Raw genomic sequence first — 109,000 nt, 5'->3', positions numbered from 1 at the left:
ATCACACAGAGGACCCGTACCATCCGCTTTCTTTCCACAGAATGGTTATCAAATACAAAAGAAGCCTGACAATGTTTCCACGTCTGCCTTTCTGTTTCTATGACTCCCTTTAAATCTGAGCATTTTCTCTCTCTTTTGATGCTCTGGATCCAATCCTATTAACGTTCAACACCAGCCGCTCTTCTGCTGTCACCAACCATTTGATGTAAAGATGGTAATTTGCTATTCATTATTAAGAAATCAGTGCGCTGTGAAAAGAGCCTATTATTTGTCACCACTTTGAAAACAATTACAGTCAGGTTGAATTTCAGCTGTGATGACGAATTTCACAGCAACGCTTCACTGATGTTGAAATTGAAAAGCAGATTAAACTTTTCACTGTCAATGAGAGAACCTGGAGGATCTTTTAAATCAGCTCAGGATCATGCACCATCTCAGGTCTCTTCAGGAGGGGGCTTTCACATCATTTACTGTCTATACCATAAAGAATAAACTTCTTTGGTTGATTAGCTTATCACAAAGATTAGAAACAGGAGTAAACGGTTACCTTATATTCCTCAAAGGTAGAAAAACAGGCAAATCAATCACCTTATTATCAGAAATTACATTTTTTCTGCTCAAAATTATTGAAAATATACATATACCAGCTTTTGGCTTAAGGTTTATTGGTAATCTAGAAATCAGAGTCCTGCATTATTTGTAATGTAATAAAGTAAAATCAAATTTAACGTAATCAGTTTGTGGTGTTAAAAACATGCCAAAATCTAACTGATCAAGATATAACGTGTTTTGTAGGGTATTTTATTGTTTCAGCTATAACTATAAAGAGATAATGGTATGGCTTTGTGTGCACATTATGGTTAGATACCAGATACATCCAACACTGTATCTGCAGCATTCATGTTTACTCTTGTATTAATTTCTTTGTCTGTTTGCTTGTTTTTTATGAAGATCAGTGCAAAAGTGTGATGTGTGCCAAAGAAGAAATCATCAGATTCTGAAATAGATGAGGCCCAGTGTACGAATAAATAAATAGAATAAATAGAGTGTTGATCTGCTCTGCATCAGGGGAGAAAAGTTAAAACTACAATGACAAAGCTTCACCCACAATCCAAGTGGTGAGAATCATTCACACCTTGCAGGCCAGGTTCTAGCACCACAGTCCGCGTGATCTTTGCACAGCTGCATTCATGCTGCTGCTGCTTCGTTGTTGCGTACGCAGCAATCGACCTATCAGCACAAATCAAGAACGACAATTGAAGTAGCCTAAGACAATGGAACTAATTAATGTGTTTATGTAAAACTGAAGATACCATTTGGTATTTGTGTTGAATCATCCCAGTGTTTGCCTTGCAGCCTTTCGTCAGAGCAGCACTATGACCTTTAACAATGTCAATGTTAGCTCTATTCTATTTTTTTTTAAGTGTAATCAATTATAAATGTTACCCTAGAGACTACTAATGTTAGTTCATTTTAGCTGTCAAACTTTTTTTTGGAGTGCCACTAATCCTACCATTTGGGTTTTTTTTTTTCACAAGTACTGTTTGTGGCTGAGTATCTACAAGAAGCACACCCATCATGCATCTCATTGAAATAAAAATGTGATATTTACACCTGCTGGGAAATACTATAACTACTCTTAAATTATGTACTTAAACTAATTTCAGAGAGTTGGCTGAAGTTGGTTTTCATTGTCTTTTTTATAGTCTGCAGAATAATATAGTTTTATGACTGTGAGGATGTGGCAGAAGCCCGTAGTACGTAAGGTCATCCATACGTTTTATATCACATTTGATGTACACACAGCTGGTATTTTAAAAAGCATTGCCATATCGGTGGTGAGGGTCTGCCTAACATTCCTCTACTCAGTCATGTGTGCTTTTTCAGCGGCGACACAAACGTTGTAAAATATTGTGGAGTTTGTCTCCACCTAGTGGTCAGAATACAAACTCTTTACAAGCTCATGACGTCTGCTGGCACACTTACAGGAGCTGAATTACAATTTGGCAGACTCCACTGAGACAAAACAAAGACAGAACTCATGAATCATCCCCTTAAGCACAAATGCTGTGGGCAGGTTGTTGAGTCTCGTCTTATTCATGGAAAATGGAGCCTCTATTACAAGCTTGGCAGTGTTACATTATTGTACACCTGCTCTACAAATACTGCTGAATGTGACCTTTATGTGTGTACATTTGTATACTACTGCCTTTCAGCTGTGCATCCCTTTGACTGTGAACCTTATTACTGTACACTATAACCAGTTTTCCATAAAACTTTGTGGGCAGCACTGTCCACATTTTGAGGCATTGTTTTTAACTTCATCAATGTATCACTAGAGGTTGACATTTTCCACGGTTTCCACTGTTTAAAATAAAAAGCATACTAACCATGGAGTGTACTGCAGCTAGAAACCTCGTAACCAGCTGCCAAACCCATGTGATCAAACAATCCATCAATGAATGCTGCTTGTGCTTTTGTTTAATGGATTAAACAGTTTATTGCTATGCAGTGGCTTATCCATTACTTTTCAATAAAAACATTTTTATTAATTAATTACATGTAATTATTTGCTGTGCTAATTTTTCAGTAATGAACTTTTGAAAACATGAAATCAAATGATTTAAAAACAAAAACACACCAAATTGCTAGACAAGTGTTTACTACATTATTTCCTTGTGCCATTTAAGTTCTGAATAATGTACGGCAGACTATCAGAACATCAGATTTGCTATTCAATATGCCCACAATAAAAATGTTTTGTGAAAATATTAAACAAACCATCTTCCAATGTTAATCAGAATAAATCAAACGCGCATGAACTAAAAAGATACACTTTATTTGGAACCAGCAGGGGACCTTTTTGTACAAAAATACACAACTGTTACTTGGTTGCTTTGCTGTAACAAGTGTTCATCTGTCTTTTGCAGCTTACAGTTCTGATGCTCCTCTGTATGCCACAGCGATGTGGGACAACTACTAGCTTGCTCAGACATACTTCACCAGGAAATTAATAAAATCCAACAAGTAATGTAATTTACCATATGGAAGAATGTAGGATACTAGACTATCAAGTCTACAGTAAAATAACCATAAGCCATTTTCATAAGTATCAGAAAGAATGCTCAAAGAGGGATGTCACTGAAACACTGAGCTGGGTACGTTTCCAGAAAGTAAGCCATCAGTCTACTTGGACTTGGTTCCTCCTTTATCTCCTTCATCAGACTTTTTCTGCTTCTGTTGCATTATCTCAGCATCCCTTTAGGGAACAGACATGGAAAAAAAGAGAAAATAAATGAAGGCTTTAATTAAACACAACACGCATGGTTACAGCCGACATTCCACATGAACCAAACGTGGCACCAATAATGACCACAAGAAATTGTTTTCTAGAAAAGTAGTTTTTGCTTTTAGCAACAACAAAAAAAAAAAGCTTTTTTTTTCCTCCATCAAGGATATGGCAAAAACACTAAAAAAAACAACAATCTGTTAAACTGCTGACAAAATAGTAACTGGTGTTCGAGGCTACCTCTGCTTGCGAGCAGCGGCGGTCAGCCCATCGCAGCTCCTCTTCCCTTTCCCAGTCTCGCTGGCTTTTTTGGCATTCTTCTGGCGTGCGAGTTCACGCTGATTTCCTCCTTTGACAAATAAAAATAACAACAACAAAAAAAAATGAACAAATGTCATTTTCTACTGGTAGAATATCGATTACATCCTGAATTCATCCATTCTAACTCAACAAAAAAGACAAAAGCACGTCTGTGAGCGTCTACCGAACGGGATATGGACGGTGTAGCGCAGCCGACGTGGCAAGGGGGCGCTGCGGAGCAGAGCTGAGCCTCGGACGGTCTGCCGCAGGAGGCTCGACGTCAACGGCAGGAAAGAACGACGAAACGGACAAAAAACAAATGTAAAACACGCACTTCCGCTTTGATTCAAAACACGTGAATCGCGACCCAACGCGTCGATGGATTCTTTTAGGAGAATACTACGTTTTCCAGGAACTAGACGGCGTCCAGGTAGAGGGGGGGTTGACGAGCGGGGATGGGGGGGGACAACACAGACTACATGCAATCGAATTGAACACACGTATGTCTTACAGTCAAAATATATGTCGATACCCACTGGTCATTTTATCGATCGCCGCTTCTTTCCGACCACAAATCCGAATGTTCTCAGCCGCAGGGCCGTCGGCTCCCCTGAAGTCGTTCCAGTCGCTGTTGTCGCTCAGGCTGCGCCTCGATCACTGGCAGCTCCCGCGAGACTTCAGCGCGAGACTTCGTCCCGGCCCTTATTGGGTTGCGCATGCGCAAATAGTTACTGCCCACCACGAGACATTACGAAGTTCAAAGCAGCGGAGGGCTTGTTTACTACCCAGTGCGCCCTCGCGACTTCACCTCATCACGGATTTTTGTCAGGCAGTCACATGATACCGTACGCGCATTCTATTGGCTGACGGCATAGTGCGCTACGTTCAGTGAGTCTCGGACTTCTATGAGACACAAAAGTGCTTTAAAGAGTCGGGAAAAGGTAAAACAGATAGAAAGGGGTTTAATGTCAGTATGGCTGGGGTTCACGAACGTTTAAATTACCGTAAATAATAAGATAAATAGTTTGTTGTTCTATAGATGAATTCGTCACTCCTATGTGGACCTGGAACGCATTACCCGCGAGTAATGAGGGCGCACTGTGCTGTACATCCATCCATCTTCAACTGCTGATCCGGGGCCAGGACGCGGGGGCAGCAGTGATGCCCATACTTCCCTCTCCCCAGACAGCTCCTCCGGGAGGAGGAGGGGAGTGTTAAAACAGGTGAATATATTAAGTTAAAACAGGTGAATATATTAAGTTAAAACAGGTGAATATATTAAGTTAAAACAGGTGAATATATTAAGTTAAAACAGGTGAATATAATAAGTTAAAACAGGTGAATATATTAAGTTAAAACAGGTGATTACATTAAGTTAAAACAGGTGAATATATTAAGTTAAAACAGGTGAATATAATAAGTTAAAACAGGTGAAATCATTAAGTGCCAGAAAAAAGCAAATATTTCAACATTTCAACCATTTCATCATCAGATGTGCTCATTTTTATCCAAATTCTTGATAGCATCATGGTCTGGATCATGTTACGTTACTTTACGTTACGTTACCATACGAGCTTACTTATATTATGACGTTATGTTCCAGCAATAAAACAAAGAAGGCTCCTAAGGTTTTGAGCACAGGCCATGGATCCTGACTCTTAATAGCCAATAAAAAAAATACTTCAAATGAACTTGATTAGCATTCAGTTAGGTGCATGTTCTGCACCTTGAATTAGTGGCTACACAGGTAGCTGCATACATGTAGCAAATTTAATTTGTATTTTAGAATGTAAACCGTACTAACTCAATTCAAGGAAATACAAAACCTGAGTCATGATCCACTGTGACCTCCTTGTCTCCTACTACTGAAGAGCCAGCAGATGGCAGGCCATGACTGAGCAAATGTACACGTCATTGCAATGGGGACATTAAGAAATCTATATGTTAGCCATTGCTTGAAGTAATTTCATAAACAGGCCTATAGAGAATATATTGATATAAATATGAAATATTTAAATGTACTGTTTATGTGTAACATATATAAATTAATTATCAACACCTTTACTTATGTCCAGTGATTTGTAGTAAACCAGACAGAACTTTCATTTGTAAAAACAACAGCAATGTAACTCATTTTTCTATGTAAATATAACGTGCTTGTAAGCCTACAGGCAAGAATGAACTGGATAATGGATCCCTCTAAAAAGTAACTTTTTTTTCTTGTTTTGGTGTACAATAAGAAGCACACAGTGTTTTCCTTGTAGTTTTGGTGGGGTCATTTTATTGACTGTCTGGCAGCTAAATTTGCTAAAGCACTGAGTCATGTCTACAAGTAACTTGACTTCTGCCCAGGCACTGAAACTGTAGAAGACAATGATTCTCTTTATATGGTCTTACATAGAAGTTTGTGCGTCATTCTAATTTAAAGGGAAACTTGTGATATTCTTCAACTATATATAGTTAAAAAGCATGACAAGTTTAAAAATATATTTTTGCTATCTGTGCATAGAAGTGAAAAGGAGAACGAAAAGAGGGCTGGGTTTCTCTCTGAAGGTGGAATACTATATTTTAAGGACATAATTGCTGTTTGAAGACAATGAGCCGTCAAACTACTGCTGAGATCGTCTCGCCAAAAGTTTACTTGGGAGAAGAATAAGAGCACCTTTCAATAAAATTATATGCTGTAAGTTTATTGAGACCTGTTCCCTTCTGCATATTGGTTTGTTTTGGGTTTTTTTTAAATGTTTGGTTTACCCGTTAACTGATAAAACTAAACTAAAACTGAAACTTGTCCTCTGTTATTTGTCGTGTTTTTCATCCAAATTTTACAAACACCGTCATTTGTATCCTCCAAAAAAGATGAGAAAACATAGAGAAGAGTCCTTTTGACAGTCACACAGTAGTGACACGATTGCAGTCTAAACTAGAACCAATGCAGTCACAGACTGCAACATCCTGCGACATTCCTGAATTCAAAATTTTATCCTGACCTACTTGAATAGGTCAAAGATCAAAACTAGTGCTCTGACTGTCATTGATCAAAGCTTGGTTTTGATCTACGGTCTTACACTGGCCTTCTCCCTCATCTTTCTATCTTATCTGATTCCTTAATGTAATTCTTCTTTTCCTTTCAGCTTTTCCCTTCAGGGGTCTCCACAGCGAATCAATTGCCTCCATCTAACCCTGTCTTCTCATCCTCTTCTCTCACACCAACTACCTTCATGTCCTCTTTTACTACATCCATAAACCTCCTCTTTGGTCTTCCTCTAGGCCTCCTGCCTGGCAGTTCAAAACTCAGCATCCTTCTACCAATATATTCACTATCTCTCCTCTGGACATGTCCAAACCATCTCAGTCTGGCCTCTCTGACTTTATCTCCAGAACCTCTAACATGTGCTGTCCCTCTGATGTACTCATTCCTGATCCTATCCATCCTGGTCACTCCCAGAGAGAACCTCAGCCTCTTCATCTCTGCTACCTCCAGCTCTGTCTCCTGTCTTTTCCTCAGTGACACTGTCTCTAGACCAAACAACATCGCTGGTCTCACCACAGTTTTGTACACCTTTCCTTTCATTTTAGCTGAAACTCTTCTATCACACATCACACCTGACACTTTCCTCCACCCGTTCCATCCTGCCTGTACACCGTTCCTGAATGTATAAAAGCTTAAATCTGACCTTGACCTAGTTTTCTCAAGGTCAAGGTCATCATCTCATTCTCATCCTCTTTGCCACCTGCGTAATGTGTTTTTTGTTTCATCTTTCTATCTGCAACTGTTGTGAAGATATTTGGTGGACAGACGAACAAACGAACACATTAACACTTACAATTACAATACGTCACCACTTTGAAGCGGGATGTAAGAATTTTTCAGTGAATAAAAATGTTCTGGGTAATTTTTGTGTTGTGCAGCTACAAACAGAGGCACAACTAATTCCCCGAGTTATTTCAAGGAACATAATCATTGGGGCTTAAACACCTTTTGGTATCTTTTAGAATAAGATTGTAATCAAAAGTGTGTATCGTGTTTGAACACTGTAATCCCTTGAGATATATAAGGGGTGAGTTAAGTCGTGATTTCCTAGTAATTTTTTTATGTAGTAAGTCAAATTAACAGTCTTTCTGCTGAGTTAAAATCCCTCTTATGTACAAACTCTTTCTCAGTTGAGAAGAGTAGGTTCTAGTAGCAATTTTAAACTTGTGAATCAAAAAGCCTACAACTGCGGAGAATGTGAGGATGCAAAAGAATGTCTTCTTCATGCTGCTTGCATGCTGTGGCATGAAATTTTTACTATTTTGTAAAACAGCATGTCAAGGATTGTGGTCAGTTTATTGGGGTAGTGGCGACACGGGACAGCCCAGGATGTCTGCCTCTGACTTGTCTTCCCCCCACAGCTGTTTTCAGTGACAGCATCTGCTTAAAGCAAAGTATTTTTGTCTCCCTGTGCTATTATCACCATCTGGTAATTATGAAAATGTTGACTTATGCTTTTACAAAGCCTCTAAATGTTGATGCTGTCCTTATGTGACTCCTGCTGTGCCTCAACAGCTCTTCATGGTGCCAGTTGCGTCTCCAATGTAATCAAATGGAGATGATAATTAGAGAACACTTTTCCACTCATTTTGGTCGGCATTTAACAAAGTTACTTTATATTAACAGTAGAAATCCTTACCCTCTTATTACCTCCAACTTTTTTTCCATACAGCAAGTGTGTGAGTGTTCAAGAAAATTATTTCGAATAATGTTCCACAAGGTACAAGCAATTTAATTTCTTCTTTAACTGGTAAGTTTGTTTGTTTAATTTATTCCACACTGGTGACAGAGCATTCACTAAACAATTGAGTTTTTAGATGCCTGTGAGGTGATATGAGACCACGTGCATCTCACCGTCGTCATGCATAGTCTACTCTTCACTGTTTGGAGGAGTCTTTCCTGGGAAGTGTTGGACTCAATGATGTGTAAAGATATAAACGTATGAGAAGAGTTGGACATATGGTGCATTCTCTGTCTCATTTCACCGCCGTCATCCATCATGCTGCCGAGGACCTGCCTGCTGTCCTAAATGATTGATGGAACATGCTGATCCAGTCCTCTGCATTGCCTTAACATCCCTTTTGTCCTGATTGATGCAACTAATTTCGAAATGAAAACAGATATATTGTTCATATCTTATGACACAATACTGTACAGCAGACCTACATTTTTATTCTTCTTGAATGAAAGTCTCTATGTATTAATGTAAGTTTTAAGGTGTGTTCACAAAACACATATTTTATTATGGCATCATCACCATATTATTGTTATTATTAGTAATAGTAGTAGTAGTAGTAGTATTAATTATTCTTAATACTCAAGATCTTGATCTTTGTAATTTATTTGTGCAACAAATTTGCGTTGGCTTTGCAAAAATAGTATTGCTGTACTTTTTTGGCTCTATCAGTTATCCAAAGTAAAACTCCATGGCCAGCTCTAGTCTGGGACAAAATGAAAATCAACCTTGGTATTTTTGGCAACGCAGCACCAAAAACGGTCGGACAATTACTGACTTGAAGGGAGAAAGATGTGAATGGGGGGGTTGTATTTCAAAAGCATGACAATTGAAGTACATTTTCAGAACCAAAGAGAATTAATTTATGAGCCAGACATGGTGCATGAGAACAAGTCAGGGTCACGAAAATTCCCGGAATCTTCTTTGTAATAACTGGAAGTTGTTTAACACAGTGAACAAAAAAATTAAAATGAATATTCCAGTGTCTACCAGGATAATAAGATTGTTACTATTACATGAAAAAATATATTTAAAAAATAGCAGCAAACTTCATGTACTGTATTGCTTGATCAAATCCACATTTAATAAAATGTTGTCAATGCAAATATTCTTATATGCGCCTCTTGGACGTCTTTGTGGGTGTACCATTGACACAGGCCCAGTTTGTTTTCAAGATTATTGGACTTGGTAGGTTAGGGAGGACCACTATGTATATGTAGAGACCTGAAAAAATGTGTTTTTCATAATAGGACCCCTTTTAAAAAGTCCATAAGGCGGTTTTTCTGATTTCTCAACTTGTCAATGTCCTGAGCTTACGGGTTTACATGGAGACTGCTATCATTATGAAAATGAAATCAAATCATAAAATTGTCCTGATGATGTGTTTTTCAAATAGTTGCCAAGGTAACAGTGATTTCTCGGCTAATGCATGCTGTCTAGAACATTGGGATGAGTACGTAAGAGCAGATGGTGTCCTGGGTCATTCCAAGTATCTACAAAAAGGCTGAAAAGAGCACCCTACAATGAAAATGTAATTTCTACATCCAGAATCATAAAAATATGAATGCTCCACACTCTGCATATAAAGAACAGGGAATTTTTCAATTTCTGCAAAATCTAGAGACATTTTGAAAAAAAATTGTTTTAATGTACTGTAATAATCCCCATAGGGAAATTAGTAAACCACTCTGTCACACAGGTTATTATTAGCATGCATATATATGTATGTATATAGCCACACAGAAGTTCATATAATCTGTTGGACATTGAGCCGGCCCCTTAACATTCTCCCCATGGAGCCCACAATGACATCCCAGTTTGTGGTCTGGAAGCGTCTCCTCAGCTTCTAGGGTCTACCTCCTGCCTGCCGGGTTGTTAATGTCAATTTTCTGGTTTGGGATAAATGTGAAGGAAATCATTCACAAAACAAATTAAACATTTGGAATATTTCTCTATGCATTAAAAAAAAAAGTTCAGCATGAACCTACCAGTGTTCCCAAAGGAGCAACACTAAAAGTAGCATCCCATTTGTGGGAGTCTCCTCCTTAGCAACTTGTCTTTACTAGGTCTCAGGTCAGTGGTGGGACACATGGGAACCCCTTACTCTTCTCTAGACAAGGCTCCTGAGACAATGGGGGAGTGAGAAGATTAGATAAATATCCAGTGTCATTTCCCTGAGAGGACACATGCAGACAAATATTATGAAGAGCTGATTTAGATGTAGCTGGCTCCCTTAACTCCTGTGCTTTTCCCAAGGGTTCTTGTGCTATAAACACCTGTGCAAAATAAGTATATACAATAACTAAGATATAATATAAATGTCTACTAATTGCGTATAGCTATGAATACTTTATAAACTTTGTGTTGTGTAAGAGTTCCTTATTGTGTTAGTTGAATTAGGAATGTGACATTTTTAGTGGCTTGTTCTAAATTTGAAACACAAAGCTGAGTCATTTAAAATTCCATTTTATTGTAGGTACATTTCATGAAGGAAGCAACACCACTGAAATGTCTGAGTTACAAATGAACACATTTCTTTGACACTGTCATGGAAAGTGCTATAGTTCTTTTTCATTCAATTCCATGTTATTTCTGTGATAATTGAGCAAAGTATTTGCTGTAAAAAACAAACATTTGGCGTAGAGAAAAATAACTAAAAGCATTTCATGAAGTGTCAGAACATCCTCACCACAGCAAAGCTTTAACTATAAGACCTATTCATGATTTCCTCATGAGAAACACAAAACACACACTTGTTCATGAATGACGACTAATCTTAAAGAGCAATCTGTATGTTAGCCAGCTATGTTTTGTAGAATAGAAGAATGCAAGGCAAAGTTGGAGCATCATGAAAACAAGATAACTTGATGCATATTGTTCAACAATGGTTATCCATCCATCCATCCATCCATCCATCCATCCATCCATCCATCCATCCATCCTAGATGCCAGCTACATTGTGGGGCCACAATATGCAAAACTAAAATCAAAGTTAACTTTACCATCTTTTCTATAAGACACACAGATAGCCAAAATATTTTTTTCCACAAAGCAGTGTAGTAAATATGCAAAAATGGACTGTTGGACATTTTATTTAGCTCCATATTATTTGAATGTATAGCTGGCCACTCACCAAAGCATGCACCAAAGAGATGTAACTTCATCAAGAAGTAGTGGCCTTTATTCAGAAGCACAAATGTCTTTTAAAAATGGGAGTACACAGTGCATGTACAGTATGTACAGATGAGATTGTTTTAATTATCATTCCTTTTTTGTTCATTCTTTTTGCACATTCAATCTGCACCCATTATCCTTGTCTCATGTTCCTTTTTCGCAGCTGTAGCAATATGTCCTGAATGAGATGACGTCCGTGGCTTGAGTGAGTCATCAGCCCTCCACCCCATATACACATAAATCTGCACAACATGCACACAATGAGCGGTACTGAAGAGCAGAGATAAGACAGTGCAACACTTTTGTATGTTCTGTATCCTTTCACTCTGTAATGTGATTACCTAGTCATAAAACATGATGGAAGTCTCGGGAAGGTGATGACTTAAATCAGGCTTCAAAGGGCCCAACGTCATGTAAAGGCTGTATTGACACAAGAGAATGCTGATCAATTTCACTTGTTTTAACGCAGAAACACATTATGAAGAATGTTTTGCTCGGAAATTTTTTGCATATTGACACCCTGCTGTGGAGGAATGAACATTGAAATATCAGCCCAGCACCAAGTGAGTAGGCCACAAGGTTAGATTTTGGTTTCGGCCAGTACTCAAAAGTCTCTTCAACTACTTGGATACAGATGATGGTTGTACTTGTTATGTTTTATATGTTATGAGATTTTAACAAGCAATACCAGCATCACTATTGATTGTTTGGCATATAGCTACTTATTTAGGCCTGCTGATGTAGTGTCAGGTAGCATTCCATCAGTTTCATGTTTTCAAACTTTGCTTGCCCTGATTAAATATCAACTTCGTGTTTCAAAGGCCTTAATTTGCCTCTAATCTATTAACCAAATGCTGTCTTTGTTGTGAAGAAGGTTTGTCCTCATTTGCCAGAAACAGTTTAAACAGTTTAAAATTTGACTCATCAGTGCACAACGTGTTCTCTCAAAAGCTGTGGGGATCACAAGATGTTTTGCAGCTAAATCCATGAACACTAACCTTCGGTGACATGACAAAGACCTGTGGTTCCTTTATGTTTTCTTTGGATTGCTTATGTTTTCCTGAATGAGCTTCATAATCCTCTAGGAAGAATTTCGGGAAGTCGGTCACTTCTGGGAAAGTTGACTATTGTTCCATGTCCTGTCTGTTTCTGGATGATATGTCTCAATGTGGCTCTGCTGAGTCCCAGGGCTTTACAAAATAGCTTTGAAACCCCAAGCAACCTGTGTGTTTCATTTACATTTTATCCCACCTCTTCTGGAATTTCTTCTGAGTTTGGCATTGTGCACTCCTAGTGAGAACTACAAGCCGAGCCTCTTCTGAAAATTATCTAATTAAGTGATGGCCTGGGTGCATTTAGTCCAGCTGAGACTTAATTTGTGTTAACTGTCCGTGTGTCCCTGTGGTTATGGTAAATCAACTCCCAATTACACAATCCTGTTTCACTGGCAGGCACCATTCTTTGTAGTCTGTAGGGTGTGGAGGCAGGGAGATGGATGTGAGATGTCTAAGTGACATCTTAAAGAAATATTTTATATACAAAATCAGGCCAATTGTGCAATTATTAAATTATGGTAGGAATTCATGACTGGTGCATTTTCACAAAACTGTCTGAAAACAGAGGCAAAGACGAAAGATTTGCAGATACACCATCTTTTTCTGAAGGGTTAATTAGTACCTTGTCAGATGCCAACAACTTTGTGAAAAGTGTCAGAATGAAATATTGTTGAATATATACCAAAAGGTTGACAGAACGCTGAAGTTATGAGGATATTTTCCAGGTCAGGAAGTACAGAGCTGCTCCTGTTTGACTCCTCTCATGCATGCAATGATCAGTCACACCTGTACCAGCGCTGTAAAACTGGTAGTTGTGAAGGGCGATCTTGCTAAAACAGCAAACACCTGGGTTTGCTTAGCAACCAATGCATGAATGCGTGTGTGAGAACGATGACACAGGAGGAAGTCAAGCAAACATGCTACTGAAATGAAAACCTGAATTTAAAGTCTGATTTTGTTTCTTTATTTTTAAAACCATACAAACAAGATTCAAACTTCTAAGACTTTTTCCATTATTTCGAAGGTTTTGATGGAATAAGGTTAAGGACTTTCCAGAATGTGCAGTCATCAGATTTTTTTAAAGCCTTATGTAGATGATGCAGCAGTGAATATTTAGTCCGACTTCTTTGTTGCAAATATGAAGTTGGAAGAAGCAGGTAGTTAGTATTTAAGACAGAATGGAAAGATGGGGGGAAAAAATGCAAAAAATCATGAACCTGGCTCATAAACCATGGTAAAATGGTGCATGAATTGCCAACGCACGGTTTCAAACGTTGATTGTTGTGCAATTAGAATAAAGGAATAAAAACTTTGTTAGCTGTTTCCCTCGACTTATAGTTTTGATGATGTTATAGTAGTTCTATAAATTTACCCACTTTATATTAATAAGAGACACTGAAAAATTTTTATGTTCGAGACCTTAAATATCCTTTAACTACATTTCATGTTTGTTCTAGATGTTGCAAAGGAAACTAACTAAGGAAAGCTTTCCATTAGAGATAAAGGGGTCCAAGGGCACACTGCCCACATAAATTGCAAGTAACACACAGTCTTGAAATTCCTTCACCACTGAAGTACAGAATCCTTGTATTACATCTGGACTTATGCTCTCAGGCTATCCTCTTATACACAACTGCTACAAATATTCATCTGGTGATATGATTTGCTTATTTCTTCTCAGAAAATCAAACTTCTTTTCTAATCTGAAGCTAATATTTTGCTTTAAGTTTTAAGATTGAATGCTTCGGTCAACAAGAAGTATTAGTAACACTCAAGATTCATAGCTTACTGTCAGAATTAAATTGTCCCTTTTTATAAAATGCTGATTGAAAAAAAAGATGTTCTGTTATAAAGACAAGGAAATCTGAAAGACAATGTCAACAAACTGCCTGCAGGTTGCAGGTGTTAAGGGAGCCATTACCCTCAGGTGTGAAACGTCGTTCCCAGAGGGCCGGCATGCATTAGCAGTTCCACATGCAGCAGATGGCAAAACATAGACGATGAGTGGATGAGACAGACAAGCCAGGTATAGAAGAGGGATGGTCTGAAGTAGGTTAATCTTCCACTGCTGTTGGAGGGGCCATATCAAGCCTACATTCAGCAGTGGACTGCTGTCTTAAATGTAATCATAGTATTTATTCATCCCTGGAGCAGAATCATCAGCTGCAGGTACCCTGTTTCAAGACAGTTGGGAAGTGAAAGATGCGACGCTTCAGCTCCACCTGTTCCCTGCTGACATCTAGTAACCCTTCCTCCATCTGTTCTGTACTTTCATTCAGGCAGTAGATTAGCAATTTGACTAAATAGGCTTACTTGTCAGACTCATCTGCTTTTCTGACCTCAGCCATCCCCGTGTGCTGTCTCACAGTTACGCTGACACATGATGCTTAGATTTGCCATTCAGCTTAGTCATGATTGCAAGACTGTGAGACGTAAAAACAGTTCTACAAAGTCATGAGTTCAGAATTAGTTTAAGCTACTCCTGTTTCTGCTGGAACAATGTTGGGCCTCAAAAAGGAAGGTTGGGCATATCGTCAGTAACGGCAATGACTAAGTCAATTATATCTTTAGAATAAACACCTCTCCTGTTAAGTTTGATTTCATTATTTAGCTAACTACTGAGTAAAACTACTTCTCTAAAATATTTGTAGTTCCTGTGGTGGATTTTATTTACAATTTAAATAAAATGTATTGACACTGTGTTTCTGGTGATACAAAGAATGGCTGTCAGTACGTTGGTTCTGTGATGAACTGGGGATCTGTCTAGGCTCCAGGGTGAACTGGGATGGGCTGCGGACGCCCACGACCCTCAGATTTCAAGGCTGTTCATCAACCATTTGAGGAACAAATACAATCCAATGTTTTGTCATGAATTCATAAAAGTAAACCCTGATATTTGTTGATTGTGAACCAAATTCATGGAGTGTGAACCGGTAGCTGGAGAAGTGCCAGATCACCTCCTGACGGCTGTCGAGGTGCCTTTGAGCAAGGCAAGCGTGTGTGTGTGTGTGTGTGTGTGTGTGTGTGCATGCGTGTATGATTGAGCCTGTACATGTGTGTGGATTTATTTGAGTGGAAAAAAAAATATATTATTCAAAGCACATTAGTATAGCATATAAAAGAAAATGAAATGTTCAACAAAAAAAAAAGGTTCTTAGAGCATTCACTCGACTGCGCTGTTGCGAGTATAGCCCCGCCCACCCCGTGACGTCACACGGAGAGTGTCGAGCTGGGAGAGAGGAAAGCAGCTTTTTATTGCGGAGCTGAGAGAAAAGCCAGCGATGGCTTCTCTCAGGCAGGAGCAGCATTATGGGCTGTGCTGTGGAAAAACCAGCCGGAGCAGCTCCAGCAGCACGCTGTACCACGTCAAGCTGACGGACACGGCTCTCCGAGCGCTGGAGGCTTACCAGAACATCAAGGTACCGTCTCCCCAGGTGTCCGCCAATGGGCGTGCGCGCGCGCGCGTGTTTTGACGTGAATTGTCAAAGTGGTCGCGTGAGTTGTTGTTGTTGTTGTTTGTTTTTTTTAAAAATCTTTTAAAATTGTGTCTTTGTGACGTATATTAAAATGACCCTTCTGTTTACTTTGTGTTGTTGTTTTTTTAGTTTCCGTTTTTTTTAGTTTTTTTGTTTGTTTGTTTGTTTTTTAAGGAGCGCGTTGTTGTGCGTGTCTCGAATTTACGTTTGTATGAATAAACATGTGAGAGTCGTTCCGACTCGTTTACAGTCTGCTGTTAACTTCATTTCCCATGATTCAAGTCGCGCACATGATTGTCGGGAAAGACGAGCCGCCAGCTGTTTGCTGGGAAACCCTCAAAGTAAAGCAGAGCGGCTGTCTGTCTATTCATCTAATGAACAAGTAGACAAGTTGGTGTCATAATTATGGGGGGGGGGGTTTACTGGTTATGTAACTTTATCTTATATTTAAACATATAACAGCAGTGTTTGCTCAACTAATTTACATTAACAATTAATGCATGTTTTTCTTTCCTTCTTGCCCCTCAGGGGTACTTACCAAGAGCACCGTCAATTTGTTTCAACGAAAGCCAAGGGGTAAGATTTATTTACTTTTTATTCCTGTTGTAGGTAAAGTCCAAGATCTAGAAGGAGACTCAATAAAGTGCTCATGTCTGATCATAATGGCTTCAGCCTTCAGTTTTCTAATGGAGAAAAGCAACATAAAAAGAAGTTAGAGGGTCAACCTCTATGTGCATCTGCTGAAATTCAAAACACATGATCCATTTTCCATTATGTTTCATTAAAATTTGACAAGCGTTATTGAGAATAATCGTCAGAAAGCCCAATCTCACAGTGTCAAAGGGAGTGAAAGAAAAAAGCTCCGTCTCTCTGTCCAGTTCCACTCCACAGTTTTGAGGATTTTGACTGAGGTACATGCTCCATCAGAATTCAGGTTTTATCGATAAAAAACAAAAGACTGGAGATGTTCAAAAAAGTAGAATGAAGTGCGGATCATCTGGATCTGTCATGTGTCCAAATCTTGCCAACAATATCCACATAGTCCTGCTAACAGACACAAAACAACACCAGGAACTTGTGTCTTTGGAAGACTAAATAAAGAACAAGCAGGAGACTTGTGAATGTGTGTCATTTAAAAAAAATCCTTTTATTATAAGTACAATTTTTTAACTCAGTTTTAAGATGACTCAATATTAGTTTTTTAAGAAGGCAACATATCACTGACAATTTTTAAAAAAAACAACATATTCCAAGTAACTGAAGAAAAGCTTTTTATCACACATTCATGTTGATTCACGCGTCCCATTGCTCAGATTGAAGGTTATAGCTGGTGGTCTCAAGCAAATGAGAGGCATGCAGGTTACTGGGTCAGACTGGAGTCTGTGGAGAAGCTTTGTCAGGTCAGCGGGCGCCGCTGGGGAAAGCTTGTGGTGGGGGAGAGAAGTGCACACACATGCTTGAAGGAGTCCGCAGCAAGAGAGACGAGTTCAATTCCAACAAGGAGACTTCACTACGTGTAGGGTTTGTGGGAGTGTATTAACTGATTATATGACACGTCAACATAGTAGCACATCGATAATTCTCTCGTTCTCTTAGTGCTAAAGGATCATCTGTGCTATGGACTGCAGGTTTTAACTAAAATCAGGACGACTTGTCCTTCAAGAACTTTTTTTTTTTCAGTTAAGTTGAATGAGCTGGTTGGACTGAGCTGCCAACCCCTTCCAGTTTTTGATGGTGGTTTGTTTTTGCGTAGGGTCGTATGATTAACATACTGAATTAAACTTTTAATCGTACCTACTTCTGAAACATTCACAGTACAAGCCTCGTTGTTTATTCCGATCTTTTTCGGATGAGGCTAACATCACTGTTCCCGTTCATAATAGAAGAAAATGGTATATCTAGCTCTAACAAGAATGCATATGTTGGCCAAAATGTGAAGCGTGCACAGTTTTTCTTTCATGAATATGCAGATTGTGAACAGCTGGCAATTTCTGTTGTTGTTGCCGTCTTTCTTCTCTGTTTTCTGGCCTTTTTTCACGTTTATGTCACATCTTGTTACTAACCCTATGAAGATCCATCTATGAAAGTGACTCATTTGATTTGAAATGATTGTTTTTTGATGTGATGATTTGAACCACGTTAAGGCAAATGATTGAAATTAAGTAACTTAAGTCAGGTAATGTGGATGTAGCCTTTGACCACAGCTGACAAGAACATTTAAAAGTTACAACTGGAAGTGCTGCATTTAGAAAATTATATTTTCAGACACCATTATTCTGTCTTCAAGGGCCTAAGGAGTTTCAGATTCATTAATTTCTGCTCACCTGGACTCCCTGTTTGTGTTGAGTTCCGAAATGAGAAAGTGCTGAGGTGTAAAAAGTCAGAAAACTTTTGGATTTCGTTCCATTCTTTTAGAGAAACTACGACATTTCTTAGCTATAATTCAGCTAAGTTATACTGAAAAAGAGAGACAGCAGATTATCAATAAATGTTTTGAGCCCAGCGTTAACGTCTGCTATCATAGCTCTGCACTGGGCTGCTGCTGTTATTGTTATGGCTGAGAGGTTTTAGGTAATATCACTCCTCCCTGTATGTGGCTTTTAGAGCTAAAGTTATTAGGCTAATGAATGTTTTGAGGTAATTACGTGACCTGTAATGGTTGTGATTACAGCATGAGGCATCATGACTTGTTTACCTTTGCTTTCCCTGTCTGTCTGTTTCAGACCTTCATGAATGTTTGGTTGTCTTTCGTGTGGATTTCTCTAGCTTTGGCCCACTTTTGCTGCGGTATTAACGAGAAGTTGACATGGACTCTGGCGCGCTGATTCCCAGGTTCCCATTTCCGACCTGGGAATGGGAGCACATACATTTTCTGTGTGTTTTTCATGAAAGAAAGAGTACACACCCTGTATAGAAATGTGTGTGTGTGTGTGTGTGTGTGTGTAAGCAATGCCCTGTGTGCTACGTATGCACTTTTATGTTTTAAATAGCTGCGTTTGTTTGCTACGGTGTGGGTTTGTTACGTGTTTATGTGCTGTGTGGCCTGAAGGCATCATTTATTCATGTCTCACCTCCTTTTCTGCCGTCCTCCCCCCTCTGCCCATTGTGCAGCACTCGTTAGGCTGGCAGCACCCGAGTGGATCCACTGTGGGTCCTCTGTATGTTTGCTCAGTTTCTTTTTCTACTACTCGCTTTTCTACGAATATCTGTATGTTAAGTAGGTTTCCTTTGTCTTTGTTTTCCTATGCTAGGTTCTTGAGAGTCCCCCGTCTGATGGTGCGTCTCTTTTTGATTTGAATAACAATAAGCAGAGGGGGGGGGGATGCAGCTATGTGTTGTCAATGAGATCCCATGAGTGAATCACATTGTCAGCCCAGATGTGTATTTACTATTGAGGGTTTGTTTTGTGCCTGATAAAGTGCTACAAACGCGTTGTACTTTAAATGTTTAATGAGTGCACAACAAACAACAGCCATACTTCTGTGTTTAAACAGGAGCAGTGCTGATTGTTCTTCTAGCAGAGGCTGATTCATCAGAAAGAAAACAGTATTTAGTGGCTGATTGTCTTCAAACTTGCATATTTAATTTGTGCACTTATTATCTTGGAATATAGCTCATGCAGGAGCAAAGCTTTATGTGTTGTCTAGTTCTTTCATGACAAAATCCAAATGGAAAGCCAATGAGGCATAAAACTGCACCTGCTCCACCTGCACACACATAAAGTCTCAGTGTGTTGAAGATCCCAGCTAGTTCTGGGAAGGCCTTGTGTAAAACATACTATAGTAACACACAACTTGTCAAGGTGACAGTTTGTTCCTCAGGCACCTGCCAGAGGTATGGAAACCTTGGCAGATGATTGGGTAGTAGCACTCTTTCCACCCACCCACACGCTGACCTTCTTTCCCCCAATACTGGAACTTAGTTTCTCAGCAGGTCTGTCCCTCTGTGGAAAATTGCAAGTGAGAAGGAGAAAATGTGATTACAGGCCGGGTCTTAAGTACTACCGCTCAAGTAAACTGCATTTACCATCCAGGGCCGGCGTGTGAAACAGTGATGAGCGTGTGAGCATTTACTTATTGGCTGTGGGGTCATAAAGACACAAAGGTTCTTCTGCTTGTGTGTCTCAGTCTGTGTTCTTCCACTTGTCCGGAGACACACAGACACGTCGCGGTTTGTGTCGCTGGTCTCTTTCGTGGAAGGGACTCGTCTTTAAATAGTACGTGTCAGCTTGTAGCCCTGGGAATGTTTCAGCTCTTTTGTTGGTGATGAGATGATGAGTAGTATTTACTGAAGTGTGGTGAGGATGAGGGTGGTGTCTGTCTGTCTGAGTATGTTTGCATCTCTTGAAACCAGCGGCAGAGATGTTTGGCTGAGGGCTTCAGCAGACTTCACCCTTTCTCTCTTCTCTGCCTCATGAGTGGCGGCGGTGAAAGGAACCGAGAGTCTGCCATCTCACGCTGGATTAACTCAAACATACAAACACACGCCCTCACACACAGAGTTTGCATTAGCACAGGGTCCAGAGTGACTTGCCTCCTGCTGATAGCAAACAGTGTGTGGTGGCGACAGGTTTCACTCCCTCCTCCAACACCACCTCCCTCTCCTCCTACCAACCAGAAAGGGAAGCAGCGCCGTGGCATCCCACTCTGGAGCCGAGGAGGCCAGAACAAAAGACGGCCTGTTTTCAGAAGGCCATTACTCAGCCTGCAGAGGATGTGGAAACAATAGCCTGCATGAGATTTACACCCAGACCCCACATTCAACCAAAACTAGCAGGAAACATAAGCCCTGTGCACCGACAGCAGTCTCTCACAGTTTTTGTTCAGTCAACGTCATAGTTTGATAAAGCTGTTAAAACCAGGCCCTGCTGTCCTGCATCTCCAAAGCAAGACTTTTATGACGGCTGAGATTGAACTGTGGCTCGCCACCACTCGTGCTGACAGTCAGGACCTGTTTTGAGTCAAAACTTCAGCTACTTCATTTCTTTTTACAATATTGTGTAGATTTTTGGTTTTACATTTGGTAAATATTTGTCCAGTGGAAATTTGTAATCAGATGCAGGTCAATGGAGTCCTGTGATCATAAATAGATGTTTATAATTAAATATTTTATTCTTGCTTGCTTGAGTTTGACTTAGCCTTATAAACTAAAATAACCCTTATAAAAAATATCATAAACATGTCACTAATTACATTTCCAGCATTCTGTTTTAATTTACCACTAAAAACTGTAAAAAATAAATAAATAAATAAATAAATAAAAACACAATAGAAAAAAATAACCTTAAAATTAAAAAAAAAAAATCTACATTTGCAGTGGTGGGAACATGGATATCAATAAATATTTAATCATTAAATAAATACACCAAGTTATGATGGAGGGTCATCTATCTCTGATCTTATAATAGTAGTGAATGGTGATGTGCATTACAGTAATTATCATTCTTTCACTATTTTCCAGAACTTTTGTTAAAATTTGAGATGCTTTAGAGCGACTAATTTGCAAAGATTTTACTCTTCAATCACCCTTCAACAGTATGTAGATATTTTTAATACCATAAACACACAGAGACATAGAGTCACAGCAGACGAGACTCAGCCGTGGCGAGCTCCTCTTACATGAGCAGATGAATGCAAAGTTGAAAATTCATCACATTTGTTCTTACTTTACTTTAACCAAGAATGTTTGAGGCCTGAGGGAATGGATGTGTGCTGATTTATGTGTGTGATTTGACAGGTGTGCCAGCGTAGATAGAAATATATGTTCAGAACATTAATTTCAAGTATAGACGACATTGGAATCTTGTACGGATTGTATGATGTGGTTTTTTTTTACATCCCGCGTCAAAGCGGTGATGTATTGTGATTTTCAGTGTTCGTGTGTTCATCCTCTCCATTCGTTAGTTTGTCCACCAAATATCTCCGCAACTATTGCAAGATAGAAAGATGAGACAAAAAGCACATTACTGTGGCGGCAAAGGGGACGGAAATGAGATGTTGACCTTGAGAAAACTAGGCCGTGGTCAGATTTCAACTCTTGTACACTCAGAAACCAGATAAGATGGGAAGACGAGGGAGAATGCCAGTGTGAGTAAGAACATGGATCAAAGCTACTGACTTGATCTATGAAAGTAGGTCAGAGCACTAGCTTTGATCTTTGACCTATGAAAGTAGGTCAGGGCAAAATTTGCAGGAGTAAATTCCATCGGTCGTTACTCTGTCTGTCAAGTCTCCACTGGATTGCGGATCGCTAGCAGAACCGTCGCGGCCACGATACCAGGAATCTGGGAAACTGTTAGGCAGAAGAACCCCGTGGAGAAAACTCCCTGGGGTGAAGTTATCGACACGAAAAAATGAGTCATTGGCAAAGTATGAGAGAGTGAAAGTAGAGGGAGAACTAGAACTAGTGGTAGGGCTCAGGGTGTCATTGGACGTCCCCCAGCGGTCTAGTCTATAGGAGAATAACTATTAATTAAACTATTAATGTGTGTGAGTGTGAGCTGATGGTGGGAGGTGTCAGCTCACCTCCAGAGCACCGCCGAGGCGCCCACACACACTTTATGGAGAGTGACGGACCCAACTGACACACTGTGTGTGTGATTCCTGAGCATGAGAGGATGTGTGCAAGCCTCTCTGTCCTGGTAGGGATGCATGAGAAGCTCCTAGTCCTCAGTCACTCCCTGTACCTGTTTGTGTTACTTAGCTCAGTCTGCACAAATACATTGTTGAGAATAGTATATTAAAATACTATTGAGTACAATTGGGTACACCTTCTGCAATGTAAAGAGTGTCCAAAGCCACGGCTGCTATGTCCCAGTGCAAGCACTCATCATTCAATACATGTCATTAATGGCCTCTGGATGCACAGCATGACTACATTGGTAGCAGCTCTTCAGAAGCATCATCCAACAAACACAGCATCCTTAAATTATGAATTGAATTGTCCATGTGGACCAATATTGTTGGAATTGTCCTCCAGTGATCTTACTGACTTCAGCGGCATAAGCTTAAAAAACCCCCCCCCTCAAGTTTCACCTAGAACTGCTTTGCATGAGCAACTGTTCCAGACGTTCTCAGATAGAGATGTGTGAACTCACAGGTTTTCCAGCGCTGACAAGAACTTATGCTGTGATGGAGGACTTCATTGGCTGGTTTAAACAAAACCACGTCGAGGTTGATTTCTAATATTTTACTGATTATCTCTCTTACTGGTTTAATACAGGGCAGTTGCAAATGTCCATGTTATACAGTCATACATACATCTCCATGTCTTAATAGCATGTACTGTATTCTCTTCACTGCTAAGGAAAAGGAAGTCACTGCAGCTCCACTCACTGAGGAGCAGATAGTCGTTGCTGAACAACAGTGTTATTGTTCAGCTTAACTGAAGTAAAAACACACAAAAACTAGTCTATAATCAGAAAGCACTGTTTCCTGATTGATCGTTCAAATGCATTGAACAAGAAATCAGAGCTGACTTTTTTCAGACTGATGAAAGCCAAAGGAAACGGAGGTCAATGGCTTGCTGTTATTCTCAGAAACAAATGGAATCCAGGCATTGAATTGCGAATCAGCTTTTCAACATCTGTGTTTCAGTAATTTGTCTTTGAAGATCAATGGAGCGTCATGTACTGAACATATAAATGTCAGGAAGCCAGATTCATTGAGATCATAGTTTGTTTTACACCCGACTGAGAAGAGTGAAGGTGGCATCAATGTGAATCACAACTAGATGTTTGCTTTCACTGGGAGTGGACTTCAGGCACGGACAAGGCTCTTCGTCATATGCATGATCTGTTAGCGTGAGCCATATTTACCAGGGGGGCATTTAGATGAAATGTAACCCTAGCCCTGTTCCCTTTCATGTGATGCTGTGGTCTTTCGGTATGGGGACTGGCAGCTAGCAATTTCTTTAATTATAGATATAGTGACATCAATTTGACCTCTTCAGATTTCCTTTTTTGTCTAAACAATAAACCCAGAGATATTCATTTTGCCCTTGGTGAATGAGGCTTTGGCATTTCTGCTGTCTAAATTACTTTGACCTCCTTTTAAATGTTTTCTGTCCAACCTTTTCCAGAAAGCTGTATGCGCAACACTTGGTATATGATTTGATATAAAATATTCTGTGTTTGTGGGGGATTAATTAAAATTCACATGGCATCTTAAATCAAGCAAATTTAAAGAATTAATTGATGGCAGAACTGAAGAAAACAGTGAAATCGGACAGGAAAAAACCCATTAAACTTTGGATCAGACCCAGATGATGAAGCAGACAAATATTTTTCTGTTCTACAGAAGGAGCCCTTTTTCTGGAGGGAGCAAACTAGACAGCGTTGAAAACAACAAAGCGAAGAGAACCTTGTGCCCAGAAACATCCCCTAGTAGTGGAAAACCATCCCCTGTGGCATTTATATACACATCAGCAGCTTTCTTTGTATTACCAGACTGGTCAATAAAATTAGAAGGTGTTAAACTTTATCAGTATTTAGGTAATTGGTGTGACTGTGGGGTTTTTAAGTGCATCTCAACAAGTTCATCAAGAGCAGACACAACTCCCTTTGGAGAAGACAGCATGTTTTCTGACCTGTCTCCTCCAAACAAACAGAACAATCTCACAGGCTTTGTGTGCATATACTGTATGATGGGCAATTATTTAATTACGTAAGCCTGACCTAGAATATTTAAACAGATAAACAGATACACACTGTTCATGTTGGTTTGAATCTCTCAGTGCTAATGGAGCTCAGCTGTTTTTATAAATTCCTGTGGTGAAAGCCAGCATGCAGAGACATGTGCAGAGGACTGATAACAGAATGCTGTACAGCCATCTGGGTGACTTTCTTACACGTCAATACAAAAGACAGAAGAGAAGAGCTGTTCCTGCATGTTCACAGTGTTAGTTCAGATTCTGTTCTTTTAAAACATAGTATGAAGTTAAAAGTGAAACATATTCACCTGAAGATTTGTTATCACTGATTGGAATGCAGACCAACATGTTGGGTGTAAGCATTTTTAAATCAAGTGCGGTTTCGACAGGCTAAAATTGTTATATGTACTAAAGCAAACTTACTGTAGAAAAGCATCACAGCGTATCCATTAGCTCTTGGTGAAAGGTCAAGAAAAAGACCTGGGGTTACTTAAAAAAATAAAATAGTAATAATAAATGATAATGATAATAATAATCCTTTATTAATCCCCATAAAGAAATTATTTTTTTCCACTCTAATATCACATGCGTCAATTTTTATATCGTACAGGCCAGCACACACACACACACACACACACACACACACACAAAGCTTGCAGATGGGACGGTGCCTTGCTCAAGGGCTCCTCAGCAGTGGTCAGGAGGCGAACTGGCAAATCCCACTGCCAGTTCACACTCCCAACGTTTTGGTCTACACATTTCTTGGACTGGCCACCCTCTGGTCTCCAGCCCAAGACCCAGTGGACTGAGCTACTGCTGCTTTAGTGTTACATTAAGAATAATTAGCTTTGCTAATGCTAAGTGAAGAATTACAGCATTATCAGTGCACAGAGCTGCACAATTTTCTGAGTTTCTGTAATTAGAAGATGGATGGATATACGGTATAACTAACTTGCTGTTTTCACTGGTTAGTCACGAGTAAGTTAGTTCCTCAGTTAATGCCTGTCTTTTGGCGTCACTTCTTTCCTGAATGCAGGTGTGACTATGAAGAGGTTGAGAAAAAAATTTAAGCACCAAAAAAACATCAACAACAACAAAGTGAAATACTGTTGGCTACTTTACTCTTTTTGAGCTGGAAACACAATTTTTGTGGTTTTCATTTCATCATTGGTATTAATATAAAACTATTGATTACAGCAACTTAAGAAATGAATGACCCACAATGAAAATCTGTTAAACATGGTGAATTGTTGAAGTTTTTCCTCCTTGAAACAAAAGAAACACATGTATTGTTCTCTCCCTTGAATACAAGATAAGATTGAAAGATTTATAATCATTGCAAATCATAGATTATATGTGAATAATAGGTTTTGACCCAAAAGCCCCTTTCATGCATGAATCTTGTGACACCTGTGGTACAAATTTCTCATGAGGAATACACCAGCCGAGAAGTTAAGTATTTTAAAATGATTTCAGAAATATTCAGGTACATATTTTCAGTTGTCAAAACAGCGTAGAGCTCTGATTCTCATTTTGCCTCCTCTATTATTATATGTCTGTGTGCATTTGGCTCCCCTTGAGGTCGCAGCTTATGTTCTGGTGTGCTCCACGGAGTCTGTCAGCAGATCTCACGGAACGCCTCATTGGAGTAGACTCCCAAAACACTGTTTACCCAAGGAGGGTTATTTAAAGTTGCAGAGTGCTACAGCATTGCCCTCTGGATTTTGTGTGCGTGTCTGTGTCTGTATGTATGTGTGTGTGCGAACATCCTCATCAGCTGCATTATATGCTCACAAGTTATTTCTCATTTCCTACATCTTTCCTGGCGACAAGGATGGAATCATCCGTGTTCTTGCTTTCTACTCCAGTGGAGAGTCACATGCATCTACATTGATTTTGTGACCTTTTCTTTCATTCTAAGGAGCATTTCTTTTCATCGTTGTCATCAGTAATCAAAGTCATCAGGTTATTTTTTGTAACAAGATTAGCTGACCTGTAGTCAACAATAACATCAATGCAAACTTTATTTTAACATCTGGGATTATTTTTGAAACATCCCCTGTGAGTCATATATGGTATAGGGTGGAATGTGGCATATTGTATGGTTACAGGGGAATTCCATTTATCTTTGGTGTTCCTGTAGATTTCGAATGACATTTCCAGCCACTTTAACTTCCAGTAAGTAATCAAGAATAGAACTGGAATTCCCTGTGACGTCATTCACTTTGTTTATCAAGGAAAAATCGTCCTTAAATCAACATTTCTGTTGATGCGCCGGTTAGCACAGGGGCTATTTGCCATCTGGAGTCCCTGCATAGATGTGTCACACTAGAAAACACGATAAACTTAATACTGTACAGTGATATTTATCATGCGTGAATATAAACAGAATTGTTAAATATTATTGTAATTATATCATTCTATGGAGAGACCGTAAAAGCACATGCAAAACAAATGTTTAACAAAGCACCGCAACATCCCTGAGTTCAACATTTTAAACTTTTTCACATTTTTAAACAAATTAAACTCTGACAGACTTTTTAAAGCACTTTTTTTGTCTCACGGAACTCTGAGACTCACGGAGCGTAGCACACTTCCGGATGCTGTCAGCCAACAGAACGCACATACGGCATCATGTGGCTGTCTTCCAAAAATCCATGATGAGTACTTAAGTTGAAATTTGTCCTTCTTCTAATTTTCTCAAGGGCAAGGTCATCGTCTCATTCTCATCCCCTTTGTCGCTTGAGTAATGTGCTTTTTGTTTCATCTTCTTATCTGCAACGGTTTTGAAGATATTTGGTGGACGGACAGACGGACGAACACACAAACACTAACAATTACAATAACAATATGGGACAAGTTGTGTCTTCTATAAGAGCAGATATTTCCCAGCTCTACCTTGAAAGCTCCTTTGACGATAACCTTTTGTTATGATCTGGCGCTAAACAAATAAAACTGAATTGAACTGACACAGATAAACATGCGAGTTGATTCATGCAGACAGGCTGACGGTCGTACGATCACAGCAGGATCCTCAGGTTACTGTAAATGTTATAGAGACTATTCAGTATTCCACAAAATGAACCCTTTAACAAACTATGTGTTTTGTGAAATGCGATTTGAAAATTCAAAATTGTTTTGTAGCTGTTTGTTTGATGCTTATAGCCTGTAGTGGTTCAAATAGGCCCTTGGACTTTTAAGTGCCTTTGGAAGTGTTCATTCATCTGGTCCTTACAGAAAGAAAACAAAAAAGCTGCCTTGATTTATGTTGCTCACAGAAAAGGTTAACATTGGGTGTGTCTGTGTTCCAGGCTCTGAAGCATTTCGTATGAAATTTTAAGGATTATAAAATAGTTATTCACCAACATAAACTGACAATTCAAAAGATACACAAACTCAAGAGGTCTAAAGCAAACACAGACAAATGGTGGCAACATACCCATTCTCTTGGTTCATATGCAAATAACCTGTTTACACGGACAAAATGCATTCCAGAAGCCGACAGAAAATCTGGCATATAATCGACTTTTAACTTTGGTGTGTTGATTGCTTCATAAACAATCTTTTTGTTGGCCTGTCTGTTTTAAAGGAGTCTCCCTTTATTTTTCTTCATAGTACATCAAGATCCCAGCCCCCACACCAGAAGCACCTTCTGCTCTTCGCATCTTCTCTTTCTACTTATCCAGTGACAGCAAAGACCAACCGCAAGCCAGCTTTGACTGCATCCATCAATATGTTTCAAGGTGTGGAGTAAACCATTTGAAACATGTCGTTTTCTATCCTTGTAATAAACTGGAATTCAGATTCTAGTTGTTTAAGTTCAACTTTTTAGTTTTAGAAATGTTTGTCAACATAAATTAACAAAAGAATTGGGCAGTTTTTGGTGACACAAATTAGTTGAAGTGAAGCTTTAGTTGCGTAATCCATCACCTCAGTTTCAGATGCTTGTGTTTAATCTGATCTTCTGGCTGCGGGTCAGATCATTCCTTTCAGACATCTTCATAAGCCTTCACTCCTTCCACCCTCTGTGTCACCACGTCTCTCAGGGCGTCACAGGAGATGGTCGGCTAGCTGCATGCTATACAGGATGGAGCAAATGTAATTTCTTCTATATTTCGGGGCTGACCCTCTTATTACTGAGGCTTGTGATGCCTTGTTTATTGGGCTGGATATGTTTGGAAACTGAGGGCTATGCTTTGTTGCTGGCCCGTGTTGCCAAATGGCTGACTGTGGTCTGAACTCCATCTTGTTTTGGTTCGACTCAACATCTGGAGCCAAGACAAACAGCCAAGAGGTTCTGCTTTCTCTGCTCCCTTTACAGAAATGGGAGAAATTATCTCCAGCCACATATGTGTTTCTATTGAGGATCAAATCATTAAAAATGTGTCTTTTTTTTAGCTTTGAAAATTTTTTTTATGTCTTACATCACCGTAAATCTTTGATTTATCTAAAACATTATTGCAGCCCGGGTTCATCGTTCTCTTTTATCCCAGATGAACCGTATTTTGCACGTGTGCTGGTTGGAGCCGAGCTAATCTCATTGGTTTTCCACAGGCTCGGTCCTGCTTTGGGCCAGGATAACTGGCTTTTCACATGTAGCAGACAGCAGAGCTATATCCAGCCTGTGACATAAAATACTGTAACCATAGACTAGTCTTTGCCAGCTCCTGCCACAAATCCACCTCATACTGCAAGGAGTCATTGTTGGTAAAAATGTGTCTTTGGGGGGTTTTACATAAATGACTGTGCAGCTTTTCAGTGATGCATGCTGTTTTTCTGCAGTGATGGCCGCGAGCAGCTGGAAGGTCAAGGCATCATTCAGGACAAGATAACGGTGTGTGCCACCGATGACTCCTACCAGATGACCCGTGAGAGAATGTCGCAGGTGGAGAAGGACAGCTGGAGCCGCTCTGCCATTGAAATCAAACCTGAAACCACACAACCAAGTAGGAATAATTTAGATGTCTCTATGGAGAAAATGGATCAGAAGATGACACAGAGCCTGTTTTCAATAGGAGAGACCAGAGAGCTTGGAGAGCAATCATTGAATTCAACATGCTTACAATAGTAGCACATAAAAGCAAAAATTACAGTATTTAAAGTGAGACAGATGTGTGACCCTAAAACAGTGCTATTTGGACTGTTAAAAAGGAAAAAGGCATTTATTTTCCCATTTCAAAGTGTAATGAAACCAGTTTGAAACCTGGTCATGGTTTTACAAAGCAGACTGAAGACTAAATGTTGTTTTCAGGGTTTTACAAACTCATAGCCAGGTTGTCCTTTTAAAAACTTTACAAAGTGGCTGAGCATTTGCCAGTATCTTGTCCAATGAGGACGAGATATTACATTTTGCATTTTTTGAGCAAATTATTCAGTAATTAGTGTGCCATGCATGCATGAGCGAGTATGGGAACTGTAAGCTATTCTAGTTTTATCTTCATTTTTTTTCCTGGTTGATTCTAGACCCTTGTTTCAACACTTAAACTGTATGGGAAATAAGACTAGAAGTGATTTTGGCCAAATTTAGATTGTTGATTGTGCAAAATCCGGTCTTCACAAAGGGTCATATTTAAGAAATGCACTCAATATTCCCCCATCCATCTCAGGAGGTGTTCACACAGTGCATATTATCAGGCATGTCAAAATCTGTTGAGCAATTACCTGACATGCCGTAGTAAACATCAGGCACCATATTTGTTTTACATAAATCTGTGTCATATTGATGATTAATGACTGGATATGAGATTGTTAAAACAGAAAGAGTTGCTACGACTTGTCTTTTGTAGTTCAAAGGAGATCTTTGTCTTCCTGGACCTGTGCCTCACTCTGACCTTCAGAGCGCAGATTAAACCTGTAATGGGATTAGCACAGAGAAATAGCTTTTTCTTCTCTGACATGTCTCATCTGTCAGAGATGTAAGCAGTGATCAGTGGGGTGGTTGTATCTCCAGACAAATAGCTGCAAGCCAGCATCTATATGTGAACAGCAGGTAAAGGATAGCAGTACATATTTAATTTAAATATATGTTGTAAATGAAGTTTGATTGTGTAGTTCCTCAGGTGAATGTTTCAGTTAATTAATGGAATTGTCCAGTTAGTGCAGGCCAGGGAGGGTGAATTATACTGTATAGTGTCAAAACATGAATTCTGAAATCTGTCTGCCTTTAACAATTGACATGTGAAGTTTTTTTTACATGCTTATAGAATAACTACAGGTGTAGACTTTCTTTCTTCAGCTCGGTTTAATTTTCTCAAAATGCATGTCAATTACTAAGAATCTAAGTCTTGTGAGTTACTGAGATAATATTGTTTTGTCAAAACTGCTCTTTGAAATGTAACTGCGAAACAAGTATCAATATAATTTGTAAAATGCTCTAGTTTGTCGCCAAAGTAATATAAATACAACAATACATTGTGACCATCATTTGTTCATAAATATTGTTTTCATGTGTTTTTCTGTGTTCAGATAAATGTGTCAAGTTTCACAAGAGACCAGCCGCTCTGTTTACACCAGACAGCGTCTTAAATAAGCATTCTACAAACAACCGGAGGAATTATGGTACTTCCATGCTGACCCACAAGCCCCTGAGAGAACGAATCATCCACCTGCTTGCTCTGAAACCCTATAGGAAACCGGAGCTGTTGCTATGGATGGAAAGAGAAAGAGCCGGCCTCAAGGACAAAGCTGAGCTGGGTGGGGTACTGGAGGAGGTATAAAAAAGTTTAGATGTGTGCTATTACACATGCATATACATTTTAAGTACTTGTTTTCATATACATGGCTGAATGTCATCATACGTAAGTTCTATGTACATTTCTACCTTTACTATCCAATATTCTCTACACTTCCAAACACAGTTTGGATATTGTTGCTCTTGTGAGTGTGCCGGAACCGTTTGACCCATACATTTTTGCATGACACACACATAAGTACACAATCATTAGCATTCACACCTCATTGTGCCGTAAACACTGTAACGTTACAGCTAGCAATTACAAGCTGTAACATGCATTAAAAACCATTGGACAACATAAATTTAACTTTAGATTTACTTGTAGGATAATGGCACAGGCTGGTGAATAATGACCAGGCCTGCTCTGAAAATCTAAAGTAATCTTGTAAAACAAGTCTAAAGCAAACAGTGAACAGAAGTATGGGTGTTGATCACAACGTAGTACAAGGTCTAAACGGTAACCCCTTGTAGCCATTTACTGTTTTGGCCTAGCCATGTAAACTTAGATTTAGTAGAAGCATGACTCTGAAGATAATCAAAAGAAAAAAATTAGATCATAAATTTTGAGATGCAAAAGGTTGACCGAGTTAGTCTTTTGCCATAGGACTCAAGTGTGAGCGCCTGGAATTATTTCAAGGTTTTTAACAGTGGGAACCACATCACATAGTCATCCAAGAGCAGGTAGAATAAGACCACGATTCAACTCAGGCCCTGGATTAAGGATTCCTATTTTGGAGGAGTTAAGATGAAGAATCTTCAGTGCGATCTAATTCAAGGCGTTTATTCTGGGATTTGACTGACTCAAATGAATGGTATGAGAAATACAGCTGACAGTCATCTACATAGCAATGAAATTAAAAAGGGAACACACAGTACCAAGATAATATTTAAGCGGAAGTAAAGACACTTTTTTTTTTTGAAAGCTCAGCATTATGAGTAAATGTAAATAGTTCCTCAATATCAAGTACAAGAAATAATTACTGACAGAATCCAGTGCGTTAATTTGTCACTCAGACCGTAAATTGTCAGAAACAACAGACTTCCATTTGTGTTGTATTATAGGTAGCAAAAGTAAATCCTAAAGACAACAGCTACATCCTCAGAGATGACTTCTACAAATACGTGCAGAGAGACTGGCCAGGCTACAGTGACGAGGAGAGGCAGCAGATCAGCAGGCTGCTGGCCAGGTGAGGCATAACCTCAGTCTACCTCACTCTGTATACCTCGGCTTCTGCAAACCTGCACGTTGTTTCCTGTAAATATTGTCAATTTATTGTTTATACTTTCTATTGTATATGCATCCAATATTCTATTCTGTTCATTGCACTGCTAGAAGAGCTGCTACACAGAGTTTTGTTGGTTTGTAACAATGACAATGAAGATGTCTTATCTTAAGCTGCACATACAGCCAATTTCTGACTGAGGGTGGTTTGATTTTCCAGTCTGTCCTTGGAGGTATTCATGTATATTTTATTAACTGTTGGATACAAAGTACATTGAAGGGATTTAAAAATGCACCACTCATCTTTTTTTCCCCTAATTTGAGAAAAAAAATATTCAGTTATGGTGCAACTCATATGCAGTATTTTCCGCACTATGAGGTGCACGTAAAAGCCATTAACTTTCTCAAAAACTGGCAAATTTTGCAGCGATGCCAGTTAGAAGTACTTTCTAAATTTCCTCTTGTTTCTTTTTGTTAAACAGGAAGTTGCACCCACATGTCAGCAACCAATCACGGAATTGTCAATTAAATCCATCAAAGACCTTTGAGGATGCATTGCTGCCTCACGACACAGTGAAAAATCCTGCAGCGGTAAATACCCACGTTGTATTTTATTGAAATTTCAGCAACTCTGAAGTCAGTTTTAAGGTGTGTGATACATGTTTTATAAAAGTTAATTTTTCACTTTTTTCCCTCCCTTTCCCAGAAACGCCCTGCACCTTTTGAGTCTTTGGAAAGGCTGGCTGCTAAGACTCAAAAACTTGTTGAGCAGAGGTTCCAACAGGAGCCCACAGTTAATGAACTGTTCAACAATAAAGGACGCGATGTTACAACACCTACCCTCAACTCCAGGTTCCACACAAAGACGAAGGAGCTTCAACAGACACACGGCCACACTGGTAACCAAACTGGATTACCAGGGAACCACAAGGGTTTTCCTCTAATGCACAATTTGTGTAGCACCTCTGACATACCTGGTTCAGAGAGCAGAGAGCAAGAACCCAAAAATAGTAGTCACCAACCTGCACAAGGTGGCTCCGAGTGTGCTCATCAGCGGCTGACCAACAGCCAGCACAGGAAGAAAAAGTCTAAAAAGCATAAAAACAAGGAGCGGGAGAGGTTAAAAGACAACAAAGATGATGAATGGTTGGAGACAAGTCCTGATCTCAAGCAGAAACAGGATAAACTTGACAGTAAGACACTTTTCATTCAGGTTTTTCCATGTGATTGGTGTTAATTTTCACTCTTCCTTTACTTTGATCAAATCCTGAAAACAGCAGAGTAACAAGGAAACAGTCTTTCAAGTTATTTTATATTGGAGATAAATTGTTTTGACTTCCCTCTGACAGACTGACTTGAAGAAAGTTTGGAAGAATCACTTTATTTCCGTTGACTGTATGTGTCACATATCTTACATGGCAGGGGCAAACACTTTAAAAAACAATTTATCGCCTCTAGAATTGCTTGAAAACACAACAGGTTTACCACAGGTGGTCAGTAGTAATTGTGTGTGAGGTCTCTGAGTGAGCCGACCGCCCACTGGTGCATTTATACAGTATTACCTCATAAGCACGTCTGTGTTTGCTCCCTTAAGCTGACTCTCTTGAGCCCTTCTTGTGTTTTGTGGCTGACTGACTCAACAACATGTTGAGGAGTGCTTTAGGTCTCTAAGCTGTCGTGTCTCCTGGTACACACAAGCTCGTCTGTCTGCAAAGACAGGCAGGCAGAAACCCATACAACAACATGTTGCCTGATCTCCAGACAAGGACAAAGTGTTCTGATTGTACTGACTCAACTCAAGCTAATGCCTTTTTTTTTTTATTTCTATCTGGTGCTTTATTCCAGATCCTGACATCACAAATGCTGTTGTGGCCTCTGAGAAGCCAGATTATGTGCTGTAAGTGTGAACATGTTTAAAAAACATTGCGTTCTGGTCAATGTGGGGCATAAAATTCCTTTCAACATCTTAGTTGAAAAGGATCTTGGAAAATACCAAGCATAGAGCTTTAACATGCATATGAAGCGTTATAGCTATCAGGAACTACATAGCACATAAAAGTAGTAAACATTTATGTGTTTTTAATTGTTGTAATGAAGTATTTAGGGAAGAATTGAGTTTGTGGCAGTGAGCGGTGAACCTTCTGATGTGTCAGCGTGACAGTGGTTCTGTGCTGCTTGCTTGTGTTAAAAACAGGTACTACAACGGCAGAAAAGGATTCATAAATTCATAATGCTTTCAGTTTTCATGTAAGACTAGTGAGATTGACCAAGACCGTCACCCTTTGTGACGCTGATCTGTATTACATCATCATTAATTCTACTAATTGTCAGTGTTTGCCTCTGTGCAGCTCGTACACCACCATCAATAGTTTGGACCAACGTCGGAGGTATCAGGAGGATTTTTCAGCGGAGTATGACGAATACAAAGATCTTCACTCCCGAATTGCCACCGTAACTCATATGTTTGTTCAGCTAGGATCCAAGATCAAGAGCTTGTCCCCCAGCACTCCAGAATATAAGGTTCATTTAGATCTGACACGGAGGAATTGTGTTCAATTCAGTGAATGCTGATGTGGGAGTTCATTTGTCTGAACTAATACCTACAATTGTGTTTTGTACCATTAGGTCATGGAAGAACAAATCCTAGAAAAGTACAAGAAGTATCGAACAGTAAGTCAAATGTTTGAATGGTTTAAGTAGTTTCATTTCCTGAGAAATTGACCAGACCCTTGCTCCATTTATTTCTACTCCTGCATCATTACTTCCCATGTTTTTCATCTTGAAGTATTATCCATTACTTGATTAGGGGTCTATTGTTTCTATGCTAATTGAGGATAAATGAGTGAACTTAATAAAGCAAAAACTATTTTCCTCATCCTCCACAGAAATTCCCAGGCTACCAGGAAGAGAAGAAACGCTGTAAATATCTCCATGAGAAACTGTCCTACATCAAGCAGCTGATCATAGACTATGACGTCTCTCAAGCCTCTTCGTAGCCTCGACTCTGCCCTGTGTCACGTTTTTCTTGGAACCCCATTTCCTTTGCAGAAACAACATTGGTGTCAAACAAAATGTTTTTAATCAGTGTGGAAAAGATATTGGAAGAAGCATTAGATGTCATCATGGACTTCCTCCGTTGGGACCAAGGACGATGCTGTGAGCACCTAGAAATCAATAGCAGAATTTTCTGTGGCATTTGTGATTCTGTTTGTTTTGAAAGGATCTGATTCGGTCCTAAATTGTTATTACATACACTTCCATAATTTAATTCCAGTCCATAATATTTTATTCAGTCATTTTTTAAAATAAATAAAATGTAGCATTTTTTTAAAACCAATTTATCCCAATGCATTTATATTGTTTTTGAGACTTGTTATTCCAAATGTCACGTCAGACATGCTCTCTCACTTCCTTTTATGTCATGTTCATGCAGCACAAGGACGAGTGCACGTTTCAATTCCGTATCACATTTAGCTAATTCAGGATACATAATTGAAGCAGAACATTTTAACAAAACCAACAACAATTTCTCATTTTATCCTTTGTATCTGAAAAGCCAAAAGAATGGAGTGATTTCCACTCATTTCAGCTTCCCTTTAACTGAATGTTAGAAACATTTATCTTGCAGTGAGACCAGTTCAAAGCAGTTCACTGCATGAGCATGGAGATAATGAAATATGAACAAAATTTTAAGGTAAGTGGTTTTCATATTGGAAATAAGTGGCATAATTTAAGCCTTGGTACATAATAGTGAAGGTGTTTTTCAGTGATGTTCCTGCAATATATTGGCGTTATGTTTGGGGTGTACCCCACCTCTCACCCGTAGACAGCTGTGATAGGCTTCAACAGACCTGTGACCGCAAGGTTGATAAGCGGCTATAGGCAATAATTATGATTATGATCTTCTCGCCTGCAAGAAAATGGATGAGTGGATAGATTTTCCAGTGACCCTGGGTGGGGTCCTGACATACGGCACAATAAACTCCTATGTAGAATACTTGCTAACATTTGCAAGTGAATGCATCAAGAAAATGAAATGGGAAAAATATCCAGATAGTTGAATATGTGAAGGCGGGTTTACATTGGGCCTGCTGCAATGCAGTATACGTTGAAGTATGTGTTGTCTCTAAATGCATTTGTGTTTAAAGTATTTCTTTACCATACCCATTTCTATTAAGAGTAACCGGTTCAAGAACCAGAATGCTTGGCCTTAATGACTGCCAGGCAAAATGTCTAGATTCAAGTATTTACAACCACTGGAAATAAAAGGTATCTGTGTCCCTCTTTGTCTTTTGTTAGAACTACTGATGTATTCATTTAAAGCCATCATCCTCCACTCAGTGTAGCTGTTCCCAAAGTGTCCGCTTGTTTATCACCAAGCAGGTGGGAAATCGAGGGAGTGCGAATTACAATTAAATCAAAGGATTGATCTCACTGTTCCACACATAGTTGTGGAGACTTCTAAAAAGTGTCCAAAAAGTCCACTAGAATAGCTCCATCACCTACACTAACATGTCTGAACGTTGCTCATTCACTAAGAAAAAAGAGACTATGCAATGCATGACGGCACATTGTTGAGTAGTTTAGGTTATTTCACAGAACACTGGGAGATGACACTGCTTTGGGGGCCTTGTAGTGGACCCTGGGTGATTTCAGCCCCAGATATTTGGCCTGCAGGAAAATATGGAGCCATATTGGCCACAAAAATGCAGATTTCTGAGACCAAAGCAGTAGCGGTACAATTGTGGCTGGCCTGAAGTGGTGTTTTTTTGTTTGTTCTTGTTTTCTTTTCTACATTTCTGTTGCCAGTTGATAATCTGTGCCCATTTGTGTTTTGCTGTGTTGTATTTTTTTCCAGAGTACAAACATTTTCATTCTGATTGTGGTTGCAGTTTTTCTACTGAATGTTATCTAGTGATGTAGAGGCCTTAAAATCGGATAAAGTCTGCTTATAACGAGTCTTAACACGTCTCTTTACAGCCTTATATCACATATAAACCTGTCTTAGCCATTTCACAACTCAAAAAGAATGCCAGCAGTGGCTTTCACGTGTTTAAATATCGCTTTCTTTGGGAAATATGTCACAATTTAATTTAAAAGTTTTAATGTCGATTTGTCATAGCAGCGCAACGTACTCATCTTTTGCATTTGTAATCCTTCTGGTACGTTGTATGTTTTCCTAATCGTCATTGAGATATGGTGTCTATCATATACGGTATGAATGTGGTTATACACTGTGGATGATGTTCCTCTTTCTAGCCCATTTGACCTGGCTCTGATCACATGGACTTGTTTGGCTGGAAGACGGCCTTCTGTGATTCTTGTTATATTATTGTTGACGTAATGAATTTCAATCATGATCATAGAGTGGGGGACAATATAAGATGGCTTCAGGGGGAAATGGAATATTAGTTTTGACTGTCTAATCTGATGGGTTGTTCAGTTTGATTAAAGAGCCTTCTCTCTTTAATATTTTACTTCTTCCAAATTTACTAAACTTTTTTCTTTATCTGTGCAAATCTTAATCAAAAACTACCAAAAAAATCTGAAGGTGTTTTGTTTATTGAACCTGTGCTGAATATATGCAGGACACCAATGTGTACTTCACAGTAGTCGTCTTCATGTGCTACTTACATTTGAGTGCAAAACCTTGTCTTTGTCGCTGGGGTAAAGACAAGAGAGTATGAACGATGTTTTACAAAAACATACATTCTCATTTCCAAGTTGTACAAATATTAAAAGAATAAAACATTATCTACATATCTGCCTGGAGAGTTTATTGCTGTACACACTTTGTTGTTGTTGTTGTTTTTTCTGCAGATATGCCTGGACCCTCCTAAAGAGTATCAATAGCAAGTGTCAATTAAACACTTCATATTTTAATATAAGTGTTTTAATGTGTAAAGGTTAACAATGTGAGGAGTCACATGACGTTATCATTGTTACACAGGTGGCACCGCTGACCTGAGCTACTGCAGATTCAACAAGAACCAATTGTCACAGTGCAACATCCCGCGACACCCCTCAAATTAAAATTTTTACCCCGGTCTACTTGCATAGGTCAAAGATCAAAGCTAGTGCCCTGACCATGACCTTAGTATAAACTGGAGTTCAGTATTACAGTGCTGTGGGCAGTCCGCAGGCGGATATGACGTCATAAGTACGCGCTGAGAAAGCGCTGTTGCCCTAGTTACGGTCGGGAAACATCACAGAGGGCGCATGCGGGTTCCAGCGAACTTTAATTCAAGTAAGACTGCTGTGCATTAGAATGGTAGAAAGAATTACAGGACGTGACGTTTTTAAATTATATCCATTTAGGAAAAAAACTAATGACTGACAATCTTTGAATCACGCCTCGTTGACTGCGGCTGGTGTCGCTCCGTCAGCCTCAGCACCAGCTTCCTCTGGTTTGTCAGGAGTCAATGTCAAGAATCATCCTGTGTATATTACTGTTGATCTTTATTTGGTTACGATTGATCAGGCATTCTATAAAATAATATTTTTGTTAGTTAGTTATAAATGCTTAATTTGTTTACCAAAATCAATGGATTTACCTCATGAAGTGCATGTATTCTCTGGGTCTATCTTTTAACTGTGTTTTCTTTACTGTGTCTGCACTTGTAACAGAGTAGATATGTGTTGTTCCCACTCTGTAAATGTCTGTATGTATGGATATTAATCATAACACAACAACAATATGAATGTTAAGTGGGTTAGAGTAAACCTGCAAAGCCTTACCCAGCAACCGTAACATCAAATTCAACAGGTTACAGAGAATAAAGGTCATAAGTTTTCCACAATTCTTTTGTTCGTAGGATGTCAGTACACATGGGAAAGACCCCACCGCACCAAAATTGTAAGAAGACATCCAGACAGAAAACACCTACTTTTAAGCCATCTGCCACGACACAGGTACAAAGTTAGTTCTAGAAAAAAATCCATGACAGAGCTAACACTAGGCAGAGTACATTGTGAGATTCCACACTAAACTAATGTAATTGGTTAAAATAATAAATGTAGTATTATAGTATATCATCAATGTAGCATTTTGAATAGTGATTACTGATTCAAATCATATCCAGATGACTTCTGTTGCCAATGTCAATTACATCCACAGCTTTTATCATGTTTGTGGAAATACCATTGCTTTCCAAAGACGGGGCTTTCCGCCCTCCAGTGCCATGTCTTACTTGTCAGTTTCCAGAGTGTACAAACTGCCTGGCGAGCTCAGAAGATGGCCGGTACCTCGGTCTGGGTCACTCCCAGGGCTTTTCTATTTGGTGTGCATCCTCTCTGATCGCTGTTGCAGAGTGGCTACATGAGACAGTAGAAATTACATTCATTCAGATCACTAGAATGGCTGAGACAACGTATGTGCTTGGCACTATAGATGATATGGGTGAGTAGAAAACCTCTGGTCATCACCATCACCTTCATGTTATGTCTGTGGCCTCAGTGGATAAGCCATATATTAACCACTCCTCTGCTACTGTCATCTCCCTCCTCAGGTGTTGCCAGAGTTTTTGCATATCATAATGAAGACATTCACCTCCTTTGTGTTCTTAACATCATGGTTCGTATTCAGTGTCCTTGAAATCTATGTGCTTGACTTCAAATCAAGCTTGTTTTTAATCTATTTGTAACATGTCCTGCATATTTATATGTTATAAAATGCTTTCCAGTGTTGAATTCATGTAAGTGTTTTTTTTTTAATAAGAAAAAATTAAAACCAGATTCAACACTTTCTCTCAATTCAAGGAAAACGTCAACAAAAGGAGTATTTGTCTGATGTATGAAATGTCTGAAGGGGGAGATTATGCAGCTGCTTCGATTAGTTGTAAGTGAGTCCACCACCTTCTGTTTGTATTATATTCATGATATCATTTAAATGAACTGAATCATTGGATTGTTACACCTCCCTTAAGGCAACGGGGCTGTTTGGCTCGAGGTCTACAGCTTCCCCTCAGATGTATGGCAGAAAGAGTTAGAGATGGCACTGTTGCAAGAACAGGTATTATACTAAAAGGAATCCAGTGTGCTGCTGGTTTGAGCATTATTGTGTATCAGATATTCTATTAACCTCTTTACAAACAAAAGAACTCATGGTGACTCATGCATTCCAGTTGCCAGTTGTCTGTTTATTCATATCTTGTCACTTATTTCCTCCTCTCCTTACATAAAAATATATTTGAGTTTAAAAAAAAAACCCATTAAGTGATGGATTAAAAAAAAAGTTTAGAGTCTATTTGAGAAAAACCTTCCAACAGTTTTGTTTTTTATGCCCAGGACTCATCCGGAGATGTGGATTTGAAATGGTCTCCAGCTTCAATGGTGTTTAAAATCACACCGTCCAAAATGCCAGCAGGTATATTTTATCTCAAACATAAAAATGTAACACAGATCGTAGTGTGGTACAACTGAACCAATCAGAAAGTCAGCCATTATGCTTTCAATGATTACAGCCTGGACTGTATCCCATCATGTTTCCATGCCTCTGTATTACATAGTGACATTTCCATCATTGTTTGTGTTGTTTTGTGTTGAGTACATCAGATGGTCCACTTGAGGACTTCTTTGCACACTGCTTGGCTCTGGACACACACATCAGCAGCCGTCATCAGCAGGAGGAACAGGCTTCAAACGCTGATACAGGAAAAATAAAAGCGGCAAGTGAAAGGTGCGATAAATTTGTATTTCATGATTAATCTGCTTTTATAATAGACATATACCATTGTATGATACAATATTTTATTTTACATGTATTCATGAAAGTAATATGAATGCAGATTCTCAAAAAATATCTGAATTACATGGAATCTTTTTTCAGGCGTTGCACCCACCACTTTCTTCTGCCTTGTGGTCGGTTTATTGGTGAGAGCAGAGCAAAGCCTCAGTCAGGTTTGTAATGTAGGATCATTTTTAATGTGAAACTTCAAGTTATGAATTAATGAAGAAGAATAAAACTGGAAAAAATAAGAGTTTTCCAGAACCTCTCGTAGTCTTCTTAATAGTAGATAATAAAGAAGGTCTTTCTGTTTTAATTAATATTCATTTCCTGAGGATTGAATCCTTCGTTTTCTGTCAATCTATTCTTAAGAGTGCATGAAGTGACAAACATCCCTGTTGATGCAATCTTTCATTTCAGTTGGATTTCCTGTTGCTCTTTGTGTGTGGTGGAGCGGCAGCCAGAATCTCCTCCAGTATTTGCTTCAAAAAGCACCAAAGAAAAAATCTGGTAAGAAATTTTCACAACAAAAACTTTCAAATATATCGCCGGTTGTTTAAAGAGCAAGAGAAGACAAAAAAAACGTCAATTAACACTTCTGTTATTGAAGCAGATGTGGAACCTGTACCAGATGAGCTGTGGCCAAATGCAAATGAAATCCTTTGCTCTGCTGTCAGTCGATCCACCCGTTACGTAGCTCTTGGCCTTGATAACGGTGTGGTTTGTGTCTGGGACAGGCAATCTGGTGAGCTATCCTCGTTACTGTCCTCCATCTGTACATTCATCCATCCAATTTCTTTGTGACGAGACAATTTCAATCATCATGTCCACAGCCGCTTATGTGCTTTGAAGGGTACACCCTGGTTGAGACGCCAGCGCCGGCTTTCCAATATTCAAAATGAGGAGCATATTAACTATACAAGAGTAATTGGTTAAAATAGACTTTGAAAAGAAAAAAATTATCCTCTCACAGCTAAAAAAAAAAAAGGTAGATTTCATATTTTCCAAGAACTGATCTGTTATTTTCTTCATCTGTATTTTTACTAGCTCATGTTAGCGCTGTCGCCGCGCTTTAAGGCGATTTCAGGTTCGAGTCCTGCTCTCTGCGGCTTCCTCCCACCTCCAAAAACATGCGTTAAAGGTTAAGTGGCCTCACACACTCCCTTAGTGTGTGAGAGTCTTGATGGTCAGTTGTAGATGTAGACTCACCTACATTATTATTTTTACATAAATGTCAGGCCTTTTGAAAGCATCTGTGATTGAATTACACCCTGAAAGCAGCTTCACTGTACAGTGATAACTGGGCAGAATCCGTTTGTGGAGTGTTTATTATTGTGTACTGTGAGGCCTTATGGTTATGGCCTGTTTGATTTTCATCTCCTTGTCTTTCCCTCAGGATCTCCGTTATCTGTGGTCTCGGTGTCAGCAGCAGACAGCGCCTTCCTTAGGATTCAGTTTGTGGATAATTCACCTTTGTCTGCTGATGATTCTCATAGTTCCTTCACAGAAAAAGTCCAAATTCTGGTTTTATGTAAAAGTGGAGCAATTCATACTGTCACCACAGGACGAGAAACACAGTCCTGCACTATGCAGCTCACTGACTTACTGAGGTTGACATATTTTCAAATTTCACACATGCATCAATCAATTGAGAGTCACTTTTTTTAATATTATTTCCTCACAACGCTTCCAATATGATTTCCTGCATCTCCACAGGACGAAACACAGCGGTGATCTCCCAACTGTCGTAACATCGGTGCAGTTCCTGCAGAACTTGGTAGAAAGCCTGACAATGATGATGAAAAGTTTGAAGTTCTTACTGTACTTTCTGTACCATACTCTTCTTATAATTTCCAACTCTTTAGGTCTTGCTTTATTATCTTCTGTGCCTCATTCAGTTATTTGTGCTGCAAAGAAATGGAAAAATGTTCCTCCTGGATGTCATCAACAATACCCCTGTGTGCCTCTTGGTTCCTCTCTCAACTCATCCAATCGCTTCTCCCTGCAATCCTGTTTACGCCCTAAACGCCAAACAGAAAACTTTGTTCATAAAAGGTAAGCTCAATGCTTTTCCCTAATGGAATTCTATAGGGTCATATCAAAATAGAGACAGCTCAATCATAATGATTTACTGTTGAAGGTTTGCATGTCTCGGCACATGACCTGATGCGCAGCTGCAGCGTGCCTTCCCCTGGAGAAAGCCAGAGTCAGCTTCTCGTCTTTCGTTTTGGAGAGTCTGATGTCATCAAGCAGTACATCATCTCACCACGACAGCAAACGCCCAGTTATGTCACTCGAGAAGAAACCTGCGACCTCTACCTTCAGCAAAGGTTCATTTCTTGTGGCTTCTTGTCACTTATGTGTGAATATATGTTTTCCAATTATTTTTGAACATTTTCTCTGAAGATGAATCACATAATACCGTGATGCAGTATGTCCAAAAAGTTTGTAATTCATGTTTGGATGCTGAAATGTCTGCTTGTGTGTTTTAATGGGAAGAGCGCTCTCTTTGGATGAAAGGCGCAAAGCTCAAAAGCAGACCTGGAATCAGTTGAAGGAGACTGAAGTGGCAGTGAAGCGCAGGCACAGCAGATCTACAACCAGCTGAAGAAACAAGAGACTTGGCCTGGAGTTGTTGTTTTTTTCAATCTTTAGTGCAATTTCCTCCGTGATTAATAAAGTATATATCTATCTCAATCTCACTCTCAAGTTTGAGTTTAATGCAGCTGAGTCTTGTTTTGAAAATAGTTTATAAGACAGACTTTAATGTTTATGATTTTTGAAATAAATTTCATTTGCAGGCAGACAATTGTTTTCAGTAAAATAACATTGAAAATATTAATTTATTGAAATAAATAATGGGGGGTGGGTATAATATCTTCAGATGACTCGTGTTGAGTTTTCACATCTCCAGTTTTGGAAGGCTGTTTCAAATGCATGGAGGATGAGTGTATCCTGGATGGTTATGACTGGGCCACCCAGTCGTGGCATCTTGGTATTTTGATTCCTTCGGGGTACTTGAATGTTTCATGTGTCACATTTTCAATGTCAGAAAACATCAAAAGTAGGACATGGTGTACAGATTTAACTTGATTTGACTAATTTAATTACAATTTTATAATGTGTCATAGCACACTCATGAAAATATACCGATTCTGACGTTTGTATAAGTATGTAAAAGAAAAATGAAGAGGGATTTAAAAAAAAAAAAAAAAATCAGACATCAAACACAAAAAAAATCCCCTCAAGATCTGTTACAGATATATACGTTCATCTATTTATCATAACTCACAGGGCATTGCTCCTTGTAGGTGCAAAAAAAGAAAATAATGACAAGAAATAAAATAATAGATAAAAGAGAAAGCATTTACGTATATAGCCTTCTTGGTAAAAGTATCGAGGATGGAGGTACCCGGTAAGAGGAAGACCAAAGAGAAGGTGGATGGATGTAGTGAGGGAAACACTCACTGAAGAAATGCATGCAGAGTAAAATGGGTAACATATATAATACTTGGAAACTCACCACTTTGAGACATAGATGTGTTACATACGTGTGTTACAAACTGACCAGGGGAATTATTTATTATTTCTATATTACATTTCTTCAGTAATTCAATAATTTATAGAGTGATAAGAGGATGCATGCCTTTTATTCTTTTTTTCCCCAGTTAAAAACTTATTCTGTATTTCCCAGCCTTTACATGTTCCCCAGAAGCCAATCATGAGTGATGGAGGGACCCCACCCATTGGACAGCGTGATACTGAATGAACAAAACAATAAAACAATAGCAGTAAAAACTGTCAGGCCATCCTGTGGTCTCCTCATCCAGTGTCCTCTGGTCAGGATCTCCGTCTGCATCATTATATGTTAAAAAGCTGCTTCTCAGCGACGGCGCCGTGTCACCGCGGTTGTCGCTGCCCATCATGAATCTCATCGGGCTGCAGGGCTCACTTCTCTCTTCAGTGACAAAGAGTTGGCAGCACAAGTGAAAGATCCATTTATAACTGTGTTATTATCCAATTCTGAGACGCTGCTCGTATTGCAATACCGTCTTTGGAGCCGTTTTCGGAAGTGAATGGTGAACAGGCCATAAATCACAGGGTCCAGGCAGGCATTTCCAAGTCCAAATATGAAGAGAATGTGGGTCAGTGTGTGGGAGACCTTCCCCTCCAGGTCATCAGGGAAGAACCAGTACCACAGGCCCAGCAAGTAGTACGGTGTCCAGCAGATGATGAAGGATAAGACAATCACAATACTCATTTTTAGCGTTCTCATGCGAGCTCTGGGTATGTTATTCTTCGAACACCGCAGATTCACTTCACTGGATGGCACTGCATGGGAGCAGACAGAGGCAGAACATGGAGTCCTGCGTTATTATGCAGGAAAGACCGGACTGTAAAAAAACAAAACCCCAGAGGGAACTCAGTCCAGCTCCACCACCCTTTTTAAAACGACTCCTTACTCACTGCAGTCAAAAACCATCTAGCCTATGTAGGAAAAAGTGGAAATGACTTCCTGAACCCTGCATCGTTTTATTAGATTTTATTTCATTCATTCATTCACTTTATAAACCCGCGCCATCAGCCGTGGCAGGCTGCGAGGTGCTGGAGCCTATCCCAGCCGACTGGGGACGTGAGGCAGGGGACACTCCAGACGCGACGCCAGTGAACCACAACGTCACACGGAGACTCACACACACTTACACCCACGGTCAATTTGGGACCGGCCAATTACCCTGAAGTGCATGTTTTTGGAGGTGGGAGGAAGCCGGAGAACCCGGAGAGAACCCACGCAGACACGGGGAGAACATGCAAACTCCACACAGAGCGGGACTCAAACCCGGAACCGCCTTCCTGTGCGGCGACAGCGCTACCCACTGCGCCACCGTGGCATCTGATTCCATTTCAATTTGTCAAGTAGTATTTGTGCAATACTGCTAAAATACAAACAAATAAATCGGCAGATGTTGGTGAAAATAACTGAGGGAAAAGCATTATATATGACTCTGCATGCACAAAAAGTTGTCACATGAATGCCATAAATGATCACATTCGAACTCACGGTTGTCCTTTCTCAGGCGTCTGGAGATCTCACAGAAGATCCTGGTGTAGCAGGTGATCATGATGACCAGCGGCAGCAGGAACAGACAGCAGAAAGTGAACATGTTGTAGGCCGTTTCGTGCCAGCGAGCGCTGAAACTTCCACGCGTGGTGCACTGAGTGAAGTCCTCAGGAGAGCAGATGGTCACACTTCGAAAAAGGAATATCTGAAGAGGAAACCAACAATAACACGGAAGTGTTTAGTCGTAGGACACCTACGAACACAGATGAAACAAAATCCTAATTAAAAAACTTTGCACCATCAAATTGACTACCTATAATCTTCTCATGGTGTTAAAGAAAGTTAGAAAATATTCCTGTTTTTATCATTTAATGGCTAATTTTCTGTAATCCCGCTAAGCAGAAAACAACTAAATATATACTGGTAAATACAGAACCCCTTTAGATTAAATAAAACATTTTTTCTAAAAGATATTTGTGGTTTTGTTAAAGGAAATGAACCACATCCCAAATTTATATCAACTTCGTATTCCATTCTATCTAATGAGGTGAAGGTCTTCTCTCTGGTGTTAAATAGAAAACAAGCCAGTTAATGGTGAGACTATATCTATTACATCTATTTATTTCTTTTGACCCCTCATGTTCATTGGTCATTACCTGACCAGAATTTTCTCCCCTGCTGCTGCTTTCAACAATTATTACATCCCATGAAGCGGTGATGTATTGTAATTGTCAGTGTGTGTGAGTGTGTGTGTGTGTGTGTGTGTGTGTGTGTGTGTGTGTGTGTGTGTGTGTGTGTGTGTGTGTGTGTGTGTTCGTCCATCCGTCTGTTAGTCCACCAAATATCTCCAGATAGAAAGATGAATCAAAAAGCACATTACTCGGGCGGCAAAGGGGATGAAAATGAGATGATGACCTTGACCTTGAGAAAACAAGGTCAAATTTCATCTTTTGTACACTCAGGAACCAGATAAGATAGAAAGAAGAGGGAGAAGGCCAGTCTGAGTAAAACTGAGATATTTTCTATCCCGCAATCCTATCCTGCGATATTTTTTGCACATTCATATTCAAGGAGGAAAGGGGATGAACATTAGGTCACAACCTTGACCTTGAAAAAGTAGGTCTAGGCCACATTTTCACTTTTATACCTTTTTTAGGTACACATCTCTGAAGCCTCATGACAAATAGAATGCAGCCGTTACGTGTTGGATCATTGGTCTTTTATTAAATGACCTTGACCTGTGAAAGTAGTTCAGGGTAAAGTTTTTAATCCAGGGGTGTCGCGGGATGTTCCTTGTTCCACACTGATTTTGTCTGATCTGCTGGCTGACACTCATTTCATGACTTATTATCAGAAGAGACTGTGGATGTATGTTTATGGTCACAAAGACTTGTACCAGAGTACAGGACGTATCCATTTGCTTCTAGGACTTCCAGCATTTTCCAACTGTAACAAAAATGAACCCTAACCTGCGGACCTTGTCATCACCGGGGGGAACTTGACCTTACCTGCGGAACTGAAAGCGTAACACTCATCCCCCATGCCACAGTCAGCATGACTCTGTTTCTCTTTCTGGCATTGCTGATTGCCAAGGGGTTGAGTATGGCTGACTGCCTATCCAGACTGATCACCATAGTGATAAAGGCACAGGAGTACATCGCCTGCAACTTAAGAAACATCAGCATCCTGCAGACAAAGTCCCCAGCAAGCCACTGGACAGTGATGTTCCACACGGCATCCACAGGCATCACAATAAAGGTCACCAGAAGATCAGCCACTGTCAGGTTGATTATTAGCACCTTGACATGGGATTTACGCTTCCCATCGGCGTGAGCCGCCCACAGGACAGCCAGGTTGCAGAGGGCGGATATTCCACAGAGAATGCAGGTGATGACCACTCTGGCTTTGGCGGCTGTGGTGAATGTGGGCAGCTGCAGCATCCCGCCTGATGCCGATGACGTGTAGTTACAGCTGAAGTTCAGTCGGCAATCTGTGGTCAAGTGATGCACGGTCGCTGCAGAGTCGCACATTTTCCGATTCTCACAGCAGACTAAACATTCTTTTCACCACACAGATGAGTGCTGGTTGACAAGAGAGAAGCAGACAACACACCACATGAATCATGGGTCGGGAAGTGCAAACAGATCATCCATTCACACAATATTAGTCTAACGAGAGGAGCTCCTGTACGTCAATGAATAATGCAGCGTTTCGTCAAGTGGAAGAAATATGCATGCGTGGAAACCATTTGTGTGACAGTTCAACTAGGTGGAAAGAAAAACATGTAAATTATGAATGTGGTGAACTGAGCTGGGAATTATGAAATGAACACAAGTCTGTGTTTTTCTTCAGATGAATGAACTGTAATGGAGCTAATAAAAATATAACTGTAACAACCTTTAGTTCTTATGTGTAGTTCACATTTCTTTATCACTCATAAAACATGGGAAGAAGAAAGGTATTATTTATCATAGTATAAAAGGTCCTAAATGTCACCACACTGCATTAATAATGTAATAATAATATACTTAATAATATACTATATATATAGTATATTATTAAGTATATTATTATAATATAATATATGTAATATATTAATAATGTATAATATTATACATTATTAATGTATAATGTATAATTATTAATAATGTATTAATAATGTGATAATAATATACTTAATAATATACTATATATATACTGTATGTATGTGTGTGTGTGTGTGTGTGTGTGTGTGTGTGTGTGTATATATATATATATATATATATATATATATATATATATATATATATATATATATATATATATATATATATATATATATATATATATAAAAGCTAACAGAAAATAGTCTCAAAGTCAAAACTAAATCCTAACAATCTTCAGTGTGACGATCTATTGTTACATCCCTGAGGGCAGAGCACAGACAGTCGACGTTGCTTTACTCAGACCTGTGTCACACCAAATGAAGTAATTCCAGAGTAAATCTTTGACCCTGGAAATCCACTCATTGCGTTTAGAATCATGGATTCATCGTAAACAGTTTGGTCTATTTTTTCATCGAGATACAACCTTTCTTTTAACATCCTCCAGTCTCTTCACCTTTATTACTATACTGGGACCCAATAGATATTTCAAATATTTATTTTAATCTTATTTGGTGTGGAGTATATTAGTAGAAGTTTTTCTTTTCTTTAAAAAAAAAAGGGGGGTCTCTGTCACAACAATAAAGAAGGTGGGATTCAGAGCCACCTCAACTTCTGCCCTTGATTAGCCTACCATCCTAATCACATGCTTCGCTCTAAACCCCAATCACAGGGGTAATTTTTAGGATTGTCCTGACACAGCATCACAGATTTTAGGCTGGCCCTGTTCATACAAACACAACACCAACGACTATCTGCACCCACATTTCAGTACAATTCGTATCAAAAAGAAAGGAAAAACACATATGATGGGTTTTTTTTTTGAGAACATTAAGAACATTAATTCCAAAAAGAAAAAAAAATCAGTTGAAGTTAAAAAAAAAAAGGCAGCAATTTTCTCCTGAATCTGATTTGAATGAAATACATTTAAAAGCTATTCTGTGGTAAAATGCAAAAAAAGAAACAGCTTATTTATAATTAATAATTAAATCAGATTCAAACACACCCACGTTTCAGGAATATGTCCATTATTAACGTCACAAATGTCTCACACCAGCTGTTCAAGACATTCAGTTCTGCGTCCGTCTGCAGCTCTGAACTGTTCTCCTGCTGCACACATGATGACGTGAAGACATGAACTCAGACGTTACATTTACTCACAAACACAGCATCTCCATCCAGTAAAAGATTTGCAGAAGTGCAAAAAAAAGAAGAAGTGCATTTTCATTTTGCAAAGCAGGAGAACTTACGTGTTCTAAAGTGATGTGAGTTCAGCTTTGAGCGCACCGGTCGAACCCCAGATACTTAAAAATCACCGCGGGACGGAAGCTTCGTGTCGGGTTTCAGCTTCATCCAGGGAAGGCTGGAGGCTGGAGGCTGGAGGCTGGAGGCTGGAGGCTGGAGGCTGGAGGCTGGATGCCAGGGATCAACGAGCCCACAGGTTCCCTGACAGCTTCTGATGCTGACCAGCTCCTCTCCTATCCAGTGCGTCCTGCGCGCTTCCGAAGGGTTTTTCATTCGTCATCCAACGCGTCAGACCTCCCACTGGGTGTGTTCTGACCTCAGCTGACTATCAGAAACACGTTCGGTTTAAAAGTTTAAGTATCCAGGATTGAATGAATGAAAACGGGGAGAAGAGATCAAGAAGGGGGAGGATTTTAAGTACCTAGGCTCAACAGTCCAGAGCAATGGAGAGTGTGGAAAAGAGGTGAAGAAGCGTGTCCAGACAGGATGGAACGGGTGGAGGAAAGTGTCAGGTGTGATGTGTGATAGAAGAGTTTCAGCTAAAAGGAAAGGAAAGGTGTACAAAACTGTGGTGAGACCAGTGATGTTGTTTGGTCTAGAGACAGTGTCACTGAGGAAAAGACAGGAGACAGAGCTGGAGGTAGCAGAGATGAAGATGCTGAGGTTCTCTCTGGGAGTGACCAGGAAGGATAGGATCAGGAATGAGTACATCAGAGGGACAGCACATGTTAGAGGTTCTGGAGATAAAGTCAGAGAGGCCAGACTGAGATGGTTTGGACATGTCCAGAGGAGAGATAGTGAATATATTGGTAGAAGGATGCTGAGTTTTGAACTGCCAGGCAGGAGGCCTAGAGGTAGACCAAAGAGGAGGTTTATGGATGTAGTGAAAGAGGACATGAAGGTAGTTGGTGTGAGAGAAGAGGATGCAGAAGACAGGGTTAGATGGAGGACACTGATTCGCTGTGGCGACCCCTGAAGGGAAAAGCCGAAAGGAGAAGAAGAAGAATGAATGAAGGAAAACATGTGAAACCACGTGATGACATGTTCCATCTTAAATTCAAGTTTAATAGAAGCCCACTGTGACATGAGCCAGAAGAATCAAATGCACTTAAATACAACAGGAACTAGAGGCCAACTAGCTAAACAAAAAGACTGCATACCTAATAAAACACCCCATGCATCCCCTCTTCTTAACTTCTAAACTAAAGCCTTCTATGTTCCTTGTTTCATTTGTTTTTTTTTGCAGGGTTTTATCAGATCATTTGGAACATGTACAAAGAATACTCCAGAGATTACACGAAGTTTGTTCCCAGGAAAGAAGTTGGTTAGTTAGAAAAAGTTTAATTTTGTTAAACTTTGTTCTTAAGTAAGGAAATAAATTATGTGTCAATGTGAATTTAAGATGGCATTTTTATTTATCTATTTATTTACTTACTTACTTACTACTTACTTACTTACTTATTTATTTATTTGTTTGTTTGTTTGTTTGTTTGTTTGTTTATTTATTTATTTGCAAGACTAAAAAATGCAGCTGTTTGGCTGTAGAAATATCATCAGTGTTGATCCTGCTATCTAGTATTACACACAATAGTACATGTCCCAAAATATGTTTCTCACTTCACACAGGTTTGCAAATGTGGGTGTCATCCAGTAAAATAGTTACAGAGGTTTGTTTGTTTATTTGTTTGTTTGTTTGTTTATTTATTTTTACGTCACTCAGACAATATACTGTATGTCTAGATGTGTCTAGATATGTTTTTATCACGCATTGTGACATGAGAGGGTGGAGACTGGAATCCAGATGCTTATGGATTCTGCCTCATGACATAAAAATGAAATTAACATTTTTAGTGCTTGCAGTCATGTGACATTATCTTTCCACACATAAGCACAGCATACTCTACTAAAATCTCATTCTCTCTCTCTTCCTCAAATTCAGTAGCTATATTTAATCATAGCAAGCAGTGTTGGGTGAGTCATTGATTATTCGCCCTCAGGCTTGAAGGTTTGAATGTACCCTAAGAAAACAGTGAGTTTAGTGATGTATGCACTTATCCATTCACAGTAAAGACTATTAGTGTGAGTCACTTGTTACTGCAGAATTCATTCATGTATCCTTTAGCTTATATTTCTATTATCATTTACTTTTATACATAGCTTCATGGAATTGTATCAATTTAATAACAACTCAATTTTTACTTATACTCCAAAAAATTTAAATATGTGTGTGAAGGGTGACGATTAATGTGTTTGTGCACTCCCAATGTTTGTCACTTTAGTACATAATTACTGTGGCCAGAAATTAAAATTAGCAAAGAAATTAAACAACAAAATCTTAGAATCCATTTAGTGAGGTTGACATTAAATTATGGTCCTTAGAGGAAAGTGTGTCCTTATACATCAATGCATACAAAATATTCTGATCATGAGAAAGTGTTATTTCCAGGGATATATTCTACTGACAATAGACCGATAGAGTGCTCGTCACCATGGAAGGGGACTTCCTCTATTGTCCTTGGATGTGAGTTGCTGAATATGTTTTGATTTATTGAGATTAATGTGTGTCCCTGATTTCGACTTAGATAATAATGTGAGGGACAAAACAGGAAGAAAAGGGACATGCTGACCCAAAACAAATGATTTTATACCCCAGTTTATTATCACAGCTACCTGGATTAAGATCACACGGAGTTGTGTTTTTACATTTCAAATGTGTTGAATGGACATTTGAAAACAGGCGATGCGCATTTAACGTATAGTGATCCGTGTTAGCAGCTTCATTACGCTAAATTCACTAAAGTAGACACTGGATGATGTTGCAGTGTGTGATTTCAAACATGTCAAGCTGACACTACAATCTGCGGAGCAGCATTTTCTCAGGCTGGAGCTCAAGCTGTCAACACAGTCTCCTCAGGTTGAATTTCCTTTCCTCTATCATTATGTAGAATGTGGATAGCAGAGTAGGATTTCTCCCAGATCAGATTTAAACAAACGTTCATTTTGATCCATCACAGCGGATAGTTGGCACAATGACGAAAGATTGGACATTGATCACCAACTGCTCAGAACATCCTGTGTTTAAAGAGGAAGGCAACATAGTCACCAAACCAGCAGTGGGCTGTATTCACTTTAACTCAATAAGTTGTCTCTGATGAAAGCACACACATTTCCACTTTTCCACTTTTACAGATGGTTTGTCATGACTGGTTAAGAAAATCATTGTTTATTATAGTAAACAACATGGCCAATACATTAAGATACATCCTACTATTGAGATTCCATTCTCAATAATGCAATATTTCATTGTTTGGTATGTCCAAGTCAAAACAGAAGAAGAAGGTCACTCATCATAAAAACGACAAATCATCCCTTTGCCACTTTCAGTTATGAAGATTGAACAAGATGTTTAATTAAAACATTCTCTTTTAATTAAACAAAATGTTTTAATTAGAGAGTTTTGCAAACCCTGGTTTGGGTAAAAACATCCTTTGGACAATTTATGGCTATGTATTTCCCTCCCAATCCGTCTCAGAGCTTAAGGTAACACACTATAGCTTTACACTTAACAGACAAAAGATGAGCATCGATGACCTCCAGTTAATTTAGTTTTATTTGTTTGGCGGTTTTAAATTACCATCCACACACACACACACACACACACACACACACAGAACTCATCCACACACACAAAAGAATTGTCAAGTCATGGCCTTAAGCTCATCATATGAGATATTTACACAGATCAAGCGTCATTTGTCTGTAACAATATGTCTCATTGTTTCTTACACATTTGGTGTATCGTTTGGTGACATGATTAATAAGCATAGACACAGTTTACGTTCATTACGCCACAACGCCAATAATTTTTCACTCCAGCAGATTTTATTTTCAGAATCTCTGAAGGGAATCACCATGTGTCATCTGCACAAGAATTCCTATTCTGAAAGTGAGGCTGATTATTTGCAGAACAAGTGTTTATAGAAAAATATGCATAAAATGCACATCATATTTACACCAGAATAACAGATTATATGTGAGTAGATTGATAAATAGTACTGCTGTGACTGCTTTAAAGTTGAGACATTGTTCAGTTTAAATGTGCAGCAGCCATGTCAAGAGTTATTTGACAGAATGAATGAAGCAGCGGATTTGAAAGACGCACATTTAAAGCAAAAACCCTGAACTGTGGCTGAATCACTTAGTTACTCAGGCCAGGGGTGCACAAGGCGGCAGCTGCTGTGTTTATCTCAAGTTCTGAGGCTGTGGAGCTGCAGGGTTGAGCCAGAAAGCCTCTCTGTACGCTTCAGAATCCAATGCCATATGGTTACTTTTAGCCTTTCACCCTTTCTTTGCCATTAAAGAAGATGTGTTCTTATTAATTCGCAGTAATATGTCTGAAAAGTAGAGAAATATGTGGTATTATTCAAATCATTGTGTATGTAGACATAAGTGACTGCTTCTTAATATTGGAATTGCACAGATATCAAAATAAATTCTTATCAGTGAGGTTACTGTGGTAAGTAATGTTACATTTAGCCCAGTATATCACAAATATAAATCTTGAGCCAGACAATGTCTTCTTACAAATCCCTGCAGCTCCTATATGATATATTAAATGATCTACACTTGAGAAATCATCCATCTACCTTTGAGAACTTTAACTATCTGTGAGAAAGAATTTCATGTGAAACTGACGCATTAAAAAAAAGTCAGGCTAAATGAGCTGCTGATTACTTAATGGAGCAGAAGGACTCAATCATTTTTGGTGTGTCAAACTGACACTGTGTTAAACTGACAAATATATTAAACATAGATATACAAAAAAGACACAAACAAAGGTGGTTATCCTACACTACAAATAGACAGAAGGTGAAGTGTTGTGTAACATTAATGCCTATTTAATCTAGTTTATTGTAAAAAAAAAAAAAAAAAAAAAAAAAAAAAGAGTGACTCAATAAAGATAAAGTAAATCGTGTTGGACTTATTTTCTCTTCTGTAATTGTTTGTTTTCGCTTTTGTGTGTAATTTTGGAAATATATTTCAAATCGATGAATTGGAATAGACTTTTAGTGCATATCTGCTTGTGATTTCTCATGTTTACATTGTGATATGATTTTTTAAAATAATTTTTTATAATTTTTTATTTTTTAATTAATCCCTTTCAGTCAGTTTGGTCAGAGCCGGAATCCAAGTCCTACGTCACCGTGCCGTGTGGGCGTGACCATGTGAGGTGTCACGAGCCAATACAGGAAGTACTAGCCAGCCACTGACAAGCTAATCACAGCGAGCGAACGCGACTAACTTAGCATACATGTAGAGTCTCCCTGTCATTGAAGAATCAATTAATGTTGATGTCAACACACTCTGCGAAAAAGCTTATGTTTTCAAAATGGGAAAAGCTGTTAGAATCGTCGTTGTATCACTTATTTTCTTGGTGTCGCAGGTAAGTTGACAGACCATAAGAACAGAAACTACATTGCTTTAGCAGCACAGGCCCCATTAGCGGAACTTGACTGCTGTTGACATAGTCTTGTTTTTGTTAGAATTAAGTCGCTGGTATTAAACACCAAAAGCATGTGTGTGTAAAAATATACAACGAAAAAAGGGAGTGGAATCAGTAAAGTTAAGAATGTTGTAAATTGTTGTATACAATGTTGTATACAATTTCCTCCGGGATTAATAAAGTATCTATCTATCTATGTAATTGAAGCTTGTTTAGTTAGCTTCGGTTAGTGAGGTTTAAGCCAAGAAACTTTTGTAAAATGAAAATATGGTCGAAATTATTTCCCTTAAAAACATTAAATTAATGTCGATGACTATTAACAAAACTGACGCTGAACTCTGCAACGCGTTGGACGTTTAAATCTATTATATCTTAACTTAAGCAGATGAGTGAGTTAAGGGTTGACTGAGGGTGATTACAGTCAGTCATAAACAAGAAAGCAAGTGTTACTAGCATTAAAACGATGTGAGTTTTTACTTACTGGAGGAAAAATTGTTGTTATAGTAATAATTATCCGTTTTTAGAGCGCTTTTCGTTAACTCAAATACGCTGTACAGACAGAAAAGACAAACGAGAGACACAGAAACAGGTGAAATGGGTGGTGGAGGTTAATGGGGGCTCTTCAAAGAGGGGTTGGTAGTGGGTGTTCCAAAGACCCTGACCTCCAAGAGACCGTGCTTGGATTTGGCGACTGGAGTGAGGATGTTGGAGTCAGTGGAGTGGAGGCGATGGAGGGTGGTGACCTGAAACAGTTCTGAGAACACTGGAGATGATGTGAACACCGCAGGAGAACACACAGTACCTTATCTGAACCGTGTGGAACATGTTCCAAACATGAGTTCACTTCCTGATTATGTTGTACAAGACAGGGGCAGCTGATGATGTCATGTCCTGACAGGAAGCTGCATCTGATCATCATCTCTGTAAAATCGCTTTGAAATGTCTGTGGGTGTGATTAAGCGCTTTACAAATAAGAGTTGATTGATTGATTGATTGATTGATTGATTGATTGATTGATTGATGCTGCAGAAGGTCAGGTGGAGAGGATGGTATTGTAAGTTTTGATCAGATCATTGGTGGTTAGTCCTTCTGGGAAGGTGATGCAGAGATGCTTTTGGATCTGTGGGTGGACAGAGGGCTGGGATGGAGAGACATGAGGTTTGGATGGATATGGTCCAATTATGGTCCTTCTGGGGTTGGGAATGTTATTGTGGGAAGTTATATACCACGTGGTCTGAGAGGGTGAGGTCAGTGTGACAAAAGATGTCAATATGGAGGCCAGTGGAGCGAAGTCCAAAATGTCTGCGTGTGTGGGTGGGGAAGTTAACATGTTGGGTGAAATTATAACTGTTTAAAATGTCCAGGAAGTGAGTTGTGGTTTTAAAGTTATTGTAGTCAGTGTAGATGTTAAAGTCACCTATGACTAATGTGGATGATAAGACTGTAGAGTTGTGTAGTGAATTTATTGGTTTGATTTGGGAGGGTGGTAAATGATAGAAATGGTTAAGGTAGTGAAGCCAGGAAGTCTGACGGTGAGATGTTCAGAAAAAGGAGCATAGATTGGGAAGGGCTGAGGATTGAGGGTTTGATGGTGATGTCCAAGGGTTTTTGTCATGAATCAGTGACACAGAAAAAGTCCAGTTCATGTCAGTCATGAATTTGTTGATTATGAGGCTTTTATTGTTGAGTGATCTTGTGTTAGGTAGAATGAGTTTGAGAGACTTGTTGTAGATTAGTTCACGGCGGGAGCCATTGTGGGTGTAGCGGGGGCTTCATATTAGTCCAAGGTTCCTGTGATGAGATCCGAAGGAGGAGACGAGAAGTGGATAAGTCGGGGTAGCTGTAGAGATGTGTAGCAGTGAGTCATGGTTGAGAGCGTGGAGTAAGCCAAAACTCACCAGCGTCCTCTCCTTCCTTCTTTCAAACACCTGCAACTGGCTCCATTTTCAACAGCATATATATTATAGTAATGTCACGCTTTAGTTTATGCACTTTATTCCTTTTTTAAAAAAAATTATTTTAATGGGTCTTCTTGACACACAAAGAACCAAATTAGAGACTTACCATACTGTATATGTTTTTGGTAAAGATTTAGAGAACTTTTAAGAATAACACTTTTTTTTCCCAACAGATAAACTGTCAAGAGGCAATCTTGCACATTTCAAATGGAAATACAGAGCAGGACTACTGTATTGTCTACAACCAGTCTTGGACTCCCCTCCCACAAACCCTTAATGCTGCTGTAAGTTTTCCAAAACCTTTTAGCTGTTCCTCCATTCTAACACATGGAGGTTAATTGAATGTTGGAATCTGTGTTTTGGTCAGCTTAAGCTTGCTGTATATCCACAGTGGAAGCCCAAAGTCTACCTAATGGATTATTTGATTTTATTGCCCCCTTCTCCTAATCAGTTGGGAGTCATACATTTAGATGTGTTTATTGTAACCTCTGTAATTGTCTTCATTTTCTCTCGGGGAAATCTGAGGGAATTTTACTTGTGTCCTTATTGTTATTGACTTTACTTTTTCAGTTGCAGTATCCGTTGGTAAACATGACTTCTTCTACGCTGTGCAACAGCTCAGGGGTGAGCCCAGATGTAGTCAAGGGCAAAGCGTTGGTAGTTATGAGCGGTGAATGTAATTCCACCCAAAAAGCTCTTGTTGCACAGGACCTTGGTGCTACCACGTTGCTCATTGCCAACAACAAAACATTGGTAGGACATCCTCATCAGTCTGTGTTATTGTGACTCACTGTGTCTTTTTTTGCAACAAGCTAGGTTGTCTAAGTCTTATGTAGATAAGTTGTTCTTGTATAAACCAATTTTTTTGTTTACTTGGCTCTTCAGATCACTCCATCAGCCAACGAATCAGATTATGAAAAGGTGCATATTCCTCTGGCTCTAATGAAGTACCGGGACTTCCTGGATGCACAGCAAGTAAGACAGTCTTTGTTTATATTAATGGAACCTTCAGGGTTGCCCATGGCCGTCCATACTGAAAAGGGTTAAATCCACATTCCCTCAAATACTATGCGACAGAATTCAGTGAAATTTTACTCATGTTTTTTAGGGCCCCGGGATTTGTGCATTTACAATTTCTTCATGTTAGATGTTAGCCACAGTTAAACTTACGTGAGTTTCATATCTTTTTGTTCGTTGTCAATGTTTTTTTTAGAATTTCAAATTATGTATTTTCCGTTTCCGCCATGTTATAATCTTCTACCACCCTATTATTGAGGATTGATTTGACAAAAGTCAAACACAAGTTTTCTTAACAAATGTTGAATCTGTCCTCAGTTGTTCGCTGAAGATATGCAGGCGCAACTTTATGCTCCCCCTTATTCGAAGCTTGATCCAAGCATTGCAGTGATGCTATTGATAGCCATTGTCACTGTAACCTTGGGTGGCCTCTGGAGTGGGGCCTGTGAGAGGTGAGTTGTTGGAGTTGTCCATGATGAACTATGGTCTATCTGTGTATTTTAATAAAGTTAAACTAAAGTGAATATGTTGTTAATGAGATTACACTGTCATACAATACATTGTATGGCATTGCCAACAAACAATATAGTCTGTAGCCTACTTTATAACTGATCTTATTCATGGTGATGATACAAAATCAGATTATTTTAAATTATACAAATTATACCATCCTTCATCTTTATATCATATTTGTTTTCTCACAAAAATCAATACTTTAAAAAATGCTTCTTCTTCTTTTTTTTGCTACAGAGATCGGTTGAGTAGTGGTGCAGAAAGTGGAGGTCTGGGAGAGAACAAATCCGACAACGGAGAGCTGTTCCTTTATTCTCCTTTAAAAGTTGTCTTCTTCGTTGGTCTGATGTGTGGGATGCTGGTCCTTATGTACTTTTTCTACAATATCCTTGGTAGGAGAGACTCAAAAAGCTCATATTCATACTCGTTAGTTTACCTTTGATTAGTTGTTGATTGTTTTTTTTTCCCTCCCAGTTTACATCATCATTGCTATATTTTGCCTGGCGTCTGCGTCGGCATTGTACAGCTGCGCAGATGCAATCATGGAAAAATGTGGTTGCGGTACTGTGAGGTATGAACATCAGACGCTCATCAATGACACTGAATGTTAGCATTCAGGACAATCAACAGAGCATGTGTTCAGTATATACTCAATAAATTGGATATTGTGGTCATTGTGAAACTGAGCTCTGTGTGTGTGAATCACATCATTTCAAAAGAGCCTTAAACGGGATGAAAGCTTTGCTTACTTACAAAGTTAGTTATGTAGTTAGTTATTTAGTTAAATTGTCTTTGCCTTCTTCCAGCTTTTCCATCCGAAATTGGAACTTCTCTGTGAGGTCACTCATACTGGCAGCTGTGTGCATTAGCATTTCTGTGGTGTGGGGAGTATACAGGAATGAAGACAGGTACAGGAGCACAAAAAGACTTTTCACATTTGTTTTCATATTCATGGCTACCACAGAGGAAAGCCCCTTGTCGTTTAAATGAAGTGTGGATATGTGGTAATGTTACCACGTATCTGCAGCAGTGCTTTTGACATTGCAATATTAAGACTTTAACTAAATTAGACTCTTTAAAAAATGTGCAAGAAGGATAATGGCAAACACAAACTACAAAGGTCTTTGTGCTCCTGTAGATGGATCTGGATCTTGCAGGACATCCTCGGCTTTGCTTTCTGCCTCAACTTCATGAAGACTATTTCACTGTCCAACTTCAAGGTATCTCTGAACAGACCCTCGATGAATCGCTCTCTCTTCTCATCATTGTGTCTTTGCTTAATCTGTGGCTTTTCCGCTGTGCCATCAGGTATAACTGTCAACATCACATTCATTTTTGTGTGTTCAAACTCTTGTTTTTGCATCGAGACTTCTGCACATTTGTTATTATTGGCAACTAATTTTAATTGTGATTAAACAGTGTTAACATGTATTTGTTTCGGATGTCAGTTCTGGATTTTTCTCTTTTATCTCACAGATCTGTGTGATTCTGCTGAGCCTCCTGCTTGTGTACGATGTCTTCTTTGTTTTCATCACACCTTTCTTCACAAAAGTATGAGTACATTTATTTTGATTATTTACTCCAGAGGGTCCACATGCTGACTTGAATTTGATTTTAATTCATTTTAATATTTCCTCCTTTTATGTTCAACCATTTGCTGCACCAAAGGTTCAAGAATCTTCATTAGAATACTGATGTTTTTAAATCCCTCTAAAACAATTCACTGATTGATTTTCAGACCATATGGGGTCGCACTCAGACTCTGAATATTAAAGAACAAGGAACATTTTTGCACCTCTGGTATTGCAGTGGATTTAAAAACTGAAGAGTAACATTATTGATAAACATTAGGGGTAGTGAATCTGACCATTTGTAACTGTGATCAATCTTGAAAGTATTGGTGATCAACTTTTTAAATGAATTATAGAGATGGCCGTATTTTAAAAAATCTTCCGTCTAATGGAGCACCACAAATATTGGCAAGCACAGCCACACTATGAGGACAAACCAGTAGGGCGATGTGGCCAACCTCATTCTGACACTCATACTCCACATTCTTCACTTTTCTCTTCCTTGACATTTTGCATTTTAAATAGATGTTAGCTATAGCTTGCAACATGGCTAATAAGGAGTGTATACCAAAGAGGAAATTAAATGCAACGTTTTCCCAATATCTTTTTCAATTTGGCCGTTGTGTACAGAATTTTTCAAAACTGAGACAAACACACTTTAGAGCATGGATCATGACTGTGATTAAGTTGCTTCTGATACAAACATTTTTTTTCTGTCAACAGAATGGCGTTAGCATTATGGTACAGGTTGCCCTTGGCCCAGATGCGTCTGCAGAGCCGGTGGGTACCCTCAGATCGCTTCTATCCTTGTTGGGGAAATCAACTGAGTCAGCTCTGTGAAGTTTAAAATTTTCGATGATTGAAAAATTACTTAAATGGGAAGCTTCTTTCTTATACTAGCTCAAACTATGATTTTAAGTTTTTATGCTTTTATGTATGAGAAACATCTATTTAAAATGTTTCTTTAATTGTACTCAGGCTTTTTACAATATGGGGTACATTATGGTATAATGTATGTCAAAATATTTCAAGAAATACATTTTTCTTGTCAGCATAGAAGACTGAAACACCTTTCTGTGAATGAATGGCTGTGTAATTTTGTGTTTAAGGTAACAGCTTGGTGGAATTCCCTGTGAGGTTTTCTTTAAAATCAGAAACATCCTTTCTGCTCTGCACTTGTTGTTTTTGAAGCATTGCAATGGGATCGATAGACAGATTGACTAACTGTGCGCTTGGGTTTGGTGGGCTCTGTCGTAGACTCAAGGTAACTTAGTGGAGATACCCGCCGAACCCCAGACTCCCACTGAAAAAGTAAGGCCTGATTTGTTACTCCTTCATTCCTATTTCAACCCCACATCTTGACACAAGAGGCAAGGGTTGCCGTGGGTTCCCAGTGTACTTTCTTGAGCAGAATCCCTCCTGTATACACACTATAAACATCTGTTATGATTTGTGTTTCTTTGCTCTGAAGCTAATGTTACCCAGAGGATTCAGTGTTAAATTGTTGTAGGATAGCTCAAAGCAGTTCCTCCCTGAAGTCCTCCTGCAGCAGAGCTGATCTGCTTGGATTTTTGGGGAAAATGACACCAAGCAGACACCTATGTATTCAGCAAATCAAGACTGATTATTGTTAGCGAATGCAAAAAGAGGTAATCCCTCGCTCAAGTAATATTCAAAGTAAAAGTTAAAGCCTTGTGTCAGTGGTAGGTAATGTTAGTCAGCACACCTAGAGACAAGTAACCACATTTACCAACAGCTCAAAATGCTTTGCAACAAAGAACCAATATTCAATATGATAAATGAGCAATGAACAAGTGCAGGCTCCTTGCAGCCCAACGCGCGTGTGTGTGTGTGTGTGTGTGTGTGTGTGTGTGTGTGTGTGTGTGTGTGTGTGTGTGTGTGTGTGTGTGTGTGTGTGTGCGCGTGTGCGTGTGCGTGCATTCACACGTGATGTAACATAACACAAAATGATTTGTTTTCCCTCAGCTGCCAGTGGTGATGCGTGTTCCACGGTTTTCAGCTTTAGCTCAGAATCTGTGTGGGATGCAGTTCTCCATCCTTGGGTACGGAGATATCATTGTTCCAGGTGAGGTTGATTCATTGTTCACGTAAACTACCAATGGTGTTATGAGTAAAAACAAAAACGACTGCTGCTTCCCTGATCAATTTTAAGCTTTTTGAATGTATCAAAAGTGGATACGGTTTCATACAGGTGAGAGGAATAGTATTTTTCATTGTGTCCCTTTTAAAATGTGCTGCTTTCTTTTTGCTTGAGTCGATGCATAAGTCAACTAAATAAAACACAGAACCAGAAACGCAGAGTGACAAAACGTTTAAACTGTAATTGATCACTTCTTCCTCTGTGTTCTCTCTGTAGGTCTGCTGGTGGCGTACTGTAGCAGGTTTGATGTTTGGATCAATAGCAGCAAGAAGATATACTTTGTCTCCTGTTGTATAGGTACCTCCCTTCTAAACTACAATTTAGTAACTTTGCATGACCACATGACAACTTGAAATGACTTCACTTGCATCTCTGGAAAAACCAGATGGTATGCATTGATATCATTGCCTAACAGATACACAGCTACGCTTTAAAGAGAAAAGTCGAACAACTTTCTCTCAGTAACAGTAAAAACAAACTAAAGGCGATTGAACTGAGCGGTGATCCTAATTGATGTAATCACTGTGAAGTCTGCTTCCTGTGACGTCACCAAGGATAAATTGTGAAACTGTCAGGTATTTTCAGTTTTTATAACTTTTTTTATTACATTTCTGTTTTCCATGTTCTGGTGGTTTTTGCTGCACACTTTTCAAGCCAAAACTCATTTTAGAGTATTTTTCGTAACACTTCCTTGAGTTTCAGCTAAAAATGAAAGGAAAGGTGTACAAAACTGTGGTGAGACCAGCGATGTTGTTTGGTCTAGAGACAGTGTCACTAAGGGAAAGACAGAGCTGGAGGTAGCAGAGCTGGAGATACTGAGGTTCTCTCTGGGAGTGACCAGGAAGGATAGGATCAGGAATGAGTCCATCAGAGGGACAGCACATGTTAGAGGTTCTGGAGATAAAGTCAGAGAGGCCAGACTGAGATGGTTTGGACATGTCCAGAGGAGAGATAGTGAATATATTGGTAGAAGAATGCTGAGTTTTGAACTGCCAAGCAGGAGGCCTAGAGGAAGACCAAAGAGGAGGTTTATGGATGTAGTGAAAGAGGACATGAAGGTAGTTGGTGTGAGAGTAGAGGATTAGAAGACAGGGTTGGATGGAGGCAACTGATTCGCTGTGGCGACCCCTGAAGGGAAAAGTCGAAAAGAGAAGAAGTTCCTTGACCATAATGCATTGCAGGAATGCATCAAACATTTATTTTGATTTGTGGGTCACAAGAGCATGTATTTTTAAGACTTCCACAAATGCTGACTGTGTAAAACTCTCCTTTTCTCTGTGTTTTGTCCTCCTTTCTCATTCCTTGCAGCATACCTCCTGGGACTGATAATCACATTTGCTGTTATGCTTCTGTCTGGGATGGGTCAACCTGCCCTCCTCTACCTGGTACCCTTCACCCTCATAACCTCTGCGGTGTTGGCTAAGTGTAGAGGAGAATTAAGGCAGTTCTGGGCAGGAACCACATATGAGGTGAGTGAACCGACGATTCAAAGTTTCACTTAGATACATTTGGTAGTACAGTTTGATGAAAGGCAGACTTCCTCAATGCAGTCAAACAGGATTCAGTTCATCTCTAAGAATATCAGTTATTTTGATTCCCAAACCAAAGTCAACACCACTATTAAAGCACACACCTTGAGGTTTTGCCAAGATAAATGTTCTGTGTTAGTCACTGAGGATATTTTGAATATTTACTAACAATAAGGCTTCTGTGCTTTAGTGCTTAGCTGCCTGTGTATAACATAATAAAAATGGCACTTACCTCTTCAGAAAATATCCTTTTAGTAGTCCTCCCCAAGAATTTTCTGCTTTATTATTTGTCTCGGCAGAGTCTCTGCAGTTACTTTGGCTTGTCCTTGCATGGTTTAATTGGTCTGCAGAATGATAACTTTTTACTGTAGCTTCATCACTTCGTTATCCAAACCACTGCCTCAACATGCAAGTAAACGGAGGACCGACAGAAGTTAGTTGAAACTGACAGATTTACGTCAAAAGGGATTCTATTCCACACGGGTTTTTAGCCTTTTATTGACAAAACTGCCAGGATTTGCAGACGGGAGTTCGGGGGGGGGGGGGGGGGCATGTGGCAGCTAGCTACATTTAGAATTGTACCTTTGCTTGACACACACTCTCACGCCAAACGCACCTCTGCTCCAGACAGCTTTCTATGTTCTTCAGTGTTACTAGCCTTGACTGAGAACAAGATTTGAACTCAGTTACTGTTTAAACTCCAGCTATATTTCGCTGCATTACTGCTCGGTCCTTAGCACACTTCAGATATTTTATGAGTAATGTCGAGGTAGTGTGGAATAAAGGCTCCAGTCATAATTTTTAAGGTATTAAATAATGTTTCAAAACTCTTTATTTAATCTACCTTCACTTTACATAAATTTCCACAGCTTGAAGTCATTACTAAACCTCACAACAAATTTGGGATTCCTGAGCTCATTGAAGTATTTTCTATTTCAGTGTACAACTAAGTGTGCAACAATGACACTAAGTAAAAATTCATTTACTCGACTTAAAAAAGAGCGACAATACAGACAAAGAATGTAATATGCATGTAACATACAAGCCGACATAAATGCATGCAAGCATAATGTACCAACGGAAATGGAATAAAAACAACCACGTAGAAATCAAGTAATATGACTCTGCTGTGGAAATCAATTATTGTTGGAGCCAAGACCATAGATTTCACCTGCTGAAGAAACTGAATAGTGCAGATGATCTTTATCAGTCGGGCAGCCATCTTCATGGGTTTTTACATGGACCGATTTTTTTATTCAAAATCAAACTACCTTCATCCATTTTCAAAGCCATCGTTTCACTTTTTTTTTTTTTCCAGCCAATCTCTGGCTTAACTTTCCTCTCACACAGATATCCACTCACATTGAGCCTGTGAAAATCACTCAATTAGAGATGCATGTCATACAATTCCATATTTTGAGCACATTGTATTGGAGGCTAGTATTTTTTTCTTAATTTTAAGTTTGAATTGCCAACTGGCATGAATTATTGAAAGGCAGCCTTGATGATGTTGTCTAAATATCTGTTTTATCACTTGGAAAATAATGTGCAGTAATGTTCAGATAGACAGTTTTTTAGCTTAAATCAAAAGCACATTTCATTGACAAGTTGTTTCAGCCAGGCTCTACTGATCACTGATCTGTAAACATGCTTGTGTTTAAGTGAGAGATGAAAAAGCAGGGGAGGAATATAATTCTGACCTAGCTTCATCTTCACCAGGTTTTGGACTCGTCCAGGGAACCTTTGCTGACAGGTGTGCTTCCTCCCAACCTAGACCCTCCCCATGCATCGTCTCTATTGCTATTGTCCATTGTTGCTTACTGCAGTGCCCTAACCTACCAGCATCATTTTTTCCACCTTTCCTTCTTTTGACATTTTAACCCCTGATTTCCAGGGTCAATGTGATATTCAAGGACACAACAGATGTTATATATAATAAAATACATAGATCTTGTTGGCAGGAGCGTGTGTTACATAAAGTGACCACCAGGTGTCTATGTTGATTGGAAAAAAAAATCCTTTTGAATGTCAGGGAAATCTTTTCAGCACATTTTTTTGTTAACCTATGGCCCTGGAATGGCATCAATTTTATCTCTTAATTTACTGCAGTTTTTTTGTTGTTCTCCACTCCTCCTTTTCCAACCAGTAGGGGCTAGTCAAGTCATTCCATCCTTCATGCAGTACCGACATGTTGGTGTTTTCACATTGCCTGTTGCTTGAAGTTTTCTTGTGAAAGATGTGGCATGAAGGGATGTTATCTACATTGTTTTGTGTGTGTGGATCAAGCCTCTTGTCTGCTGTTGTATATGCAGTACACATACGTCAATGGTATTTATTCAACCAAAATGTAAAAATGATAATTAACATGTTTTTTCCTTTTTTCTTTTAGAGGGAAGAATTGATTACTCCATAGAAGGAGCTAAATGCTGACTTACAATTTTAAGAAAGGACCCGACTGCTGGATGCTTGTTTTTCTTGTGGGTTTGGGTCTGGGCCTGATGTTCTAAGCACACGATCACACAGTATAATATTTGCCATTGCTTATTATTTATCTCCACACTGTTATTCTGTTCTATATTTTCTTCGACTTCTTCCTTACAATGTTTGGCACCCTTTTACCACTCATTAATTTGTGTCCACTTTTTTAATCTAATCTGGCTACAGTCACTGAGCTGTTTTCAGTACCATTTATTTTGTATTTGTTATTCTCTCACTGTATAATGTGACCTTTGATTTTTCCCCTCTTTCTTGTCTTTCTACTATTTCTGCTTCTGCAGCTGAGCCTCATTCATGCTGTCATTCTGCGATTACTTCCTTTGTGCTGGTAATATTAGTACTGAGATACACTCCAAGCATCAGGCACCTATTCACTTTTCCCTTGGAAGTTTCTCGTTTGTATTTTAAAATTACATTTCAAAGAAAATGAACATATGTAATTGATCTGCCAAACATGGGTTTGTGAATGGTGGTTTAGTTATATTATGAAATTAAGAAGCTTGTGTTGGTGAAACAAAATTTTTTAAGTGATACGAAGGTTTTGTTTAGTGCCTGAAAGATATAAGTTTGTGCTAAAAAACCAATGATGTTTGCCTTGGTTGGTAATTGCGTACAAGAAAATAATTGGTGCACTTTAAAATATGCTTAATGGCTGTTTGATGAGGGTTGGGGGATGAGGGTTTGGCTACTTGTAGCCACAATATTGATACATTTTTGATAAATGTTTTGGTTTTGTGTGTAATCTGTATGCTGTGATTTCTTTCATTGCCTTACATAAAAAAAAAAGAAGTTCTTGTGTATATTTCTAGTTGAAACTCCGACAGGGATTCCTCAGTGAACACAATCCTCCTGTAGATGAGTCGTGTGGTTGATAAATTTATATGGAGACTTTCTGTGTAAAAGCCAAGAGAATAAAGTTTTAAATAAAACACAAAGTTTTCAAAAAAGGATATTTCTGGTATGAAGTACACATACTGTATCTAGATTGTTGTAAAACATCTGTAAGAAGTAAATGTTATTGACTTGGGGGTTTTTTTTCTTTCCTTTTTTTAGGCTCGGAAGGAAGATGCCTGTTGAGTATTTTCTTTACAAATGTTTTGACTGTAAATTGATAAAACTCGTTTGCCAGTTTGAAGATGAGCTTGCCAATATCCACTACCAATTTTGCAATTTTTCCCAGTTACAAAGTAGATAGAGGTCTAATTTTTTATCATATTTCTACTCTTCAACCGTGAGAGTAGAAATATGTAAGCATAACAAAAATCCAGAACTTTACATTGTATGTTTGTTAATATTTACTGTAGTTTACATTTTATTGTATGACAAAATGATCACCTACTAACGAGTAAGAATTCCAACATTTTTTTTTTTAGAAGCCCTCCTGTTCTCCACCCATTATGTGTATTAAATGCACCTGTTTGAACCTGTTACCTGCATAAAAGACACCTGTTCACACAATCAGACTCCAATCTCTCCACAATGGCCAAGACCAGACTGCTGTGTAAGGACATCAGGGAGAAAATTCTAGACCTGCTATGGGCTACAGGACAATAGGTGATGGTCAGTCTCCATTGGTCTGGTGCTCCATGCGAGATCTCACCGAGGGGTAACAATGAGGAAGGTGAGGGACCAGCCCAGAGCGACATAGTAGGACCTGGTTAATGACCTGAAGAGAGCTGGGAGCAGGTGGAGGTGGAAACATCATTCTTTGGAGACGCTTTTCTGCAAAGAGGACAAGATGACTGCACAGTATTGAGGGGAGGATGGATGGGGCCGTGTATATCAAGATCCTAGCCAACAACATCCTTCAGTAAAAGCACTGAAGATGGGTGGTGGCTGAGTCTTCCTGCATGAGAAAGACCCAAAATGTACAGCCAGGGCAACGAAGGAGTGGCTCCGGAAGAAGTATCTCAAGGCCTAGAGTGGCCTAGTCAGTCTCCAGACCTGTACGAAATAGAAAATCTTTAGATGGAGCTAAAAGTCTGTATTAAAAGAAGGAGAAATGTACTTTATCCAGCCCCTTAGGGAAATTATCCTACAGCTACAGCTTATCACACACATATACTATATGTACAGATCCTTACAACATTTCACACATAATGGGTCTGTAGGCATGCAGATAAAGGGATGGGCAGAGCAGCGGGCAGCTACTTGGCGTTGCATCCCAATGAGGTACTTGTAGGGGTACGGTGCCTTGCTCAAGGGCACCTTGGCAGTGCTCAGGAGTAGAACTGGCAACTCTCCACTGCCAATTCGCACTCCAAAGTTTTTGGTCCACATGGACCGTGAGCTGGCCACCCTCCTATCCCCAGACTCAAATGGACAGAGCTACTGTTGCCCCAACGACAGTCCCAAAACCTGGATGTGGAGAAGATTTGAGTGGAGAAGTGGGCCAAGATCCCTGCTGCAGTGTGTGCCAACCTGGTCAAGAACTAAAGGAAACATCTGACCTCTGTAACTGCAAACAAAGGTTTCTGTGCCAAATGTTGTTTTTCTGATGTATCCAATACTTATGATCATGTAATAAAATGCAAATAAATGTACTGAAAAATCATAAAATACTTTTTCTGGATTTTATTTTCAGATTCCATCACTACAGTTGAAATGCCTATGATAAATATTTCAGATTTCTACATGCTTTGTGAGTGGGAAAACCTGCAAGATCGGCATTGTATGGAAAATTTGTTCTCCCCCATTGTGTGTTAATTAATCTGAAATTTTCATATAGGCTTCGGGAATTTTTCTACCATGAATAGAATTTTTTGAAAGAGACCGAACTACTAGTAACTGTGTCTTGCTAACACGGACATGAGTGATTGGTAATTGTGTGCTCACACTTCAAACTGATCAAGTTTCATAAAAACATGACAGGGCAGTCATATTAAATTTAATGTTAATCTTCAAAATGTACTTGAATAAACTGTGTTTGAAAACAGCTGTTATAAGACTAGTGTCAGTGGATTTTTAATATTTGTGCTTGCAGCATTGTGGTACGGAACTGAACTTGTTTTTTCGACCACTGTTATTGTGTATATAGTGGACCAGATTTTTTTTTTTTTTTTTTCAAAATTACAACCGGGAAAACATTCGTCACCATACTTAAAATTTTAAACTCCCTAAACTGTGTTCTGTAAACAAGTTTTAAAAAAATTGAGTCATCTCTGGTCATCACATGATAATTACGTGTTGCTCCAAGATATTTGCAGTATTATTACTGTTGTGTAAAACACGGGCTGCTCCTCATCTGGCGATGGGAGTCATTAATGTCTCATTTAACAATAGCGTTCACATTAGAAACAAGAGTTATATGACGGGGATTGGGATATCGAAATCAGTGCGCTCCTGTATATTTTCTTTCTTCTGCTTTGTGTTTATTCCGAGGCGACAGAGGCGCACATGTGGCGGCTGGCCCCGCCCCCTGCGGTCACGTGACCGCGGCGCTGGCTGACTCAGCCGGCTCGTCACGCAGCGTCAGTTCGGAGTCGCACAATTATGAAAAAGCAACCTTCCGTTGGAGCTGCAGCCCGAGCGGATCCCTCCAACGTCTACCGGGCTTTCCTTCCAAGGCTCCACGAGAACCCCGCCGGTAGATGGATAGAAGCCACGACGCGTCTCTTCCTGAGTCTCAACGGTGAAGAGAATGGTACGTGACGCCTGAACGGGCTGCTTGTCGGTTCCGCGTTTGCTGCTCGCTCTTCGGTGAGGTTCGTCGTGAGCGATCAGCGGCTGTAAGTGGCAGGTTACCCCCCCCCCCACCCCACCTCCACCTCTTCCCTAAGCATGCTTCTGTCAGGCACTCTCTCGAGGTCCTGGGGGGCATTTTCCTCTGTTCCCCAAGAGTTTGCCTATAATTCAAAAATGTCGTGACTCAGCCATGAGCTGAGAGAAAACCATGAAGTCAAACACGGGCGGAGCGTTAGCCAGCTAGTTAGCTAGCCCGCTAGCACTCCAGGCTAGATAGTGCACCTAAGCTAACTAGCTAAGAGCAGCCGCGGCAGCCGACGTTAGCAGCGGGGGAAGCGACCCCAGAGAGCCGCTCGGAGCGGCTCCAGACGGGCTTCTGCCGGCTGGTCTCGGATGTCAGACGAGACGCGAAGTCAGTGCCACCGTGAGTGGCTTCCGAGTGCGTTCTAACCGAGGTGGGTTTATTCTGGCAGCGCTGGGAAAAGTTAAGTGACGGTGAAGCGGTCCATTAATTATGTCAGCTCGTTGTGTTACGCCCACTCATAGCCGAGCGTTATAACAGCCATAACTCCGATGTTAATGCAGGGAGGTGGGCGACACGGATGAAGCCACTATCATGTTTTATGTTATGTCAAGTATGCATTGAGATGTTTTTGTAGATGGGGGGGGGGTTGGTGTCATGAAAAAAGCCAACTTTGACATGTAAGAAAAATAAAGCCGCACCTGCATCTAATAATAATGTTTGCATGATAGTCTGATGGTCATAAGAAAACCTGCCCCAAAGTTCAAACCTGCCCCAAAGTTTTTAGATAGGTCATTCAAGAATAGCTAGATTTTACAATAGTGGAATGAATATTATTCAGGATCAGGTCTGGTGTGTTTTTTTTGTGTGTGCATAGTTTCAAGTGTTGCCTTGAGCTGGTCACATGCACCAGCTTACCCCTTGGATCAGACGTACTCCTGTGCTGCTGTACACTGATAACACTGATAAACGAATGCTGACTTGTAATAGTGGGTTCTGTGATGGAATTTATTTTACCAGTCTCTAACAGAGCATTGTTATTGTCAGTCACTATCTCATATGCAACAGTGAACAGTAGAAATGGTTATTAGGTAGGAGTTTAGTGTTAAGTGGGCTTCCATCACTTTTTTGACCTCCAGGACTACGTGTGTGTGTGTGTGTGTGTGTGTGTGTGTGTGTGTGTGTGTGTGTGTGTGTGTGTGTGTGTGTGTGTGTATTAGTACAGAGGCTGCGTGTAACTGCATATGTGCTCAGCGTGCCTCTCTGGCCTCTGTTATCTTGTGCCATAATCATTTACACCGTACACACGAGTCTACTTCAAGATGAAGTTTTTCCAGTGAACCTGGACTTTTTTCAAGAAATTGGTCATAGTCTCAGTTTGTTCTCTTCATGATTAATAATAGTCAACACTTTAACAACCCCCTTGGGGAAATTATTTTCTTCCACTCTAAATAATCAAATGCGTATACAGTGGTACCTCTACTTATGAAATTAGTTGGTTCTGCAAGAAATCTCGTAAGTTGAAAATGTTGTAAGTAGAGACGCGTTTTCCATGCAAAAGCCCTAATCTGTTCCAAGCCCCCCAAAATTCAGACATAAATGTTTTATAAAGCATAAAAACGCATCAAAACATGTAACAAATACATGTTAAAATTAGATGATTACACAATATTTTCTTTGTCTTCTCTTTTCCTCTTTTCTCCGTCACGTTCTTGGGGTCCATAGTGAAAACTCTAAAAGTTAATATATTTACGTAAAACTATCAGAACACGTCATGGGTCGAGGGCCGAATGACGAGGACGCTGCATAGACACCTGTCTAGCTACACACAGAGGTCCCTCTTAGCCAATGGGATGCCAGGATGTTAGGAAATAGCCAATGGCAGAGCAGCTATAAGAATGTTGCGTTCAAGGACCTTTGGGTGCTGCGAGTATCAGCCCATACTGTATTTTTACCTTTCATAACTTGAAATTTCTTTCGTAACTAGAGGCAAAATTTTCCTGTTGAGGCGTTTCGTAAGTAGTAAATTTCATATGTAGAGACATTCCTAAGTAGAAGTACCACTGTATATCATTGTACAGACCCGTACACACACACACACACACACACACACACACACACACACACACACACGGCTCGTAAGCATGCAGATAATGGGAGATAGAGCGGTGGGCAGTCATGTGAACTTTTTTGGTTCACATGGGACTTGAACCGGCCACCCTCCGGTCCTCAACACCAGACGTAGTGGACTGAGCTACTGCCGCCCCGAATGTCACACTTGCCTGTCTTCTCAGAGCTGCTGCTGGTCAAACATGCAACTGTCTTACATCTTAAATGTGCTTCTTAGTCTGTTAAATTACATGTGCAAAGAGAGAAGGGAATGTTTTTTTGATAGCAGTCCCCCTTTGTTAATAAGCAGAGCAGTTTATCAGCAGCAGCTCGACAGTGTTTCTGCTGGTGTCTCCTGTCTTTTGACTGGTATGACCAGGGGGGTTGTTGGCTCACGCACACACTAACGTCCAATATTTCAAGGAACAGCCATCACATGCTTTACATTGCTGGGTTATACAGCAGCTTGGAGGTACGACTTGTCGTGCTATAGCAGCATGCTGTCAGCTCGTGCTGGTGGAAACTCTTTCAGAGCTTTGTCCTGGGGTACAATGAGAGGACTGGAGAGTGTCACACTTTGGTCTCATGACTCAACTGAATTTGCTTTTGGGTGATGGTGTCCAGGAATATTATCTGAAGATCACATCAAATTATATTGCCCATTGAATATGTCTCAATAGACTGTGATACTTAAAAATATAGAAACAGCTGCCAGTTGTAAAGGATTGTCTTTGTTTAAAATGGCTCATAGTGTCTGTAAACCCTGTAATAAATTGAGTATAAGGGCCAGTTTTCATTGTATTTGACCCTCCCAGAGTACTCAGTATCTGTATCAAGAATACTAACGACATCAGTATTTTAACACAGACTTGGAGTTCGACCACCTTCTAGTCACAAAAAGCAGGACTTGGATTTGAATTGGAATATTTCACACTTGAATGAAATCGTTCTTGTTAATTTTATTATTGTAATGATACTGTGTTCTGACAGGACATGTGTTCTGAAACATTCATATGTACTCTCCTGACCTTCCTTTGATTAACAAACAAATAAACAAGTGTATGAATTAAGAATAGTTATTCTAAATGTTTGGAACATAAATTTAAATAATTTCTCTCTGTGGAGTTTGCATTGTGATTACGATCAACGATTATGTCTTTTTTTCTAAATCATGTTTGCAGTGTATGAGAGAGGAGGGGATATGCTTACCCTATACATAGTGTCACACTGCAGCCACAGGAAGAGAGGTTGGACCTGTAGACATGTTTGGGTGTGTTTTGTAACAAAAAGCATCACATTTCCAGTAGAACTGCAGTTCTCCTGCCATCTGTCTTAATGCAAAGAGAACTGAAAGTCAGGAATTAAGGATATGAGATGGAAATCTCACTAAAGGAGCCTTGGCTCATTGTACCGTGGCGGATGGATGCCCTAGTTCCCTGTTGGTGTTTATAGCTCTACCCATACAGTTTTGCTGTTATAACATCCCGCTTCAAAGCGGTGATGTATTGTAATTGTCAGTGTTTGTGTGTTCATTCGTTCGTTTGTCCGTTCGTTTGTCCACCAAATATCTTCACAACCGTTGAAGATAGGAAGATGAAACAAAAAGCACATTAGTCGGGCGGCAAAAGGGATGAAAATGAGATGATGACATTGACCTTGGGAAAACTAGGTCAAGGTCAAATTTTAACTTTATTACACTCAGGAACCGGATAAGATAGAAAGAAGTGGGAGGAGACAAGTGTGAGTAAGACCATAGATCAAAGCTAGTGCTTTGATATATAAAAGTAGGTCAGAGCACTAGCTTTGATCTTTGACCTATGCAAGTAGGTCAGGCTAAAATTTTGAATTCAGGGGCCTTGTGGGATTTTGCAGTCTGTGACCGCCTTGGTTCTAGTTGTAATTGAAAATATCTATAATCAAATAACCAGCGTTAAAATGCTGAGGCAGCAGGACGCATGTATTTTTCTCCTGGTAAATGTGAAGCTTTATTTTCAACTTCTGTTGCAAAGAGCGGAAAACATGAGTCACAGAGTGACCAGTACGCCCGTAACACGCAATAAATTTGTATGTTAATTTGGTTCAGTCTGCCTTATCTTTGACTGCATGTGTTGGGTAATAACTTTCACATATCCAGGTCTTATCTCTCCATGTATTACGTCAGGCGGGGTCAGAGGAATGGGTTGACCAGCAAGCCTTTTTACATTGTTGGGGTGGGGGTGTGTGAAAATGTTCACAATGTTTTAGAGTTCAGTGTGTTGAGCAATAAAAAAAGATAAAGCTACAGTATTTCGTCTGGCATCGTCAATGCAAACACACTCACAACAATGAAATCGTGCACAAGCATTCGTTTTTGCACATTAGAAAAATGAACAGTGTTGTCAAAGTGGAATGCAAAGAGATGGAATAGCGTCGAGTTATATTTCCGGTCAGGGAAAGAAAGCATCATAAAACGAGGAGCAAATAGAAACAAGGCAGAAGGGGAAGGGAGTGGGAAAGTGTGTGTGAGTGTCTGGTTTTGGCAGGGGCTCTGAAGTACTCGAGTCTTTTGTTGCCTGACATTCTCAGGTGCCATGGTTACAGGTTAGCAGGGCACAGCCGGGTTTTATCTTCCTCATTATCACTTGGAGACAACACCGGTGTTTTTGTGGAAGGCATTCTTCCATAGCGCAGCGCTGACACCTCCCTTAAGTCACAGGGTGTGTCTCTCTTCTGACACCAGAACAGCAGGTTGCACATCTCTTCATTGCAAGTTAGTTTTGAGATGCGGATTAAGTCACTAATTCAATCAAGAGGTCTTGAAAAGTCAATGAGCTGTTTGGAATTGGGAGGCAGCTCATGAATAACAAGACTGTCACATAGGCGACAGAGCGAGCTCAGTTGGATTGATTGCGTAGCGTTGCCATCAGCACTCAGTACAGTCAAACCTGCTAATTAGGCTAAAGCTAATACATAAAGATTTGTTCATTCTGATTTGACACCATCTAGTCTTGGCGGCTTTTTGAATAAAACGGAAGCTTTTCTCCTTCCTGTGGTTAACTGAGGATTTGGGGGAATGTTCAGCTAAAACCGGCCGTGCTAAAAGGGATAATGATTCCCTCAAGTCAAGACAATTATTCACACCTTCATAAGACATCACGTTACTCAGATAAACATTCAACAAATAAGTATAGGTGTAAACTTTAAAGTGAAACGGAGATAACATTGACAGTGTTTGCTTTTAATTGTTAGTGAATGACCATGCTGATAGTAAACCTAAGTCACCATTTGACTTTAAGTTCCCATATAAGCATCTTCATAAACATACATAGAAAGTTAGAAAGATAGAGTCTGAATTTGTAATCGGTCTCTTGAGGGATTCGTGTCTGTTCACGCAAATAAAACAAAACAAAACGGGATTGTTCTTTATGCTTTTGAGGAATTATCTGTCTGATCCTGGCCTCATTAAACACACACACACACACACACACACACACACACACACACACACACACACACACACACACACACGAGTGTGTGTGTGTGAGGGAGTGTGAGGAATGTGTGTTGAAAAACCCTTGGCTTTCTTTCTAAAAAAAATAGAATTGTTGGTCTTCATTTTTAATGTCCGAATGGCATAACTTGTCCTGTTCTCTTCATATAACCTTTTCTCTACTTGACTGCCACGCGGTCCATTTTATTGCCAACCTCTCCACCAGTCATCTCACATTTACTGTCACTCTTGTGCCATTTAGATTTGGTTCAATTTAGATTTGTAACTTAATAAATATTTATAAATCTGAAATGAATAATCCAACAGTGACAAATTGCTGATGGACACATCCTTGATGGACAAGCACACCACACCAAGATGGCTGCATCTGGTTCTTAACAGTTCCTCCATGGGTCAAAGCATGAATCCGCTGGAGGACAGAAGAAAGCTAAGATTACTCACCATCAACAACTTTCAGGGTGTATTAGACAGAGATCGAATGATGTGGTGCTCTGTAAACTCCAAAATGGATGTGTTGAATCATCTCAGACACTGCTGCCACCGTCCTGAGAAGATAAATGTATCTCGACTGCTCACTTCATGTTTGCGCACGTCTGATGTAGAATTCTTTCATGTGGGACAGCCGACGCCTCAGTTATATCTGGAGTCAGTCTGAATGTTTTTCTCTTGGAAATTAATGTTGAAAAAGAAGGCGAGTTTTTTTTTTTTTTTTTAAAGTGGGAGTGCGAGAGCTTTCTGGAGAGGTTTTGCGTGGACTACACGAATCACTGTTGGAGATGTGTCTTCAGTAGCCAAGCAGGTATACATCACCGAGTCGTCTGCCCATCCACTAATCCTCTCCCACACCTCCACCGCCCTCGTCTCTTTCTCCCCAGCCTGAGTATAATATCTAGTTGGTCTCAGACACATTCATCTGCCCCCTGAGTGGCTTCTTACAGATTAACAGTGGATGGAGAGCAGAGGCTGCACTCTCTTACTGATTGCTCAGCTTTTAACTCGGACTGGATCTGAATGATAACGGCAGCACAGTAGACTTTGACACCTGTATGGAAATTGCGTTTGGGTCGACTGAGAGACGGAGCCGACGAGACGTTTTGCGACTTCTCGCTGATGACCCAACATTCAGGGAAAACGGTGGCGGTTGTGGTTTGTCCAGGAGATGCATGAAGGAGCTTTGGCATGTTCCTGTACAAAGCCCTTAAACACAGAGATGAAGAGGAGGACATCCAGGTACGCGTTCCATGGGACTCTGGTCACGTTGTGGTGTGACTTGGTTTGGATAGAAATGTTCTGTTAAGGTTCCTTTTGTTACCCGAGAACCATTTGTACCGTAGACGGGATTGTCACCACCAGATTGATTAGGTTAGCTTTCTTTAGGTTAACAATTCTGTGTCCACTTCAAATGGACTTTTTGGGATTCCGAACGAGATGAAATGAAGCATTTCCGTCCCAGACGCTTATGTTATTGTTGTTTGTGTTTTGGAAGGTGTTGAAATGCTTTGGTTTAAAGCAGGTGAGTGTGTTACCAGGTTCCCTCTTTGTATTGAGAGGGATTAATGATGCTAATCGCTCATGGGTCCTCTGAGCCGCACCAGAGCAACAATAAGTCGTGAAGCATTAATTGGAAATTCCTCTGACAGAAATCCTTTTTTGAAAAGGATACACTCTGAAATTGTTTTTTCACAGGTTCTAACCCCGTCAGACCACAGTTTGTGTGACTTTTTTTAACTCTCTTTGTCCACATTTCATATCTATTTTGAATTGTTTATTGATTAATCCAGCTGCATTAAATTTTCATAGAGTAAAATTCTGTATTATGGGCTTTTAATCTTTGTTCTTTAAAGCTTTGTAGCTTAAAACTCGGTTGTCAAGGTGTGTGTATCGTCTTCCGAAGAATCTGAAGGTTGCTTCTGTTTTCATCTTGTTCTTATCACTTGCTTGTCTCGCCTTTGTGAAACTACGGTAGCTATAATGCCAGCAATGAGTATATCATCTGTGAAAAGATTGGCTTAAAATGGTTAGAAGCTAATATTTAATTATAAATACAAACCAGAGAATCATCACTCACTGTCCTCGTTTTACAATATTTAATTATTTTTTTCTCCCCCCCCCCCCAGTCCCAGAAACCCTGGATAGAAAGCACTTTCAACAAGAGGGAATGTGTCTACATAATTCCAGTGTCAAAAGACCCCCACAGGTATGTGCTTCGACAAAGTCCAGTGTCCTTTGTGGTGGTAACCATGGAAACAGTGTAATTGCATGGTTTGTGTTAAAGTAGGCCCAACTCCTAATCACTACTCTCCGAAAAGTAAATGAGTCTGTTTCTGCATAATCTTCATGTTTATGTCTGTCACCATAATTACGGTGGTGAGTGAGAGGGACGAACAGTGATGAACCTGTTTATCATTTATTTTTGTAGCCTTAGGTGTGAGAGTCCTAATTTATTTCTAATCAATATTTAATATATGATATATTCTTAATGAATATTTAAATATGGATTTCTGCTTTGGTTAAGTTTGTTGGGGCCTGAATGGTATTGTAAATAACTAAATATATTGCGTGGCGTTAACTGCATTTGAAAAAGACTCAATTTTTCCATGGGCACATGAAAACTGCATTTGCAGATTGAATGGAATCTTACAAAGCAGTGTTAAAACTGAATGGACAGCTTTTCACTGGCGTGGATTGCAGAATGAAAACTGTGTGAGCATGAGAAACATTGAAAATGGCTCAGTTAAAGGTATATCTCATCCAGAGGTCAAAGGATTTTTGGGTGATGGGGTAATTATTTAATATTAGATTGTTTCCCGTATGAACTCTTACACTGTCTGTGGTCACATTTTGAAGAAGTCTGTCCTTTTCCTCTTGTCATGTGAAGGTCACGCTGGGTTATTTACTCACTGTTTTCTTCTACATCAATTATTTCCACTGATCCTCTCCACTAACTGAAGTACGTGCTGCCGCTCCAGAGGTGTTGGTGACACGGGGCCAAAGGCCTTCATGCGGCTGTGAGGAAACTTGATCCCCATGCTGGGCTTCACGGTTAAAGCCCGTCTAAGTGGGCGGCCTGCTCGGCTTCCAGATAACATTCGTAAATGTCTTCCCTCTCACCAGGAGAGGTCATGGTGGTTCTGTAGCTATGCAAATGTAACCTACATTTAAATAATAAGAAGCTTTACGACGTTGGAGATTATTGAAGTTCTATGTATTTATTTTGGTGTTCCCAGTTTATTTAAACAGTTTTTAAATTGCGTTTCTTTCTGTGAAATCCCTTTCAGATGCCATTCAGGATGCCAAATTTGCCAACAGCTTGTCCGGTAAGTGTTTGCTCAGACTTTGTTTCGTGCTCTCTTTGCTACCTGATGAGATTAGCCTGAGTGAATCAGTTTTCACTGGCTTCTTTACACCAGAGGAGCCCTGCAGATGAATTCTTTCACATTGTCATTCCAATGAACAGCAACCAGACGCAGGAAACTTTTTACTTCCAGGTTTTGTTTTTCAGGATCTGTGTTCTCACCTAAAGGTGATGGAAAAAACAATGAAGAGCAGGAAAGCTGATTTTGATCATTAATTGTATTGTAAATACATTGACAAGACTCATTGAAATTAAAGCAAATTTTTGAAAGATTGTGGAATATTGATATTGTTGGACTTATTAATATAATAATTCTCATGTTGCTGATATTATAGTATAGGTTAATAGGGAAAGAATTACCATTTCTATTATTTTATTATTTTTGAAGCAGTGTTTTAAACTCAGTTTTTAATTTTAAACCAGTAATTTTAAGCTTGTTCGTGACTTTTGCTCCATCAGTGGGTTAAAAATGTTCTCTCCAGGTGATATTTGAATTTGTTTTGTTCATTTGTTTTGCAACAAGAATCTTTTTTACAAGAGCCTTAAATACAGAATGTAATTGATAGTGATATAGCATGATAAATGCATGAAACTAAAGCTGCATGTTACTGGCAGAAAGTCGCCAATCCTTTTATAATCCTTACCAGCTTTTGAATATCTTGAATAATCATACATGTGCTATAAATGAGCACTTCCCAACATCACTACAAAATAAATTTGAAGGTCAATATAAATAAATGAATTGATTCTGCTCCCCATCAAGGTGCTGCTGTGGACGGCTGGTCCGGCAGCATGTGGGCTTCACCGCCAGCCTGGCCTCGAAGTACTCGGATGTGAAGCTGGGCGAAAACCCCAACCTGTCCGTTCCTGCAGTGGAGGAGTGGTCGGTGGAAAAGCACACGGAGGCGAGCCCCTGTGATGCATACGGTGTCATCAACTTCCAGGGAGGGTCTCACTCATACAGAGCCAAGGTAAGAGGATGGATTGTCCTCTGCTGGATGGCTAGAATTTTGTGTAAATTGTGTGTGTGTGTGTTTTAATACTTTAACTGACATTTCCCTTCATTGTGTTGATGCAATCACGTTTTTGTGTGTGTGTGTAAATGTGGCAGTATGTGCGCTTGTCCTATGACTCGCGGCCTGAGAGCATCCTGCGGCTGATGCTGAAGGAGTGGCAAATGGAGCTTCCAAAGATCCTCATCTCTGTCCATGGAGGAGTTCAGAACTTTGAGCTGCACCCACGCATCAAGCAGGTGGTGGGCAAAGGCCTCGTCAACGCTGCAGTCACCACTGGGGCCTGGATTCTCACTGGCGGGGTCAACACAGGTTAGACAAACATTAATTTAGTCATCCTATCCAAATGTAATTCATGGCTAATTGTAATCTAACCTATGTTATCATTTAGCCAATACAACCACAGTTCAGGAATCACATACAGTTTCTGCAAATAGAAGACACCACTGCAGACTGGAAATTGTGGCTCTGATTTATTTGCAAGCCAAAAACTGGTTTGTACAGAATGTTTTGTTTGAACCATAAAAAAAAAAACAGGAAAAGGAGTAATGATGATATAGAAGCTGCTTTTATCCACCTGTGAATGTTAAACTGCATTCTAAGTGGAGTGATGCATTGCTACTGTTGTTATGGAGTGGATATGGCAGTTATTAGCTCATTACTTTCCACCTCTACTCCCTCATATTCCGTAAATGAACACTCGCTGTTAAACTGTTAAGAAAACCGAACAAACGCACGGCCTCCATCGGTGCAGCGCGCTGATTTAGCAAAACTTGTAATACCGGCCTGTGAGTGTGTCATTTGACTGTGTGTCGTGGCTGAGGTGTGTCTGCAGCCACAGTTGGCGTTAAGATGGTGTGGTCTGATCATAGTGTTTAAATCATTGCTCACGGGGTCAATTACTCAAACCAGTGATTAGTTTTAATGCCTCTCTGGCACCCTGGCCATTTGGGAAGGTTTCTCGCCTCACAAATTACTACTGAATCCATCAGATCCATTAGCTGAGGATTGTGGTTCGCAGACAACCCCAGACTTGGATACTTGGATGTGGACTTTTCCCATATGTGACAATTTGGTCACAGAGGATTCTGGTGTCTCGACCATGTCTTGTCACAAAGCTGTTTCTTGGGTCTGCAATATCTAAAAGACTGTTACTGGTCAGATTTGTACAGAAATACTCAAGTCAGAGGTGAGTTTTATAAAATCGTAAGTTAAACTGAGATGGTAACAGCTACACCACAATGACAACTTTACTCCGCTATCCAGTGATGATAATTTCTTGATTGTTTTGTGCATCTGTCCTAAAGGTGTAGCGAAGCATGTGGGAGACGCTCTCAAAGAGCACTGCTCAAGGTCATCCAAGAAAATTTGCACTATCGGGATCGCACCCTGGGGAGTCATTGAAAACAGGAACGATCTTATCGGCAGAGATGTGAGATACAACTCTTATAGTCTTGTTTGTAATTAAACCTGGTACTTTAAGGGTTTGTTTGTGAAGATCCATAACAAGTTTTTCCTTCATCCCCCCCCCCTCTCATCTTGCGTTTCTCTCTCCTGTCATGTCCACACTGCAGATTATTGCTCCATACCAGACGCTGCTGAATCCTCTCAGCAAACTAAATGTTCTCAACGGTCTTCATTCCCATTTCCTCCTGGTGGACGACGGAACGGTGGGCAAGTACGGAGCTGAGGTCAACTTGCGGCGGGAGTTGGAGAAGCACATCAATCTCCAGAGAATACATGCACGTGAGTAAAAACCCAAAACTCAAATCTGCTTTGCAAAACATGTTTTAACTTAAATTCTTAAGAAACCAGAGGATTCACTTTCATTTGTGAAAGTAGGGTGTGTGATTTTAATTCTCGTATTAAATATTACATATACAATAACATTATCATGATGATTCAAACTGGACAGGACTCCAAGGTGCAGTCATTTTATGTTCCAGTTTTTCATTGCATGATGGGAACCAGGGGATAACGACCACTAATCCCCTCGACTGCTCAATCTGTCACTGACTGACACCACAGCTGAGGGAGTTTAAACTTTAAACACACTCTTTGGTCTTGTAGGAATCGGTCAGGGAGTTTCTGTCGTGGCCCTGATCTTTGAGGGGGGTCCAAATGTAATCCTGACGGTGCTGGAGTACCTTCAGGAGAGCCCCCCAGTCCCTGTGGTGGTGTGTGAGGGGACTGGTCGCGCTGCTGACATACTGGCCTACGTTCACAAGCAAACTGAGGAGGGAGGGTAAGACGCACACACACACACACACACACAGAAGAAAGAAAATGATTTATACAGAACCTCTGTTAAAGATTTGTACAAACCCGTAAAACGAAAAACTGTCATGATACCAAAAAGCACTTCATGCCAAAGGGACCACGCTGTTGATCCCTGAGGTTGATGACATTTGTGGCCTGTAAGGACCAAAAAGTCCAGCCAGAGAAGTCAACACAACGCTAACCTGGCCTGACACCACTAAACTTTAAACAGTGTTCATGTTGAGATGGCATTTGCTGAATAAAACCTGTACTTTTGGTGTGTGATTTGAAGCGCAGTGACTTTAGCCATGTTTTTATGTCATTCTATCACAGCCGCCTTCCTGATGGAGTGGAAACAGACATCATCGCAACCATCAAGAAAACCTTCAACTTCAGCCAGAGCGACGCTATCCATCTCTTTCAGACCCTCATGGAGTGCATGAAGAGCAAAGAATTGGTAATTTCATAGATATTGGGGGGTTTTTTCTTTCATTAATATATTTTGGTCTTTTTCCAATGTAATTTATTATTCATGACTGTTTTGATTTAAATATTTAAAAAAAACCATTAATATGACTGTACTTAATGGTTTAATGGAGGTATTGTTAGTCCTTATATCAGAAACTTTTGGACAGAATCTAATAAAAATTTTAGACATACTTTTTAGTTTTGTTTACTTTTTGTTGAGTTTGAAATATCTCGATGATATCTGTATGGACATGTTGATATCTGTATGGACATGTTGATAAGTGTTATTTTGTTTTCTGGAAACAGATCACTGTGTTTCACATCAGCTCCGAGGAGCATCAGGACATCGACGTAGCCATTTTGAGGGCTTTGCTCCAGGGTTAGTAGACGACCTCTCTCTGAATCTTGGTTTCTGCTCCTACTTCAATAGAGAGAAAAATCCCAGTCTGTTCATGAGCTGAGATTGTTGGCACTGGGGGAGTTTGATCCCAAGACTTTGTAATGTTTTCATTCTGAAATAGATATGCTTTGAGAACATTTCCCCCTGTGAGGCTATCTCTTCGTTTTCCCCATCAGATCATGTTCCTCATATTCAAGGGCCTAGTTTTGCCGACACAGTCAAACCTCACCTTCATCTTCACATTATCAGAGAGACAGAAGAAGTTTTACATTCACCTGAACACAAGCTTACATTTCCTTCACCACTTTAGTGATCTTTGTGTGAACAGGCATTCCTCATTCCAACTACCAAATGATTAACACATCTATGGGAAGGTTGTCATTCTGGTCAGTTCAGACAAAAGTAAGGAATTTGTGAGTTGACTGCAGGCTGATTGATTATCTGGAGAATCAGGATTTGATGGTCAAAAGACAAACAGCCTGTGAATGAAAAATGCCCACCTAGGCAAATATTTGTCAGCCTGAGGTGCAGTCATCTTGGTGGAGTCCCATCAGAAGGACCCTTGGCTGCAAAAGCTCTAAACACATTGGGTCCTGCTTTTTCCTCAGTTTTAAAGGCTGGAAATATTATAGAATACTTTCCCTTTTTCCCATCTGAACCTTTAGGTTCATTTAGTGATTTGAGGACAATAAAATTCCTCTTCAGTTGGATGCAGTGATTATGCTTGTTTGACTCTGATGTCTCCTGTAGGACAGTAAGGCAGATTACTGCAGAAAAGAGCCGTAAACCGAAGAGGGATTTACTCTGTTCTCTAATCTGCTGTGTTGCTGTATTAGTGTGTAATTAACTATATTACTGCTCTGGCTCTGCTCTGCTAACCCCTGCTAATCCTGCTAGCTGGCTAGTTGATAATACACAGTTAATAAGCATGTATTGCGCATGTGCGTGTATGTTTGCTCACAGCTATACCTGTGTTTTTCAGGCACAAACATGTCTGCCTTTGATCAGCTGGTCCTGACTCTGGCCTGGGACCGCGTAGACATTGCCAAGAATCACGTGTTTGTGTATGGACAGCAGCTTCTGGTACGTCTGCATGTTTGTGAGTGTGTGTGTGTGAGAGAGAGACAGAGAAAGCATTTTTAGGGATGTTTGGTTAGCTCAGAATTAGCTCAGAACCTTTGGATTATCCCCAAATGTCCCCAGAATCCCACCACAATGTGCAGTCAGGGGACGGGACTCAGGCACGCTGCCACAAACTGCTTATCTTGACTGAAACATGAACCCGTTTAGTTGTCTTGATAAGCTTCCCTCAGCACTGATGTTTATTTTAAACTGGGGGAATCCTGGCATTTTGCATAAATGAGAGAATGAATAATATTTATCTATGTTTCCTGTGTTTCATATATATATATATATATATTTTATTTATTTTTTTAGTTTGTCGGGTTGTTTTATAGATAATCTGTTGTAAAATTCTGGTGAATAAAACCCAGTTTGTCTTTGTTCTGACAGGTGAGCTCTCTAGAACAAGTGATGCTGGATGCGCTCGTGATGGACAGGGTGGAGTTTGTCAAGTTGCTCATAGAGAATGGTGTGAGCATGCACCGTTTCCTAACAATCAGTCGATTGGAGGAGCTCTACAACACGGTAATGATGTAGAAAAAACAACAACAACACATGTCAATAAGTCTGCAAAACCACTGAATGCAATCTTTGTGTATAGACGTACAGTATGTGTGTGTTTAAGTATTGTAATTCTTGTTCAATCCTCTGTTTTAGAAACAACCAAGCAGCAATCCAACGCTCCTACACCTGGTCAGAGATGTTAAACAGGTAGGACAATCATCTTCATGAAATTATGTTGATGGTAATCCATCTCTGTTTCATCTTAATTTATGTCTGTGCCTTCCTGCAGAGTCATCTGCCCCCAAACTACAAGATCACATTGATCGATATAGGCCTGGTGATTGAGTACTTAATGGGTGGGACCTACAGGTGCAACTATACCAGGAAGAGGTTCCGAATCATTTACAACAACCTCCATGGCAACAGTAGGGTGAGTGTGAGCTCGGTTCTGAAGGTATCTCAGTAGAAATGTCCAAAATATCCAAAGAGTCCATTTAAAAGTAGTAATATGTACTGGAGTTGAATTTGAGAAAAACTGGCTTCAGCATTAATTTGTGCATTATTGAGATGATGTCTTTAGTGACTTTACTGTCTCTTGTCATGAAAATCCAGTGGAAGAAAGTGAAGCAACACTAATGTTGTATTCATTTGCTGCACAGAGGTCTGGACGTCACACAGCAGGTCCTGGTTCTCATCTGAGGAAAAGCCACGAGACTTTTAGCATGCAGGCTGATAAGAAGGAGAAAACGAGGCACAACCAGTTCATTAAAACTGCACAGCCGTACAAACCTAAGGTAAAGCCCTGCAACTTCATTTAAGTAACCAGAAATGCTAACAACCTCCAGAGGCAGAAATCTCTTTGCATTTAAGGAGTTACTGCACAACATATTAAAAGTGAGCCTGTACCTTCCTTACTCTCATAGCTGGAGTCCACGACCGAGCAGAATAAAAAGAGAAACAAAGAAGAGATCGTGGACATAGACGACCCAGAAACCCGGCGGTTTCCTTACCCATTCAATGAGCTGCTGGTGTGGGCTGTGCTGATGAAGAGGCAGAAAATGTCACTCTTCTTCTGGCAGCAGGGCGAGGAGAACATGGCAAAGGCACTGGTGGCCTGCAAGCTTTGCCGATCGATGGGCTACGAGGCCAAGAAGAGCGACGTGGTGGACGACACCTCAGATGAGCTCAAGGAATACTCAAAGTAGGGACCTTTACGTGGCTTTGACTGTTGATGTTCACTTAGTAAACACGACGTTAAATGCCTGCCATGTCTCAGATTTCTTACTAGAACCGAACATGAATGAAGTGCGCTCTGTTTAACATTGCAGTGAGTTTGGTACTTTGGCGGTGGACTTGCTGGAGGAGTCGTTCAGGCAGGACGAGACCATGGCCATGAAGTTGCTGACCTATGAGCTGAAGAACTGGAGCAACTCCACCTGTTTAAAGTTGGCTGTGTCCTCCCATCTGCGGCCCTTTGTGGCTCACACCTGCACACAGATGCTGCTGTCAGACATGTGGATGGGACGGCTGAACATGCGCAAGAACTCCTGGTACAAGGTTCATGTTCCATTCAGACTTATTTTTGGTAACACACGAGAAGGAATGTAAGTGCTGGTATCAGGGACGTCTTTCTGTGCAGCCCAACACTGGACCGTTATGTAACTGTCAAATATTTGTGTTTAATCAAGCCTGTGTTCCTGCGTTTGGACAAAGGTCTTTCTAATCCGATCTTAGTTGTAACTAACCACTGGGTCACCGTACTAACCAGATACTAACTTAAACTTAATCAAATAAAAGTAATAATGTTCGTGAATGTCTTCCAGAAATGCTCTATTTTAAAAATATTTTTATTAAGATGCTGTTACCAAGTTTTTGCATTGGGATGGAAACATTTTATAATGCGGTCAAACCTAAATTACAGTAGTCTAAACCCACAAAGGTGAGGCAGAGTAGGGTACGACTTATCAATGAAAGAGTGAATATCATTTAGTGTGTGTGTGTGTGTGTGTGTGTGATACAAAAGACTTTCATAGTAAATCCAGTAAAATCCACTCACCTGGGTGTGTATTTGTCTGTAGGTGATCCTCAGTACGTTGGTGCCTCCTGCCATCTTGCTGTTGGAGTACAAATCCAAGGCAGAGATGGCTCACATCCCTCAGAGTCAGGACGACCACCAGATCACCATGGAGGACAGCGAACACAACCTCCAGAATATGACTGAAGACATCCAAATGGTTATAGTCTTTAGTCATTCAGTGCTTCTGTGTTTGCGTCTTTCTCTCTTCATCACTTTTTCATCAGAGGATGTGGTATTTGTCTCATTCAAACCAGCTTATTGGTCCCACAGTGAAACATAATTGGAATAAAAATTCATAAGAAAGAGCTCTAAAAGTTAAACTTCCTCCATAGTTTGACTGACATTAAAGGGTTAAATAGCTATGAAGCATCACCGCTGTTCAAGACAGACGTTCACATAAAAAAGTGTGTTCATAAATATTTCAAGTGTTCATTTTTACTCGATGGTGTTTGCTGACTTCCCTCTTTCTCTCGTATTCCCTTCATACTGTGGCGAGCTCTAGTCTAATTTTGGCCTTTTTAATCTCTCTGCAGGATGTGTTCAAGGAGGCCAGATCCCACGACCACATGGAGGCAAAGGACGACATGGAGACGCATATTCGCCCCAGGAAGCTGCCCTTAACCAGGAAAATATATGCCTTCTACCATGCTCCCATTGTGAAGTTCTGTTCTAACACGGTATGGAGATTACCAAACAGGACTCACGCACACTCACATGTAACCATCTATTTTCCGGTGGTTGATCTGGGTAGGGCTGTTTGGCTCAGGGGCGTGATTCCCAACAGGACCAGTTGTTTACAACTCGGATTGTTTAATTTTGGGTTTTTTCTCCGGAAATAAGAGTTACACCAACAACTTTATAAAGTAGAGAGTAGAGTGGAAGTCTATTGATCCCTTAAGGAGGTTCTGTCAGGGAAATTAAAGTTACAGTTGTTTTGTTTATTACTTTAAGTGAAAGTAACCTGATGAAAGAACCTGATGATGGAGTATATTTTATTTGTTTGTAGGACAGTAGTCGATAAAGCAGAGCTTTCCGTGTTGGACATCAGTTTACCTCAGACCCGACAAGGTGCAAATACATCTCATGTGACGCCCACACAGAAAGTAGTGAGGCACAACAAAATGGAAATGCTGTTCTGTCACTCGGTGGATCTTTGGTCTCTATGGGTAGACATGTTGTAGAGATATTCCCACATCGCGACCCGACAGGGGAACACAGTCTGACAACGTGTCCTGAGCCGCAGCGAACATCTAGTTAACACTTTCTTTATTCGTGACGTTTTTTCACTCACTTGCAAGTTCCACTCGAGCGTCTTTGTCGTTTGTTAAATAACACCCTGTCCCTTTCAAATCTTTTCAAAATTAAGGATTGTTGTCCTTGCCCCATTAAAACCTTTACAAGTAGGAGCAAATCTGACAAATGATTTCCTTCCCACAGCTTTTACAAGTTTGCTGCAAGTGGAAATCAATGACTAGTGAATTTCTGGATGTGCTTTTCCTTTGCACTTAGCCTTTAATAAGTCAACCTTTATGCTAATTTAAGGACCACCGTCAGATTCACACCCATGCACTGGATTATCTCTCACATTTTCTCACTTGTTTATTTATACACACAAGCCCTGAGGCAGGTTCTCAGGAGATTTGGAGTTGTCACCGAGGGTTTTATTTGCAGAGACGGGGCTGTTCAAGGCTGAGAGGAGCTGATAACATCACTGAAACTGCTAGATTGTTGTTATGTAGGTTGTGACCAAGCATATCCACATCTGCTCTACCTGCTTCCATTTCAAATGTAACACATATTTGCGTTACAAAGTTGACTGGCCCTTCTACCTTCTACAAGTTCAGATCTTTTGTTTCAAGCTTCAGCAGTTTTTTGAACCGTAGAAGCTTTGTGTTACCTGTCTGTTGGGTATTTTTCTCACAGTCTGTAGATTGAATAATTAAACACAAAGGATAACTTTTGTACAAACTTAAATGTTCAATAGAAACCAGTCTGACTTTGCTGTAGACAGAAGAAATCACTTTTGAAATTGTTGCTACATGAACTGAAAAATGCAGAAAATAGGCTAACAGCATCTCTGTTTAATGAGTCAGACAAGTCTGGAGTCAGCGGCTGCTCTAGAGTCTTTCTAGAGCCCCAGTGACTCTTACCACTGGCGCACATAACAACACATTTGTTGATGAGAGTCCTGAACAATCTAATTACAAACAGCATTTATTTTGTAGTTGCTGATGTGAAAATACTGATTATTGTAGTTTTAATTGGTGAGTTGGTTAAAGGATTCCCATGCTACCCCACCCCCCCCCCTGCAACCAGACTGTCATGAGCTGTGAATGAAGCACTCCAAGAGATCAACCGTCTCATTAACAAACTGATGGACGTGAAAACATGGTTGTTGATGGGAGCGATATGAATCAGCTTTTTTTTTTTTATGGTGAAAATAGTCATTATTGCAGCTTTAATTGGTGCGTTGGTAAAAAAAAAGAGTCTCATGTTACCCCCATCAGGCCTCCATTCTGAGAGCTGACTCATGAAATGTGGATTTAACTTGAGAATGAAGTTTCCTCTCACACACACAGTCCTTATTTACACAGATATAATCACCACTTGAGCCCTGAGGCCTCAGTCAGACCGACGCTCAATACTTTTTGCTCCTCAGAGGGCTATGGATGGGGCTTAGGTTTGACCTTATTAAAGAATGTGAGAGAAATCTCCAGCTATTTTCCACATCCTACATGAATGCTGTGATTTCACACCGAGCACATGTGTGACATGGATACTAAACAACGGCATCATTTACTGCTGTGCTGTATGCGATCAATTTTGAAGTTGATGAGTCTTATTTGCGTGTCCCTCTGCTTCAGCTCTTCTATCTGGGCTTCTTGATGTTCTACTCATATGTGGTCCTGGTGAAAATGCCTGATTGGCCTTCCCCTCAAGAGTGGGTGGTCATCCTCTACATATTCACCTCAGCCATTGAGAAAATTCGAGAGGTGAGCAGGAACCAAACGGTTTGAGGCTGGTATTATCCTCTAGCATATGGAAGTGTTCGGGGGGATGTTTATGTTTATGTTGCAACAAAACAATTAGTTTTTATCTCACTGGCTGTCATTGACGTCAGTAGACGTCAGGAGAAAGTCCGCCGAAGGAGATCAGTTGCTGCAAAGCACTGGCAGCCAGTGGGTTAATTTGGTCTTTGCGTTCCGTTGAAGAAAAATTCTGGCCTCCTATTTTTCCTCTGTTTTCACCACTATTTCCTCTTTTCCAGATGTTCATGTATGAAGCAGGCAAAATAAGCCAGAAGATAAAGGTGTGGTTCAGTGACTATTTCAATGTCTCCGATTTTCTGGCCATTGTGACTTTCTTTATCGGCTTTGGCCTGAGGTTAGGTGGAGGAGAAGCTTTCGTCACTGGGAGGACGCTGTATTGTCTTAATATCATATTCTGGTATGTGCGCCTCATGGATATCCTGGCTGTCAATCAGCAAGCTGGGCCGTATGTCATGATGATCGCTAAAATGGTGAGTGACTGTGAAAGTGAGACACCGCTGCACAATACAGAGCAAGCAGACCGAAAAACCAAAAAAAAAGGAATTATAGTCAGAAATGGTGGAAGAGACGTTACAAAAGAGTATTTTCCGCACTATAAAACTGGACTATAAGGCAATAAATTGCATATTTTAAAACTTTTTCCCACACCTGCAATGAACGGCCTATTTTAAATCTGTTTTTCATATATAAGGCGCACTGGATTATAATGTGCACTGTTGGTTTTTGAGAAAATTAAAGGCTTTTAGGTACTCTTTATAGTGCGGAAAATACTGTAATAAAACGTTTAGTGATGTCTTCATGATACATAATGTGATGACAGTATTGCTGTCTAACATGAAAATACTAGTTCTGCAGTTTTTGTGCATTCCCAAATCACCCTCATTAATACTCATGTTTTTATTTGTTCACTTTGAACACTCAAATGTAAACTGCAGTAATCATCTGCATCTTTCCAGGTATTCTAATCTGTTGTTATATTATTCTGAGCAGCCTGTGTTAGAATAAAACAGGTAGTTTTAATTACGTTTTTATGCGACCTTGAAGATATAGTCTACATTCAGTATTGTAGACTTACTGTATTTTCTTTCCTGCAGTTATTTTATGCTAAATTTAAAGTCAGATCCAGCAGACGAAATGCTAGTTATTGGTTTGTGTTGTGTGTTGATGTAGAATTAGTTTAGAAGATTTCACCCAGCATTCACTCAGAAAACAAATACACTCTATTGTGTGCGTACCTCTTCCAAAGTCAAACAATCGTACACGTTTGTGAAGTTTGCCTGGGTGTATTGTGGAAATGGTAAACCAATTACACACTGAAGAAAGTTAGGATTAACCTGGATTAGTGCATTCATTGTAATATTCCTCAGAATTGAAGAGGTTCTTTCCAGGCCCATCCTTCTACAAAGCCATCCAGTAGTTTTTGCATGGTCTTTTAGCAAAACAATAAGAGACATGAGAGCAAAACTACCTTGGAAGAGCTGATTGAATGTAACCCAGCTTCCATCATTTAAACCTTCATAGCCTTCAGCATCACTGTATCTACTCTGGGGATTTCAGTACAAACATGGCAATTATCTTTCAGCTTCAGTTTTCAATTTGAACCAAGCGACATAAGACCAAGTCACAGAATGCTTATATAGTTAATTTATTGAACTTTCTAAGACTTCAGCAAAAAACTGACGTCTCCAGAGTAGACTGCTTTGCACTAAAGAAACTGTGTGCAGTTCTTTGTGATTCAAATATTGTTTGTGAAGCCGTGTGTTTCATTCAGTCTGGGTCTCTTTCAGGTGGCCAACATGTTTTATATTGTGGTAATAATGGCTATAGTCCTGCTGAGCTACGGCGTCCCCAGGAAAGCCATTCTGTACCCAGACGAGGAGCCCAGCTGGACTCTGGCCAAAGACGTAGTCTTCCAGCCGTACTGGATGATGTACGGGGAAGTGTATGCCTATGAAATCGATGGTAAGGACGATGAGGATGGTAGGGGAGATTACGAGGGTAAGAAGAGTTTTATTAAAAGCTTCTCACCATGGCATGATGGCTGATTGTCACTCAGAATATGCACTGGAAATCAAACCCACGACAGTCTAATCATTGCTCCGCCTCACAGCCTTTTTCACACGACATGGTTGGCAAACAGAAGCAGCCATTGTTGGTCTCCTTGAGGAGGTCGGGGGTTTTGTTACACCACAGCACCAACTGCGTTGACTCGACTAAAAATGGTCCCAACAAAAGGAGTAGATCGAGCTGTCAGCCTGAGAGTCAGGTGCATTTGAAGCTCATGTGGAACAAAATACCTGGCTGTGCCTTTTGACTTTAATGGGCGTTCCAAAGTTTCACTCACCATTGAAATTTATCACTGTTATCACGACTGGTGGAGAGACGGAGTGGCAGTTAGCAAGATGCCAATTACGCAGTGCAATGTTCACTAAGTTACTGAATATTCAGGAGTCATTTTTGAGCAAATACTCCTTTGAAAAAAACAAGTTATTCTGCTTTTTGTTGTTCCCTCAAAAACCACACAGGAAGAGACTCTTCTATCATAATTTATTTTTTTTAAAAATGTCAGCGAGTTGTTTACTCAGGTATTACTGTCAATGTTTCAAATGAAAATCTAAACAGTTTACATTAAAACAATATATCAACACAACATAAAGGCAGCGCACCCTGCTATTATCTTGGCCAGGTTTGGATCTGCACAGGTAAGAAAGCTGGTACAGATCGAACAAACCTAAACGTAAATCTCTGGTGTGTCGGGGGTTGTGTATATGTGTGTATTTTTTTAAAAAGCTGCTCCTCCTCACAGTGTGTGCCAACAACAGCGACCAATCAGTTAAGCCTCTGTGTGCAGCAGGAGTGTGGCTGACTCCTCTCCTACAAGCAGTCTACCTCTTTGTACAGTACATACTGATGGTCAACCTCCTCATCGCCTTCTTCAAGTAAGCCGACAACTAAAATCTAAAAATCCAATTTGTTTCCAGCAGAGTATGGCTGAACAGCGGCCTCGTTCTCTGCAATGTTCTAATCGCCGCTGTCCTCTCGGTTTCCCAGCAACGTGTATCTGCAAGTGAAGTCCATCTCTAATCTGGTGTGGAAGTACCAGCGCTACCACTTCGTTATGGCCTACCACGAGAAGCCTGTCCTCCCACCGCCTTTTATCCTTCTCTGCCATATCTACTCCCTCTTCTGCATGTGCAGGAAGAGGAAGAAGGAGAACACCTACGGACCAAGTATGATCAAGCTACTCTCATTTTCTGGAATATGTATCACGCCTTAAATTATTAAGAATTGGAATAAATTAAAGGCCTGTTGTTATGTCAAAAATCCGAGATAAATTCTTTGTTTTTATGTGAGTTTTTAAAGAAAGTTATTCCCTAACTGATAAGTTATGAACATGTCCAACAGTAACAGAGTCTTTCTTTCTTTTAGAGCTGTTTCTCACAAAGGAAGACCAAAAGAAGCTTCATGATTTTGAGGAGCAGTGTGTGGAGACGTACTTTCATGAAAAGGACGATAAGTTTCACTCAGGGAGTGAGGAGCGCATACGTCTTACGTCGGAAAGGTGGGACTGTGATTCTGTAAAGAAAATAAATATCATGTGCTGTCAGTGGTGTAATGTGTTTAAAAATGTTTCCTTCCTAACAAAACATTTGCAAAGAATTTGAAGTAAATCATTTTTATATTCCTGTTTGTGAACTAGCTGCTTTCTTGCCTAACTTTGTGGTACGTCGCTGCATTTCGTGGTGTTTTACTGCCACCTGTTGGTCAGTGGTAGAGTGTGACTGTTTTAACTCGGCTGTGTCTGACGTCACCTGCTAGTGCACACGGAACAGCAGCAACACCTGCAAATAAAAATAAAAACGGAACCCTTTCTAAAACGTGTTCAATAGCACTGATGGAGGATAAAAGGCCACAGGTTATCCTATAAGATAAAGAAGAGTCAGATTATTAAGAGAATTTGCTGTAATTGTGAATTTAGCTGTTGGATAAATTATAAGAAATTTTACAAATTTATGGCAATAAATGAAAGTGACTTTTATTTAGAAAACTTATTGGCTGCTTACATTTTAATAGTTGCTATACCAACATTTTAAATATTTCCATTTGATATTGGCGATGCCGGGCAACACATGGACTAACTGAAGCTACCGTTTTATTATCTCCAGGGTTGAGACCATGTGTATGCAGCTGAAGGAGGTTGGCAACAAGGTGAACTTTATAAAACGCTCTTTGCACACGCTGGACTCTCAGATCGGCCACCTGCAGGACCTCTCCGCTCTGACTGTGGACACTCTGAAGACCCTGACCGCTCAGAGGGCGTCGGAGGCCAGCAAAGTCCACAATCAGATCACCCGGGAGCTCAGTCTGTCTAAGAACGTGGTGCCCAGCATCGCTCCGGTGGGAACAGACACTGGCCCCCACTCCAAGTCATCTGCGATAGGCAAACGCAGCGTAGGGGCCTACTTCGGCTCCTCTTTTCCCCAAGCAGGAGCCAACATCGCAGATTCTCTTTTTGGTGGTGCGGGCGGATGGGCTGGAACGGAAAGCGACCGGAGACTCTGGCCCAGCCCTGGAACTGGACCGGGGCCGGACCCCAGTCTGAACCCAGCGTTAAGCCCCGAGAGGAGGTCTCTGTTTGGGCTTGGGCCCCTTGCTGCAGAGGCGGGCTCCTCAGGCAGCGTCGGCTCCGGTGCCTTTGTCCAAAGTGCTGCGACTATTTCCCCTCCGGAGCTTCGTCTCCGAGGCCACTCTCTCATCCAGGGTAAACGTCCACAAGAGCTGGGCCTCTCCGACTCCCCAGCCAGCCTTCCCAATGTGCCCTCCCCTGGGGCTCACTTCCACATCAGCACCCCTTCCCAGCCCAGTGGCTCAAGCCATCCAGAACTCACCCTAACCGGTCTTTACCAGCAGCCCCTCCATCCAGACAGCACCACTGTCGAGTTTGGGGCGTTTGTTGGTGAGTATGAGACTGAGTCTAATGTTGATGAGGAGACGAGAGAGGGGTGTGAAAACTGTGTGTGTGTGTATCCTGCTGTCGTCGTTGTGTCTGAGACTTCGGGCTCTGCTCCGCCTGCCTGCTTGCCTGCTTTTATTGAGAAGCCTGAGAACGCAGACGGGTCAGGGAGGGGTTACGTGAACGAGGCGTTCTCCGACGACGAAGTCAGATCACACTCGCAGAGTAAACGGGGCGCCGACGCGGAAGTCACACCCGAATCATCGCCGGGCGTCGCCGACGGAAACCCTCGTGCCCCCGCTGTAGCTTCCAGGAAACCGTTCAGACGCAGGAGCAGGGAGGGGGTCGCGTCGGAACCGCCCACCCCTCCAGCGTCCTGCTGTCAGGGCCAAAGTGGGTCAGAAGCGCCGCTTGACAAGAGGAACACAGGAAAAGAGGCAAACACAAAGAGAGGTTTGAGCTTCAGCTGGGGGCCGCGCCCGCCTGGGGGCCGGGACTTTCATCTCCAGATCAGAATCCCAATAGAACTTTAACGGGTGCCCTTTGCTTTCCTTTTCTCTGCTTTGTCTGAAACGCTCGTCTGACCTGTTTACTCTGCTCCTGGGGGGGGGGTTTCGAGGTGATGGTGTGTGTTTTGACTCGAGCATGGATGTTTGGTTTCAATGCTGACTGGGATTGATTTTAAGTATTTGTTTGGAAGGTGGAGGAGAGGGGGGGGGTCTGCTGTGAAAAATCTAAACAAATTCATATTGAATGAGATAATAATAATTCTTTAATTGTTTTGGTGGGATCTTGTGGGGGGAAATGAAGTCATGAATTTCTAGAAACAAATTAAATGAAATAAAGATTAAATAAATGTTCCTTTATTTCAGGACATCAAGAGAGTTTGGAGTTCCAGCACTCCACACCGAAGGAGTCCTTCACCTCCAGCAACCAGCAAAGTCCTGCCACAAGGGCCAGATCGCAGGTGTGTGTGTGTGTGTGTGTGTGTGTGTGTGTGTGTGTGTGTGTGTGTGTTTAATGTCTTTATGTGATGTATTTGTTAAAAAATTTTATGAATCGGATTCAAATTTCCAGTGAGTTCTGATATAAAATCCTTTGTTAAAGTGACGTCACCCCGTTTAATGTTCAGCACCATATCGTAGATACAGTCCAAACGTGTTCTATATTAGTTACTTACCTCTAAAATTCCTACTGTTACAGTTAAACCTTATGAATCATTCTGTGAAGATGGAGCTTTGCTTCCTCAATGTTTCAGAATAACTTTTTTAACTTCTCCAACCGTCTGTTTTTCGTGGTCAAAGGCTCATCCTGAAAGTCGTGGACACATCAGAGCCGTCAACTCGTACGCTGGCTTCACAGAGTTCGACAGAAATCCAGCTTTGCTCCACCCAGACTCCAGTAAGCTCACACAAATTTGGCTGTTTGAACTCTATTAGTTATAAATGTGTTGGTGATAACTTAAGAGTTTACATAGAAGGACAGTTTAATAAATCATTGCATTAAAAAAAATATCAAAATCTTCGTCATTTTGTCGATAGAGTAACACAAAAAACTTGGATGTGATGAATAATAAGTGAAAATAATAAGTGAAACTTTTGTGGTGATTTAGACCAGATCCCTGTTCTGTACATGAAGTCTGATGGTAATCGTCCAGGATTCCATTCCCTCTCTCGCTTTCTCTTAAAACAAGAACAAATTTAGTCCGTCTGGTTTCATGTTCACAAATTGTCAGTCTGTTTTTTTTTTTTGTTTGTTTGTTTGTTTGTTTGTCATTATGGGTGATTGTTGATCGTTGTTTTCACGCAGCTCTAACAAAGAAGGACAGGAGCAGAGTGTCAGCTGAAGACATCCTCATTCACGAAGACCCCAGGACTGCAGTGCTGGTAGGACGTGAGGCCGTGTGCGTGTGTGTGTGTGTGTGTGTGTGTGTGTGTGTGTGTGTGTGTGTGTGTGTGTGTGTGTCTGAAATACACACTGTTAACAGACGGCTCCTTCATGTTGTTTCTGTGCTCTTCATTTCTGCACCAGGAAAGAGTTCAGGTCAAATCAGCTCAAGCCAGCAGCCTGTAAGTGTCTCTGACTGGACACACCACACACACACACACACACACACACACATACATTTTTCTTTGTTAAAATAATGTGTGTGTTCTCTCTATCAGACGAGCCCCTGGAGAGGACACACTAAATGGTAAGTTGTTGTTTTTTTGTTTGTTTTTTTGACTGTACCTCCATTAGTTCGTGCTTCAAGAGACTTCCTTCATAAAGTCTTAATTTGTTTCTGGAAAATTCTAGTGAGAGGATTTAATTTTCTATCAGTGTAAACTCTGTGTGGCAGTTGTTATTTTTAGTATGTTTACATTTTTCTGCTTTTCTTCCTCTGTGGTTTCAGCCACTGTTTCCCTCTACATGCCCAGACACACCCTGCTGGGAGCCAGAAAGGACTGTGAGCAACACACACTGGCTGCAAACAACACACTTGAGTCTGGGGCGTCGATAACAGTTGTGTCTGAAGACTGTGTTAGACAGCTAGTGCCACTATTAGTTATTAAGAGAACACAGTCAGGAAGTCATTTTCAAGGCAAACAAAAGCTCATGCTCCTCATTCACGTCATAGCACCCACGGCTGTAAAAAAAATAAAATTACATTTAAAAAAATGAATGAATTTAATTCATTTATTCACACAAAAAATTTACACAGAAAACAAGTACAGTACTGACACTGAGAGGAATGTGTGCCTTAGAGCAACCGTTACAATATATACACATTGAACATTAATTAATGATTAAAAGCAACAACAACAACAAAGAAATCTGAATCCAGATCCGATCAAGCTGAAATCTGTTCAACTGGCGCTGGTGGTGGAACCATCCTACCACGAAACGCGATCAAATTCTTTAATATAAAGACGTGGTCTTGCAGTAACGCGTCTTTCCTTCCCCCTCCAGCCATCGGTTCACCCTTCAAACCCATGGAGAGCTACCAGTACTCAGGTGAGACGTTCGAGTGCGACACACCTCCTGCTCACACTTCTGCTCGCCGTGTTAACCTGTGTGTGTTTGTGCTCCACCTCTAGCTGTGGAGCGTAACAACTTGATGAGGCTGTCCCAGAGTATCCCGTTCACCCCCGTGCCCCCCAGAGGTAAGCCTGGACCCCGGACCCGTCCCCTGAGACACACAGTTGTGTCAAACACAGGAAGTACAGCAGATAACAAATGTGGTTTTATTCTCACCCTCCCACACCTGTGGCTGTTTACTTCGGTCTCATCCAAACGGCTGATGAAGTTTGTGTGTGTGTGTGTGTGTGTGTGTGTGTGTGTGTGTGTGTGTGTGTGTGTGTCCAGTAATTATCCCTCATTATTCATTTAGAAAGGCTAGGAACTTTACTTTTTGTTGTTGTTGTTGTTGTTGTTGCTTCTCTGGCAAGAACTAGAATTAACTGGGACAAAAAAACATCTGCGTGTCCAACTGGGAGGATGGATCCTGAGTTTTTCATCCTTGTAATTATTTTGGCGTTGTCATTCAGACACACAATGTTTGTCGTGTCGTTTGTTGCTGGTCCTACTGTGGATGTGAGTCATGTGACAAAGCCAGTTTCCCAGACTTAAAGGAGGTTATGTTAACGTACACTTACAACGTACCAGGTATGGGAGACATGCACAGTTGATGACTTACAAAACAATACATACTGAAAGTTTGGATTTGCATGTTAGAAACAGACTGCAGCGCAGCGACAGCCATCATCTCACAATGACATGAGGCAATATTCATCACTTCTGCCCTGTTAGGTGAAAATATACACAGAAGTGCCACAATGTTTTGTTTTAAATATTATTTCTTGAATAATGTTGAAATGATATAAACAGTTTATGTGTGGAAGGCAAATGTAGAATTAACAATCTTCATTTTTAGGCTTGTTAATAAACTTGATCGCTGTAATTATATGTTTTATGTAACGCCTAAAAGATCCGGCTTGTTTTGGTAAATCAATATCTTCAAAAAAAACCCCAAAAACATTCTGTTCTTCACAATTCCTAGAAAGTTTCCAGCAGCATTGATTCACTTTATGTGGATCTGCTCCAAAGTTCAGTTATTTTTGCACAACCCTGTCTTCTACACACTTTTGTGATTTTAAAGGATTTTTTTTTAAAACATTTCTCACAATATTTAACAAAATACAACAAAGAATTTTGGCAGCCAATCGATCTGGATCCACAATATGTTCATCACCCCAGCAAATAGGGGTGGAGGGTAATAGTGGATCAAATCCGTTATGATCTGATCTGCTGCAGTTTGTTTTGAAGTCTTTGTGTCCCAGTGGACGAGCTCCGACCTAAACTCACTTCCTGCCCTGCGTCCCTTCAGGAGAGCCGGTTACTGTGTACCGACTGGAAGAGAGCTCCCCCAACACCATCAACAACAGCATGTCGTCCTGGGCCCAGCGCGGCCTCTGCGCCAAAATAGAGTTTCTCAGCAAGGAGGAGATGGGCGGAGGACTCAGGCGGGCCCTCAAGGTGCTCTGCACCTGGTCTGAGTACGACATCCTGAAGCCGGGACATCTGTATATTGTGAAATCCTTCCTACCCGAGGTCGTCCAAACCTGGCAGAGCATCTACAAGGAGGACACGGTGCTGCACCTTTGTCTCAGGGTAGGACGCTCTGACACACAACCTGTCCAAGACAAGTCTGTTGTGTAGGTCAGCCTCAGACCTACACAAGTGTGTGTCTTTACATTCTGTGTCATACCAGGAAATCCAGCAACAGCGAGCTGCTCAGAAGCTGACATTTGCCTTCAATCAAATCAGGCCCAAGACTATTCCTTATTCACCGAGGTAATGTGGATGCAGGACGGTTTACACTGGAATTCATCTGTGAAGAAAACAAACAAGCCGATGCGTAGAGATGAGATGATCCAGATGTCCGTTGGGGCTTCTGTTCTTTTAAAATGTCTTCTGTTCCGTCAGGTTCCTGGAGGTGTTTTTGCTCTACTGTCACTCTGCTGGACAGTGGTTTGCTATAGAGGAGTGCATCACCGGGGAGTTCAGGAAGTTCAACAACAACAACGGAAATGAGATCGTCCCCACCAACCTGCTGGAGGAAACCATGCTGGCCTTCAGCCACTGGACCTATGAGTACACCCGGGGAGAGCTGCTGGTCCTCGACCTGCAGGGTAAAAAAAATCCCCCCAAAAAAACTCCCAACGCTTCTGTCAAGTTCATGATTAGAAGCCGTGGGAGCGCTGTCCAGAGGCTGACTTTGATAAATAAGTTTGTTTCACACCTTGTGTGTGTCTCTTTAGGTGTTGGAGAGATTCTGACAGATCCATCAGTGATCAAGAGTGGTGAGAAAGGGTAAGGCGTTCACCTGTCAGTTATTTCATGCGTTGTGTCTTGATGTTAAAAAAAACAAAACTCTCACATGATCATTTTTTTTCCATTGGGAAAAAAAAAAAAACCAACGACACTTTCTCTTTTCCTTTGTTCAAGCAGTTTCTCATCAGGTCATGTTTGCTTTCGGTAACGGTGTGTGATGTGTGCCTCTTCCAGATCCTACGATATGATATTTGGTCCGGCCAACCTGGGGGATGATGCCTTCAGGAACTTCTGTGCAAAACACCACTGCAACTCCTGCTGTCGGAAACTCAAGCTTCCAGGTAATCAAAGTTTCACAGCATCTCTTCAGCTGTTTTGTTCCTCATTGATGTTCTGTCAAATACGTTGGAAGCTTCATCAAAGAATTTGCTTTAAAAACAAAAAACAAAAAAAATTCTTGGCGGTGACGTTTGTCTTGCTGTTCAGATCTAAAGAGGAACGACTACACGCCAGACAAGGTCATGTTCCCTCAAGAAGACCCTCCCAACCCAGGGGGCGGAGTCAAAGAGTCCCGCCAATCAACGAGGCTGATGTGATTGGTCATGCAAGGCTAAATTATTTAGCCACAGCCAAGGAGCAAAGAGCACCAAAAAAAAAACAACAAAAAAAAAACCAAGAAAAAAATAACTGGAAGAATCACAGCTGTGTTTTAAAGGAAGTCAGTGCATGCACTGTGATGTTGATGTTTCTCCACCTTAATGCTGTGTCAACTACAATTCAACCGCTTCTGTTTTTTAATACGTAAATGAGGAAAGTTTTTAAACATATTTTGTAAAGGTTGATGAATATGTATGTGTATATGAACTGGATATTATTGACAGGTACCGTATCATTGCAGAGGGGTTTATTATTTATTATGAAATTGGGGTGTGTTGGGAGGAAGGGGTCGGGTCTGCCTGGTTTTTAGAAAAAGAAGAACAAAATTGTAAGTGGATTGTAAATCTGTTACAGCAGCTTGCTGAGATTCAGTCACGTCAATACTGCAGTTTGCCGCCAGAACGTTTTTATAAATGTATTATAAAGGCTTGTATCACACCTTTTTGTCTCGTAGCTAATGAAAACACAGACTTCAAAATCGTCTAAAATATGGGCAGATTGCAATGCAACTTAAACAGAATGATGTACGTGATTTTTGTTTTGAAGTGTGTCCATCAAAATATTGCTGATAGTTTTTATTGTTACAAAGGTACTATTGCGTTAACTGTCATCAACTGTTGTATAAGCAAATTACAATCTAGTGTATCTTATAGATACTGTTGTCTGGCATGAGCTGAACAGAAATGAAATATTTTATTCAGGGGAACTGACAAACATTATGGATATTACTGTATACATTTTGTACTGGATATCATTTCAAACAAATAAAATGTTAAAAGCTTTGGCAACATTGCTCACTTTGCTTACCTGTGTGGCGGATTTTTAGTTAGAAGATATTTTTTCTTACAGATTTATGGACTAAAACGTCAGTTATACTGATATTTTATTTTTTTGATTAAGTTCTCAATCAGTATTCATGAGAAAACAAGTGGAGACAGACTGTTATATTTAAAAAAAAAAAAAAGTAAAAAATAAGATATTTTTAAAAAGACTACTTTATTGGAATTGGGTTAGAAATTCAGTGAAAAACAGTTCACATGAAGCTCCATCCATCCATCTTCTGCTTATCTGTAGTCGGGTCATGGGGGCAGCAGCTTCAAAAGGGAGCCCCAGACTTCCCTTTGCCCTAAGGGTGACACCAGGTATCTGCCTGAGAAAGCCCATTTCTCAGGGAAATATAGAGTCTCCAGTTTTAAATATGTTCTTAGCTCAAGTACATAAAAGCTATTTGAATGTTGTAGGTTATAAATTTTGATCTTATAATACCTAGAGTAAGAATGAAATGAGGTCTCCCAGTCACTATGTAATCATTACAGGTGAACACTGCAGTGTGTCAGTCTGAACATGTAGGATTTAGACAGGAACTCAGTGGCTGCAGTCATTTTCAGAGCAGTGTGTTCCCCTACTGCCAGCGCTTTGTAGCAGCACAATGAAGATCTGTTGTTCAGGGATAAATGACATGGAAGTTATTCTTGTCTTATTTCATGTAGTGTCTAAGTACAATTTCCTCCGGGAGTAATAAAGTATCTATCTACTGTAGGGTAGGGACATATCTATAATTATAGTCTATAGTATATAAACTAATTGCTTTAGTTGCCAATTTAAAAGTCCTTAAACTACCGTACTTTGCCTTAAAAGCCTTAAAATTTCTCAGAAATCAACTTTTATCATGAAGCGTCTCATGTGTTCACTGAGTTCAGAAATGTGTAGAAATGTTTTTGTGTGATTTTAGTCAGCGCTCCTCCAGACCGACCATTGTCCACCGACACAGGACGTATGACGTCACTACGTACGCCGGCAGCGATGCACCAATCAGAGAACAGGACGCGAGGCTCCGCCCGGCACACCTCCGGTAGGGACCGGTATAGGGGAGGTACCGGGACTGGACCGCAGGTATGCTGTGTGCGTCGTGGAGCGATGGATGAGAGACGTGAACACACGTTTACCAGGACTGGGGGGCAGTGCAGAGGAGTTACACCCCCACAACATGTGGTGGATCGTGGGTCCTGGACTAACGTGTCTGCTCAGACTTTAGTCCGATGTGTTTCTCTAAAGCCGGCATCATTACCGGACAGACCCCCGGAAACCAGACGGTCAGCGGTAGTGACGTCACCGAGATATTCAATGCAGACCGAAGGATTTAGCACAGATTTATCAAAAAATAAATAACAACATTTATAAAATAATGTCGGTGTTTTTTTTTTAAATTTAAATACATAGTTTAACACAGTTCAACCACAGTCACCTTTTCTCTTCCGTTAGCAGCCATGTACCGGACAATAATGTGCGCCGTGTGTCCGGTTAAAGTACAGAATAAACTCCGTTATTTAGACTGCGTCTCTTTATACAATGAGCCGAATGGTGCGCAAAATACGGTATTTTAATGACTTTTAAATTGGCAAGCAATTATTTTATATACTATAGACTATAATTATAGATATGTCGCTACCCTACAGTAAACAGTACCACAGCCCTAATAATAAGACAAGAATAACTTCCACCATGTCATTTATTGCTGAACAACAGATCTTCATTGTGTTGCTACAAAGCGCTGGCAGTACGGGAACACACATTAAAAAATATCAAGTTTCCGGTTTTGGTTTTCCTTCCATGAACCGGTTCAAAGCCCTGGTAAATGTTTGACTATCTGACCTACTGCAAGAAACCACCAAGCTTAAAGGGGCCCTATTATGAAAATCACACTTCTTCCTGTCTCTACATATACATAGTGGTCCTCCCTAACCCGACCAACTCCTAGAATCTGGTAAACAAACACTTCCTGCATCAATAGATATTTGGACTTTTAGGAAGTCATGGCTCTGAACGACTCGATTCGACCATAAAGCGCTAGAATAGGTATTCTTGACCTCAGACTTTTCACTCTGCTATTGGGCAGAGTATTGGACGATACTGATTGGTGGACATGCTCAGGGGCGTGGACGATACGGATTGGTTGACACGCCCAAGGGCGTGGCCATCCCCAAGTCGGACGTGAGGCAGCAGTCTGTTGGAATGGCGTCCATCACAGGGAGACATGATAGTTGTTCAGGTGTTGATCGTACAAATCAACACCTGCGTTTAGTTTTAATCCCATCAATGAAGAACAGAACAGACCGTGGTTACATTTCATGTTCAATGTCTCTGTGCAGCTACATCTCCTGCTCGTTAGTTTGTGTGTGAACCACTTCACTCCAGCCTGTGTTAGCAACGAGGGTCAGTCCAGACGGGGCTTTGTCTGAGACTGGTCCTCATTCAAGGATCACTCCCCACCATAGGGACCAAGGACCTGCACCCTGGACCAAGGACCAAGGACCTGCACCCTGGACCAAGGACCAAGGACCTGCACCCTGGACCAAGGACCTGCACCCTGGTTACAGGTTAGTCTCACCACATTTATCTTTAGCAGTTGTCTGTTAGCATGAGGGATCAGTGCTATTTGGCTAATTAGGTGGTGCTTCTTTGTTTCGTGTTTGTGTGTGTGGCTCCAACGTGTGTGTCTAAACCTACAGTACCTACTGTAGGTACAACGTGTGTGTGCTAAACCTACAGTACCTACTGTAGGTACAACGTGTGTGTGCTAAACCTACAGTACCTACTGTAGGTACAACGTGTGTGTGCTAAACCTACAGTACCTACTGTAGGTACAACGTGTGTGTGCTAAACCTACAGTACCTACTGTAGGTACAACGTGTGTGTGCTAAACCTACAGTACCTACTGTAGGTACAACGTGTGTGTGCTAAACCTACAGTACCTACTGTAGGTACAACGTGTGTGTGCTAAACCTACAGTACCTACTGTAGGTAGAACGTGTGTGTGCTAAACCTACAGTACCTACTGTAGGTACAACGTGTGTGTGCTAAACCTACAGTACCTACTGTAGGTACAACGTGTGTGTGCTAAACCTACAGTACCTACTGTAGGTTCAACGCACATGGGCTCACATTTGATCTTTTTTCTTTTTGTCGGTTAGCATGAATGAAGTCATGCTATGCTAGGCTATGTAGGGAGGTCTGCTTTGTTTCACGTTTGCGTGTTGTGTGTGTGTGCGTGCTGGACCTACAGTATAAAACTATAACACACGCAAGTTGGTTCATATTTTCTTTTCTATTACCTGTCAGCATAAATAAAGTCAGCTAATGCTAGGCTAAATAGGGAGTTGTGCTTTGTTTCGTATTGTGTGTGCGCGCGCACGTGTTACAGTCGATTGTTTGCTGGTCGTCATAGCGACAACGCACACAGGTCTGTCCTCCTTATCCAATATCAGAACATTGGTGTCCTGAAATTAGTGTCCCTCTTCCTTGTGCATCCTTTCAGCCTACAGCTTCAAGGGACGTGGGGGGCCAAACTGACCCAGGGGACACCCATACTGTTGGTACACAGCTGTCCTGCAGGACTCTTCAGTCCCACTATAGAAGTAAAGGTATGTACAAGTCATATTCCATACAATGTTTTAATAAAATTGGTTAAATACACTAATTTTCTAAATATAGTTGTCTATAGGTGTTAGTGAATGCACATGTGTTGATAGTAGTTCAGTAAAAAATAATAGTGTTGTGTACTATAATTTTCCAGCAAGACATTAAGTGAAGACTTTAGTATAAAATTTTTTGAGAGATTCATGTATGTCATATATTGTTTTGGCTCCTTATTTCGTTACGTTTGGTGTACCCCTCTACAAGATCCACGTTCCAAAGGCTTTTGAAGGGACAATGCAGAGTCAAACCTCACAAGACAGAGCCAACTTTGTGTTAGTGTTGCAATATTTTAATATTTCAAACAAACATGTTTTGAAATTCTGTTGGTAATTGCTCACAACAAAACACAGTAAAAAGTAACCATACAAATAAATTAGTAACAAGTACCAGGATGTATTTTGAACACAATTTTTCTAAACAAAGAAATGAATCAAACAATATCAATAAAAGTAAAGATCTATCTTTGTGTTTTATTGAACAGGTTTTGTAGCTGACATGTTGGACCTCATATGTGACAAAGTCTTGGTGGACCCCGTGCCATACACAAATGAGATGTTGTCCGTTCCTGTCCCAGACAATCTGTCTGCCCAGTATGAGCGTCCGGACAAGGAGGAGGTCATTGCCAGCTACATGAGCAGGTTCAACCAAGACTCAGTCTGAATCCAGCGTAGTGGCCTTTGTCTTCAGGACACTCTCGGCGTATGCGAAGGACCACACATGCTGGAATGACGACCCGGATTCTGCGTCTTAAGTAGCCCCAGCACCAGCCAACAAAGGTGCGATAGGCCAGATGTCTGCACCGTCTACAGAGAAAGGACACAAAATTATTTATTTCACAATGTTTTCAATCCTGAGTATTACAACTGTTGTTGATTTCCTGATAGGATGGCTCTGTGTTCTCGTTTTTGTTCTTGGATGTATTGTTTTATGTAAATGTTTGTATATGTCCACAGAAATGGATTGTGAATACCAAAAAAATGTTCAACATGTCTATTAATAAGATAGAAATCAAGGTGTTGCAAATACAATATATTACACTTTGTTGTACCTATATATGTCATGTTACTGCATTAATGAAGGAATGCCTAATGAAGCAAAATAAGACAACTAGTTTTTATTCCGATATTTTTCAAAGAACGACTTACCGATGTATTGGTCTCAGACTGAAGGGCCACACTCGGCCCTCAGTACGTGACCGGCCCTTTGTAGGGTGTACACGTTTAGGCACACAGGCTGGAACCCAGGATGTTGAGTCATGAACGGAACCTCATCAACCTGCAGACGGCTCCTAACCTACAGTGGAAAACATGGTAAAGGTCATTTAAATTTACAATTGTAAAAGTAGCCGAATACCGTAGAGACATAACTTTGTGGTTTAGCTGTGAGCTTGCTACTTGTGTCTCCAAACAGCAGATGTTTTCTGCTTCTGTTGGCATACAGTGTCCACAGGAACACCTGTACAACAGGTGAAGACACCTCAAAATAGAGCAGATGAAGGCATGACTGCAGTATGGTTACATCATTTCAGCATTAACCTGGTGTGATGGTAGCAGGTGTCAGCTCCGTGTGTCTTGTCACAGAGGACTGCCTCAAACATTTAGCAGCTTATTAACGGGTTAAATCAATGTGATAGAAAAATAAAGTCACTTATCCGTGAGCAGGAGCTAGCATTAGCCACATGGTAATAACTATAGAACCACCATCAGACTTTACTGTCAGTTATAGAAGTACAGCAACTTCTGTAAACAGCAACATCTGTAAACACATCTGTACATATACTAAATACATAATAAGACATGTGACATTATTGTGTGATGAGAGGCGGGAGTAGAAGCTAAAGTAGCTACCGGACGATGCTAACGTCCTGTGATGACGTAGGTTACACAACAACACAACACAGAACCAACTAAGTAATGTTCACAGGGACTAACCATTCAGAAACGTCCTGCTGCAGCCGCACAGTCCGTGTTTCTTCTGGGTCCGACTCAGGGTCATAAATGCACGCCGACACGATGGGTCCTCCAAACGCCATAATGCTAACAAACGTAACGCCGGTCAGTGTTCCGTTAGCATAACGCCCTACGTCAGAGGGGCGTGGCCCAGGTGAAGGAGGCGTGGACCAGCGGAGCTCATTAACATACTGCAGCCGGAGGCCTGAAACGAAGCGTTTTGTGAGTAGCTGAGATGAGGGATTTTGAAAAGCTGATATTTAGGACCACAGATCACTTTAGGTCAAAATATTTAAAATACAGTCTAGTTGGACATCTGGCAGCTGAATGACATTAAGTTAAAAATACATAATATGGGACCTTTAAGAGAAGCTAGCTCTGTCCCAAAGTAACAAAATAGTTAATAGTATCTATTAAACACGTGTTTCCCTTTTAAGATGCCTATAATACTGGGCACTACAATTAACTGTTCATACACTTCCGTCTGTGTGTAGAATTCATAACATACTCTGTACAGCAAGTTATAGAATACTGAATCAAAATACAAGTTTAATATTTTAGAATGTATAATGTCAAAACTAGTTTGTGGAAACGTTTAATATGAAAACTATTTGTTTTCATCTTTCCTTCACATCCCATCCGTGCCGTTATTCACTGAATCTTGAATGAACCAATAAAACACATAAAGACCCAATGTTTTTACATTATAAATGAAGGTTGTTTTGTTATATTTGTCAAGTGCTTCTCACTCTTGTGAGGGTTTAAACTGCAGTCCAATCTTGTTGCAGAAGATTGGACCGGAATTCACTCAATGACCAAGAATCCACTTTTTTTCATCAGGCCACACTGGGGAGAAAAAAAAAAGTAACCCAAAACCACAATGAAACAATATACCCCAAAATCAAATATTTAATTTTTAAACTAATTTAACCCATTTCAACTAATACACAATTAACCCTGAAAATAAGTTAAAAAATTCTAGATTTAAAACACCACATCAAATGAA

At 40.3% G+C, this 109,000-nt stretch overlaps 6 protein-coding genes and 1 long non-coding RNA gene across 17 annotated transcripts; 5 read left to right on the top strand and 2 right to left on the bottom strand.

The window, feature by feature from the left end:
• Positions 1 to 2,818: 2,818 nt before the first annotated feature.
• On the bottom strand, positions 2,819 to 4,273 carry serf2b (small EDRK-rich factor 2b). Its single transcript, XM_068322025.1, has 3 exons — positions 4,126 to 4,273; positions 3,530 to 3,638; positions 2,819 to 3,259 (listed from the first exon to the last, which is right to left on the bottom strand). Exons 1-3 carry the CDS (start codon positions 4,130 to 4,132, stop codon positions 3,187 to 3,189), a joined length of 189 nt encoding a protein of 62 aa, XP_068178126.1. The 5' UTR covers positions 4,133 to 4,273; the 3' UTR covers positions 2,819 to 3,186.
• A 124-nt stretch (positions 4,274 to 4,397) lies between these two features.
• Positions 4,398 to 6,686, top strand: LOC137600415 (uncharacterized). Its single transcript, XR_011036934.1, has 3 exons — positions 4,398 to 4,530; positions 4,629 to 4,812; positions 6,099 to 6,686. It is a non-coding gene; the product is annotated as an uncharacterized lncRNA (long non-coding RNA).
• Positions 6,687 to 15,816: 9,130 nt separating this feature from the next.
• Positions 15,817 to 38,421, top strand: LOC137597174 (RNA polymerase II elongation factor ELL2-like). 2 transcript variants are annotated; one of them, XR_011035627.1, is made up of 12 exons: positions 15,817 to 16,006; positions 16,592 to 16,639; positions 28,328 to 28,455; positions 29,495 to 29,658; positions 31,178 to 31,422; positions 32,508 to 32,632; positions 33,150 to 33,258; positions 33,374 to 33,862; positions 34,501 to 34,564; positions 35,016 to 35,187; positions 35,293 to 35,337; positions 35,553 to 35,646. XR_011035627.1 is itself a non-coding variant. In XM_068318155.1 (12 exons), the coding sequence occupies exons 1-12, from the start codon at positions 15,869 to 15,871 to the stop codon at positions 35,661 to 35,663; spliced, it is 1,824 nt and encodes a 607-aa protein (XP_068174256.1). In that variant the 5' UTR covers positions 15,817 to 15,868; the 3' UTR covers positions 35,664 to 38,421. The 2 variants fall into 2 exon arrangements, 1 of the variants encoding a protein (XP_068174256.1); XM_068318155.1 differs by having other exon boundaries at positions 33,374 to 33,860; positions 34,513 to 34,564; positions 35,553 to 38,421.
• A 179-nt stretch (positions 38,422 to 38,600) lies between these two features.
• wdr93 (WD repeat domain 93) lies at positions 38,601 to 44,055 on the top strand. Of its 3 annotated transcripts, none has more exons than XM_068316863.1 (16): positions 38,601 to 38,914; positions 39,483 to 39,579; positions 39,872 to 40,066; positions 40,176 to 40,240; positions 40,426 to 40,504; positions 40,593 to 40,678; positions 40,954 to 41,032; positions 41,221 to 41,344; positions 41,495 to 41,565; positions 41,813 to 41,902; positions 42,003 to 42,137; positions 42,789 to 43,002; positions 43,109 to 43,169; positions 43,291 to 43,447; positions 43,533 to 43,722; positions 43,892 to 44,055. In XM_068316863.1, the coding sequence occupies exons 3-16, from the start codon at positions 40,024 to 40,026 to the stop codon at positions 43,998 to 44,000; spliced, it is 1,503 nt and encodes a 500-aa protein (XP_068172964.1). In that variant the 5' UTR covers positions 38,601 to 38,914; positions 39,483 to 39,579; positions 39,872 to 40,023; the 3' UTR covers positions 44,001 to 44,055. The 3 variants fall into 3 exon arrangements, with proteins under 3 accessions (XP_068172964.1, XP_068172872.1, XP_068172799.1); XM_068316771.1 differs by having other exon boundaries at positions 39,865 to 40,066; positions 42,006 to 42,137; XM_068316698.1 differs by having other exon boundaries at positions 39,865 to 40,066.
• Positions 44,056 to 45,183: 1,128 nt separating this feature from the next.
• Positions 45,184 to 50,564, bottom strand: LOC137596581 (gonadotropin-releasing hormone II receptor-like). 2 transcript variants are annotated; one of them, XM_068317278.1, is made up of 5 exons: positions 50,347 to 50,564; positions 47,963 to 48,535; positions 46,455 to 46,659; positions 45,442 to 45,724; positions 45,249 to 45,350 (listed from the first exon to the last, which is right to left on the bottom strand). In XM_068317278.1, exons 2-5 carry the CDS (start codon positions 48,482 to 48,484, stop codon positions 45,341 to 45,343), a joined length of 1,020 nt encoding a protein of 339 aa, XP_068173379.1. In that variant the 5' UTR covers positions 48,485 to 48,535; positions 50,347 to 50,564; the 3' UTR covers positions 45,249 to 45,340. The 2 variants fall into 2 exon arrangements, with proteins under 2 accessions (XP_068173458.1, XP_068173379.1); XM_068317357.1 differs by having other exon boundaries at positions 45,184 to 45,724; positions 48,254 to 48,535.
• Positions 50,565 to 55,583: 5,019 nt separating this feature from the next.
• zgc:123258 (uncharacterized protein LOC641502 homolog) lies at positions 55,584 to 67,831 on the top strand. 3 transcript variants are annotated; one of them, XM_068316993.1, is made up of 17 exons: positions 55,584 to 55,784; positions 57,976 to 58,086; positions 58,373 to 58,555; positions 58,688 to 58,777; positions 59,138 to 59,271; positions 59,570 to 59,724; positions 59,807 to 59,903; positions 60,139 to 60,240; positions 60,471 to 60,552; positions 60,809 to 60,883; positions 61,627 to 61,683; positions 62,161 to 62,214; positions 62,890 to 62,989; positions 63,281 to 63,361; positions 64,373 to 64,533; positions 66,313 to 66,346; positions 66,983 to 67,831. In XM_068316993.1, the coding sequence occupies exons 1-17, from the start codon at positions 55,731 to 55,733 to the stop codon at positions 67,021 to 67,023; spliced, it is 1,611 nt and encodes a 536-aa protein (XP_068173094.1). In that variant the 5' UTR covers positions 55,584 to 55,730; the 3' UTR covers positions 67,024 to 67,831. The 3 variants fall into 3 exon arrangements, with proteins under 3 accessions (XP_068173094.1, XP_068173266.1, XP_068173179.1); XM_068317165.1 differs by lacking the exon at positions 62,161 to 62,214; XM_068317078.1 differs by lacking the exon at positions 66,313 to 66,346.
• A 2,745-nt stretch (positions 67,832 to 70,576) lies between these two features.
• On the top strand, positions 70,577 to 102,356 carry trpm7 (transient receptor potential cation channel, subfamily M, member 7). 5 transcript variants are annotated; one of them, XM_068322792.1, is made up of 40 exons: positions 70,577 to 70,732; positions 78,512 to 78,591; positions 79,673 to 79,711; positions 80,513 to 80,720; positions 80,861 to 81,074; positions 82,070 to 82,194; positions 82,337 to 82,508; positions 82,833 to 83,007; positions 83,355 to 83,478; positions 83,796 to 83,868; positions 84,872 to 84,972; positions 85,402 to 85,536; positions 85,669 to 85,722; positions 85,805 to 85,945; positions 86,175 to 86,309; positions 86,439 to 86,716; positions 86,844 to 87,072; positions 87,594 to 87,749; positions 88,126 to 88,269; positions 90,457 to 90,585; positions 90,861 to 91,112; positions 92,430 to 92,640; positions 93,449 to 93,581; positions 93,694 to 93,872; positions 94,072 to 94,204; positions 94,809 to 95,599; positions 96,469 to 96,563; positions 96,901 to 96,997; positions 97,406 to 97,482; positions 97,628 to 97,665; positions 97,762 to 97,790; positions 97,992 to 98,045; positions 98,549 to 98,593; positions 98,677 to 98,742; positions 99,966 to 100,249; positions 100,350 to 100,432; positions 100,565 to 100,770; positions 100,900 to 100,951; positions 101,147 to 101,253; positions 101,399 to 102,356. In XM_068322792.1, exons 1-40 carry the CDS (start codon positions 70,730 to 70,732, stop codon positions 101,506 to 101,508), a joined length of 5,757 nt encoding a protein of 1,918 aa, XP_068178893.1. In that variant the 5' UTR covers positions 70,577 to 70,729; the 3' UTR covers positions 101,509 to 102,356. The 5 variants fall into 5 exon arrangements, with proteins under 5 accessions (XP_068178893.1, XP_068178911.1, XP_068178901.1 ...); XM_068322774.1 differs by lacking the exon at positions 70,577 to 70,732 and adding an exon at positions 77,515 to 77,624; XM_068322782.1 differs by lacking the exon at positions 70,577 to 70,732 and adding an exon at positions 77,559 to 77,624 and having other exon boundaries at positions 92,430 to 92,604.
• The last annotated feature ends 6,644 nt before the right edge of the window (positions 102,357 to 109,000 follow it).

Source organism: Antennarius striatus, chromosome 1 (assembly GCF_040054535.1).
Source record: "Antennarius striatus isolate MH-2024 chromosome 1, ASM4005453v1, whole genome shotgun sequence".
NCBI lineage: Eukaryota > Metazoa > Chordata > Actinopteri > Lophiiformes > Antennariidae > Antennarius > Antennarius striatus.
This window is presented reverse-complemented; position numbering and strand designations above follow the sequence as displayed.

Bases quoted from the DNA above. Each gene is read 5' to 3' on its own strand.
- serf2b (XM_068322025.1), bottom strand. The intron at 3,260-3,529 runs GTAGCCTCGAAC...TGTTCCCTAAAG, and splicing joins GCCGCTGCTCGCAAGCAGAG to GGATGCTGAGATAATGCAAC.
- zgc:123258 (XM_068316993.1), top strand. From the start codon at position 55,731: ATGGGAAAAGCTGTTAGAATCGTCGTTGTATCACTTATTTTCTTGGTG. The intron at 58,778-59,137 runs GTAAGACAGTCT...ATCTGTCCTCAG, and splicing joins ACTTCCTGGATGCACAGCAA to TTGTTCGCTGAAGATATGCA. The intron at 64,534-66,312 runs GTGAGTGAACCG...CATCTTCACCAG, and splicing joins GGGCAGGAACCACATATGAG to GTTTTGGACTCGTCCAGGGA.
- LOC137597174 (XM_068318155.1), top strand. From the start codon at position 15,869: ATGGCTTCTCTCAGGCAGGAGCAGCATTATGGGCTGTGCTGTGGAAAA. The intron at 34,565-35,015 runs GTAAGTGTGAAC...GCCTCTGTGCAG, and splicing joins GAGAAGCCAGATTATGTGCT to CTCGTACACCACCATCAATA. The intron at 35,338-35,552 runs GTAAGTCAAATG...CATCCTCCACAG, and splicing joins AGTACAAGAAGTATCGAACA to AAATTCCCAGGCTACCAGGA.
- LOC137596581 (XM_068317278.1), bottom strand. From the start codon at position 48,484: ATGTGCGACTCTGCAGCGACCGTGCATCACTTGACCACAGATTGCCGA. The intron at 46,660-47,962 runs GTAAGGTCAAGT...TTTCCTCTTCAG, and splicing joins TTACGCTTTCAGTTCCGCAG to ATATTCCTTTTTCGAAGTGT. The intron at 45,725-46,454 runs GTGAGTTCGAAT...GCTCCCATGCAG, and splicing joins ACGCCTGAGAAAGGACAACC to TGCCATCCAGTGAAGTGAAT.
- wdr93 (XM_068316698.1), top strand. From the start codon at position 39,484: ATGTCAGTACACATGGGAAAGACCCCACCGCACCAAAATTGTAAGAAG. The intron at 40,505-40,592 runs GTAAGTGAGTCC...ACCTCCCTTAAG, and splicing joins TGCAGCTGCTTCGATTAGTT to GCAACGGGGCTGTTTGGCTC. The intron at 43,003-43,108 runs GTTGACATATTT...GCATCTCCACAG, and splicing joins CAGCTCACTGACTTACTGAG to GACGAAACACAGCGGTGATC.
- trpm7 (XM_068322774.1), top strand. From the start codon at position 77,574: ATGTTCCTGTACAAAGCCCTTAAACACAGAGATGAAGAGGAGGACATC. The intron at 90,586-90,860 runs GTGAGCAGGAAC...CCTCTTTTCCAG, and splicing joins CCATTGAGAAAATTCGAGAG to ATGTTCATGTATGAAGCAGG. The intron at 100,433-100,564 runs GTAATGTGGATG...CTGTTCCGTCAG, and splicing joins ACTATTCCTTATTCACCGAG to GTTCCTGGAGGTGTTTTTGC.